General features: G+C 43.3%; 3 protein-coding genes across 6 annotated transcripts; 1 reads left to right on the forward strand and 2 right to left on the reverse strand.

The window, feature by feature from the left end:
* Positions 1-9,470: 9,470 nt before the first annotated feature.
* On the reverse strand, positions 9,471-12,294 carry LOC142575249 (uncharacterized). The gene has a single exon (XM_075684441.1). It carries the CDS (start codon positions 11,790-11,792, stop codon positions 9,816-9,818), a length of 1,977 nt encoding a protein of 658 aa, XP_075540556.1. The 5' UTR covers positions 11,793-12,294; the 3' UTR covers positions 9,471-9,815.
* Positions 12,295-15,356: 3,062 nt separating this feature from the next.
* Positions 15,357-88,416, reverse strand: Lztr1 (Leucine zipper like transcription regulator 1). Of its 4 annotated transcripts, XM_075684439.1 has the most exons (21): positions 87,938-88,128; positions 87,004-87,081; positions 86,734-86,890; positions 82,368-82,487; positions 82,202-82,281; positions 77,252-77,360; positions 75,621-75,759; positions 71,102-71,241; positions 68,240-68,386; positions 65,034-65,088; positions 63,157-63,360; positions 61,010-61,111; positions 59,231-59,372; positions 58,238-58,302; positions 41,541-41,657; positions 30,989-31,148; positions 29,693-29,871; positions 24,525-24,622; positions 19,800-19,905; positions 18,874-18,954; positions 15,357-16,492 (listed from the first exon to the last, which is right to left on the reverse strand). In XM_075684439.1, exons 3-21 carry the CDS (start codon positions 86,874-86,876, stop codon positions 16,301-16,303), a joined length of 2,379 nt encoding a protein of 792 aa, XP_075540554.1. In that variant the 5' UTR covers positions 86,877-86,890; positions 87,004-87,081; positions 87,938-88,128; the 3' UTR covers positions 15,357-16,300. The 4 variants fall into 4 exon arrangements, with proteins under 4 accessions (XP_075540554.1, XP_075540555.1, XP_075540552.1 ...); XM_075684440.1 differs by lacking the exons at positions 87,004-87,081; positions 87,938-88,128 and adding an exon at positions 88,287-88,416; XM_075684437.1 differs by lacking the exon at positions 87,004-87,081 and having other exon boundaries at positions 88,096-88,135.
* Positions 88,417-88,489: 73 nt separating this feature from the next.
* On the forward strand, positions 88,490-115,060 carry LOC142575250 (P2X purinoceptor 4-like). The gene is made up of 11 exons (XM_075684442.1): positions 88,490-88,864; positions 89,529-89,712; positions 97,007-97,078; positions 98,190-98,274; positions 99,278-99,380; positions 106,083-106,172; positions 109,350-109,491; positions 110,144-110,274; positions 110,541-110,688; positions 111,171-111,272; positions 112,870-115,060. The coding sequence occupies exons 1-11, from the start codon at positions 88,734-88,736 to the stop codon at positions 112,894-112,896; spliced, it is 1,215 nt and encodes a 404-aa protein (XP_075540557.1). The 5' UTR covers positions 88,490-88,733; the 3' UTR covers positions 112,897-115,060.
* The last annotated feature ends 2,131 nt before the right edge of the window (positions 115,061-117,191 follow it).

The following is a 117,191-nucleotide window of genomic DNA, read 5'->3' on the forward strand; positions in this document are numbered from 1 at the left end:
TGTGCAAAAATACAAGTCTTCTGTTTGTTTTTTGTAGTGCAACTGTGTAAACTGATGGCATTGCTCTTGCTCTGTGCCACTTATGTTGTTGCACTGCTTCTAAATAGCGTCCTAAGTAACAAATGGTGACAAGTTACCAGCTAAACGGAAAGGTGACACCTAAAACTAGGTCTCTGCTTTTGCATACAGAAATAAAAGAAGACTAGCAGGCAAGCAGGCACTGACCATAGTGGTTTACTTCATAGTAGCTTGAATAACAAAGTTTTTTTCACATGTAACCTAATGCCAGTTACACATAATATGCGTATTTTCTTGGTGCACACCCTACTGCTCGCTGCATCACCTGTAGCAAGTTCCTGGATATCAGTTATTACTCAAAGCCAATTGTTGCCAACACTTTCACCATAAACATCATTTATTAGCTGGACATGTTCATTCCATCATGCTTTTGTTCATGCACAGCACAGTTTGTTTTCTTCCCAAGAACACAAGAGAGTTCAGGCGTACACAGGAAAATGAGACAGTTACAATACCCATTGCCTTTCCTTTCCCTCCAACCACAACATCCCGCACCCACTTTTGTCCTTTTCTGTAAATACAATAAATAGTACTACTAATGTAAAAAAGAAACATATCAGAGCAAGTTGACCTGGAATTGTATCAACATTCATGTGGTTTTATACTGCTGCCACATTGCACAAGTATGCAAATAACACCATTGAACATTGTTATAACAAAGTCGCATCCAACACAAGAATATTTTTGTGATATTTGATATCCGTTTATTGATTCATTACTTACGTGACATATCTGCAACATTCTTTTTTATTTACTTCCTTATGTCCTATACTTCGTTAAATAAATTTTCGACTTACTTGCATTTGACGTTAAGTAACTCCATCAATTATCTGACGAGATCATCTAGTGTGTCATACAATAGTGTTGGTTTAGGCAGTGCCCGCAACTTTAGTGCATGTGCATTGCAACACTCTCTCCACTGGTATTCACGTCGTTCTGCAAGGCAATAAGTTGCGGGCTTGTGGATCAAATGTGATGAGTAAAGCCAAACCCGGTAAAGGCCACTTTGTGGAGGGCTCACTAAGCGGACATGTCTTGAATATCTGCTTGCAAATGAGAAATGGTATTGCGGGTTTTCTGTTGCATGCTTCTTCAGATTGTGGGAGAGCCTCTTTATTTTAAGGAGATCTTCATTTGGCACTAGAGTCCTCTCAAAGTTTTCCAGCAGTACTAGATTGTTATCGTCATAATAATCATCATAATTAGCCCATATTTATGTCCACTGCAGGACTAATACCTCTACCAGCGATCTCCAACTACCCCTGTCCTGTGCTACCTGATCCCAACTTGCACTTGCAAATTTCCTCGTTTCATCAGCCGACCTAATTTTCTGCCAACCTAGGCTGCACTTCCCTTCCCTTGACATCCATTCTGTAACTCTAATGGTCCACCGGTTATCTCCCCTACACATTACCTGGCCTGCACAGCTCCATTCTCTCCTCTTAAAGTCAACTAGAATATTGGTTATACCTATTTGCTCTCTGATTCACACCGCTCTGTTGCCATCTCTTTACATTATGCCTAACATTTTTTTGTTCCAGTGCTCTTTGCGCTGTCCTTAACTCATTCTCGAGCATTTTTGTTAACCTCTAATTTGCCACCTCATATGTTAATACCGGTAGAATGCATTAATTGTACACTTTTAAATGACAGTGGCAAGCTCCAAATCATGATTTGGTAATGCCTGCTGTATGAACTCCAGCCCATTTTTATTCTTTTGTAAATTTCCTTCTCGTGATCAGGGTCCCCTGTGATCGTCATAATGTGAGAGTCTAAATGCATAAAGAATTGAGGGCTCATGACTGCTGTTACAGTGATTAAGTTAAGTGAATGCGAAAGTCAATGGAGTTGGGTTTTTTTTATAATGACAGCAAACAGCAGGCCTACTACAGGACATGTTTACTGCTAAAAGAACTGCCACAGGCGAGAACAAGAATTATGTCACAGATGGTAACATCCAACTAGTTTATTCCATGCGCAAATATGGGAATATATAGACGAGGTGACTGACACAGAATGCTCATATCGCCTTATTTGTACCAAAAAGGTGATTTAGGAATCGTACTGGGTGGGTAGTGGAGGTCAAGCTGCATCATCGAAACTTCATTATGCTGTACATTTCTGAATTTACCTTTTTCAACAACTGGTTGTCCCAGTAGCCATTGATTGTTGTACCTTTCACACACCATGCCATTTCAGTGTTGCATTCTGCACATGTTATCTTGTTGGCATTATTGTTCCGGTTTCTGGATCATCTTTCTAGCAGTAAGCATATCCTTTAATAGCACCAACTAGGTCAAAAATAAGTTTTTCTATGTGTCCCTTTTCAATCTGTGCCAAGTACTCGCATTTCTTGCAATGTGCATGTAACACTGTGAGAAGTGTGCCATGATAAACTGTTGTGTGTGCAGTATATTGAAGCATTCTTTATTTTAGTAGTTCATATAGTTTAGTAGTTCATATATAGTTATAGAACCAGATGCTTCTGCCGAATACAACTCTGGTTTTTCTGATGCTTGGGATGTTATAAAGCACTTTGCATTCAAATAATGCTGGCTTCATTTAGTACAAGGAACAAACAACAAAGAGCTGGAATGATACACCACACCACCTACCCATTCTATTGTTTTGTGATTCTTGCATGCAGACTTTGCAATCAGCCACTTATCCCACAAATCTTGTCTTTACTGCCCTGCAAGTTGCTAACCATAATATTTCTAACAAAAATGATCCAAGATGATTATTACAGTGAAATTACGAACAAGCATACACCCAAAATTTGTTAATCAAAAGAAAAAAATGGGGCACATGCTCATTTAATAGCATGGCCTAGATGCAGATAGAGAAATCAACATGATTGACACTGTCTAGTTCTAAGACTTTGCATCACAGCCAGCTGGCATACACTAAAACTTGTTGGTGTCTACCCGGTGCTAGAATGCACAAAAATAAAGCTATGCTCCTAGCATGAAAAGAACTTCCAAATGTTATTAAAAAGACTTGGCAATTGCCAACAACTCACAAGTTTTTCTTTTAATCACAAGGGCCATCGAGTGAGCCTTCAAAATCTGAACAAAATGTTAAATTCCTGCACTCGCAGGAAAGGGCAAAGTAGCCCTGTGGTGCACTGGAAACTTCATGTGTTACTACTCCATTCAAATGGCAGACAAGTACTTTCTGTATCATTTTGTAGTTTTCAAAACTTGCCAAAGTAGGTCGTGGGTGCATGTTAGGAAATGCAAGGCCCAGTAGTGGGTACCATTAAATAATGGGTGCCCGCTCAGCACTTGCTCAGTGCATGGTGCTATGTTTGCACTATACTTCCCGTTGAAGTTGTGTTATTTTTATTGCCGCTGTAGCGCATTGAACAAAAGATGTACATAGTAGAGGTGTGGTCACATGAAAGAACCCGATGTGGATAGTAAAAGAGTGTTTGTTGGCATGCATTTTACCACTAAGACATTTATTACTGTTTAGAACTGAATATTGGCAGAACAGCAGGTAGAAGGGGCTTGTTGCTCTTCGATATATTTATGTAATTGACGTTACGCAGAATAATGGAAAACGAGACAAATTGTGGAAGGAACAAGATGGCTGACAGTGTTCTAACAGTACAGAGCACAAAGTCGAAAAGGAACATATACGACAGGACTGGTGCTGAGCAAAACTGGAAACGAAGTGCACACCTTGTTTCATCTTTTAAAAGTCACTTGTTGGGCTAGTTGGTGCATGTTTATGCTAGGAGAATGCCAGCAAACTTGAAAAAGGGAAAGAATCAAGAGGCAGACATAGACAAAACCATCTTCCTGTCGCCTTCCTTTCATCCAGCCACCTTCCTGTTGCTTTGTCTATGTCTGCCTCTCGATTTTTTCCTTTTTTTCTAGTTTGCTGGCATGCTCTTAGTATAACGATGTTTCACGTCCTGTTTTCCAGTAGCCTATGTAGTGCAACTTACTTGGATCAGGCACACAACTATTGAGCTGCTGTTTTAAATGCAAGCAACTTTTGTTGAATCACTTTGTACCATTAAAAAATTATGAAGTGCCACCCATTTGACAGAATGATTCCAACTGAGAACTGCTTCATTGTGAACTGTCATACCCAGTGAACATTCAGCATCCGGTTGCTTGTTAATGTGACGTCAATGCGAGACCTGCAATATAATTGCTCACAGTCCAATTATCTGCTCAGAAAATAAGAGCACACAAATTTTCCTTTGTATTTTCAGCTGCTTTGTAGACATAGGTGCAATATTTTGAAAACACAATCATTACCATATGATTTACACATTGGGCTTGTTCGTTTGCAATTCCCAAACCTTGTAAAAATTCCCTAGAAGGTATGGTCGTCTAACTCCGCTGCAAATCGGCCTACAGTTTCAATAAACTGGTCTTGCTGGCAGTCCAGTCACATTGAATCGCCAAATGTTGCAATAAAACACACTTGCAGACACTGCAGAATAACAACCCAAATTATCACATTAATTGTGCAACAAGTTTTGGCATCACATGAATGTGCACCAAAGCACAGCACGAGGTATTGCAGGCCTTGTGCAGCCCACTTCCCAACAAATGCAGCTAGCCTCGGCAGCTACCATGCGACATCACTGCTTTTCTTTTGCACTTTGTGTCGTCAATACAAGGAAATGAGCTTGCAGTAGTTTCCCATCTTCCCCTCGTATGGCGCAACACCAATACTTGATTAACTGAGGACATAATACGTGCAATAAAAAAAAGTTGTGTCACAGTAAAGCACAGCGCTAAGGAATGCTATGCTCCTGCAAAAGCTGAAGGGGCTCAATCAAGCTGAGCAGAAGGGAGACATGATGCAAGGCATAGCTATCAGCTATGCATTCGTGCCCAGCATAAAGAACGTTTACAATAAGCTGAATGAAGGAGTGAAAGACGGAAATACGTAGCTCCATTTTATGTAAGCACAAGGTGCAAACACGTGCATTTCAAGATGGACATCTGACAACAAAATTTCACTCTGCTTAATTTAACGAAATATAATTTCTCACTTCTGTACAAATTAGGCACACATTTCCACAAGTGACAAGTTTATAATCAGCAGTATATTGAACAAACTCTTGTGCTTTTATTTTTCCATAAAACTTCCTATTGCCAAATAGCCCCTCGCATGATATACCCTTGAGTGACTATTTATAGTGCACTGTCAATATCTGAAAATTGCTTAATTTTATTCCCAAGTGTGACAGGCTCTACCTAGAGGAAGTCAACATGGTAGGGCGATTCTTTGTGAATCTTCTAGCAAGTCCTCGTAATTGCAGAGTAATTAAATCTTGATTGTGTGCACACAGTCATGTTTCCACAAGAAGAATAGGATCACTGGCTCAAGCACATGAGGAGCACATGCAGGTCCCCATTACGATGAAGAAATAACTATTCCTTCACCATTACCGGCAGAATGCGGCATGTCGAACATTCCGTCAGACATGGCAGTGCTTTCGGTGAAGTGGCCAAGTTGGACTTTGCAGCCTAAATTGAGATGGCGTCACACTGGGTATTCAATTTGCCTGCATTTCAATGTCCATGGTTTTTCCTTGCCACTACTGGACAGTATTGGCAAAACAAGTGTGCAAAAATGTACACCATGACTGAAGGGGCTATGCTGAAGTAGACATGACAGTGAAAAAGAAATATGATCTTTTGGAAATACAATTGCATGTACTTACTTTCCTCAAAAAAGTTTATTCCTGCAGAAGCAGACAGCGAAATGACAAAAGGTAGAGCTATCAGAGCATAGAGGTAATGTAAGTTGATCGAGCTCATTGAAACTGATGCCAACATTTATTACGCCATACACAGTAACATGAAAAAAGTGTTAGTGATTGACTAGCACTTTCTCAATTACCTTGCAAAATGCTCGAGCCTGAAAAGGATGCTTTTGATCCACCTACACGTAGCATGAAGATATGAAGCAAAACCATATAGTTTTTTTATTGAGTATCGCTGCTGAAGAAAAATTTCATAAGGTCCAGGGATCGAACCTGGCAGCAGCGCCTTCCTAGCACAATCGCTCTACTAGCTGAGCTAACCAAGGTGCTACAGAAAGTGCAGATTATTCGACAGATAGACAGTGCTGAGGTGTCATATCCAGTATCTACAGTACAGCCTTTCCATAGGCACTATAACAATTGGTGTTACAGTGATGTAATTTCCTAGTACATACAGACAAATTGAGGGGAAACAGGTTAAGGCAAGTTCAACCTGTTATTTTGCTTTCCACTTTCAAGAATTTACTAGGTGTCTGCATGATTTTTACTCGCATGCATAATTTGTGGCTAACTTCATATTTTGCAAAAGGATAGCAGCAGTACAAAATCACTGTCTCATTATTAGTTGTTAGGTGTTCTCCACGAGTGCACACAGTGCCATGGGACCAAACTCCCACAGAGCATGTGGTTACTGCAAGTATCAAGATGTCACTGGTGAATGTATCAATATTCAAATAGGAAAATGAAATGACATTCTCAAATTATCTTGTTTATGTGTGGACAAGGGCATGACAGGATATGAAAAGAAAGCTTGAGATTGTGTGGCTGCATGTCAAAGGCCACACGCAAGTTCCCAACAGTTGCAAGGTCCATACACATGCCACCAGATTGTTTAGTAGCACAGCACTACATTGGAAGTCTTGTTCTCTCATCATCAATAGGTAATTTTCATGCGACATCACGGAGGCAGCTCTCACCACACTAGTACCAATACATGGCAGCTACGATGACGTCAGTGCACCATATCATGTGCACACTGCTTTGCTTTCTGACAGAGACTATCTTTCACCGGTTTACTAATGTTATCGCTTTGACGTTCAACGTAAGAAATGCCAATCATGCTGTCATGTTTCTTGCTTACATCGCTTCTCGACCTGGTATAACCCAAAGATGGCATCTGCAATGACGTCTGTGCAAACTGTCTATAATTGCAGATTTCCTGTCGCCCTCAGCCATGTCAGAGTTGATAAACTGGTTCTTGTCAGATTACCAAACCTGAAAAGTACTCAAAAGAGGCCACCAGGGAAGGCCAAGAGCTGATGTGCCATGGCATAGATGAGGTTATGCCTTGAGCAAGAAGACTGTGGCGTCTGACAGCAGACGACGCCCTCCCCCAACCTAACTTGACCTTTCTCTCTGGACAAAATCAGCCGAGCAATACAATGTTTAATGACCAACCTTTGATCTAGATTTTCGTGTGGATCTTAAGGGCAAAACTGCACATAATGCACTATACTCACGGACAACTTGCTGCGGCAATAAAGGGAAAGCTACGAAGGCAAAGAGCACACAAGAGTGCTCGTGCAAGAGCATTCCTGTTTGTTTAAGCTGGGAAAGAGAAAAACTCCTTATTTACAACAAAATAAGACAAAATATACCACCAAGTGTTAGATCTGGCTTGTTTTGTGGCTCTTGCCCCATCTTTTGCAAAAGTGAAACTGTTGCACATGGAAGTTACTGATTCAGCATGTGTTCCAAGAAACCATAAGCCCTATCACAGCTTGTTGGACTACCTGCTGCGGTAACGCATACAGAGGCTCTGCCCCAGTAGCTTTTTCTTCATTGCCACAGAAAGTTGTCCTCGAGTATAGACATTATTTACTCCTACACCACTGGCACTGCAATAGCATAAACACTGAATGAAAGGTGGCATTTACAAAATAATTAGATGTAGACGTAGAGCCTAGATATTTGTGAAAAGAACTAGTATCCCCCTCCCTATCTTTTCTTTCTTCTTCTGGGACTTTGAGCTTGTATTTTTGAACATTTTATTCAGTAAGAGCATTGACAGAAAACAAATAACTTCCATGAGTGAATATTCCAATGCAAAGGGTGGTTTACATGAAAAAATATTTCAAGAAAACACACACAACTTGTTAGAGCACATGTTACTTGGCCTGTATGGCTTGGACTTGATAGCAGATTAACTGTTCTAGAAATTCAAGTTTAAAGTGATTACTGACGAGCCAGAATGTTCGTAAATCACTTGCTCAACTACAGACGTCTTGAGTTTAATCAAGTGCTGAAAGCCTGTTACTGTAGAGCATTATATACATAAATGCCCCAGTAAAGGAAATGGAACCAGTCTCCCTATACAAAATTCCTTCTTCAAATACAAACTTACTTGCACAGCTATGTTTTTTAACAATGAAAAGCACACCCACATATATTACAGCAAAGCACCCCATGTGTACACACTGTCTTTTCCATCAAGGAATATGTCGGGACAGACAGACTAACTACATTTACATTTAGTGATGCTCACAAGTTCACAATTGCAGAATAAAAACAGTTCATACAAATGAGTGCCAGCTTCCTTTTTTTCTTTTTTTAGCAGTCATAAAAAAAAAAGACAGCTGTGCCTGTGGACATTCTATGCGAAAACCGGCACAGGTACACAGTAGACACTGGATTTTGCCATTAGTCACTTAGGTCAGTTGGGCTATACTGGTCTCACTTGAGCGAATGTCACTTGGACTTCAAGCACATGATTAAAATATTGTGTTCTGTAGATATTTGCTGAAGCAGAAGCATATAAACCAAGCTCCCACAATCAAAAGCTTCCTTTTTTTTTCATGTCGAGCATTATACTGAAAGTTATTCATGCATTAACAGTACAGCTACAGTACTGCTGAAGATTCTCTTACTTCAAAAAAATCGCTTCAGCAGATGCACAACAGAAGAGCTTGCCACACTGGGTTGTTGCTTAAGCACACTACCAGCTGTGGCAGAAAAAAATCATGAGCCAGGTTATGCACACGTTCACAAATTTAATGTAAAAAAATTCCTGTAGTACCTATCTCATGATGAACGCCAACGTTAATGCGATTTGCACTGAAGAACATAGCAACACACCATATTTCCAACACCGAAACATGTGTGTGAGGCATGTATGCATCGGGCTCTTCTCTCGTGCTTCTCACTGGACATGCTGCACCATCTAGCAGTTGCATCATGAAGTCTGCGTCTGAACATATATTCAGCAAGATTGTCTGAATATATGGCAGGGGCTCAATTCCACCCAGCACCACATAAATTTTCAAGGACATTTTTGGTCACTATTGAGCGACACATACCGAGTGACCCAATTTGGTGCCAAAGAGGTTCATTGAAGAGCTGCATATACGTATAGCACACACCCAGTTACCCAAGTCAGTCCGATGGTTTATTTCGAACTAGATTCCCTCAGAACAGCAACGTGATGCTCTGCCCATTAGACCACGGACTACGCAGTGATCCAAGCTGGTGGGAAATTGGTTAGGGACACTGATAGATAGCTAACAGAAAGTGCATGAAGAATGCTAATACATCAAACGACCATTCTGGCTATTTATCTCTTTTCCATAAATGCTAAGGACACAGTGATGCTACAATATCCATTACAATGTTTTATTTAAAAAAGAAGCATGAAGTTCACTGTCGACAAAAGAGTATGGTGGTCGAAATACATTGCAAACAGAAGACTAGTAGCATGCACTACTCCAGCACAATTGAGAAACCACACAGGTCCAATGGGAACAACAGAAATGCTGCCGAACATTTGTGCCTAATCTGAATGATCAACAGTGTAATTCATTGTTGTGACCACACCAATGTCATGCCAACAGTGATGATGTGCAGAAGAAAGCCATAAGAAATGCAGATGCAAAGCACAAACAGCAACACACTGTAAAATAAATGAAGCAGCATGGAGGTATTCATAGTGGAGTAAACAATTTGTTCACATATGCTTGAAGCACTGAAAGATGTCCGTAAGGCGAATGGTTGGGATGATATTTGAGACCTTCTGCCACTGAAGTAGCAGAACACGAACACCGTCCACATTTACGTATGTATTCAGTGGGTCACATCCACCAAATACAACGGTTGGCCTTTGGCGACTGAAACTGGGGCCCCACATCCTCCTTGCACTAACTGATGGAACTTCAATAGTCAGATAGGATGGTCTGACAGATGGCACCCAGTCTTTAAGACTTAGTTGGATGGATTTCTGAAGACGATGATCAGAGGCTTTAAAATGGTTTGGCGACCACGATGACACAGCTTCAGCTGACTGGGCAAAGCTGTTCTGTTCGGGGAAACTGTTCCCTGTCTCATCTGATTGAGTGTCACCACTGCCACCAATGTCTCCAACATTCAGACTGATTGCGCTATCATTCTTTAGTTCCTTAGATTTCATGAGCCTCTTCTTTTTGCCGACCGTGGCAGATGCTGCACCACTACTGTCCAGAATGCCCTCAACGCTGTTGCCAGCCTTGTCTTTGGCCTTTTTTGGCTTGGAGACCCCGCACGACTCCTCACGACCTTCATGTGTGCTGTGATCGACAGATGTGCTGCTCAGTGGACGTTCTTCATGAACAGCTTTTCTCTTAGCCTTGTTTACCAAGTTTTGTACCCTTTTACTGTCTGTGGGCTTGCCTCTTTTGGTGCTATTCTGCTCAGAACTTTGCAGACCTGGCCTGTCATTGTCACTTTTCACCACTATTTTATCTTCTGGAAATTCCTCCAATAGGTTCTTTTTTGATATCTTCTTACTAGCAGGCTCTGCAGACTGTACATCACCTTCTCTTGTTTGACTATGCTCTGTTATTTTCTTTGCCACTTTGGCACTGTCCTTCCTTTTCACTAGTGGGCTGTCGCTTTCACTCTCCGAAGTAACCTTGCTTGCAAGTTTGGGAATGCGCTTTCTTTTTGCAAGGGAGCTATTACCTTCATTATTTGAAGCAAGCCTGTTTGCAAGTTTGAGACTGCGCTTTACTTTCGCAAGAGGGCTGTCACCTTCACTGTCTGAAGTAAGCCTGTTGGTTTTCACTGTAGCCTTGGTACCACTACCATCAGCACTTAACATTCTGCACCTCCTTTTTGCAAGGGGAACATCAACTTCACTGTCTGATGTAATGCAACTTTGTTTTGATTCTTGCTTTGTTGAAGGTGGTGTATCAACAGAAGACACATCAGAAGCTTCACTGCCATGGCGACGCTTGCGACTGGGACTGCTGGTGACACTTTCTGTCAACTTTAGACTGGCCGTTCTCTGGCGGGCAGTCCTGCGGGGTGACATTACAGCCTCATCTGGTGCCTTTATATCACTTGTGATAACCTCGTTTGAACCAACATCTGCGTCAGTAAAATCCGGGACAGGCTTGGTTGTTTCTTTGTCATTGCATTCATTCACAGACTTTTCTGCTGCGTCAGTTTCAAGTGTGTTTAGGTATTCCGAAGCTTTCTGGCATTTTAAAGGCTGATCGCTATCGCCGTTGGCTGCATTTTCTACTTTGCTGGCATCCTCTGAATCAATTTCACTTGCGCGTGACGCTACAATGTTCTCACCTTCTGCAGAGACGGAAACGCTCGTCGCCACAGTCGGTGGCTTGGATTCTTCACGCGTGGAAGCCGGCGTGCTGTCCCGTTCGCCGCCGTCTACAATGCTGGATGATGAAGCCTTCGAATCAGTAGTCGGATCGCACCGGTCGTCAGGAACAAGGGATTGTTGTCCGTGCAACATGACGTCGAAAGGTTCTTCAGACAACGGTGCGTCTTTCTTGGCCGTGGCGTTGAGTTCCGATATGATATCTTCAATGGTTTCCGCGCGGCCGTAGCCATTACCTTCGACGCCGGTTTCCAGCCTCATGTCCTGATGCTTAGTGGCCGTTTGTAGCGTGCCGTTGACCGTGCTGACCTTCGTTGGTGACTCCATTGCTCGAAAAACTGTTGGTTAACTTGAAGACTTGCAGTCGAAAGACGACAGCGGACGCGCAACCCACCAGCCGACTTGTAGATCGAACGCTTGCGGCAACACTAGGAAACGTCAGAAATGACTTCGCTGGATTACCTGGAAGTCAGGCGGAATGTCTGCACGAAATTAATGCAATAATTTTAGGTCAGAATCGCAACAAAGAAACAGCTGTAGTTCAACGAACAGTCGTGCCTTCAGTAGCGCGTAAACATGTCTTCACCGTCATGGACGCGGCTGTTCTAGGCCCTACTCCCGTCAACACGATTAAAGCGTTACACTCGTACTTCGCACCCACTACGCGTGTTTCTCACTACAAGCTCTTGGGCGTAAACAGCATAAAGGCCTACAGGCTTCGGGGACAGAAATTAGCGTACAATGACAATGGCTCAACAAAGCCGCTCGACCAGCAGTACTGCAGAGCGCCACTCACTACGCCGCCAACCCCAATACTAACTTGTGCGCAGACGCGCAGCGTGGCGCGCCGATCGACAAAGCCTACAAGCAATGCGGCTACAGTTACTATTAGCATGCAATTAGGTGTTATCTGGCCATTCTCTAGAAGCGTTGTCGCAGTTCCTTTTTTTTTTTGCGTATGTGTGTGTGACCTTCTTTTTGCGATTTTCTTTTCAGGTATTTCTAACTACATTCATGTATTTGTGGAACATGAACGGCTTGGGCAAATAAAGCAAAACAAAAGAGCTAGGTGTTGTGCGATACAGCGCTCGATTCTGGGACTTTCACCGCAATCATGCCGCTACCACACGCACCCGGTTCTCTAACGCACGCTCAAGCTTGGGCTCCAGCATCGTTTGAAACCTTCGCGCTTCGCTCGCGCGCAGGACGGCCTCGCCCCCACTGTGCCTCTTTCGCGACCTCATTCCGGCGTGCCCAGGCGCGCCTTCGACATAATAAAGTTTCTCATTGTAGCCATCGAAATCATGCCACCATGAGGCAGCAACCGCGAGTGCAACCACCCGCAACGTAGCGAAAATACATGGCGAAACAGCATTCTATGAAAACGTGGCACCGACATCACTGCCCGACCCGACTCGCACCAGCCGCATTTGTCACACTTCCAATGGACGCGAATTATTGCTAGGCGCACAGAAAGGATTGGGCAAGGGCATAAGGTCATTTCCAAATACTTCACTTCCTGGCCCATCGATTTGCTCTCACAGGCCCGCGGCACCTCTTGAAGAGTTGTCCCGAACTGCGCTCATCTCCACGCCATTCACTCTTAAAAAAGTTTGCACCTTTTTGAGGCTTGTCCCACAATAATATTCATCTACCTTGCCCATATTTCCTTGCGTTAATGCTGCGCGCCGGGTGCTACCTGGTCACGAACGGAATGCGCATTATCAGCGTCACATTGCATTCTCGACAAGAGAATATCCAGCGCAGAGTTTTCAAGAACGTAAACACAAGCAAGGCAGATAATTATTACAGCGAAGTTGTATTTGGCCTGCCGATTCGTCCGTCCGTCGCCTGTACGCCGAAAACTCCGGCGCAACCCCATGTGCATGCGCGAAAGAGAGAGAGACATGCGCGATTAGCTGCACCAGTAGTGACGTCGTTGCTCTCCGTTGCAGCCGAGCGTGCGCGCAGCCAGCGCAGCAGTTTCTCCCCGGCTCCGACATGGGTAGGCCACGCGTCGTATATATTCCCAAGGAGCAAGCAGCTTTCGATCAGTCACGCCGCGAGCAGAACCGAGAATGAGCTCATCTACATCTACCTATGTTGCAGCTCGGGCAGAAGAACCGCTAGGCTCGTGCAGCCAAGTGCAAGCAGCAACTGCCTACCGAAGATCCGGCAGCCTACCATGCCGTCGTTTAATGAACCGTCAAGATTAACCCAGTGATAAACACTGGGGCTGCACATTTCAGCTTCGCTGGTTAACTGTCTTTACGGAGTGCTTAGGTGGCGATTTTTGCGGGACAATATACGACCCAAAGTAGGAGGAATAAACTTTATTTTTGGACAGCAGATTTGAGACCTAGGCCTCTCTACCTAGACAACGGGCTTGAGCCCTCAATTGGTCCCTGGCGGCATCTTCAGCCTGCTGGATTGCCTTGAGTTGGTCTTCCAGTGCAGAGCTGAGCAACACGGTCTCCCGCTGCTCTCTGGTCTTTATTTTATTCTGTGTGGGTGTCCGAGAACAAGCCCAAACCGTTTGTAGGTCCGCCCTTTCTTGACAGAATCTACATCTATCCATGTAAAGGTCCAGGTAGTAGCAGTGGTAGGCCACCGGGTTCGAATATGTATCTGTTTGTAAGAGGTGTCATGCCGTCGCTTGCCATCTACTTAGCGAGGAGTGTGCTGGGGGGAAATGGGCCCTTCCCAATTTATAGTGTTTGGTGATCTCGTTAAAGCTGGTCATCGGGTGTCTCTCCGTTCCCAGTATTTGTTACGTGTCACCTGCTTGGCCCGTCAGTTCTCGAGCCAGGTTGTGCACCATTTCGTTCCTGGGAAGGGAGGAGTGTGCGGATGCCCATATAATGTGACCGTCTCGATCTGTGCAAATTTTTTTTAGAGTGTTGCTTGTTGAAAGTCGGACTACACCCATGCTGTGCATCAGGTCACCATCCGTTTATCTACAGTCCACCCTACGTACCTTCACAACACAGCTTTAGGCTGCACAGCAAGCTTTCAAACTGGAAAAAAAAAAGTGGCAGAAACCACCGCAGATGATCGTCAATGCATAGGAGGCTATGGTATATCAGTGATTGATAGCTTTCCTGTGTAACCTGCTGGCTATGATCAATGTGGCAAATGATAACTTTCTTGTGTATCCTGCTACATATCCCTTGCCATGTGTGAATTACGAGACCATATGGGCACATCAGCAGACACATGAAGTGGCAGTCCGACTGCCAACCACAATGCCAAATTACGCTGATGACACCTTGACATAGTATACCTTGTAATCACAGCAACCAGTAGCAACGCCCACTGTCCCTAACTGATCGCAACTTTGTTTCAGAGCTTATAGGTCTCTTGCATAATGCAGACAACCCTGTGCCCACACTGGCTTCCCACCCCCATCGTGAAGGGTGAATGTGCGGGCAAGCGCAATGACGTATAGGAAGCTGGGGGAAGCTGCTACACAGCGATGGTGAAATGCTAGAGCGTCCGCCAGGTATGCAGAAGATCCTGGGTTCGAATCCTGGTGTTGCCGGAAACCCACCGGCCTTTCTAATAGGTAGAGATGTACCACAACCCAGTGCTCAGTTGTTTATATGGGTTCTCATCTCAAACGGGGGTTCTATAGAGATTAGCGAAGGCCTCTGGGAGCCCTTTGTTACACCATATCTTTGGTGAAATAGTCAAGCCTCTGCCACTTAAGAGTGCTGCCGCCGGGTACCTACCGGTAAATAGGTACAAGCGCACTCCAGGTCCGGTGTTCAGCAACTATGGGAGTTCTAGATGCTTTGAACAACACCAACCTGATGGGAACTTGGCAGCATGGGACCGCCAGGCTCCTCATATGCACGGGCTTTGTAATTGCACAAATATTTACAGTACATATCTTAATTTGTAGCTGGCAGAACGTTGTCTTTTATTAACAAACAGCTGGCAACAACCAGCCAGCTGTAGAAATGCATTCCAGACGTGTATGTAATGAAGACCAGGAGTACACGGTGAACTGACAAAGATAGTGGTAGCTTGGTGTTGGCACACTACCTCAAAATTCTGTTGATTCCTATGGGACACCTACAAGAAGTAGGCTGAGAACTCTCAACAAAGTGCAGGCCCAAAACACCTTCCAAAATAATGTTCATGTTACACTATTGATAAGATACACAGACCTTTCAATTTTAGTTCTTTCAGGTCCACTCTGCTGTTCTCACCTGTTTGGCACACATTTCTTGTAAGTACCATAGGACAGCTTGTTTGCTCTCTTGCAGATGTAGCTTTGGTTAAGATTGAATAGCAGGTGGTGTCATACCCAGACCACAGGCTTAGTTTGTAGTGGTGCTACTGAAAGTGGGACACGAAGAGAGAGATGTGTGAGGCCTCGCCACCATGCCATGTTGTGCTTTCAGTAAAAGCATTTGACAGATGGATCAATTGGTCTTGTGAGCCTAACCCTAGAGTGACAAGCACAAGATTTCTGTATCTCAGTGAACTGCTGCACAGTCTAGCTGGTGACATGTTCAGGTTACAACAGTGAGATGTGGTGCACATAAAGGGCTGTGGTCGATTCTAGTTGGTCTCTGAATCTGCAGCAACAGCTGTGGTGAGGATGCATTTGCTGTTACCATCTGCTAAGGCATCAACCTATACTGTGCGAAAGCAGCTTGGGCCATTTGCTAGTTGGCAAGTTCGTCATAAAACAGAATTACGAGTAGACAGTGAGATTTCACTTGTTACCAGTCTTTCCAGACCTTAATGGCACATGATGTTGGTGAAAAACTTGCAACCACTACAAGCTCAGGCATACATTTGTACCGGGCAGTTTGAACCAAGGATCATTTGCAGCCACTCTCGTGGTAAGGGCTTGGATCTAGCACCAAGCTTGCCGATCCTGCAGAATCACTGCATAGACTCGCTGATGACACATCCTGACACAGCTTGGAATCACTCATGTCATCCGCCAATGCTTCTAGGATGTCAAGCAGGAGATCTTTGCTAAGGCTCCGTATCTTGGGCAGTCTTGCAACCTGCATAAAGCATCGCGATGGACCAGCACAATTAATAACAACGTAGAGGTGATGTTCCACAATGCATATTTGCTGATAAGTGAACGTAAAGCATAAGAAAGGAGAGAACCACAGAACGGGCAGTGAATTACCTAGTGGTTATATTAAACAATACAGAGTCGAAATAATCAACCGCTTCTTAATTCAATAAGACTCTATAGAATACAATACAGTCACTTAATTTACCAGCCACTTAACACACTTCTTGATATCTTCCATTTTTATTTGTGAGCATGAGTTTATGCAGTCAAGAATTTATCCTCCAATCCACTCCAACGCCACTCAGCATATGGTCGTCATACTTGTACACTTCATTGTCACTTCATCGCAAAGATTAACATTGAAACCGCCGAAAACAGCATCAATGTAATGCACTAAAGAATGAGCACATTTGACAAAAATTTCCTTTTTACCATAAAGAACAAATTACAGCAGAACTTGCCTCACAATGACTTTCATAGGTAATGTGATTAGCATTCAAGCAATGTAGGTACAGATGGCATTTTTGAAGTCACATTTACTTGACATATGTAGCAGTAATTCTGAGACTTCCATTGTTTCTGGCTATATGTATCAAACTTTGGTATCATCCCACTTTGCTATGGCACTTGCTTGCCAAGGTTGACCATGAGCATGACAACGACTGTACGATGCTGACGTAGAGAGACAACAAAGGCAATATGATGACACTGGCAAAATGAAAATGAGATGGCGATTCCTAAATTGACTATGGTACGACGACGACAGTTTGGTGACGACAACATGAGGGCACTAAGATGACAACTCTGCCGTGATGAGATGGTAGAACGATAACTGGATGACGAAACTGGAATGACAATGATGGTACGACCATGACAGCATAATCACGACTGAATGATGACAGCATGTTTATGATAGAATGACAAAGAAGGAATGACATCGGTGGATAAACAAAAGCGGTATGATGACTACTATGTGACGACGATGACGTGATGGCGATGGGATGACAAGGCTGGGATGTCGAAGTTAGAGTGATGATGATAGAAGGACTTCGACGGCATCATGATGACACAATGACAATAAATGCATGATGACTGTTCGACGACGACACAATGAAGACGATGGCATGACCATGGTATGAGGACAATGGTATGACAAGGAGTGAATGAGGCCAATGGCCCAACGACAACAGTATCATGAAGCTTGTATGACGACAACAGTATGACAAGAGTCTAATGATGAAGCTGGAGTGACGACGATGACATGACCATGACGTCATGATGACGATAATATGACAATGAATGCATGATGGTGAATGTCTGACTATGATGCAATGACGATGATGGTATGAAATCAGTGGCCTAATCATGACTGAATGACAACAGCATAATTACGATATAACGACAAAGAAAGATTGAAGTTGATGGAACGGCAAAGGTGGCATGACAACAACGGCACGACAACAATGGGATGATGTTACTGGATGATGAGGATGTTAAAACGAAAGTGTGACGACGACAGTATGACGACGATGGCATGACAAGAGCTGGATGATTAGCTTAGAATGATGACAATGAAACAACCGCGACAGCATCACAACGAATGTATGACAATGAACGCATGACAACAACTGTATGACACACAGTGATGAGCACAGTGATGACGATAGCATGACTGTGGCCTGAGGACAACTGTATAATGACGAGTATAAGATGACAATGGTGTGACAACTGTAACACAAAGCCCATATGGCGATGATGGCATGACGAGAGTCAGATGACGAAACTGGAGTGATATGATTGAACGAGCATGACAGCAGTGCAACAATGAATACATGGCGACTGCATGACAACGATGGCATTGCAAGAGTCGAATGACAAATCTGGAATGACGATGCGACAACTATGACAGCATCACGAACATGAGCACATGCCTAATGGCCCAAGCGATTAGACAACTTGGGCCTATGGGTCAGAGTAGAAGGCATGACGATGACATGATGAGAGTGATATTATGAAGCTGAAATGACAAGGAGAGAATGGCCAAGGCAGCATCACACCCAAAAGCCCATAACGAGTGGCCCAAGCTGGAAGATAGCATGGGCCACTGGTTCGGCGTAGGAGGCTAGATTAGATAGGCTCAGAACGGCTTATGCAAGCAAAGAATGCTAATTGCATTAATAATGTAATGTACTTTCAAAACAACAGTATCTGCCACAAAAGTGTACTTGAGGAGTTGGATGCATAAGAAATTTTTCTTATTTTTCCAGCTGTTTTTCACAATGCTTGTATCCGTAACAGCTCCCATGTTCCACCTTTGACAGTTTCCAAAGCACATAATAACGAGAAAATCAGCTCACTAACCTTTGGATAATGATGCACAATGAGGCTAAGGGCATGCTTTTTCATGTCTGTAGCTTGGATCCTGTCAGCTGCTTCCAGAATCTGATCATGAAGAGAAAAAGAAAGAGCACAATAAGAGCCTTTCGATGATCTTAGTGTTCTCTTCAAAAAGGAAAGGTAGTCATACTTTGCTGGGAGTCTACTCGCGAAAATTACTAAATGAAATGAATTTTGCAACAGAAAGTTGCTATCGCTCATTGACTTTAAAATACATGATAAGCCCTCTGGGCAGTTATCTATGTTCAGATATTAGGTGTACATGCTGACATAGATGCTTTCAGTATACACCTGCTGTTGTTGCCTACTGTTACCTACATTTTGACAATCAACTCTGGCAGGCATGCTAAGTTTTATTGTTTTCCATTAGTACATTTTAAAAGTGAATCAAAAACTCTGACTGAGGCTGTGTCCCTTCTTCTCACATACCTGCACGCTAGTGACATAATAGCAACAAATATGTCAATTAATTCTGTGCAATATCCTTGATATGATAAGGCCCTCTCTTCACAATGAAACTTGTGTTGTAGAATGCCAGGCTTCTTCAAGTGCAAAGGTGCACTGCTCTCATTAACAAGCTAAAAGATGTAGCCCATGGTTCTAAAGTTACCGACATCAGTAGCCTTACAATACTGATTGCTCCTAGAGGGGACAAATAGTATATAATACAGATGAGGTAGAATGCAGAAGCAACAATGTTCAGAACTTCTTCAGAGCTCCTTGCCCATCTCTTATAATAATTATCTAATAGTATTGAAATGGGCACGGCAAGGCTGTATGAAATACGCTATTTCAAACTTTTAACTAAATTTACACAACTGAAAAATTTTATTTGATTCAGAACTGCACGAACCCAGAGCTTCAAGGCAATATAACAGGTTTCTACTTACTTGAATAACATTTTCAAATGTTACATTCATCTCCAGGTTCTCCTTGCAGAAAGCTTGTAGACGATTATTAGTAAAGCCATAAAAGTAAGGTGCAGAGAAAAGGTACCTGGGAAATAGTGCACATCAAGGAGAACACTGTGCAAGGACATTTTGATGGGTTCAATGCAAATCCATATGCTGTTAGTGTGTATTATGCTGATAACTGGTCTCTTGTTTTACAGCACAATGAATTGGGCTAGTTAGTATATGTTCAATGTTACTGCACTATGTACAGTACACACTAATGGGGACAAGATGGACACTGAATGAAGGCACAAACTTTTGCACTTCTTTGTGTCTGTTTGTGTCTTCATTGCTATTCAATGTCCATTTTGTCCCTGTTTGTGTACTGTACATATCACAATAACAATGAACACTTGTTTTATATACCAGTGTTCAAAGTCATTGATATTGTAAAACTGATGAGGCAGAGACAGAAATGTTTAGTATTAAAAAAAGCAAAAGAAAATGCAGGCAAGTTTTACCAGGTCTCTGGTCAGCTACATCAATTAAGTGTATTCTCGTGCTCCTCATTAGGTACATCTACTCCACATGGTCATTGTTTCATTTTGGAGGTACAGATAGGAATGCTTTCTTATTTCTAGCTGTCTAAGGAAAGCATAAGGAGCTTTTTACAGGTTGCAAGAGCCTGAAAATATGGCGTGGCAGTACTTTGTTGCAAGGACATCCGGGGAATGATACATTGTAGGCACTGCATAACACCAATGAGGTAGCACTAACAGTTATGCTCTGACCACTGCAATAATGGTCAAGGGTAAAAAACGGAAGCCATTCAAACTAATCCATACTACTGATACCACGCTGAACTGCAATGGTGGCAGCCTTCCTTCCGTTTATGCCTGTTGTTTGTACCATCTATTCACACGTACATAATCATCTCCCCCCTTTCGTTTACTTTTATTGTGAACAAGGCCCTTGCATGGGAGTCGATACGTCTTGGTTTTCTTTTCTTTTAATGTTTTTGGTCGGCGTCCATTTTACACATGACTATGAGCAATCCCGACCAAACGAGTTTTCATCGAACTCTTGATTTCATTAATCTTCGCTGGGCGTATGACCAAGCTAATGTGACTGAAATTCGCCGTTACGTTTCCCTCATCACCCATACTTCTGCCTTCAAAGGTCACCTTCAGTTCAACTTGTCCTGCAAGTCCCAAGGTTTCATTCCTCGTTCCCTTTACCTCGGCCAACCCGTCATGTCGAGTTTTGACCTTATAGTTGTTGCCAAGGCTGAACGCTTGCTTCTTCAAGCCAGGATACTTGACTGAAGAGAAAAGATAAGAGGACTCGAAAATGAAGCCTTCTTCTCTCGTCATCATTTGGAGTTTCGGTACCCTGATGAATGTGCCAGCATCTTCCTTCATGCAAACTTCGAGGCTTCAGGACAGTCGTATCGAGTGGAAGCTACCCACAAGAACAAGCTAGAGGGCCTCCACTTTTCACGCAAGCCGTCAACCAGAAGTTTGACCACTACCACTGTGCACAACCTATCTTCTTACAGTCCAAGCGCTTCCGAGCTGTCCATTCTTAACCTTGGTCTCAACTTCAATAGGGGACCAACGTTGGACACCAAGTGCTTGGTCTGCGCACTGGAAAATGCCGTGACCAAGGTAGAGCCTTCTCGCCGCAATGAAGACCGGACATGAGTTGTGGGTGTGCTGCTGAAATTTCGTCCCAGACAATTCGTGTCACCTCTGACCTCAGAACAGTGAAGGGCGATTCAAAGTCTTCGAGGAAACGATGACCTGGTTATCCTCCAAGCCGATAAAGACAACGCAACAGTGCTTCTGGATTGGAGTGATTACGTTGACAGCATGCTGTCCTTGCTGCGGGAGAGTGCCTATTCTCATCTTGACAAGGACCCAACAAGCAAAGTACAGAAATACTTGCAAAAGTTACTCATGGATATGTCTCATTTCGTCCCTCCGAGGCATAAGCACCTTTACTATAGACTCCTTTGCCACAACGGCTCCGCTCCTGCTCTATATGGTCTCCCAGAGATACACAAGCCTGCTGTACCAGGCGGCCAATCGCGGATTACAGGTGGTCTTCTCTAAACGGCCTTTCCAAGTACTTGCACAGCGTCCTATCGCTATTTGTGGGCTGTGGCTCGACACATGTGCGTAACTTGAGTGACTTCATGAAAAAAGTATGCAATTTTAGCCTTGACGAAGACGACACTATGGCGTCGTTTGACGTGACCTCCCTGTTTACTTGTGTGCCGACCTACCTCGCTGTTTACATATGTTCTGCTGCCCTCCAAGATGACGCTTCGCTGTCCGAGAGGACACCGTTTGAGGTTACGGACCTGCGCAAGCTTTTGCAGTTCTGCCTTGAAAATACTTATTTCATTTTCCAAGGTTGCTTCTACATCTTCATGCAACTTCAGGGAACGCCAATGGTTGCCTCCCTGTCGGTCACCGCTGCAAACCTAACGATAGAAACAGTAGAATGCCGGGCTCTAGCGACGTTCGTGTCGTAACCAAAAATATTTCTTAGATATGTGGACGACTGATTTTGTGTGATAAAGAAGGATGCCGTGGATGCTTTTTCGTCACATTTCAACGAAATAGAACACCCCATAAATTTTATGGTTGAACTGGAGGAGGATCATCGCTTGCCTTTTCTGGATGTTATGGTGCAATGTGAAGGAACAGGACCTCGTTTTCATGTGTTCCGAAAACCTACGTACACAAGACACTACTTGAACTTCCCATCAATTCATCCTGCTTGCCACAAACGTGCCGTCACTGCATCGTTCATACAATGCTCGCAAAAAACCTGCAGTTCTCCTAAAGACCTAGAATAAAATTTGGAAGCCATTCATCTTGAACTTTCATGCAACAACTATCCTGCTTCATTTGTGGCTTCAGTGCAGCGCTACCTATCCTACCCTCCTAGTGCTTTCTCCGCCACATTTACTCCTTGTAAACATGCTATGATATCTTATGCTCCCAGCACTAGCAAGGCCTTAGCCCATATACTTCATTCTTTTGATGTGCACGTTGCACATGTGCCAGCGAAAAAGCCGAAAAACGTGCTTGTAAATATCAAAGACAAGCTTCCGAAGGAACGGTACCCAGGTGTTGTGTATAACATTCCTTGTGCAGACTGCAGTTACGTCTACATCGGCGAGACGGGCAATTTTCAAAGGTGCATAAAGGAACACTGTCATGATGTCAAAAAACAAAAAGCTAACGCTCTTGCCAAGCATTCTGTAACAGAAGGACATGATATGAACTGGGGTAGGGCACATGTACTAGCCACTGAAAGTAATCTAACCTCGCGTTTGCATCTCGAGTCATTACTAATCCATGCTGATACCACGGTGAACTGCAATGATGGCAGCGTTCCTTTCGTTTATGCCTGCTGTTTGTGCCATCTATTTACACGTAGATACCCCTTTCGTTTACTTTCATTGTGAACAAGGCCTTTGTATGGGAGCCATAACGTCTTGGTTTTCTTTTATTTTAACCCTTTGACGGTCAATGATGCAAGTAGACGGCGCCGCAAACAAGTCCGAAAATGGTCGATGCCGTATATTTACACCGCTGTCTGAATGTTTAAAAAGCGCGCCAATTTCCTAATTTTTTCTCTTCTGTCATGTGCTGCCACTATGTGGGAATACGGGGAATTTTTTTGCGCACTTCCCTCTTTCAGTTTTCGTTGCATGGTTTGTTTTAGCGCTAGTTTGCTCCCGCGCGTCTATATACCACTGCTCGCGCATTGGTGTGCGCGTGGGCGGGCAGCCATTTGGATTTTGTTTCGCAGGCAGTTTCGGCTTTTTGCACTTGCGAAACTGATTGCTATCTCGTTCCTAATTGTTCAAAGGGCGACCACTTGTTTCTGGCTTGTTTAGTGCTCACAGGGGTGCGCATAGGAAGGATGCCGCCATGCATGCGTTTCCATTCCTTCTCTTTTTTTTTAAGACTCGCGAAAACTAATTGCCCTAGCTGGTTGGCGATAAGATGAAGATTAGCGGAAGTTTGTCACACATGTTGCTTTTTTTTATGGGCACACAACCAAACAGTTTTCTTGAGTGCGCATACCTATGCAGTTTGATTACGCTATGGACGTACGTATTAATGTAAGAACAGGAACATTTGAGGCTTGCGAAATATTCTCATGTGCGGATTTTCAAAGCCTTGAACTATGTGCATAAAAATGCATAAAAATTTTAATTCTGATAAGTTTATTTCCTTTTTTATTGTTGTTATTCATGAATGAAAAGTGCATATATACCAACGCAAAATATTTTTTCCGTACTTTACGGTCACCCTAGAAAAATTAGGGTAACTTTTTTTTTCAAAATAAATCCCTAAGAAGAATCGAAATCTGCAATAAAAAAAATCGATCCTGGGCAGTCGCATATGGCAAAAAAAATCCACCCTTAAAGGGCTAATGTTTTTGGTCATAATCTGTTTTACCCTTGACTATGGGCAAGCCTGACCAGATGATTTTTTGTCGAACTCTTGATTTTACTGCAATAATGCTCAATGCATGCATGCTCAAGTGCAAACCTAAACCTCTGAGACAGTCGAGCTTGTATCTGTGCTGTGAGGTTCACTATGGCAGTTGCTGCAAAGTGATGTTGAACAATATCTCCATGGATCAGCAGGAGAGTGTCGCTTACAAAAGGCACAGCAAGTTTCCCAAAAAGGATACAAAGAATCTTCAGGAGGCATACTAATGTCACCATAGTAGATATACCTCAATAAGGTGTTGAAGGACTGTAGGGATGGAATCATCTCACCAATGGCAATCTGAAATTTAAAATATAGATGAATAACAAATTTTCTCATCTACCAAAAATAAGCCAGTGTTCTATTTTCACTCTATATTTGTAAATAGGCTCTAGAACGTTAAAATTTGTATCTGAAATTTAAGAACTATCTCAATGAATAAAAAATTTTTCCATTTGCAAAAATAATCCACAGCACTTTATTTTAATTCAAAGTTTGTTCATGAGCTTTTGAATGTTAGAAAGACGGCAAAGTTCTTGACGAAATGGCGAAAGTAAGAACACAGGCCGACGAAGCAGCGCACGTCAGAAGCAGAATGTGGCACAGGGAAACTGCGTACGGCAAGAAATTTTTCTAAATCTGGTTGGACACCGGATGCGTCAACGAGGTGTCCCAATACAGTAATCTGACGGCGCCTGAATTGACACTTCGTAGAGTTCAGTTGAAGGCTGGCTTTTTGGAAGACCACAGGAATCGCAGCGAGCGGGTAAGGTGGCTGCTGAATGTGGGAGAAAAAACGATAACGTCATCAAGGTAACAGAGACAGGTGGTCGATTTGTAGCCTTGCAGAAGAGAGTCCATCACACATTGAAATGTCGCAGGAGCATTGCATAGGCCAAAAGGCACGACTTTGAACTGATATAAAACATCCAGTGTGATGAAGGCCGTCTTCTCGCGGTCCATTTCATCAACTGAAATCTGCCAGTAGCCAGATCAAAGATAGATGGACGAGAATTATTTCGCTCTGTGCAAGCAGTCCAAGGCATCATCGATGCGTGGTAGTGGGCAGACGTCTTTTCACATGATCTTGTTTAAGTGGCAATAATAGATGCAAAAATGCCAGGTACTATATTTCTTTTTCACAAGGACGACAGGCGAAGCCCAAGGGCCGGCTGATGGCTCAATGACCCATTTTTGGAGCACTTTGTTCACTTATGATGGGATGACTCGACATTCAGCATGCGATACACGATAGGGATGCCAATGAATAGAATTCGTGTCTCTAAAGTTTATACGATGGTGAACAGATGTTTGTCCTAGAGGCTTTTAACTGAAATCAAACATATCAAGGTACGATTCGAGGAGGAGACATTTGTTCGTGGCCTGTGCAGAGGTGAGGTTAGGTGCAATCATCTTCGCCAAATCATCCGTTAGGGAACCAGAGCTGTGAGCTGCAATTGGTGCTATGAAACCGCTCTCGGCATTCAGACTTTCAATGTCAAATTCGGAACCACTAGAAACGCTGGCCAAGAACATGCCGGCCAGAATCACTTCAGGGCACAGGCTGAAATTCAGAAGTGGTAGAACGACGTCATTAGTAACCGTCACCAACGTATGCGGAACAGCAACGTTCCGGTTCAAAAGGACATCAATGATCGGGCAAAGCACATATTAACCGTTAGGAACCTGTGGATGGGCGGTGAAAGTGACGTAAGTAACTATCTTGGGTGACAGACGCACATCGTGAAGCAAGCACAAGTGTGGTGGAGCGGTGCTCGGAGCATCGGCAAGTTGCATCAGTCCTAACTGGAAAACGCCGGTCACGCAGTCGATGAGAGCAGAATGAGTGGATAAAAAGTCCAATCTAAGGATAATGTTGTGAGGGTAGTTGTCGATCACAGCGAAGAGAACAGAAGTAGGGCGGCCGGCTACAATTAAACGCGCAGTACATATTCCAAGAACAAGCAGCACGCCGCCGTCGGCCACACAAAGCACTCGGGCAGCTGCTGGGGTGAGGACCTTCTTTAAACGTTTACGTAGGCTAGCACTCATCACAGATACGTGGGCTCCAGTGTCGACGAGTGCTAGGACAGGTACGTTGTCTATTTTCACTTCTATTACACTTTTCCTTGTGGGCACACTTCTCCTTGTGGGCACACTTCTTCTTGTGGGCACAGACAGAGGATTTGCTGCGGTAGTAGGCAATGCAGCACCACCTTCAAGGGCTGCATTTCTTAGTTTTCCGAAAGGGTGCGGCCAAACGCCACCGGAAACGAAAGGCGACATGGCTGCGGCGAACGGGAAGATGGACGACATGTTTGCGGTGAATGAGACTGGTGTCTGCGCGGTGATGGTGAGCGACTGTACCATGTGTTGCTACCAGAGTTGTCAGCACTGTTAGACTCAGCGGTGGGCGAAACATTGTGGGCATTTTCATCAAAATGGCTCAGGTTGGTCGGCATGCGAGGTGTTGAGGGCCACGAGTTGCGACAGTATCGGGCGACATGACCAATGCGTTGACAGGTGAAACATATCGGCTGGTCGTCCACAGTTCTCTACTCAGTTGGGTTGCGATAACACGGAGAGAAGCGTCAGGGCGAAGCGAAAATAGTAGAAGGGCATTCGTTAGCTCTAGGATTGGCGACAGCACATACACAATGTAAACCAATGTTTTCAAGTTCCTGGCGAACGATGGCTTGTACGAGAGGAACGGAAAAAGTGGTAGCATCAAAGCTCACGTCGAACGATTTGCTCCATGTCCTCTGATGGCGATGCATGCTGCTGTGCAGATTGATCTTCACACGTCGACATTGCGGCAGTATTGGGCAGTCTGGCGAATGGTTGCAAGACCCGCTGGCTTTTGGCCTGCTCGAATTGTCGGCACTCTTTAATGCTAGCATCAATTGTAATGCAGCTTTTGCACATGAGAAGATTAAAGGCCTCGTCAGCAATGCCCTTAAGCACATGCCCGACCTTCTCAGCTTATGTCATGTCATGATCGGCTTTAGAATAAAGTGCCAGCATGTCCTGGGTGTATGAGACATAGGACTCCGTGGGGGATTGGGTACGGGAGGCCAGTTCCTGCTTTGCAGCAATTTTATGGCCAGCTGGTTTGCCAAACAACTCTGTCAACTTCTCTTTGCATTGGTCCCTGCTGGTTAGCTCCTCTTCGTGGATTTCGTACCACACCTTTGCCGTGCCGCTTAGGTAGAACAACAGGTTAGCTAGCATTAGCGTAGGGTCCCATTGTTGATTCCACTCACATGTTCGTACACAGCCACCCACTCTTCGACGTCGGCACCATCAGTCCTGTAGAAAGTTCCAGGATCCTTGGGTTGCACAACCACAAACGAAGGTGACAGCAACATAGCTGGCGACGGTGATGTTGGAGGCGGCAACGATGTTGATCCCGCATGCTCACATCATTTATGATACGGACAGTGATGCGACTTCCACTGCGGAGCTCCGTTTCCAGCCGTGGTACCCCGCACTTCCCACCAATATGTTACAGGGATTTTGCGAGTATTGTGGTGATGCGCTACTCACACGCGTCCCCTGATATGTTGCTTTCCTGCACAGCTCCCGTCTCCTGTAATCCGGCTTCGCCGCGTGGCCTGATGCCCGCGACAGTCGGTCTGGTTGAAGTGCAGTACGAGAGATGGTGCGAGTGTTGCGCTGCTAACGCCACCTAATGGCGGGGTTACTTGGGCGCGGAAAGGAAAAGGCGCATCTTCTTTGGCTCGAGATCGGCAAGCTGCGCGGACGTTCCGTGCGTGCACTGATCCATGCTTCTGTGAGACTGTCTCACGAGGCCCCGTTCGAACGTGACACCGTTCACGTGACCGTACGCACGAACGACCAGGCGTTGGGATACAGAATGGCGCGAACATATTCGCTAGCTATCTGGTTGCGGTGAGTCGGACTTCTAGATTTGTTACGCGCCCATCGGCATGCTTTGTGGATAGGAAGTCGGCTAGCAGACATTAAAGGTGCAATAAATGCCCTTGTGATTGTTTGCACTACTGTGTTGTCATTCCTTTGTCCCAAGAGCATGGGTGAGAACCCCACAGTATACAAAGACTATATTTACAATATATACACAGGATAAGTCAGAGTAGTTGAGATGGCTGACCACCAACAACACGCAGCAGCAAGTGTCTCCGATCTTCTTCCCCTCTCTCTTTTTATCCTTCCGTAACAATATTATTCATTATTAATATGGAAGAAACTGTTTCAATGCATGTAATGTACTCATGAAAAGAAAAAAAAAATCTCGTTCGTTCGGCGCATTCGGCTTGCCCTGCCGGCCGCCATTTTTGTTTTGGTGTCCCGCACTGTTACAGTAGTAGCTGTCTGTTTGTTGGCCTGTTGCCATCCCGCAGCAAATGTGGGATGAAAAAAATTTTTGTTTTTTTGTGGGAAATTTAACCCGCGTAATGATCGCACCCCTGAATTTGTGTCAATTTTTTTGACGAAAAAGTGTGATCATTGTGCGAGTAAATATGGTATATATAAATTTACCTGTACATGAAAAAATGACTATTTCAGAGTGTATTTACGAAACTTGCACCAACTGATGTTTAATGTCAAGTCTGGGTAGGCAGTCGTCAGCATGCTAATAAGCTATACCTAAAGGGCTAGTTCATGATTTATAAAATAAAAATCACTAGCAAAACCAAACAGAACGAGACAACTAACTAAAACAAGTGTTGATGTGGCAGAATTTTGAAGCTTTCACAGCTTCAGATCAGCACATTAGAAAAATAGTATGAACAATGCCACAATATTATATGCAAACCATGAACTATTTCACTTTACATGGTTGCCGTCAAATATTACGGGCTGCACATTCTATGCATATGCAAGTAGTATAGTGCTTGACTTCTATAATATAAGAATTTTTCCTGAAAAATGCTACTTCTAGTCCTAACATAAAAAAGAAATTATTGCATTATCTAAGCTCTTTTAAACTGTCTTTCCAATGTTGCCATCTACATGAATAGTTATTTGCACCCACACCTTACATAGCACGCCACCTACATGCTTGGTAAGGCTGTGGTTGCAGGGAGAGGTACCCATGTACTTGTGAACTTGCAAGTGTGGTCCACCTGCCCCATCTACAGTTTTCCATAAAAGAGGCTACACCCTGAACATCACACAGCATTTTAACAACACAGAAGAAGCTAGCGAAATATGCCCCTCGGTAATCACTACCCTGTAGTATAAAACGGTATGTATACAATGCCTTTCAAGCTGAGCAGCACAGTTTTGACATTGAGATGTGAAGTAACATCAGCTTTTTGAAAGCTTAAGGAGCAACTAACTCGCCTTCTCAAGTAAGCAACTCTTAGCATCAATGATAGCACTCACATTCACAGTGTTGTGGTCTGGCATAAAGGACCGGAACATGGCTTCGAAGTAGCTGCACCGAGCCACAAGCACTGACTTGTGAGCAGGGATCGGGTGTCCATCAAGCAACAGTGTAATGTCACAAAACTCCCGACCCGTCTCCTTCAGGAAGGTCTCCATGTCTTGCTCCAGTGTCGTGCCTGCAACAATTTCCTTTTTAGGGACAAATAATAAATTCTTGAAAAATAATAGAAAGGAAAATAATAAAAGGCAAATCTTGTCACAGTATTGCATACTTGGCTCCTCTATAGCTTTACAAGCTTGGTTATTTAATGCAATCTAAGATTTTTAAAATTTAGCTACAAGAAGCTCAATTGACTGACATGGTTTATGCTTCAAAGCAACAATTGAGAGACACTTTAGTGTATAAGGAGATTAACTGTAGCCATTATAGCAGTAGTGTATTAATTTCCAACGCTTGGGTTCTATAATGTGTACATACACCCAAAAACTAAATGAGTGTCTTGTATTCTGTCCTCATAAAAATGTGGCCACAGAAGCCAGGAATTGCATCCACAACTTCATCCTCAGCAGCACATCGTCAAAGCCACTGAGCTACCGTGGTGCATAGCCATGGGCAGTTAAACTAGATCTTTGTGCAAAACACTGCTGGAGAGCTATCAACTTTTAAAAATTCTAGCTGTTACCTAGGTAATTCTAAAATTACAGGTTTTTCAGTGTTGGTTCAGGCATTTGGCACACTACATGAATTGTGCACACAGTTTGATGATTACTAAAATTTGAAAATTGCTTTTTTGTTAAGTCATATTTATATTGACTACATATTTTAAAGCATGTATAAATGCAACAACACATACAAAAACAAAATAATAAAGCAAGGAAATCAAGAGTAAAGAGACACACATTTTCATTGACTATGCACCAGAACTTAAAGAAACCAATAGATAAACTCCCACACTTCCTCTTATGTTCACAAGCTGGCACTTAATCATTCACCAAAATTACTGCCTTTACCATTAGGCCAGAAGGGACCATCACCATTTTTGACAAATTAGGCAAACGTATGTATATTTTATCCTTCCTTCTAGACTAACCTATTAACCATTCTGTTCAAGTATTGACTGCAGTTATGTAATATTAGCATTATGAATATATTAAACTGTTCGTTCACTCACATTCCTCTTCTCCAAGTTCAGCCTGCTTCAACTAAACATTGGCAACAAGAAGTAATGAGTGAGTAATTAAGCCACAGTGAGCTAAGCAGTCCTAGGAAGCATAAAGGGCCAAGCCACTCACCAGTATAGTCAAACATTGGCTCAAGCAGTGAGCGTACAGCTGGCATCTGTCGGCGCCGGATGATCTCTACCATGAGTGGCTGTGCAATTGTCTCAAACTCCTTGCTCATCACAATCTGGTTGTAGGTGCTCTCCTTCACAATAAACTTCAGGCAGAACTCCTGCATTCAGGAATTGCACAGAACCTGTCAAGCTGCCATAGCATGCCTGAGAACAATGGAGGCACTTGTAATATTAATAGAAGAGATATAACAGAAAATTTTTAAAATAAATGAAAGGGAAAGAAAATTTTGGTGCCGGCGACAAACACTCCAAGAAAAAATAGCAATGAATCAACCAGGCAAAGTTATAGATAACAGCTTCATTTATAACAAACAGTTGATTATTACTGCTGAAGACAATGTGACTGTCAAAATTTGCAAGAAGTCAATGGTAGCCCATTTCAAACAGAATGAACATTCATGGAATAATAATCTCTCAGAATTAATGCATAAATCCACTACACTCGCCTGGGACCACCATTAAATTCTGCACGGATTCAAGTCACTCAATAATTAGAGAGCATTACGCATGGTATAGTGAGGCAACTCCCAGGGTGCCTACCAAGTTTTCATTTCCAAATTCCCTGAGTTTTCCAGATTTTCCCTGAGTGCCTTTGCAAAATTCCCTGAGTGATGCAGACATATGTTTTATGCCAAGACGGGCTGAAACCATATTGTCCGATGCTGTCACTCTCTAGTGAGCACACGAAAAAAAAAACAAAAAAACACTTAATCCAATTTCAATACTAAGGAGTAATGTTAATGTTATTCAAAAAGAGAATAGAAGAGAGAGGTTAGTAAAATGTACAGCAAAGGAAATGTCTTCGCAAAAAATAGCAGATTGAGCCGGACGTTCTCAAATACGAATAAAAAGGAAATGCATAAAGAAGCAAATATTTTCGAATGTGAGCTATTTCTATCAACTGATCGCAAGGTCAGTGTTATGAGGCCTCAACTGTGACAGAATTGAGATTCTCTCTCAACAGCTCGTAAGTCAACTTCAAGTGTCCTTACACACTCTCAGCACGTGCACGACGCCTCAGTGTTGTGTTTCACTGCTTTAAAGAGCTTATTTTGGTCTGGATGAAGGACACCTGCATCTCGGCATCAGCCAACACTTTGTTTTTTGAGCCCAAGCTCCTTAAAAACGGCGGCAGCACGTTTCCTTTCCCGTTCATTGCTCAATGCGTAGGTCCTTTGTCTTCTTGTCCTCCTTCCGCCACTCGTTCGCCCCACGGACAATTTGAAGCATTTTCTTGGTCAGTTGCACAGTCCACGTCCGATTTCTCGAACTCCCTAGGGGCCGCGAAAACGTCCGAAAAATCGGCCAGTTGGAAAAAACAAATGCATGTCATTTACTGCCCTTAAGGGCTCAAACCGCCACAGGCGCATTCGAAAACACACTGAAGGCCTGTCGGTACACGTGCTAAGCATATCGGTGCTCGTACTGTGACAGGAAATATCGCGTGCACGCGTGTATAATTAAGGAATACATACTGTGTCCCGTGGCAATAGCCCCTTCCCAGGCTTGTTATGCTTCACTGCAATACTTTTGCGCATGCTTCACCAAGTAACATTTCTGTACAGAGGCGAAGCTGACTGTCAGGAACCAGCTTTATGTGACGCACCGTGCTTTCCAAGCTTCTAAGCCAATCGCAAGGACCACAAAGGCAGGGTTGGTGCCGTTGCTGACAGCAGTGAATTTCTTCAATGAAAAACACGGCACCCAACGGCAAGAACCTTAATAGCGAACGTCGAAGCAGCAAGGCCTGGCGTTGCCGCAGTGGTGGCTACGGCTGCCAGCGGATCTGCGTGCGTGAGCGCCGGTTCGAGGCGGCGAGGTAATCAAATGGGCAGCGGTGGTGGCTTTGATTAATGCCGTTTCGGAACTGGGGTCATGGCAAAACGTCCGGAAAGTCGGACGGTGAGGAGCTCTTGCGTCCGAAATTTCAGACATTCTGATACATTGACTCTATGGGGTAGGTGGTGGTGCCGCGAAGCCGTCCAAATTATCGGGCATCCGGAAAGTGGATCGTTGTCTGTACACTGGCAACTCCTCCAGACGACAACAGGGAGTCAAAGACGATTCATTACAATTCATATTTGTTACTCGAGCCAGCATTACCGCAGCTTTCGAACCTTTAAATAAAATTACAGCTACTTTTCCCTGACAAAGGCACAAATTCCCTGAGTTTTCACTGAGTTTTTCCAGACTACTCAAAATCCCTGAGAATGCCCAGTTTTCCCGGTTTTCCCGGTTTTCCCGGATGGTAGACACCCTGACTCCTTCCCTGGCAACATCTCTGCATGGAGGCAATAATAAGACCCTCATATCTCATATGGTAATGTAGTCAACAATCCCACACCCTGCCTTGTTTTCATCAATAATAGTCACATCCTTCGTGGTTTCAGTTTTCGTTTGCCTCATTTTCAGTCTCTAAGAGGGTATGTGGCTTTCATATCGAAAAAAATGGCCAAAAATTTGATTTTTCGAAAATCACATTTTCAGTTTCTGTAACTCTTCTTATATCTGATTCTGAAATATCATCACTGAAAATCATGTAGAAGTGCTCTAAAAAATTTGTTGTGTGAGTCAAAGTGGCTAGAAATTTCGTGAAAATCACAAAAGAAGAGCGTTTTTCAAGCCACAATGATTCCAGTACGGCGCAACCGAGCACCACTATCTTGGTCTCGTCTGAAAGTTCATTTCTCCCATGAAGGAAGGAAAAAAACTGGGAGGGAACATAATGCGATTCCGCTAGCCTCGGCAAGCCAACCTCCTCTGAAGCCGCCCCTCCCGCTCTCTCCGGGACCTTGTATACGGTGCCTTTTGGGTTGGAATAGGACCACATTGTTGCCGGACCATTTGTGATTGTTTGGTATGTGGTAACGATTAGTGGCGCCTGCCGTCAAAGGCATGGAGGCACGTAGGAAGTATAACACGTGGGATTCTGCTACCATGGGCATCATTCTTCGCTTTGAATGCGTTGCCTTGAATGATGGAGAGAGACTGGAGAGCCAGACCCATGACGACATAATTTTCAAAGCACAACTTGCGTTTATTACTGCAGTTAGTCAGCGCTCTCACCTCGAAGCCCATCCGGAGTATGCCCGAGCGTGGTCTATTGTTTCGTCAAATCAGCTGTTGTGTACCTCAAACTCCGGTGCATATTTTCTAGCTAACTTTTGTTCCACTGTCTTGCACCTATTTAGGATGAGATGAGATTTTTCACAGAAGGTCGCGGTTTTAGTTCACAAAACGGTGACGGTCGTGGAACAACATTATCAACATCACGACATTAATCATGTGCTAGTGGAAGTCCTCCCGCAGAGGAGGGGTAGATGTAGCGCTTTCATCCTGAATTTGTACAGTCTGCCGAGGGCTTAGAAGGACGACTTCTGCAACATCATTTATGACAGCACGAGAGCCACTGGCTGCAACCAGCTGGTAGTGGTGGGAGACATGAACGCTAGACACACGACTTGGCGCTACCAACAAGACACACAAAAGGGGAGGTCGCTCCTCGATGCGGTTGACTAAACGGGCCTCGAATCGATAACCAACCTCCTCCAACCAACCCGAATAGGCAACAGTGTAAGTCTAGACACATTTCCGGACCTGTCATTTGTCAAAAACGTAAGGGAATACTCATGGACGCACCTGGGCGAAACACTATGCAGCGATCACTACATCCTCAGCATCTCGGTATCCACCCCAATGCTGAAGAGAACAATTAGCGAAATTAGGCTCATGAACTGGGAGGCATACAGGCAGTACCCCCTTTCCGAAAACGGTATAACGGACATATCGGAATGAATGCAGCACCTCTGGGATGCCCACATCCAAACCACCAAAACCATCCAGCGCACGGTCGAGAGGCCCGAAGCCGACCGCCGGCTCTTACACCTGTGGGAAGCCTGTGAGGGCCTTCTCAAATGGTGGAAGCAACAGCGGTTAAACCGGAAACTACGAATTGAGCATATAACAGAAGAAGCCAGAAATTACGCGAACGAGCTGGCGCAGCAAAATTGGGTACAATTTTGCGCCTCGCTCAATGGTACCCCGAGTACGGTGCAGGACATGGGCCATCCTATGTTGCCTGATCAAGCCCAACAAGGCGAAATCGACAACCAGTTGGACACTTCTAGAAATCGCTCACAAGTTCCCTGGGAATGACCAGGATCTGATTGACACCCTAAAAACCAGATACCTGGGTAGTGACCCCATACAATCCTGCCTCCTTAAATACGAAGGAGAACCAAGACCAGAACCAGACGCTCCGATCGCGGAAGAAGAGGTGTATGCCGCGGCACAAGCCTCACAGTGCAACACTGCTCCCGGGGCTGACAAAATGACCAATGCCATGATTAGAAAGCTGAGCCCGATGCACATCCTGGACTTGACCACATAACTAAACGTCGAACTCTGGAGCAAGGGCCACGTACCGAACGAGTGGAAACACGCGGAAATCGTGACTATTTCCAAACCCAGCATGAAGCCCGCGATTGACGCCCTGCGTCCTCATCTCGCTGACTTTGTGCCTCGCCATCAAAACCCGCCTCCAACACTACAAAGAGGACGGTGACCTCTTCCCGCACGCCATGCTTGGCTTCAGGCCGGAACTTTCTGCGCAAAATGATTTCCTAATCCTAAGGGAACAAGTTCTCAAGGGCATCCCGAAGGGAGGAGAACACCTCCTGCTTGCACTCGACCTGAAAGGGGCCTTCACAAACATCTCTCACAAGGCCATTCTCAAGGAATTGAACATCGACTGTGGGGAGCGCATCTTTAATTACGCCAAATCGTTCCTGATGGGCCAGACGGCAACCATCAGAATAGGCCAGACTTGATTGGATACGATCGACGTGCCGAACAAAGGATCGCTGCAAAGGGTGATGGTCTCTCCGATTATCTTCAATGTTGCGATGCTAGCGCTGACCAAAGAGCTGCGGAAGATCCCGGACCTAGGTTACGCCCTGTACGCAGACGACATCACGCTCTGGGCCACCAAGGGCTCCCTTGCGCGGCCCCCTGAAGGTTCGGTATTTTTGTCTACTCTCGGTTTACAGACTGCCTATTGATAAAAGTTGCTAAACCGTATATTTTTTGTCTCTTTGCAGTTTATAAGTTTCCCTTTCACTAAAGCAGTTAAATTGTCTCTTTCTTTTATCAGTTTTAAGCCTATAAACCGTCTATATACAAAACTTATTCGGTTGCCTATTTCTTTAGCCAATGTCCAGTTTATAAGATGTCTATAGAGAAAAGCTACAAATGTTACCCTTTCATCTTTGTCATTGAATTACGTGGTCCTTAATTATTATATTACCAGATAATTTGGTGTTTCAGGGCCTGCTTGCAGATTTTCATCTAATATTATACTGCTTTTCAACATGTAACCTCTGGGTCATCCTAGTCTGGGATGCATCACGGATGATGATTTTTACTTGCGAACCGCATGAAGGCGGAATATACAAGGTGTTTCAGGTAACTTGAACCGAATTTTAAAAATATGCAAATGCCACCTATCTGGACCGAACTAAGGTAATGTTGTTTGCCATCGCTTCGAGATACTCAAATAATTTTTTTGCACACGGCCTAATCAGATAGTTAGTCCTAATAATTATTCAACTTCTCGGTTGTTATATCTACATGGAAAGTGTCAAAGAGAAAATTCTACACCAACATGCGAAACCCCCGACACAGCTTTCTCTTGCTCAATACATGCTACATAAAATTGTTTTTCTGACGTGAAAGAAACCCGCGAATACACTCAAAATACCCGCGTGACTGGCCACTCGAGGCACTTTACGTGTCACACCAATCGGATCAGGATAATAGATGTTATGAATGCCAACTTTAGTGACAAGCAGATTCCAAACCAGCATCAAGCTAAGAGCACCAAGACTCGTTTGTAGCGGGCTATTCAGAACTTATGAGTGTGCGATGAACCGATGTCACACATGTGGTGTGCGCCTTATGTGTCGTCTGATTCACAGATACTTTTCATAGATACTTTTCTCAGATACTTTCAAAAAAGGCGACCCTTCAGGAGGCTGCGACGGCCGTGGAGAGATTTGCGGCAGCGAGTTGAATGCGTTGCATGCCTGAGAAGTCTGAGGTGATCCGGGTGCACGGAGGAGGAATCTACAAGTCCCCCGGCCCTATCGACCTTTATCTAGAGGGCCAGAAGATCACGGAAAGCAATTGGACTAGGATTCTGGGTTTTTGGATCTAGAGAAACCAGAAAGCCTCCCACACCATCCAAACCCTAAGGTCTGCCACCAACCAGATCTCGTATATTATCAAACGAATAACAAGAAGCCGCAAGGGCCTGGAGAAGAGGACACGCTTCGCCTCGTTCAGGCTCTGGTGATCAGCAGAGTAACGTATAGCATGCCGTATCACTACCACTCGCTAAACAAATGTGACCAAGGACAAGTTTATGCCATCATCAGAGGCGCATACAAAAATGGCCATGGGTCTCCCTGTCACCATCTCAAATGAGAAATTAACGGCCCTCGGGATCCACAACACCTTCGCTGAGCTGTCGGACGCGGCTATGGCTTCGCAAAAAGCCAGACTACAGAACACGCCGGCGGGCAGAGCCATTCCTCCACCAGACTGGAACAGCAACGGAGCTCCGTGCCCTCGATGGGCAACGATCACTCCCGCCTGAGGTCAGAGGCAAGATCAAGGCGAACCCCATACCGAAACACATGAGTCATGAACTCCATGAAGGGCGACGCAAGGCTTGCGTCGACAGACAGCGCCGACAATTCAAGGGTCACCCGTACGTAACGTACGTGGATGTGGTGGCGTACCCTGTAGGGGGCCTTTTCGCGGTAGCCACCGTGAACAGGGGAGACAACTCCTTGACACTCGCAGCCTCTGTCAGGGCAGAGACCCCAGCTGCGGCTGAGACCATAGCCGCGGCGCTAGTAATAAAGCAACAAGACAGGGTAAGCAGGGAAGTTCATGGCGTTACCGACTCGCAACAGGCCTGCCGTAACTTTACCAACAGACGAACACAGCTGCTGGCGGCTCAGATTCTAGGCCCGAGGCTGCAAGAATCCCATAAAATCACGTGGACGCTGGGCCATGCCGGACTGGAGGGAACGAAAGGGCGAACGCCATAGCTCGAGCACTAATCAACTGAGTGGGGCAAAACCAATCGTCTCATCAATCCCCACCCTTTACCTTCATGCCCCTGCCATCCAATTACTGCGACCGACTTGAGATCCGGCGACTCAACCGCAGGATTTATCCTCCCTCTCACAGAAAGCTCAGCACTGAAGAGGCAGTAGCTCTCAGACTTATTCAGACTAACACATTCCCAAACCTATGCAGATACAGCAAAATGTACCCAGAAACATATCGCGGCATCTGCCCCTGGTGCAGCGACACATGCCCTACACTTTTTCACATCTCGTTGGGGTGTGGGGACAAACCTCAACACTTAAAGACGCCTAGCACGTCATTTGAGCGGTGGGAGGTACAGCTGACTGGCGATACCCTGGCGGGACAAGAAGCTCTTGTCCAGCAAGTACATTGAGCAGCCATGGCCAGTAGAGTCCTGGAATGAGGACACTATTACGTACACTATTTTGTAAGATTGTGTGGTGCGACGTCGTTATGCTGTTGAGATGTGCCTGTTGATTTTTTGCCAGTCTGTTGAGAGGCAGAAGGCATGGAGCATAATGACAGTGTCGACTGGGACTGTCTGCTATAACAATGGGCTGGCATGGCCTTGAGTATGGTTGGGATCCCCGGCTCGCCACTCCATCATTGGGCCATTGGGCACAAGATGCAACAAATTTTTTTCACACAGCAAAGCAGTCGCTGTGGACCCTGGGTGCTCACTTGATTGCCTGTACATGTTCGCAGTGGTGAAAGACATCAATGTTTTCCAGAAGATGCCCCAAAATGCAATGAATCACCGTGGGAAGGGTGGCTTAGTTGCCTTCACACGCTTGCAGGGTGAAAGGTTTTGTTTTCTTGAAACTGTCATGAAACATGACCAGTCGTCCTTGAAGTGGCCCTCGCAGTTTGTTGGGCACAATGCCAGTTAATTACCCGATGCCTTCATTCGCTACAGCCTCGGGGGCTGTCTGCTGCTTGCTTAAGCGGTGCGCCGTGTGGTGGTTTGGTGCGTTACTTGACTAACACAACACAGACTCAACTGCTTCATTCAGTCGAATTCCTGCACTCAACCTCAGCGTGTATTTGCCATGCCTACTATGTGCACATATTCCAAAACCCCCGCAGCAGATGCAACCAAAGCGAGCCGACTAAATCTACTGCTTGCCTATAACGTGAGGGCCTATTTCCCATCATCTCATTCCTCTAAATTTTTTATGACTAGGCTTCAGGATCGGTCACATGACGCTCCCTCCTAGTATTTTCCATCCTCCATGATTTCCCCGTGTTGTTTCAGCGATCTTCTCCATACATAAACAAGTGCACTAAAAGCAAATGATTCAAGGTTGTTCCAGAAACACCGAATGGCTGCGCCCACCACTTGACTCCAGCACGTTTCTCCATTGGTCCGGCACTCGCTATGCAGGGACTCGCTATGCAGGTCTGCTTGGCTCTTTGCATCTCGCGAGCTCTCAATGGTCTCCGTAATCTTGACGAGTGTTAAAACGGGCGCTATGTGGACATCGCAGTAGTGTGGCCGATCCCTTCATTTGGGGACGTCTCAGACCTGTGGCTAAGCATTCCAAGCACCGGTGACGTGGACTTTGCGATCAAGCTTCGCACGCGGAATCCTCGGACACATGGCTAAGCCTTTCAACATCAGCGTTTCAGAATTCGCAATGAAGAAAATCGCGCACGCAATCCTTGGACCTGCAGCTAAAAATTTTGCGCAGTCGACGCCTCCGACTGCGTACTAAACACACGCCGACTCCTCGGGCTCGCGGCTAGGCGTTTTGTGCAGCAGCACCTCGTACTGCACGACTAAGCACATCGAGTGTCGACTCTAGCTTGGACCCGTGGCTAGGCATATCGCGCACAGGCATCTCGGACCCGCAACAAAGCACATAGCATGCTGACTCTTTCTATCATATTGTCACGATGTCTCATAACAATATCTATCATACCACCCCTTCATAAAGGGAATTTAACCTCATCATGAGCTCTGTTCACTAGGCCCCTTGAGCTGGCACAGACACCTGGCTGCAGAAGTGAGGCATCACACAAAAGTACAAGCTGGAAAGCACCTAGCAGCTGCATTGCCGCCTATATATCAGTGGTACCCTGATCCCAAGCTCCACAGCCATTGTCAAGGGAAGATAATTTGGAATGCTGCTGAAAGCCTTCATTCAATCACATGGTTAATTCTGCCAAAAAAAAAGATGCTTCACTGATTGCACTGGAAACTGCTATCAATGAGGCAGCCTGCAGGTACAACACTGGAACTATATTCATGCCCACACACAGCTCTGCACCTCACTTGATTTGAAACCCAGGCAGCACCATGCTCTTTGTAAAGTAGCAGTAAAGATTGCCATTCGACTAAAAAGGGGGAGACTGAGGGCGCACAAGACCAGAGGCCACATGTTCAAGAAGTCCCACATTACGAAACACACCAAAGACTACAAATTTGGTCAGAGAACTTAAGGGAAACCGAAACGTTGTGAGCCATTTTCTCAAAACTGATTTTTTTTCTTTCTGCTCAGCTTTTGGTGCCGATTTATTTGTTACCGTTTGGCCTTTTTGACTCTGCTCTTTTTGTCATTCTTATTAAGTTACAGTGTAGCTGCTGACACTCTCGCTTCTTTATCTTGACTTTCTATAAACTTATGATGTGAGTATTCGTTCACCCCAAAAATGTGCTTGATGCAAAGGTAACACAAAAAATGACAATTCAAGAAACTTGCGTTGCGAAAAAAAGAAGCAAGAATGTCACGACTTTCAGCATGCATTTAACTATGCTAACTGTCAATGAGCCTTCCATTACATTTTTTTAAGCTCCCCAGGCACTTCAGTATATGCAAAGGAAAAAAATTCTGCTGAATAAAATGTTCTCAAGATATCACTCTGAAAATTTAATGGAAGCACCAAGGAGACATTTTAAATATTTGTGCCAATTTTCATGAAAATCCACGAAGAAATAAGGAAGCTGATTTCTGAAGTCATTTCCCCCTTTAAATGTTTCATCTTTCACAAAAGCTTGAACCAAAATGAGTTTTGAACACTCGAGTGTCGTAAACACATCAGCATCTTTGGCGGCACCAGAAGCAGTGCCAGTACAAGTCTAACATTGCACCAAATAGGCCATACATTGGAAAACACTGGCACAGTGCTGGTTACACAGATACTTCAAATATGATGAATACTATGTCTGCTCCTTCATCCCATGCTACACATTTCTGTCCACTCCAGGTCCTATCGAGGCTGCATGGAATCTCCAGGGCAATCATGGGAATGCAAAAGCATTTCATGAAAAAAAAAAAAAGTAAATTCATTTTGAACCATCTCCGCTGGAAATGAGTTCTTGGTACACCCACCTTGATAAAGTCCAGACGCAAGTCAGAGGCATTTTGCAGGGCAACAAGGACATTGCGATGGTTGATGGCTGCTTCGAGATACTGGACACACAGGTGCTCCAAGCGCCTCATGTGGAACTGTCAATGCAACACACATGACTCACATGAATGTAGGCACCCACTGTATCCAAAGCCATACACTATGATAACAAGAGCTCACTGCTTTTGTCAAATTAACCCATTACTCAATTATATTATCATGATCATGGGTGATGTTAGTGATGACACCCTAAGGAGAAGCTTATATTGAGTACTTACACTCAAATTTCTCGTCCGTGCACACCTTCTTCACAATCACATTTCACAACAATCATTAGCCAGCTAGCTCAACAAGTTCTGAAACCGAGCTTTCTAGTGAGTAATTTTGTGGCACTTTTTGTCCAAGCAACCTGTGACACTTCAGTCAAATTCAATGCAATGAACACTGTTTCAGAGAAATTTTCGGTATAGTGTAAGAAATTTTGGTTCTTGCTCATTGACCAATGGATCTCAATGCAGAAAAGTTCCCACAACAAAGAACAAATTTTGGTTTGCCATTACATATAAGGGATTATTTTATGAAGTAAAGTAAAAAACATATATCCATACAAAAAACCAGCCGTTTCAGGCTTTTTGAACAACCAACAAAACATGACCACCAGGTAAAGAATGAATCAGTTGAATTCTGCATTCACTAACTTCTAGAAATTAGACTTTGCCAGTAACATTTTTTTCAGTTTTATTTTGACAATCTAAAAGCAACAACATCCTGCTATAATAAATATTCTTGCACATCTGTGAATTTCGTTACAGTGGAATTCAACCATACCAAACAATAACAATCTGAGGCTATTGATATTACTTCATTTTTACTTATGATCATAAGATGGGTACAGCACACTGTGAGGCAGTCAGGTGCCAAATTTGGTCACATATGGTTTTATAGTTGACCAACATGAATTTATGCTTGGTAATCCAGGCTGAAAAAGGCCAAATTTGGCAAATAATTGCAAAAATCATATTCTATTGGCAGGTTTAAAACGCGAGCAACCCATTATGTGTTGTGAGCTAGTGTATCACCAATACAACCGACAAATGGACCAACAGGGCTACATGTGATGCAAACATAAAAACAGAACATTTCTAACAGAATTACTTTTTGAATTTACGAAAAAATAACTCGAACACATAACTGAACTTATTGTGCTACATCTATTGTTGTGACTTCGGGGTGGAGGTCGAGAGACGAAGAAGAAATGAAAAACTTTATGCAATATTTACAGATAGTGGATGATAGTGGATGAAAGCAACAATGTTGCTTTCATCCGCTATCAACAACAACAACAATGTAGCTGTAAGAGCGCATCAGACCAACTGGGTGACTGGAGGTGACTCTCTCTGCTCGCAATGAGTCGGTTCTCCCTTAAGTCCCTTTGGCGACCCCTCGTCGGCAGGAACCAGTTTGGCAGTTGCTGACGTCACTCGCGTCAAATTCTTGATTCGTCACAGAGAAGTGGGAGCTCCCGTCACCTCGCTGACACGCATACGGTGCACATAGTATGGCAGCTCCCGTCGCCTCGATGATAGGCATGTGGTATGGCACAACACCCCTGCCGCCAGATAATACATCCAGAAGTCAAGCTGTTCGACGCGGCTCGATGTATGCGATGTGCTGATTTAGTGACGTCCTTGTTGGGGGCAAGATAATGGCTTTGCCGTCCTTTCATCCCCTGGTCTTTTCTTTGCTTGGATCTGAGAAAGCTCACAGAGTGACCGAAAATCAACGCCAACCACTTCGGTGAAAGTGAGCACCCTCCCAATGCTCTCCACAACGCCAGACCAAACTCCATGAAAACAAACGCTCTAACCCCCTCTGTGCTCTCAACAGCACCATTACAGTTATTGTACTAAACACAAAACACACACCTAATAAAGAGCCTGGGATACAGACCTCTACAAATAGTGCTCTCAGAGACACATTCGAAGAGAATAAACAGCTAAAGAATAAATTGCAAAGCAATTCTTAACAGTCATTCGGGCAGGCAAGACACAGCTGAGGCGATCGAAGAAAACTTATATTTGGCCCTGTCTCGCTCCGAGTAAAATTCTGTCACTTGATGATGTATGGGGTTTTATGGCGCAAGGGCCAGGTATAGCCAAAGAGCACCATGTCTGTGGTAATGAGTTTGCGGTGTAATTAATATAATGAAGTTGGTGTGATGTGGCTATAAAAGGGCCTTAAAATATACGCTCTAAAGTGCATAAAATCTGTATAATAAAATTATGGCGATGACGTATGACTTGTACTATGAACATTTAGATGCATTTAAAAAGAATGATATGATAGGTAAAATATATCAGATTAAAGGAAATGCTAGAGCACTACTGCCTCCTTAGAGCCCTTGAAACACACAAGGGCCTGGAGGCATGTGCTATGCAAAACAATTATCGTAGTGGCACCCTCTGGAGAGAGGAGGCGCTACGAATGCATGGGACTAATAACATGTAAGACCACATCTCTGAGGAAACCTAGGACTGTGCCTGTATTAAAAAGCGGTTCTGGACCAAGAAACATTACAGGATGAAGGGGAATGTGCTGCCGGTATGCTAACGGAAAATGTTTCATTCTGTCAGATTCGGCTTTCCGACACTCCAGGAGGACGTGGAGTACGGTCAGCCTCTCCCCGCATCTACCACAGGTTGGAGGCTCACTTCTGGTGAGTAGAAAGTTATGGGTGCCAAATGTGTGTCCTATTCTTAAACGACAGACTAGGACATCTGTTCGGCGCGATTTTGTTGTAGAAGGCCAGAGACCTAACTGTGGCTTTATTAGGCAGAGCTTATTATCCTTTTCCGCGTCCCACATGCGTTGCCAGTGGGCCCGCAGCCTCCTTCGCAAGAAAGGCCTCAGATCTGTGACAGGCACCTCAGCGGTAGTGTTAATGGCTTGCGATGCTATAGACGTGGCCATCTCGTCCGCCAGAACGTTGCCCTCGATGCTCCTATGGCCAGACACCCAGCATATAATGATATGCTGGTTAGATATGTACGCTTTGCACAAGACGGTGTACAGTTCGTTAAGTACTGGATTTTCGTGTCTATAGAGTGACATCAAGGCCTTCACGACGCTTAGGGAGTCTGTATATATCGCTGATTTTTGAAGTTTTGATTTTCTTATATGATTTACAGAAGACAATACTGTGTAGGCCTCGGCCGTGAAGATACTTGTTTCCGCATGTAGTACACCAGATTCTGAGAAGGATGGGCCCAAGGCAGCATAAAACACCCCGGCATTTGATTTCGAAGCGTCTGTGTAGAACTCTGCGCAGGAGTGCTTGTGCTGGAGTTCTAGAAAATGCATTCGGATTTCTATCTCTGGTGCGTGTTTTGTTACTTTTAAAAAGAATATGTCACATTCTATCAGCTGCCACTCCCAAGGTGGTAACAGCTTGGTTGGATGCATTAGGCGAAGCTCGAGGAGTGGGACACGCATTTCATTACTAAGCTCCCTCACACGAAGCGAGAAAGACTGTCTTACAGAGGGACGGTTATGGAAAAGTGTAGTACATGTCATATCGTTAACAGTGTTAAAACATGGATGTTGATGATTGGAATGTATTTTCAGGAAATATGTAAGGCTGATGTAAGTTCTCTGTAGATGGAGGGACCATTCATTTGATTCCGCGTATAAGTTTTCAATCGGGCTTCTTCTGAAAGCGCCAGTGGCTAAGCGGATACCTAGATGGCGGACAGGATCTAGGACCTTTAGTGTGCTCGGAGCGGCAGAGTTATACACGACGGCACCATAGTCCAATTGTGATCGAATTAGGCTCTTATAAACATTCATCAGACACTTCCTGTCGCTACCCCATCTTGAGTGGGATAGAATTTTAAGTAAGTTCATTGTCCTTAGACATTTTTCTTTAAGATATTTAATGTGCTGTATAAAAGTAAGCTTGGAGTCTAGAATAATACCTAAAAATTTGTGTTCTTTGTTTATTTATTTATTTATTTGTACATACTGCAGTCTATACAGACCAAGCAGGTGGGCGTATTTCCGCAAACAATCATGTAGGACAAGAATAATATATGCTCTTGTGTTAGACATATCGAACAGGAAAAGGAAGAGAGCGAAGAAAAAAAGTAACAAGTTGGCATTTTTGTATTGCAAAGGACGATATTCACACTATCATAAAAATGCACTGGGATAGTCAATATCACATCAAAATAACAAGTTCTTGTCAGAACAAAATGCACTTGCATAGGTGATAACATGAATAAAAGAGGGGAAAAATAACATTCCATATCATTGTGCAAAATACATGAGTAGTGCCTGCTCAAAATTATCAGCAGAGAAAATTTCTGAGGGTAGATCATTCCACTGAACAACTGTACGAGGAAAGAATGAATTTTTAAAGAGGTTAGTGCGTGCACGGAAAGGGAGCAAGTTGTGAGCGTGACGGTGTCGAGACGCGCGTGACAGGTAAGGTTGAATGTATGTTCGTCCATTAAATTCAAGCGACTTGTCGTACATCGTGAAAAGAAATTTTAGTCGTGCCACAGTTCTTCGTGCTTCTAAGGTAGGGATATCGTTTTCGGTCATTAGTTTTGACGGCGAATCAGTAGACCTAAACTTGTTGAAAATGAACCGTACTGCTCGCCTCTGAACCATTTCAAGCTTGTGCTTATCCTTCATGTAATACGGGTCCCATACTATTGAGGCGTATTCTAGTTTTGGCAATATATAAGTTCTGTATGCTAGAAGTTTTAAATTTGAAGGTGCTCTTTTCAGTTTATGACGCAGAAAGCCAAGCTTTCGAGAGGCAGATGCACAAACGTTCGCAATGTGTTTCGCCCACGATAGAGTGTTGGTAATCGTTACGCCTAGATATTTATATTCAGAGACTTCCTTTATTAGTGTACTATTGATGTAGTATGGAAATGCGATAGGTTGCTTTTTGTTCGTGACACGAAGTAAGACAGTTTTGTCAGCATTTAGGGTCATAGACCAGGTGGTGCACCATTCATTAAGTCTGGCTAAGCTAGTGCTTAAGTGAACTTGATCATCACGGCAAGTGATCTCTTTGAAGACAAGACAATCATCTGCGAACAATCTGATGTTAACGTGTGGATGAATTGTGCTAGTTATATCATTAACATAGATTAGGAATAGGATCGGGCCGAGTACGCTTCCTTGAGGTACTCCGGACGGAACTGGTAATACAGTAGAAGCATGGCCGTTAACGTCTACGAACTGGCTACGGTTTGAAAGGTAGGCTCTTATCCAATTGATGATAAACGCAGGAAGGCCGAGCTTAGTAAGTTTTTCAAGAAGTTTACCATGAGGGACGCGATCAAACGCTTTACTGAAATCAAGGAAGATAAGATCAACTTGTCCGGAAGAATCAAGCGTTAGAGCGATTTCGTGAATAGTTGTTAAAAGTTGCGTAGATGTCGACAGTTTCTTTCGAAAACCATGCTGAAATGGGGAGAGCAAGTTGTTACTTTCAAGAAAATTAGTTATATAATGAGCGATGATGTGTTCTAGTGTTTTACAGGACGTGGATGTCAACGAAATGGGACGATAGTTTTCAATGCTTAGGCGATCACCCTTCTTGTGAACTGCAATGACACGAGCCACACGCCAGTCATCAGGTAAAATCGCTGTGGTCATAGATAAAGCAAAGACAGCTGTTAAGATGTGTGCAACAGGCTCGGCGTAACGGCGAAGAAAAGAATTTGGTATGCCATCCGGTCCCCCAGAAGATTTTTCTTTAACATTAAGCAATAAGGAAAACACGCCTTCAAAAGATATGGAGTCTGACACTTGGCACAGAGAAGAAGGAGCCTCCATGGCTTTATCAGCGCGGGTGAACACAGAATGGAAATATTCATTCATTATGTTAGATATTTCCTGAGGATCGGTAATCACAATGTCGCGTTGCCTTATTTCTTGCAAATGTGTGTTAGCGCTGCTAAGATATCGCCAAAATTTATCGGGACTGGTTTTTATGTAATTAGGCAAAGTAGTGGAAAAATATTGTTGACGGGCAAAAGACAATGCGTCTGAAAGCTGGACTTGCAGGTGGCTAATAACTTCAGGATTTTTGTTCCGGCGTTTTTTGGCGCGTTTCAACCTGCGTTTTGTATGCATAATTTTTCTGTCAATCCATGGGTTTCTTCGTTGTGGTTTAATAAGTTTTGTCGGCACGAAGGCATCAATACAGTAGTTAACGCAGGTCACAAACGCACGCCATAGTGAAGTAACATCAGTTTTTGGTAAGTTATCCACCAGCTTCCAAAGTTCATCAAGGATAGATTGATCATTGGCATTAATAAAGTCTTTAACAGTTTTGCAGGGCTTAACGTGCTTCCTTTCACAACTATCAAGCCTACTACTGACCAGCACAAGCTTGTGGTCCGATATGCCCTCCTCCACTCGGACATCGAGCTCTGTCATATTTTTGCTAAGAAATACAAGATCCAAAATTGAACCAGTATCAGCATTGTCACGCGTGTTTTCAAGCACAACTTGTTTCATGTCACATGCAAACATTATGTCAAGAAGAGGGCTATCGGCCAGCTGCATCTCGGGCCTGTGCAGCCAATTAACTGCGGGTAGGTTGAAATCGCGCGCCATTATAATTTTCCGGGGTTTCAGCACAGTCATATAGTCACGCAACGAGGACAAGAACTCGGGAGGGGATGATGGTGACCTATAAACCGCGCATACCAGAACTACATGTCCCCAACAATTAACTTTCAAAAACAGACTCTCATGGTTTTCGATCTGAGGAAGTATTTCTGCGGAAAACGTGCTTTTTAGAATAATCGCAACACCTCCTCCCCTCGATCCACGGTCCCGACGGAAAATCTTATGTGATGGTGATACCAGTATTTCGTTGCTAACACCATCATGCAGCCAGGTTTCTGTGACAATTGCAATATGAGGGTCGTATCTGAAAAGAAGGCATTCAAGTTGTTCTACCTTATTTATTATACTTCTGGCACTGAAATTTAGCACTCGCAAGATTTTAGAAATGGCGCACGTGTTCTGTCACGCATTACTAAAAGTTTTGTTTTCACGGCTCACGACAACTCGTTTAGATGTGCTGTCATCCCAAGCATAAACGCAGCCATCAAATTTCAGTTTGTCATTGATAAGAAAAGCACGTTTTCCATTGTCGACATCCCGTTTGACAGTTTCCCAAAGAAGTTTTCGTTTTCTCAGAGTTTCCTTGCTGTAATCATTCTGGATAGATATACCACTACCCTTAAGCTTACGCACGTTTCGAAAAACGGCCTCTTTTTCCAAAAAGTCTTGGAAATATACGATAACTGGTCTCTTTCCTGGCTGTCTTCCAAGACGATGAATACGCGCGATAGATTTGCATGATTGCTGCAGTTTTTTTGAAAAGATATCATCAATGACCGATTTTCGTAACGTTTTATCATCTTCATCGTCTTGCTCTTTGACGCCAAAAACAACTAAGTTTGATCGGCGACTGCGGTCTTCAAGGTCAGCTATTTTTTCGTTCTGTTTCATAACAACTTGATCTAAAGACCGAATTTTGTCTTCTAGTGTTTGAATTTGGGAGGTTTTTTTGCTAATTTCTAGCAGAAGCTTATCGATTGCATTCAATCGTGTATTAAGAGTGGCGATGGCTTGTTCATTCGATGTAAGACGCTCCCGAATACCAGTTAGCTCAGTTAATATGCTTGCTTGCCCTGACTGAAGGCTTTCAAACATTTGTTCAACTGTGGGTCCTGGGTTTTCTTCAATGTCTCCACAGACAAGCAATTTACACACACAGAAACAGTCGTAAGCAATTGACAAGCATGTCCGTGGGCACGGCAAGACCACCAATGTAATATCGCTACTGCGGAATGTAGAAACAGACAAACTAACCTGGGGAAGGAACATAAATCGTTTGGTGAGCGGCATGATCCCTTCGGTTTCGCCGTGCCCACTGACGAAGAAAAGGTGCGGACTGTCTTTTATATCCCAATCCGATGTGGTCACAGGCAGTGATTTGGAGTGCGCAGTATGGAACATGCGCAGATGTAGGTCGGCAGTTAGGAAGTGAGGAAAAGAGGAGCGGCTGTCGTCCACGTCACACAGTGGGAGCACTGTCGACGAATTTGCTGTAGTCGATGAAACGGCGCTGACAAACAGCAAAACCTGGGGAAGGAACATAAATCGTTTGGTGAGCGGCATGATCCCTTCGGTTTCGCCGTGCCCACTGACGAAGAAAAGGTGCGGACTGTCTTTTATATCCCAATCCGATGTGGTCACAGGCGGTGATTTGGAGTGCGCAGTATGGAACATGCGCAGATGTAGGTCGGCAGTTAGGAAGTGAGGAAAAGAGGAGCGGCTGTCGTCCACGTCACACACTGGGAGCACTGTCGACGAATTTGCTGTAGTCGATGAAACGGCGCTGACAAACAGCAAAACCTGGGGAAGGAACATAAATCGTTTGGTGAGCGGCATGATCCCTTCGGTTTCGCCGTGCCCACTTGATAGGTATTTGATGATAGGTATTTGATGTATTGTTGATAGGTATTTGATGTCCACACAGTTGAACACAAAGATCTGGAACCAGGCCTCTCTTTCTAGTAAAAAGAACACAAGAGCTTTTGTGGGGGTTGATTTTAAATCCGTTTTCGTCTGCCCACTTGGAAACCTTGTTCAAGCCCTGCTGTACCTGTCTCTCACATACTGTGAGGTTGCAGGATTTGAAGCCTATTTGTATATCGTCTACGTATACGGAATAAAAAATGGCCGGTGGCAGTGAAGCACGTAGTGTGTTCATCTTGACGATAAAGAGAGTGCAGCTGAGCATGCCTCCCTGGGGTACACCAGTTTCCTGCGTAAAATGACGTGACAGTGCGTTACCGACTTTTACTCTGAAGGTACGATTTGACAAATAGCTTTCAATTGTGTTCAGCATATTTCCACGGATGCCAATTTCCGACAGGTCTCGCAAGATCCCGTAACGCCATGCCGTGTCATATGCCTTCTCCATATCGAGGAATATCGATAGGAAAAACTGTTTATGTATAAATGCATCGCGGATATTTCCTTCAATGCGCACAAGATGATCGGTAGTCGACCGCCCTTCTCGGAAGCCACACTGATAAGGATCGAGCATATTGTTGAGCTCAAGGAAATGTATAAGTCGGCGATTTATCATTTTTTCAAAAAGCTTACACAGACAATTTGTTAGAGCTATCGGACGGTAACTTGCCGCCAAGGAGGGCTCTTTTCCCTGCTTCAGGACACGAACCACAATCGCCTCTTTCCATGGGATGGGATGTATCCCGCTGCCCACAGAGTGTTGAAGAGTGTAAGTAGTGTAACTTGTGTGTCAGTATGTAAGTTTCTGATCATGTCATACATGACTCTGTCAGGTCTCGGTGCAGTGCTTTTGCATGTGTTCATGGCAGCTCTCAACTCGGCAATACTGAAAGGCCGGTTATAGGGTTCATTCTGTCTAGATTTTCTAATTAGTGGCTTACATTCTTCTGTTTGTTTATATTTGAGGAAGGACTGAGAATAATGGGTTGAGCTCGACACGCTCTCAAAGTGCTCCCCAAGTGAGTCTGCCTGATCTTGCAGCGTATCGCCTTGTGTGTTTACCAAAGGGAGTGAATGTGCTTGTCGCCCTCTTATCCTAATAACCCTGTTCCAGACTTTCGCCTCATCTGTGTACGAGTTGATGCCCGATAAAAACTTCTGCCAGCTTTCTCTTCTGGCCTGACGGCGGGTTCCCCTGCCTTCGGACTTTATACTTTTTTAAAGTTGATAAGATTTTCTTCAGTGGGAGAAGCGTGTAGCAACCCCCACGCTTTTTTTCTGTTTCTTACGGGTGATCCTACATTCGTCGTTCCACCACGGGACACGTCGTCTGCATGCAAAGCCACTTACTTCAGTTATGCATTTAGATGCGCCATCTATAATGAAGGCTGTAAAATACTGCACAGCAGCATCAATTCATAAAGAAGACATTTCATCCCATGAGATACTAGTGAGATTTCGAAATTTCTCCCAGTTGGCTGTATCAACCTTCCACCTAGGAGCCTGTGGTGGGTATTCGTTTTCTTTTGATGTTCTTAGTAGTATTGAGAAGTGGTCGCTCCCGTAAAGATCGCTGTTAACTTCCCATTCAAGTTCAGGCAGTATAGACGGCGAAACTATGCTGAGGTCAATTGAAGAGAATGTTCTGTTTGCAAGAGAATAATATGTGGGTTTCTTCTTATTCAGAAGACAAGCACCAGAAGGGAAAAGGAGCTGTTCAACAAGACGTCCTCGCGCATCTATACGAGGGTCGCCCCACAGGTAGTTATGGGCATTGAAATCGCCAAGAACAACATAGGGTTCTGGCAATTCATCTATAAAGGACTGAAATTCATGTTTGCTTAGTTTGTAATGGGGGGGGGTATATAAAGCAAGCAAATAGTGATAAGTTTGTTTAGCAGTACAACTCGAACCGCCACTGCCTCAAGGGCCGTTCGTAGCTGTAAACGTTGACACGCTATGCTTTTTTGTATTACAATTGCAACACCGCCCGATCATGCGACAGCATCATCGCGATCTTTGCGAAAGGTAACATACTGTCGAAGAAAATTTGTGTATTTTGATTTTAAGTGTGTTTCCTGTAAACACAGCACTTTTGGATTGTGTTTATGGATGAGTTCTTGCACATCATCAAGATTCCTAACAAGACCTCTGACATTCCATTGAATGATTTGTGTATCCATATTTAAAGAAAATTTGTGCTGTGTTTACGGAAACGGAAGTGATGCCTTAGGTTACAGGGCTTTTTCGAGGCCCTGTAACGGGTGTTCTGCCCTTTCTGGAGCGTTCGAGGGAGCCTCGCCGCTCCTTAGGCGTTTGGTGCGCCTTGAGGACAGGTGTAGTGTCCATTGCCTCTTGTGAGGCGCCGGACACGTGCTCTTGCGAGCGAGAAGTTACAAGAAGGAGTCCTGCCTTGGAGGGCAAGACCCCTGCGCCCACCAGCCCGGAGGTCGATGGGGCACCCTGCGGGATTTGGCTGCGCCGGCTGTTGCCAGCGCTAGAAGGGGCCGGGGAGGTTGGGGCAGCCTCGGCTGCGCCCACCTTCGGGGTCGATGGCCCCATCTGCTAGGTTGGCGGAGCAGCGCTAGCTGCAACCGCCGCGGGGGCAGATGGCATAGCTGCCGACTCACTGATTGTGAGTCGGACAGCCGCCGGAGGCCGTTGTGACGCTGCCCCCTGACGCGCCACATCGGCAAAGGTTTTCTTGGGCAGGTACGATAGCCGCCTGCGTGCCTCCTTGAAACTTAAGTTTTCCTTTACTTTAACTGTTACAATTTTCTTTTCTTTTTCCAGGATGGGCACGACCGCGAGTACGCGGCATGCTCCCCATCACAGTTTACACAGTGGAGAGCATTCTCACAAGCTTCAAATGTGTGTTCGTGGGCAGTGCATTTGGCACATGTTTGGCGGCCTTGGCAGCTCTGCGAACTGTGGCCGAAGCGCTGGCATTTGAAACATCGGAGCGGATTGGGCACGTACGTCCTGACACGGAGCTTGATGTACCCGGCCTCGATTGACTCGGGCAAGACACTTGAGCCAAAGGTAATTATTAGGTGCTTCGTCTGGATCTTTTTGCCATCCCTCCTCATCTTAATTCTTTTGACATTGATCACATTTTGCTCACTAAAGCCCTCGAGGAGTTCCGCCCCAGTCAGGTCAAGCAGATCGTCATCCGACACAACACCACGGGTGGTGTTCATTGTACGGTGCGGCGTTACTGTTATGTGGGTCTCGCCAAATGACACTAGTTTCTGTAGATTCTCATATTGTTTCAGATCGCGGAGCTCCAAGAGGAGGTCACCGCTTGCCATTCTCGACACCTTGTAACCTGGACCAAAAACATCAGTCAAGGACTTTGAGACAAGGAATGGCGAAATGGTTCGAACTGCTTTGTTTGGCTTTTCAGAGTGGATAACGTGGAAGCGCGGGAAATTCTGGATTTGGTGTCCAAAAAACTTGAAGACAACTTCGGTGCGCCCTCGTTTCTGAGGGCGATCAAGAAGGGAGGGGAAAGAAGTGTCCATGAAAATATGTGTAGATTCGGCAACAGCGCCGACCGCCCACCACGGAGCCCAAAGAGGGGACGCGGCAGAGCTTGCATGCAAGTCTGCACGACGCCAGTCGTACGCCGCCACTATAACCAAATATGGTGTACCCAAGGTTGGATAACCACACAGGGTTAACCCTTGCCACCAAGAAGAAGGAAGTAAAAATGAGAGAGAAGGCAACAGGAAAGGTCAAAAAGTGGGAGATAAAGACGAAGATTCGAGGAGGGAGAGACAGGAAAAGGCGACTGCCGATGTCCTCCAGGTGGGTTACTCTGGAGGTGCCGTCTATGTGAAGCCGAGGTCGAAGAGGTGTGTTGCCTCTGCCGGGGAGCCTTAAAGGTCCAAATACCCAGCATCGGCTCAACCCCCAGGATCCCCTTTTCCCCAGCGCATGGCTACACGCGGGAGGGTCCAACCCTCGTGTGCTCGGGTACGTGGTGTCGCAACACACCAAACGCCTGCTGACGCAGACGCCCCTGCGGGGAAAATTCTGTCACTTGTCACTGGGCTTACCAACTTGCTGACATGCGTCACATGACTGAACAAGTGTTTCAACCTCTTTCCAGCATCCTGGCCAATAGAAATCTTGCGCTAGCCTAGCCTTTGTCTTCTTGATACCGAAGTGATCCACCCAAACATTGCCATGCGCTAACTCTAAAAGCTGTGGTCGGTACTTTTCTGGCACGAGTAGTTGGTTGTATGTCCGACCCTTGAAATCCTGATATTACCGGTACTTGAGACCCGACCTAGTGTAGAACGAGATGTTCTTTCGGGACACCCCTTCATTTACATTAGCCTGCAGCACAGTTAGTGAAGGGTCACTTTTCTGTGCTGCGATAAGCACCTTTCGTTCAACCCTACTAAGCTGTTCCCAGCAAAAGGATGCGGGACTAAGCAGTAAACCTTCCACTTCAGCCCTAGGCGCCCCGTTTTCCCAAGTCTCGAAAGGCTCCTCACCCACTGTCACTGATCTGGTAATTGATCCGTCACAAGTCTGAGTCCTCTGCTTTTCATCAGCCATATCTCCCGGCCTAGGCTGCCACTGTGATGATGTTACATTGTCAGTTTCCTCGTTTGAATATGAGCTTTCACGTTTCTTTGAGAGGGCATGTGACCGCAATCGCGTTAATGTCATGCATGCGAGACTGGTAGAGAACAACCAGCCCTCCTTTTCTAAAAGCTGCTCCAATTTGTTCGAAAAAAGATATGAAAAGTGTTCAGGTAAACTTGGACCTACGGCTGCCTCTGTTTGCAAACTTCCAAAAGCGCCTGCGCGGGTTACCCTGGCAACTGGCAAGCATGTGCTGTGCTCTTCTGCGACTTGTCTGATCCAGGTGCATTCTCCTGTATAGTCCCCGAGAGAAACACAGGATGGATGAGTAACATCAATGTTGGCGGCGGAATCACGAAGTGCCCTGCACATTTTCCCGTTTACCACGACATCCTGCATACTGTATATGGCTCTAGCAATCTCTGATTATTGTCTGACTGACTAATCCTGGCGAACGCGATTTTCTTTTTGCCATTTGAGGAAATATGGCCTTCCTTGTTGCAACGAAGCAGATAATTGGTCTCCGGGCCTCGAACGCATGCTCTGCGTCTGCCTTAGCTTTAGCGGCCTCAGCTAACTGGACTGTCTCTGCTAGCCCTTCCCTCGCCACCTCAGCCTTAGTCGATACTCCTTTGTTGCTCGTAGATGATTTCTTATTCGGCAAAATTGCGCTACGAGGGGAAAATCGCTTTACAGAATAGTCCTGTTTTTATAGCCTGTCTTCCTGAATTGGTTTGTCTTGGAAGTTTCGGCGCGTGTAATATTCCTCCGCGAGCTGCACTGCCTTCTCTAGGTCTACCTCTGGGAGCCTGTCCTGCAGCCAAAGTCTAACTTGTTCTGGAAGAACTCAGTAAAACAGCTCCAGTGCTATGCATTCAAGCACCTTGTCGTAGTTGCCATACACTTCTGCACTTTTGAGCCACTCTTTTGAGTTAGACTTTAACTCATACGCGAACTCAGTGTGAGACTCGCTGCCCCTTTTTGCCTGTCTAAACTGCTGTCGAAATGCCTCGGCGGAGAGGCGGTATTTGCGAAGAAGCGTGGCTTTTACCTTTCCATACTTCTTACACTCTTCTATAGACAAGCGTGCGAGAACTTCTGCGGCCTCTCCTAGGTCAACTGAAAGAAGTTTTTGAGACCAAAGGCTTTCGTCCAGCACTATCTTTTCACACGTACATTCGAAATTCATGAGAAAAAGTGCGATATCATCGCCTTATCCTGTACGGTAGCATGAGGTCCTGTATTCTCAGTTTAGGCGTATCGTCTACACCGGAAAGGGGACTTGAATGCGCCAAGCTGATTTAAATTTGCTCTAATAATAATATTTGGGGTTTTACGTGCCAAAACCACTTTCTGATTATGAGGCACGCCGTAGTGGAGGACTCCGGAAATTTTGACCACCTGGGGTTCTTTAACGTGCACCTAAATCTAAGCACACGGGTGTTTTCGCATTTCGCCACCATCGAAATGCGGCCGCCGTGGCCGGGATTCGATCCCGCGACCTCGTGCTCAGCAGCATAACACCATAGCCACTGAGCAACCACGGCGGGTAAAAAAAATTTGCTCTATTTCCAGTTCTCTCATTTTAAGAGCATAACCTCACTCTTCGTGCCTTTCTTTCTCCTCTGCATCCTCGCGCCTTTTTCTCTCCTCTGCCTCCTCGTGCCTTTTCTGCTCCTCTGCTTCCTCGCGCCTTTTTTTTCTTCTGCCTCATTGTGCATTTTTTTCTCGCTTCTCCTCTCAAGAATTTCTCTCCAAACCTCTTCGACTTCCTCCTCAGTTACCTCTTGTGCCCTTATAGCATCCAGAATGGCTTTCTTTCACCTTGCCACGGCAACTGAAATGCCCATCTTCTGACAAACATCAAGAAGGTCCTGTATCCTGAGCTTCTCCATCGCAATCTGATGGCTTGTCTCCGGTTTTGCCTCTAAATTAGCTTTGCTTCCGAAGCCGGAAATCTATGCAAGGCCTGAAGCGAACTAAGACAAAACCACTACAACCCTTTCAGGATACTTGAGAAATTGTCCTTAGCATTTACATGTGCAACAGAGGTCTGGCGATGCGAAAGGCAAACGCCGGGCACTCACCCCTCCAAAGTAGCTGACACCGGTCGACCTCATGGCTGCTGTTGAGTAGTGTAGCGGGCGTTATCTGGCTTTGAATCCCACAGCTTGCCATCCACTGTTGTGACTTTGGGGTGGAGGACAAGAGACAGACTTTTTCCACAGACGAAGAAGAAACGAAAAACTTTATACAAATTTACAGATAGTGGATGATAGTGTACATGTAGCTGTAAGAGCGCATCAGACTGACTGGGTGGCTGGAGGCGACTCTCTCTGCTCACAATCGGCCAGTTCTCCCTTAAATCCCTTTGGCAACCCCTGGTCGGCAGGAACCAGTTTGGCAGGTGCTGAGGTCACTCACGTCGAATTCTTGATTTGTTGCGGAGAAGTGGGAGCTCCCGTCGCCTTGCTGATATGCACGTAGTATGGCAGCTCCCGTCGCCTCGATAATAGGCACGTGGTATGGCACAACAATATACAGCAGGCTGGCACAAACTCATGGTACTTACACATGCTATCTTTGAGCAGGTATATCCGCATATTATTCTTACATCTGCCTGATTTCAATAGATCAAAAGATTTCAGTAGTATGCCCGTAATGTCATGGATACAGCTTCTCACTGTGATAGTACACTAACATGGCACCCATGACGATGTCAGTGCACCATATCATTAAGTATGCATTGTTTTGCTTTTTGACAGTGACCATTATTTTACTATGTTATCACTGTTATCAATTTGTCACACAGTTCAAGATGCGCCAGTCGTGCTGCCACATTTCTTGTTTAAACAACTTTTAAAATGCTAATATACTCTCAAGATGGCAACCACGATGACATAAGTTCAAACCAAGGTAACCAGAGAAATGAAAGCATGATTCCTTTCTTTCACATGCATAATATAGAATTTTCTTTACTCTTACGATTAGTCAGCATAATTAGCATGTCAAGTATTGCTAGCTGGCAAAGCTCCATACAAATAAGTAACAATCACTGATTGCAAGAACACATTCAGGATTATCCAGCTTGGCTGAGCTAAGTGTCCACTTCTCCAATGCTGTGGTCATTCATTGTCACATAAGTATAGAAAGTTCTCTCACATGTCTAACTGCAGCACAATGTTTAATTCTTTGCTAAACACAAGCAGCTTACCCCTTCTGAATTGGGTTAATAATAATAATATTTGGGGTTTTATGTGCCAAAACCACTTTCTGATTATGAGGCACGCCGTAGTGGAGGTCTCCGGAAATTTTGACCACCTGGGGTTCTTTAATGTGCACCTAAATCTAAGCACACGGGTGTTTTCGCATTTCGCCCCCATCGCTGAATTGGGTTGTTGCTCAGAAATGTTAGCAGAATTGTTAGCTTGCCACTCCAGCATGTTCAAATCATCAACAATGAGTTCTCTTCTTTGCAACATTTATACAATTTAGAACTTACCTGCACAGCCAGCCTATAGACATCCATCATAAGAAGAACAATGCGGTCACTCATAGGGTCTCGACCTGGAATCAAGAACACAAGGCACAACAGATTATTTCGGACTGTTAAAGTAATAAGTCAGAACAACTGGTGCTAGCAATCGATTCTCAACCAAAAAGAGTTAGATAAACTTTTGGCAAAGCAAATCCTCTGTTTGACTAGCTCAGTTTGTTGCTAACATACCCATCCATTTCTAGTGACTGTCAGAACAGTCATTTTCAACATACAAGCATTTGTCGGGCTCATAGTACCATTTACATGTGACTAGTTTCCACCAGAATATTAGCATGTATCCTCACTGCTTAATAAAGGAAATAAACATTTTCTAGTGGCAGGATTTGAAACACTGGCCTTGGAGAAAGTATTCTCTAAGAACTATTGAAATGCTGTACTATGTGGCTGTTTCTTGTCTTCTGTAACTTTCATTTGTTGCTGACAACACCTCTACTAAGAGCTTCATGGATTAAACTTTTGAAAATAGTGTTCAGCTAGACTTCTTGGTTTTCTCTGCTGCATTTGTGTACTCAGGTCAACTATGGTGAATAGTTGACTGCACAAATAGTAGGCATGGTGATGTTCTGGTTACCAGTTTTACATTTAAACATCTACATAAACCTTCCTGCTGTTAACAGCGCAAAATGTAGACGAGAGACGAGACAAGAAGACACCACAGCACTTGTGGTGTTTTCTTGTCTCGTCTCTCGTCTACATTTTGCGCTGTTAAAAGCAGGATGGAAAACCAACAAGCCCAAGCTGCTATTCTAGTGCATAAATCTTTACACTCCTCTCTCAGACAGGAGGGCCATCAAAGGCGGCTCTTTCCTGATCCCAACTCTGATGATCGACATGAACTGAAATTAAACTAAAAGAAAATTGACTGAATAAAAGCTCCTGATGTGAAAAGGAAAGTGTTCAATCCACAATTTTATGACTCAAAGGAAGTTCACTAACTTTTTTTTGTAGGATCGATGCGATCGGTGTAGATGTATGTGAGCACAAGTTCAAATGCCTCGGGCACGGCATCTGGGAGGCGCACCTGAAGCGCAGCTGCAGTTGGGTATACACTTCCCCCACCATCAAAAGTAGCCTCAGCCTGCAAATGGGACATGGGAGATGTGTGTGCAATAAAAGTCACATGAGTATTAGATATAAGATGCAATGAAATATACCACAATGCTCTCACATGTACCTGCGATGTGAGACATCGCCTAGTTTACCCTCAAAGTGTGTTTGGTGCCCAAGCTCACACTCGTCGCAGCTAATCTCCACAGTACCTTGCCAACATGCACGTGTGAATCAAATCTTTATGACATGACAGTGCTCCTTTTTTTTTTCACAGGAAACAACCCCCATTATAGGGAGTTGGACCAATAACTCAAAGATGTATTTCAGTCTATGAATGCAGGAGGAAACTGCATAAATTGAAGAATTTCATGGCACAACTCGGGTTTAATTAGGTATCTCCCGAGTTAGGCCCTTTCATAACAACTACACTCTTAAAACGGTTGCACCCTTTGGGGTGTAGATTTGTCCCACAACAATAATTGTCATCTGCCTTGCTTGCGTTTCCTTTCCTGAAAACTCGGTGCTCGCTAGAGAATGCTGCATCACACTGATAATGCGGCGCCGTTCGTGACTGGGAAGTACCGGGCTCGCCGCGTTAGAGAAAGGAAACGCGGGCAAGACGGATGACGATTATTGTTGTGGGACAAGATAAACCCCAAAGGGTGTACATTTTTCTAAGAGTGTATGTAACTACCTTTTCCCAATTTATACCAAAAATCGATCTAAACATTTATTCAAAGTGCAGACAGCTTTTGATGACAACTAAAACTGTCATTAGAAGCAGTAGCAGCTGTTGCTCTCGCCTGAGGGCATCACGGAAGGAAAGAAAGGAGGAGCGAGATGTTGATGGTGGTGTAGAGTAAATATAGTGTTTCATGAAGTAGGCCTGCTTGAATTTGTTACAGCGACACTGTATCATAAAGAGTGGCACTAGACTTGACATGGCAAGTCGGCATTTAAGTCAAACACAGGGACACATACTGCTTAAAAACCCTAGTGGATTGCATATTATAAAAGCAATAGGGTCACAAACCGTTGGACCATTAAGCCTTGAACCTAATTATAGGGAGTCACACCTTTCTCTATCACCAAGTGCTTGCACACTTTGGCGGCCACGGTAGACTACGATATGCAGCACGTCACTGGTATTTTGAAGGCCACACGCAGCAAACGCAGCCATGTGCAGTGCAAAGATGACATAATTTTTCTGTCTTTTGACATTGCAGACATGTATATTTTTTATTTACGTAACCCAAAATTTCCAGTTATGTGTTACTGAGAATGCTCTCGTGATCATGAAATCAGCCAATAGCGCTGGCTGGTCCAACTGCTTTTGATGCTGCTCCATAATGACATTGCGGAAATGAGAGTAAGCAACTTTTCACTGTGTTTAACAGGAGATTATAAGTTCCATGCTCCATACAGTGCAGTAATATTTGACCCAAATGTTCACAGCAGCCTCTGTGACAGATCAGCAATGTTTTCATACTATGTTCAAAAAGTGTTTCAGTTGCAATGACCTACAACTTGTAATCTTTGCATTGTTTAGCTCAACAATAAGACATGGTGCACCCAGGGATACAAAACTACTTGTGCACTGGTGCAAAAGTATAGCTCCCACATGTCATGCTTTAACACTTCTTCACAACAACAGACAGCACACACCTCAATTATCACTTGCGCCTCTCGTGCCTTGCTGATTTTGTCCCGAAGCCAAGTTGACCGGGCAGCCACAAAAGCCACATGTGCCAGAATGGACACTTCCTCCTGCGCACACATGATTTCACAGTTAAACACAGTTAAAATTAATGATGTTAAATTCTAAGGTCTCGGGTCCCAAAACCACAATCTGATTATGAGAATGCATACTGTAGTGAGGGGACACTAGATTAATTTTGACCACCTTGCCTTCTTTACCATGCATCTAAATCTAAGTACATGAGAATTTTTGGTTTCAGCCCTATCAAAATATGGCAACCACGGCTGGGAATCAAACCCACAACTTTTAGATCAGCAGCACAACACCACTGAGCTGCTGCGGCTGGTAGTTACAACACAATAATACAGGCACAGAACACTGAACACAAACTTTGAAATAAATACCATATTTACTTACATAATGATTGCCCTCGCGTGATGATCGCACTCCTGAATTCTGTTACCAAAATTTGATTTTTTTTTTCCCGTATAATGAGCGCACCCTAACCTTGAAACTTGCTGCAGCGATATTTCATGTGCCAAGTCTATATAATGATTATCGAGCTTACCATCTATCGAATGCTGTCAAATGCTATGCGAACGACTCTTCAAGACATACCGAGTGGTCTGCATGCACCAAACATTCTTAAGCAGATGCTCCATTTCATTCCTTTCATCACTTTCCACACTTCCATGAAAAAAAAAACCTACAACCAAACTTGCCTTGGCTTTACTATGTGTAGGCTTTATAATGGTTGTGGTCAACAACAACAACAACAACGAAAAAGGCTACTTTCGATTCTTCTTGTCTGCACTCGTGGGCACGGAACAAATCGTGAGCAGCAATGATAGTAGCCACATTTACACTGATACGTTAGAAGTGCACCTTATTCATATGCCGACACTTGTAACACAGCTAAGATATTCTCCCACCCTTAGTGGAAACGTGCCGTATTAGGATAGTAGTTAAAACAAGTGTTGCAGTTTCTGCAGCATGCCCGCCATGTCACTATGTCATTGGCAGCTAAGCGCACCCATATCTGTTTCTGTTCCCTCGAAGTGGACATGGCTACGTTATTGCTGCAAACTTGCCGATATTAATGATATTATTCATTACCGATACGGAAGAAACTGTTTCAATGCACATAATGCACTCACGAGAAGAAAAAAAGATCACGTTCGGCGCGTTCGGCTTGCTCCGCCAGCCTCCATTATTGTTTTGGTGTCCCGCACTGTTACAGCGGCAGCCGCCTGTTTTGTTGATCAGTTGTCGTCCCGCAGCAAATGCGGGATGAATAAAAAAAAAGTCTTTTCGCGGGAAATTTAACCCGCGTAATGATCGCACCCCTGAATTTGCGCCAATTTCTTTTGCAAAGAAGTGCGATCGTTACGCGAGTAAGTACGGTACTCAGCATACTACAGCAATCAAGGAAATTCCAAATGGCAGTGTCACTTAAGTGTCCTCCTGTCAGAAGACACTCCTTCACAGCTTGAGTACATTTTTAGAGCGAAAGGTTGAGACGACATTGAAAAATGACTTGCAAGATATTTTCTGGTACTATTTGTAATATAGTAACGATTTGTACTTCGATGTAAGCCTCCTACAGTGCAGACCTCTGCACCTTATCACATACGAAAGTGGTTATCACTGTTGCCAAACATGACAAACAATTTTCCAGGTAGTTCCGGCCAATGTTTAGCATTTTACCAGTCATCCCAAAGCTAAAGCAAAAGAACACTGCTTAGGCTGTAGATTAGCGTGAATGCCAAATGAAACGGTCCCAGCAAATAAAACAGCAAATTAACTTTTCTGTGTACGCACCTGCACGCTAGCAACATCACAGAGGTTCTTTTTTCACTAATTTGACGTATGGATATACTTCTTAACTGCATAAGGAAAATTCGCATAACTCTTTTTAAGGATACACCAATCAGACGTACCAACAGACTGTGCTGCTAGACCTGTTGATATGCCACATCATTAAGAATAAGAAACCAGCATAAAAAAAAGCAGGGCAGAGGTGGATGTCTCTGTCCCAATCTAGCAAAATAAGCAAATAAACAAAGGCCTTCCCTTAACAAAGACTCCTGTAAAATATTCTACACTGACTCACCAGACCCACAAGGAACTGGACATCGCAGAACTGCTGTGTCTCGAGCAGGCGGCCAAAGTCATCGTGCAGCGTACACTTTGGGTAACAGGAGAACTGAAAGCGAAACATCTCGCGGCTTCGCACATTGTTGTCCACAGTTCCACCAAATATGTACTGGGCCTCCCCAACCACAGCAGCCGCATGAAATAGTCGCCCCGATGGAACCTGTGGGTACAAAATATGTAGGCATGGTGCAGCATCACGAGTGTTTATTCCTCAAGAATTCTACACAACCTTCGTGGGATTTCTTTCAAAAACGTTTTTCTTCCTTTACTAACAGCAAATTTTCTAACAGCTTTACTAACATCAAATGCTTGAGCTAGAGATACTTGGTCGTGGAGGGTTTCAGATGAACTTTGACAAGCTGGTCTGCTTTAACGTGCACCAAAGCCTTGACACATGATTTTTCTTACATTCTGCCACAACTGAAGTGCCACCATGATGGCTAGGAATTGAACCAGTAATTTCGTCTTCAGCAGCAGAACGACATAGCTGCTTAGCCACAGCTGCAGGTAGGTGGATCTATATTAGTGCACAATTTATTCACATGAAAGATCCCACATTTTTAGTCATAATTTGCATTTAAGAAATAATGTGTGTGACATTACTGGAAACTCTGACACTAAGGACAACATAGGGGAATTACTGGTGCTTAACGAATGGAATAAAGCAACAATAAATTAATGGAAATGAAAGTGGATGAAAAAACAACTTGCCGCAGGTGGGGAACGATCCCACAACCTTCACATTTCGCGTGCGATGCTCTACCAATTGAGCTACCGTGGAGCCATTTCCCCATCTATATCCTTGGGTATTTATGTGCCCTAGTAGAACCCTGGTAGTGTTAGCCAGCGCCACCACTCACAGACCTTGGCAGCGGATGTGGAACATCCTTTCTGCTGCAGGCATCACGACAATGTGATCTTTTTGGGTGAAGGCAACTGGTTGTTTCTTTATTTCATTTATTAAGCACAAGAAATTTCCCTATGTTGTCCTTGGTGCCAGTGTTTGTTGGCTTCTTATGATATGACTAATAAAAATCGGGCCCCTCGGTTAAACCCCTTTCTTTCTTGTTTATTCCTGGAAAATGTAGCACATACTGGGCCAGTTTTCTGCTTTTCTCTAACAAAATATGATCCCAAATCAACATAATATAGATACCTACAGTGAAACAGAGATGGTGCCATCATGAGGCATATGCAAGTGTTCTGGTGAATGTGTCTCAAAATGTAGTAATAAATACTATAAAGTAGTTGTTAGTCAACTGATACAAAGACACATGTTTAGCTATTCTATTGTACAAAGAAGAGTTGTTACTGTAGTATTCATTATTACTATCCAAAAATTCCTTATAAAGCTGTAAAGTTTGCAATGTGATGGAATTTCAATACTGCATAATTCCCAACCGCAGGTGCCTGAGCACGTCTCCCTGTACCAGACTTTCCAGAGAATGAAGTTTCCTTAGTTTAATTTCATCCTCTCTCTTTTTTTCTATGTGTGTGCGCGTGTGTGTGCGTGTGTGTGTGTGCGTGTGTGTGTGTGTGTGTGTGTGTGTGTGTGTGTGTGTGTGTGTGTGTGTGTGTGTGTGTGTGTGTGTGTGTGTGTGTGTGTGTGTGTGTGTGTGTGTGTGTGTGTGTGTGTGTGTGTGTGTGTGTGTGTGTGTGTGTGTGTGTGTGCGCGCGCGCGCGCACATATGCATGTTCAAGTGACGGTTTACAACTAGTTTCAGCAACTAATTTACTTTTTGCTTCACCCCCTCCACTTCTATCCGCCAACTAAAACACCAAGAAAATAAAAGTGAGCTTTAAATAAGTGTCAAATTCACACTGGAACATTACCTCGCTATCTGGGGATGGTTGAATAATGGACCATGTCTGAGAATCCAGGTCAAAGCTGCAAGAGAGGCAATTATTCAAAAGAAAGTAGAGAGATGAGCCTGAGCTAGTGAACTCTGACATGCAAAGTGAACCATACATGAAACTTTCACAAAAGAGGTCTAGCGTAGCAGTGAGCCCCCACCCTAAGGTTACGTATACAAAATAAGTATTAATCCTCTAAAAACAAAAGTAATTATATTCCATCAAGAAATAAAGCACCTGAACAGCTAAAACCTATTTTATATGAAGGTCAGAACATCACTACAGTAAGCGAGCACAAGGTACTTGGTGTTACATTTTCCGCTCACCTAAGTTGGAACTCAAATGTAGAACAGCTGTGCAAAAGACTTTCATCCACTACTGGTGCGTTATCACGATGTCAACACTTACTCCCTTCAAAGGTAAAACTCCAGGTGTATTGCATGCTATTTGTGTCGCACCTTAGTTACTGCAGCTTGGTATGAACCACTACAACTAAACAGAACCTAAATAAAACCTTTCTTTTTGCACAAAAATTTCTTTTATTTTATCTTATTTTATCTTGCAAAGGTAAAATAAAATTTTGCTTTTGCAAAAGATGATTCTTCGACATGTAGCAAGCATTCCTTACCTGTCTTTAACTAAAATGGTCTTTCAAGATTAAAATATCATACGAATTCAGCACTTATACCAATTTTGGATTTTACAATCTTTTTACTTTTCAGACACTTATAAAAATTTCCTTGTGACGATAGCATGCCTAAAAGCTAACGACACTAATACGCATACGTGACAAACCACCTCATGGTTTTTACCTCGTTTTCGAACTGACTACAATTTACAAGCACTCCATTTCAACTTACCATCCATTTTGAATAAATTTCCATAAACAACGACTGCTACACACCAACAATTGTGCTGACAGTTTGTATCCATGTCATGAACACTAGTTCCCACGTAGCGATTATTGGAATGGCACATTTATGCCTTACTTTATATACTGCTCTTACCTTGTTTTCCTAAGTAAATATTAGACTCTCTCATCAACTATTTCCCTATATGTCTCTTGAATTTCTATTCTTGTATTCTTCATAGTTAATTTTACTTGCTCATTTTCAACCACAAAGACTTATTGTGCAGTTAAAATACGCATATTAAAATGGTCAATTTATTTGTACTATGTTAACATTTGATGTGCTTCACATTGTAAATCTGTTATATCTATAAGTAATTGCAACATGCTCGCTTCATTTTCCGCATCTGTAAAATTGCAGAAGGAATGTTGCATGCTGCCAATGTAACAGTCTTCAGGGACCCAGTCAAGCTGCCTAGAGTGGCTTTTAGCCCTGAAGACAATCCAGATTTCCTGGATAAATAAAGATTGATTGATTGACACTGGTAGTATTAAAAGAAACAAAATGACATTCCCACACACACTAATTATGGGCTACTTCTAGAAATGTACTGTGGCAGATTTTTACCATGTTTCGTCAACTCATTGACACCTCAAAACTTGAATTAAATTCTGTGGTTTTATGAGCCAAAACCATGATCTGATTATGATGCACGCTATATTGGGGGACTCTGGGTAATTTGACCATCTGGGGCTTTTTGATGCGCGCCAAATGCACGGTACACAGTCGTTTTTGCATTTTGCCACATCGAAATGTGGCTGCCGTTGCTGTGATGTGATTCCTTGAACTCATGCTTAGCAGTGCAGCACCAGAGACTCTAAGCAAAGCCACGGCACATTCATCCACACCTGTTCAAATTTAAGAGGAAGCTTTAGCTCGGGCCCAACTCCCACGTGGCCTATTCAAATACATGTAAAACGCAAGAACGTTTTTATGAGATAACCCCTGGACCGATATTAATGAAATTTGTTGCATTTGAAAGAGAAAGCGAAATTCTAGTGACTGATGGAAGCAGAATGTTGATTTAGGGCTTGAATTTTCTTTAAAGGATTTTCAAATATCTGACAGTTTGAAAAAAAATAGAAGCACGAAGTTTACAAATTCATAGCTCTGCATCAAGAACTGATATCGCGGTTCTGTGAACGGCATCCATTAGATCATTCAAAGTGGACAAATTCGATATGTCATTTTACGTCTTACGTGAACTTGTTACGTTGGTTACAAGGGTTCTGCAAAAGTTGTATTTCCCTATTACTAAATTTTTTATAATCATGTGTAACACATCAACTTTGTCCGCTTTAGATGTACTATTAGATGCAATTCACCGAATTGTATTATAATTTTTCATTGTTGAGTTACAGAGTTGTAAACTTGATAGTTTCGTTTTTTTGAAAATTTTCGATTTTTGCCAATTTGTAATAAATTGACGACTTAACTAAAAAATTCGAAACCAACAGTCACTAGACTAAGTTTTTCTTTTAAATGCAACAAACCTCGTCAAATTTGGTGCAGTGGTTGCCGAGAAAAACGAATTCTCCTTTTACATGTATTTAGATAGGAGCATCTGAGCTAAAGCTTCCTCTTAAGTTTGCTAGGCGTCTTTAACCACCTGGTTGATTTTAAATGCATTTTTTCTCCTGCAGACATGCTGATCCACAACAGATTCACAGTAAGTATGGTTTACCTATGGTAATTTTCTTTTCAACCCTCTGCTTACTTTGCCATTATGTGTGGCTTCCTTTCATAAACATGACATTCTCATGCAATAAGTCTACATGATTTATTGAATAGTTCAATCTTCCACTGTGTTGCTTCAACTTGGTTTGATGTCCACCAAATGTACAGTGCATAGACAAGAGCATGCCAAGCAATCAATTTGTTCATAAATAGTCTCCAGGATTTTAGTCAAAAACAATTTTTGGTACGCAAAAGTGGCTATCAATATGAAGGAATTAGCAAACCGAAATCATACTGTGTATAACATTTAATCATTTAATATGTAACAAATATTTCCGCCCTTCACTTGCAGTAAAGAACCGAGGAGTCAGAGTAAGAGAACAAAAAACTTGCATAGTAGCTTTCACATTTCTTCAATGCCTTAATAATCTGCCTTGTTCAGCCGCGCAGTCTACTGTGAATGGCAAACGTTTTGTAATGACAAATGGCGAGAGACTGTGTTAACAAAGCCTAGTTGCAAGCCGATATCTGTGATGTTGCTAATGTTAAGGCTGCTGTTGTGCAAAGCTACCCTGTTCCAGGGCCAAGCGTACTCACCAATGCAGATCATTTGGTAGAGTGCTGTCTGCAGTTCCTCCAAAAACATACAGGTGTCGGTCAAAGGCAACCATGGTGTGCCCATACCGTCGCGTGGGCGGGGCCGGTGCACCCCTTAGGATGTGCTCAGTAGAGATCCTGCTCCAGCTGAAACAAAGCATGTTTCACAACCTCACCCTGAAAATGTAAAACAAACTGCTGCTGCCTGGACTTCAGTCTAATGGACACAAAGCATGATGAACACTGCACAAGTCAGATTTCTTCAACCCTTTCAGGAGCCAATTAATTCTGTCCATCAAAAAGTTATCTTCAACTTTAGCTTGCATCATCGAAATCATAAAAAATTTACACCTGCAGAATGCATTAAAAATTTTCAATTATGCAGTGAATTTTGTAGAGTTCACAGAATGTGGATTCCATACGAGAACTTTCTATGGAAACATCAGATATGACAACATCAACTATTTCATGTCTAGCATACTTGTATAACACCCATCCAACCACTTAAAGGATATGCCTGATGTAATACATTGTGAAAGACAATGAAAGAAGTTAATCCAGTACACGACAACATATTGACATGTGCACTTGTTTATCTTATCCTGGTAACTGCCTATCACTGGCTAACAAATGTTAGAATGTTATCGCTCAGCGCGAGACACGCATTTTTGTATCGGAGCTTTCTTAAATGGTGTCGCCTATTCTATCTATTGCTGCCGAACCTTGTGTAATCAGATTGTATGCACGAAGTGACTGATGGTGTACATTCTAGAACTTGTGCGAGCATCAGTGATTATGTTGGAATGTTCAATGAGTTATGTATAAATAGCTGAGGAGCTGCAGACAAGCTGCCAAGGACATGATTTGTTACAGTTCAACGACATCATGCTCATCTACAGTCTCAATCAGCCTGACATGTGCATTCAGTTTTATTGCCACCTTAGTTTAACATGCACGGTGAAAGAATGATGTGGTCATATTGTATTTATCTGTATTTCGTATGTGCTAACATGTACAAAAATTGATCAAACATGAACTAGCCCCTCTCATAGCTTTGCAGCACATAGTACAAAGCAGTGTTAGCCACAAGCTGTTAGTCATTTTATTTCAGAAGTATCAAAGGTTGTGGACACTTCATACTGCACATGGTGCGATTAACACCACAGTGCCAATTGCTGCTATCAGCCGCGGTAGCAACATGTAAATAATGCAATGTCATGCACAAACTTCTAGCCCTCATTCACACCAACGAGTCACAGAGGTCGCCAAACCAAGTTGGTCGCAAATGGTCTCTTTGGTTGAAAAGTGACTAGTGTGGGTCAGCTGCTCACTGCTGTAAGAGTTGAGGAGGACTTCGGGATGCAAACTTGGGAGGTTTATTTACGTAATTTACAGTGAGAGTCAATTAACAGTCCTAAAGTCATTACGGGCCGGCAGCAACTCGGACGCTGCGACCCACGGCAAGAAGCTCGAAAGAGAAGAATTAAGGAATGCTCTAGGAATGCTCCCTTGCTGCTCCTGGTCTGTGTCTTTTAAGCCCTTCAGTGTCTCGAAGACACGTCATGTTCGGCCAATGGGCGAGCCCGCTCAGATGACGCCACTTTCAGCCAATCGGCGAGCCCGCTCAAGTGTCGTCACTTTTGGCCAATGGTAGGCACCCGTGCGATGGTGTCACACCCAGCGGAGAGGGTCGCTGCTTGGTCCCCAATTGTCTGAGGGCTTGCTTCTCCCTGTGGTCTTGCCTTGCTGACTTGCAATGCGCCGTCACAATAGGCGGATGGGGGCGACGCTGCTAGGGTTTCACGGTGCATTACACCCGTTTTATCTTGGACCCAAGTTACCTGGAACAGTGCCAGGCTCTCGCTTCACTTTCGGGAAGAGTCAAGCAGTGAATAGCTCCACCTGCGGCACACGAGGTGGGGGCCGCCAACTTGTTTGCATGTGCCGCGCCTCGGGAATGTGATATCCGTGCTTCTGCGCTTCTTAATTAGCTGTGGCGCGATTCGATGTGGTCTGGTGAACTCGAAGTAGGCTCAGGAAACAGTCCCGTATCTAACACTGCTCAATTTTTAAGTTGCATTACTGCAGTCGCAAACCAGCTGAATCAATCAGTGGTACACAAGCAGGATGTCTGCATACATTGATGCTACTTCACATGGTGATGGCGGTGCAAGCAGACATGAACTTCACTAATCGCGAGACATTTCGGTGTGGCGACGGGTAGGTCGCACTTGCCGGCGTGAACATTGGTCACCGTAGGTCACTCCTTGGTTGCAATAACGGTCAGTTGCATGACCGCTGTCAATTGCCTGTATGAATGAGCCCTTATATGCTGAAATAATAAAATAATAATAAAAGCACACAAGAACAATCACATGATCAGCAACATAGCCACACAACTAGAGAAAGCTACTGCAATATTTACAAGCTTTACTCTTCACAAACACTTGCTCATGGTCTTACTTTAACAACATTTTTCTGCCTCTGCCGAATGCATAAAAAAAAAACTCAGCCGGCTGGGCTTTTTCACACACATAACTATGGACAAAGAGCATGAACAAGTCTTTTTCTTTAATCTGCACTCTGTCAGTTTAACATTTCTGCTACCTCATTTTGCATACTACGTCCCTTCTCTAGGTTAAAAGGTTACTTTGTGTATAATGCATACTGAAAAGATTTTGCGCCAAAAAACAACACACACAAGAAAGACGACGACACCACGGGCACCACGAGCGTCCGTGGTGTCGTCGTCTTTCCTGTGTGTGTTGTTTTTTGGCGCAACATCTTTTCAGTATGCAAGATCGCCAACTAGCCCAGCAGTTAACTCTTCTATTGTGTATAATCAATGCTTCTTTTACTCACTACTTGTCCTTGAAGTGGAACTGGAAAAGGCTATTGGTGATCTTTGCACCACTCTGGCCAGAGAAGACAAACATGCTGTCACGAGCCACAGCTACTGGGAAGTTGCAGCATGTTGGTGGACAGTCACCTCGTTGTGGTACCTGCAGAGATTCAATAAAAAATGTATGCTCATGTGTGCAACACATTTTAAACATAGTGTGTTTAGAATGTGCTTATAAACATACTTAACCTTAAGGAGGCACTAAGAAGAAATGCTAAATCAGACTAAAGTTAGATAAATTATTTATTTATTTTATTTATTAGTACCTCAAAGGCCCCACTGAAGGGGTATTACATGAGGGGGTGGAATTTCAGCAGTACGTTCCTTCTATGGACGATCTGAATGACGATGAATCGATCTGATCAACGATGGCGCTTGGCAGGTCATTCCAGTCCCTTGCTGTATGGACGAAAAATGATGACAGATGCGCAGAAGTGCAGGCAGGGGGAGGGTAGATGGCCTTCCCGTGGTTTATGCGATTGGAAATGCGATGGGCGGGGCTGATAATGGAGTTCAGAGATGGATGATAAAAAAATTTATGAAACAAACACAGACTGGAAATTTTTCGGCGGCTCGCTAAAGTTGTGAGATGAGCATTACGTTTTAGTTCAGTTACACTTACATGATATGAATAGGCGGAGAAAATGAAACGAGCTGAGCGATTTTGTACAGATTCAAGAGTAGTGGAAAGGTTACTTTGATGAGGGTCCCAGATCGCGCATGCATATTCTAATTTGGGATGGATAAGTGTTAAGGAAGCAAGGGATTTCACTGATGGAGGTGCTAGTCGCAGGGTTCGTCGAAAATAACCAAGGACGCAATTTGCCTTGTTAGTAACCTGTGATATATGAAAAGACCAATTTAAATCAGGTGTCAAATGGATGCCTAAATACTTGAAAGTTGCTACTGAAGCGATTTCTGCATTCCCAATTAGATATTTTGAAGATGGTTGTGGGTGACGTCAGTGGAATAATAGCAGAGATGTTTTTTCCCCTTTTAAGGACATTAGCGATGGATTACACCAGGTTAGTACGTGCTGAATGTCAGACTGAAGAAACAAAATGTCAAAGAAATTAAATTATGGGGTTTTACATGCCAAAACCACTTTATAATTATGAGGCATGCCGTAGTGGAGGACTCCGGAAATTTCGACCACCTGGGGATCTTTAACGTGCACCTAAATGTAAGTACACGGGTGTTTTCGCATTTCGCCTCCATCGAAATGCAGCCGCCATGGCCGGGATTCGATCCCGCGACCTCGTACTCAGCAGCCCAACAAACAATATGTCATCGGTGTTAGATAACGCAATCATCAGTGAATATGCGAATGTTAGAACATATGTTAGCAGGCAAATCATTAATATATATGAGAAAAAGAAGGGGGACCAAGACGGTGCCCTGAGGTACCCCAGATATAACAGAGGAATAAGATGAACATTTATCAGCAAAGACAAACTGCTGCCGATTAGTGCGAAAGTTGCATATCCATTAAAAATGTGTTCGTTAAGATTGAGACGAGAAAGCCTGTGGGGATGCGCGACTCTCGCGCGTCCCCTGATATGTTTTTCCCGCATGGCGCGTCTCCTGTAATCCGGCTTCGCCGCGTGGCCTGCGTGATGCCCACGGCGGTTGATAGGGTTGGGGCGCAGTGCGAGAGATGGCGCGAGTGTTGCGTTGCTAACGCCGCCTCACGGCAGGGTTACTTGGGGGCGCAGGGGAGACAGGCGCTTCCCCTCTTCCTCGGCGGGTCGGCGCGCGGCGTGGACATGCCGCGCGCGTGGCGACCGATGCTTCTGCGAGACCGCCTCGCGTGGCCGCCTTCGAACGCGCCACGATTCGCGTGACCATACACGCGAAGGACCAGGCGTTGGGATCCAGCATGGGGCGAACATATTCGCTCGCTTCCGGTCGCGGTGAGTCAGACTTCTAGATTTGTCGCGCGCCCATCGGCATGTTTTGTGGATAGCAACTCGGCTAGCAGGCACTGATCTATGAAAGGTGCAATAAATGCCCTTGTGATTGTTTGCACTACTGTGTTGTCATTCCTTTGTCCCAAGAGCATGGGTGTGAGAGACCCCACAAGCTTTAGGAATAGTCGTTTGTGAGGAACTTTGTCAAAAGCTTTTTCAACATCGAGGAAGAGGGTGTCAATAGGAATGTTAAGGTCAATGCTAGAGCTAAGGTCGTTAATAAAGAGGGCTGACTGTGCTTCACAAGATAAACCTTTTAAAAAGCCATGCTGCTTAGGGTGGAAGAAGTTGACGGAAACTAGAAATTTTATCATGTGAGAGAAAATTATATGTTTCTTAGTTTAGAAGTGACACATGTGATAGATATTGGTCGATAATTATGGCGAGAAGATGAAGGCCTTTTTTTGGGGACTGGGATGACTTTGCCTATTTTCCAGCCATGCGGTATAATGGCTGATGAAAGGGATTGCTGAAAGATATGAGACAATATGGTGCTAGTTGCATGTTTTATATTTTTTAACACTTTAGTATTAATTCTGTCAACACCAGCTGAGGCGGTTGATTTCAAAGAGTCGATTATTTTGAGAATACCATCAGGTTCGAAACTGAAGCCCGGCATAGGTGGAAAGTTAAAGGAAGGGAAATTGAGTAATTCGTTATCCGGTTCGTGAGTGAAAACTGAGCTGAATGATAAATTCAAAACTTTCGCGACGTCACGATCTTCAATTAGATTATTATCATCGTCATACAATGTTATATTTCTGATGGGGTTGGGATTGATACATTTCCAGAACTGACGTGGGTTTGTACGAATCATGTCGGGTAAAGTAGAAGAAAAAAATGAGTGTTTAGTTTCGTATACTTGTAGGTTATAGGATCTTTCTGCTTCGTAATAATTTTGCCACGTGGTGGGGTTATTGTTTTTTTTGGCGGTTCGGAAAAGTCTTTTCTTTTTGTTATTCATGCATTTTAGCACGGAATTGAACCAAGGTGATTCATGGCGCTCAGTTACGGTGATGATAGGTATAAATTTGTCAATTAGAGCGTGCATTTTGTTCTTTAATAGTACCCAATTAGTTGACAAAGCTCTTCCTGGATTTGTTTGGTATAAAAAGGGTTGTATGCAATGGAGAAAATTGTCCTTCTTTCAGGATTCTGTACCCATGTCATAGAACTAATAGAAATAGATTGCAAGATATTTTTGCCTATGTAGGATGCTCTCACAACACAGCACAGAAGACAACTAGGCATGAAAAAAACTGGACACACTAAAGCATTGACTTCCAACTAGTTTAATTTACATATCTGCATGCAAATAGGTACTACAGTATACACACACACACAAAAATTACATAAGCGCAAGCGAACTGACAAAAGCACGATGCAAGATCAATAAATGAAACAAAAGATATGTCAGCTGGCACATGTACACCAGTTTCCACAAAAGCACTCACTGTTGCAGTGCGCCATTTCTAGAAAAGTCAATTATTTTCTCAACAAGTTTACCCACAGTGCAATCACAGTCATCGCCTATTTGCCTTCTTTTGTGTGCTTGAATTATTCCTTGTTAGTTGCTTATTACTGTGATCGATGACTGTGCATTGTCAGAACTCTGGGGCGCACTCGTAATTCCTGCAGTGGTCTGCCAAGTGCACATAAAGGCCATCCCAAACATTACGACCACATTCCCAGAGCCTTTCATTTAAGAGAATCCTGCCTTCCTTACTTACCTTTCACACATGAGAATACAGTGAAGCTTTGTGTTAGTGCATAAAGAGTCAAAATACAAGTACAGATATGCACACATGCACACACACACACTATTATATTATATTATATACGAAATTATACCGAACCTTTTGTTGAGCAGAGTTGTTGACTACTAGTGAGTGCAAAGGACACCTTGAATGCATCATGGTTTCAGAGACAGCATGCACATAGGTACGTAGCACAATTTGTATCCATTCTATCCACAAGAAGCATTTGCTTTCTCATTACCATGCAGCTATGGATGCCCAAAAGTGAGCTTTCTGGTCCCTTTTTTTCTTTTCACTGCACAACTGGCACCGCCACTGCTGCGGATGCGAGTGACAAATGGTGGTGGTGCAAGGAACCCAGCAGCGTGCGCAGCACGCATACTCCGCTGTCATATGTTGGCCCATTCAGCAAGATGCAGCCACGGTCACGAAACCCAGCGAGGTTCACAAAGAAAAGCTTCACTTTAAAGAAAACAAGAGACATAAGCAATGCAAGTGTTAATTTCAGAAGAATATGAAGCTCAAAAGCTAAAGGTATTTCCAGGAATTTGTTAGGAAATTATGAAGAAGTGCAGGCAAATAATAATGCATGTCTTAAGGCATCTTTCGCACTTCTAGGCAAAGTACTTACACTTGTCACACTGGCAAAAGCAAAGTAGCAAAGCCAGCACAAAGTTACAACATGTACAATGAAGTGAAGCATGTGACACAAATGTGATTTGGCAACAAATAAGTGTTTTTGACAGACTCACTTCTTCCCATGTCCTCGAGTCGCCTAGCAAGGAGACGCACCACATGTCGTTTAGCCGTGCATTGCCATCGTAGCCAGCAAAGATCCAGAGGCGATTATCATACACTGCTGCTCCATGGGCAGACCGAGGCACTGGCATACTTCAAGAAAAAAAATAAAAGCATGTTTGCCAGCTAGCTTACACTGTAAAAGAATAAGGCATCTATTTTCCATTGCAGGGCCTAAGCTGATCTTCCTATTTGAACACATATGAAAGGCAGCAATGTTCTCATTAGGCAATTTCTTAGCAGTTTCAATAAATTTGTTGGATTTGAAAGAGGAAGTTTAAATATACTATGATGTTGGGAGCAGATACTGATTTGGGTCACGAAATATTTTACAAAAATTACTGATATTTAATAAACTTGAAAAAAATTTTATGCACCATGTATGCCACTCTATGTTAGAAATTTTAATAGAAGCAAAGCACAGAAATGTGATATCAGCCCTTGGTTAATGAAACTGTGACTTGGTGCCTCAAAGTATTTTTTATCAATATTCAGCAATTTTTCTAACACTGAAAACTTAAAGAAATCAATCACTTGATTGTAGGATTCTCTTTTAAATAGAACAAATTTCAGTTAGATAGCTTCAGTGGTTATCAGAAAAGAGGACCTCTGTATTTAACATGTATTGACAGAATGAAAATTCAAATTTATTACTGATAGTTCAGTAATGTTACACGTATTTAGCATAGAGAAGGAGGTCGCTTAGACTGCATAGGAACATCCTGTACAATAACAATTATGATGGATAACAACTGCATGTTGAAAATATAGTTACTACTGCTAATTGCATGCTTAGATGGCTAAAAATTTGGCTCTGTTCCTTTACACATAAAGCTCATCGAGTACAGACTTTTACTTCATGTGCTACCTCACGGCATCGAGGCTTTCAGAGTGGAGGTCTGCTCTAAGCCATGAGCAAGAACACTAAGGGGAACTAAGGTCCTCGATTTTTAGCAGCCTGGCAAGCCTTGGGGAAGCATCCAAGGATTTAGCATCCAGTTGCACCCTTTAAAGTCATGTGCTACACAGTACCTCCGTTTGAATTAATGTTGCACATCCATCACATTGCATGTAAGCCATGCTGGCTAAGATCTCCAAGGTAATGTAACCCACACATGCACATAAATGCCTAAAGAAGTGGAAAAAGGAATAGCTTAGGTTCTTATGTAATTCCCTATTTCCTTTATTGAGAGTAATCAGGCTATTACAAACTTGTCTGGTATTTAACTATTTGGGCAAATTGTTTTATAACATAAACAATTACATTTACCCCATGCTTTCCCCAACTTAACTGCTTATTGACGTCACATGAATACTTTATCTTAAAGATGAACATTAAAGAGCCTTTCTACCAAAACATGCATTCTTTTTCACTGCTTCACAGTATTCGTGACATAAATTTTGCTGTTTCTTCTGAGATTTTGCTATTAGCAGTATTGCTTTCATTAAGTATGATACCATGTCCGAATAATGTAAAAGTAATCTTCTGAGCAAAAATGGCATAGTGACAGTGCAATCTGTACAATGCTGTGAATGAGATTTAATAGGCGGTGGTATAAAGAAGGGAAAACACGGTGGTACATACCGGCCTTCAAACTTCCATTCAGTCCACTGACCAGTTGTGAAATTATATTCAAACAGGTCATTCTTGTTGGCCAGGTTTGAATTAGAGTGGATGTCCCCAGTGTAGCCCCCTAAGAAGTGAGGTGGAAAGCAACTGCATTAAACACTATGCAACAGTTCTTTCTGCAGTATCTACATCTACATTTTCTTTCATTTCAAATGTGAATCAAATGTGTATTCATCCTTTCATTTATTTACAATGAACATGCTTATTTCCCTACTTAACATACAGTGAACTCTCACCTGAGTGAACTTCAAGGGACCGAAGGAAATAGTTCACTTTGAAAGTTCACTAAACTGAATATTCACTAGACCAACATAAGACATGGCAAACAGAGTCAAAAGTTTGAAGTGCAATTCATGGAGCAAAAGACATGGAATCCATAGTGTTAGAAATGTGTGAAATCGAATTTGTACATATCAACAAGTACAAGGTTCATAACAGTTATAATTCTGCCTTTCTCACTTTGAAAAAAAATCTGTAATCTTCTGCACTTGTACGTTTAAAGCACAGGAAGTAACAAAACTGTCCAAAGAGTCAATGTTTTTGTACACTTCTTCTGGCACAGCTTGCTGTTGAGACACAAAGTCTCAACTTTCCAATGTACCCTACAATCTCAGCTAGAGTTATAGGGCTTGAAACTGGCTCGGCAGTTGCCTCTTCTTCGTCTCTTCTTCGTCTTCGCCTCTTCTTCAAAAGAAAGAGACAACGACCATGCCATGACTAGCTGGTCGGGAAAAAACACACACCACGTGGTTTGTGGTGTGACAGATCGCCGCTTTGCTCTGGCAGCATTGTAAGTGCCAGCGATGTTACTTTGTTCACGGCCTCCGAGATTACATGCTCGCTCGTTTTGTGCGGGCGATCTCGGAGCCCATGCCTCGTTGCCGTTCGTTTTCTGCGCCACCGCTTTGCCGCAGGGGTATTGTAGCGCCAGCGACGTTACATTGCCGCTGGAGCGGCGGTTTGATGAGGGCGGGTACGAGTTCTGGTCATAAAAATAAGCCTTGGTCCTCTGAGCGAGTTCATTAAACGGAAATATTGACTGTTCCGAAATTCGTTTAAGTGAAACATTTTTGCATAGAATCTATAAGGAAACTGCCGGGGATTTTAAAAAAGTTTGTTATTCTGAAATATTCGATAAACCGACGTTCGTACAACTGAGAGTTTACTGTACTTATTTTGCTGAGTTAGGTGCTTCAAAATTTCCTTCATAATCATCAAATTGTGGTTTTGGCATGTAAAACCCCAGGATCCATCTAAAACTGCTTTAATTGCAACTCATGTATGAAAATATGGACTACACATAAAAAAAACTACATTCTTTTGTTCCTTCTCCCGGACATACTCAGCCCTGTGTCTGGAGGATTCCTGGCCTAAACGCTACCACAAGCCGCAACACTACTCCCTGCTACCCTGCCCCGACTATATAGATAACTCTCTTTATACTGATGTTACACTCACGCAATTCTTTATAAGATTTGACTGAGTGCATCATCGCCGTACCACAGCAGGCCACTTAGTATGTGTCTAGGCAAATTGGCAACGCTGTCGCACAGAAAATTCCAGATGAATGCCATTTAGACTGTTTAGTTTAGGCATTTAGACAGACAGTTAAACAGCGAAGCTGAAACATGCGGCCCCAGTGTTTATCATTGGGTTAATCCCGACAGCTGCATGAGCCTGTTCTTGTGCCAGGGCTGCAGCATAAGCACGGCATAGACAAGCTTGTTCCAGTTCTGCTTGTGGCATTGCTGATCGCAAGCTGCCTGCTCCTAAGGAGTATGTGTGACCTACCCATTTCGGAGCCAGAGAGAAACTACTGCGCGTGCTTGGCTGCAGCAGGAAGCAACGATGTCACTACTGGCGCAGGTGACCCAACACCACCTAGATAGCATAAGACGTTTTCACTCTGATCCATGACGTGATGTTCCCTAGCCCGACTGCCATAGAATCTAATGGGGATGCTCCCGAGCAGGCAACAATGATTTTGACGTCACTGTTTTCATCACGCCAGCCTTGTCAATGGAAATTTCTTGCCAGGTAGCATGACGTCATGGATCGGAGTAAATAGGTCTCATGCTATCTAGGTGGTGTTGGCTAATCGAGCGCCTCTCTTTGCCTTTTCTTTTTTTTTCGTACATGCGCGTGGGGTTGGGCTTGAATAGTTTTCGGCGTACAGGCGACGAGTAGACGGATGAACGAATTGGCTAGCCATATCCAGCTTCGCTATAAATATCACAGTTTCGCCCGAAAAGAACCATTGATTGCAATAGCAAATGTGTAGACAGCTATACGAAGTAAGGATAACAGTTTTATTGGCCATATAAGCTTGAAAACATTCGCTTACTATCTAAATGAACAAGCATGGTGTCAGCACGCACAGGCTAACATAACACATCAGACTCGATGACCACGGACAATCGCTGTTAAAACGCTGGCATCAGGAAGCGCAGCAGCAGCAGCGAGTGAAGTGATCTTTGTGCTGCGTATCACTTCAATGCAAACTTAATGGCGAGAACACAGCATGCACAAAGGTATGAGCGCCCATCACACCTACACTCAACCCCCGATGCAGATCAGTTTAAAGATGAGGCATGCACAGCCGTGCAACGCACAGTTGCTGCCGGAGTACAACGCTGCCACTCCTCACCCCCGGCGCCATGCACATGACTAAGGACGGCGCTTTTCCTACTCGCTTTCCTCCCTTTCATGTGCAAAATTGAGCTGCAATCGTTGGCGCCCCACAGGTGCTGTCACACACTACACAGTTGCTACTGGAGTACAGCGCTGCCCCCCCCTCCATCCTCCTCGCCCCCGGGACCTTTTGAACAACAAAAGATGGCTCATTTTTCCTCCCTGTTTTCCTCCCTCGTGCACATGACATTGAGCTTCGCTCGCGCACTTTCACTCGCACCTACTGCATGTAGCATGCGGTGACAGTGTTATCGCCCTTGGACTTTATACGGAACATCACGGTAACGGCAAAAATGCACCTGGACTGTCCATATAATTGCTAGCACAATAAAACATTCACAAAACAAGTTGAACAGACGTGTACATCATCACAATAACAGCAAGCTCTTTAATTAGCAAGTAAATACTTATCCTTGTGCACCTGTTAAACAACAGTGGAAGAGTAAGACAATACGAATAAACAATAAAAGTAATCTTCCCGGTCATCTGTTTTCATGGCTTGAACAGCCCTTAACTATTCAGGAAAAGCACACAGTGGCAATTTACCACTATGCTTCCAGTGTTCCAAGACTTGCAGCTGAATTTTTCACTGGAAAGCCTCATTGTGCAACCAACGAGATTAAAATTTATTCAACAAGAGCTGCTACAGACAATGAAAATGAATATGGTAACAGTTTGTCACATGGCATAGTTGCCTAGCCTCATGTACCAGCAGATTTCCCACCATTCAACAATCTATAATTTGTGGGGATGCGTGACTCTCACGCCTCCCCTGAGATCTAGTTTTTCCCGCATAGCGCGTCTCCTGTAATCCCACTTCGCCGCGTGGCCTGCGTGACGTCAGCGGCGGTCAATGTGGTTGAAGCGCGGTGCGAGAGATGGCGCGAGCGTCGCGCCGCTGCGGGGTTACTCGGGCGTCGGGAGACAAGGCGCTCGGGCTGTTGGGTTCGAGACAGGAAGCGGGACGGCCGTGCCGCACGTGCAGCGACCCTCTTGCCCGGCGGGTCGGCGCGCGGCGGGGACGTATCCCGCGTGCGCGCCGACCCATGCTTCTGCGAGACTGTCTCGCGTGGCCGCCCTCGAACACGCCACGATTCGCGTGACCATACACGCGAACGACCAGGCCTTGGGATCCAGCATGGGGCGAACATATTCGCTCGCTTCCGGTCGCGGTGAGTCAGACTTCTAGATTTGTCGCGCGCCCATCGGCATGTTTTGTGGATAGCAGCTCGGCTAGCAGGCATTGATTTATGAAAGGTGCAATAAATGCCCTTGTGATTGTTTGCACTACTGTGCTGTCGTTCCTTTGTCCCAAGAGTACGGAGGAGAACCCCGTATCTCCCACATCTGCCCCCACAAATTCTGATAAAAGGTCTGACAAAGAGCTAGTCAGTGTAAATAAATCTTGCTTTAGAGGCACAAACAATGTGCTCTGAGTCTAGCCAGGTGTGCAGACTGTAACACTGCTGGTGCAGTGGCAAGAACAAATGCATAAAAGAATGCCTGACAGCACTTCAGTCAATTGCACAACTGAAGCGCTTGCATTTCAAGCATCCATAAAACCAACTTCAGACGTTGAGCATGTGGACAAAGACGGAAAGACATTATGGCACACGTAAGCTGCACTGCCAAAGACTCAGGTAAGCCACTGACCAACTAGTCAAATGAACAAGGACCAATACACTTTATGCAGTGCATAGCTTCTCCTCAATAGCACAGAAAAATTTACAGGTCTGCCTCACACGTGGGTCTCCAGATTCGTTTAACAGTGTTTATGTCGTAATGTGTAAGTCAGACAAGACAAACTATGTTCCAGAATTATGCTGTGAGTAACTTAAGGGCAATCCGAATCATTGACACCAGTTTATATCATTTGGTGGACCACTGCGCTTGGATCTAGCTGCCTTGCATCATCATCACAGCAGCAGTTGGAAACAAGTCTCAAAATAAGGACCAGAACATTTATCAACCATGTTCATTTGTGAAATTATTTGGTATGCACTGACAATGATGACTACCTGTGCCAAGCATACTGCTTCAGATAAATTCTCGTGATAGTATTTACACTGCACATTTCTTTTGATATGAAGTACTAGATGGGATACATTTAGGGCTTAACATTAGTGTGTGTGCTGAATTCGAAGAAGGTAAAAAAAAGTTAAAGAGAGGGTCACACCACAAATCTAAAACTGTGCAAAGGCAGTGAAAGCTCACCAAAAACAAACATGCTCTTCTCGTGAACTACAGCAGAATGATGGTAACGTGGAGCTGGCGGATTTCCAGTTGTGAAAGCCCTAGGGTAAAGCAGTGAAAACAGGCATAAGGAATATGTCACTGTGTAGGTGATAGACACATGCACAAAAAGTGTTACAATACTTGCCTTCCCCATGACTTGTCCCGAACGTCGAAGCGTAGCAAATCATTCAGCATCTGCTTCCCGTTGTCGCCACCAAAGACATAAATTGCGTCTTTGTATGCCACGACTGTATGTTTGCTCCTCCTACAATGTTTTTGTTTTGAAACTGAAATCAATCTGCGACACAACACACAAGCATACAAACAGTAGATGAAAACAGGTTCCTTACTTTGGCATACTAACCAGTTATTCTTTCCGACCATTGTCCTCGACCATGGATGAACTTTTCCATTTCATGTTAACATGAAGACATAAGCTTAGAACCATTACACAAGAGCAAACAGTACTCGAAGCCAGGGTGTCAAACCAAACCGATACTAAATGAACTAAACCAAAAGGCAGGGCTGAACAGGAACTGAACCCAACCATTACTTTTTGCCACCTTGGAGTCAAACCATAGCTTATTGTACAAACCCTTATGAAGCGGTTCAACAAATGGTTCAAAAGGCACAACGGACGCCCTGCTAGGGCACATTAGAAGAGAAACGTTGGACAAAGGCTCAGAGTTTCCTGCCATGATTATTCAGTACAGATCACTGGCCTAGGAGCAGTGTTAGCTCCAATCACCCCTGCTTATCTCTAATGTGATTACTTTTCAGTTAGGTTTCTTGAATAAAATTGCGTGGTTTCTGGTGAATAAACAGTTGGAAGTTGGTGCCAACATATGTTGTTTACGTCTCACTTCGTCCTCATCTGCTTAGCACTGTAACTTCTTTTTTTCTTTTTCTTTTTAGGAGAAACACTTTCTGGAGAAGGTGCTTTCTGTGTGCAGAGCACCCTCATTATAATGTCACTGATCTACATCAACTATAAAACATGCTACAAAAATTATGCAAAATCTCGTAATGCAATAAGCACATTCATTCAAACACTTATGCAAAAAACATGTGACAGTCTCCAGGTTTCAGCCCTTCAAACTAACGGAACTTGGATGGGGGTGTTGTTAGAACTCGGTTGCAGGCTGTACAGAAGAGAACATCCTTTGTAAGAGCAAATCCTGCCACACAGGCCTGTGTTGCAACCACATCTTCATATATCAGTCCCTCACTGGTCTGTCAACCTCAACGGATGAAGTGGACGCAGCTGTAAGGCAGCCTACAGGTGAAACGAAATGGAATTAGATGTGTTTTCAACGTACTGGGGCACTGTGGCCATTTAAAACAAATCACAGTATGTCTCTGTGCCTTGATTCATAGTGTATTCAATTTCTTCCATAAAATTAAAGATACCAGAATTACAAGGTCTGCCCTAAATGTTAGTGCGTGTACCCTTGAGAAAACCGTTTCAGAAACTTTCAAGTACATCAATGTGGTCACCTTCAAAATACTCCCCAATAGACAAAATGCACTGGTTACCCCTCTTATTTTATTGCTCAAAGCAACCTTAGAAGTCCTCTTCTGCTAAGCACTTCAGTTCAGGTGCTGTGTGCTTTTGAATTGAACTCTGAAATGCTGCCCGTTGAGCACCAGTTTAGATTTGGAGAACAAAAAAAATATGTTACAAGGGGCTAAATCTGCTAAGTAGGGAAAGTGTTCCAGCAAAGTGATGGAACTGTGTGCCAAAAACTCATGCACTATCAATGCAGAGTGTGCTAATGCTCCTTCGACAAGTTTCATCTCTTGCAGCACACACAATCTCTCAGATGCTTCAGGACCTCCTTGTAGAACGCTGCCTTGACAGTTTGACCTTGAGGTACAGCTTCATTGTGCACAATTCCATCACGGTAAAAAAAACATGATCAACATTACTTTGAATGTTGCTTTCTTCTTACATGGTTTTTTCGGCCTTGACTCATCTTACTTTTTTTCACACCTTGCTCTGTGACTTCAGCTCGATGTTGTATTTGTAAATTTAAGTTTTGTCGCCAGTGATGGCTCTTCGCAAGGATTTATTGCTGTCATCAGAAGTTTTCCAATCAATGTAACATTCTTTTCGTCACAGCTTTTGTTCATGAGTAAAGAGTCTTGGCACCATCTTGGCAGAAACCTTTTTCATTTCCAAATTCACAGTGAAAATCCTATGAACAAATGACTTCCCCAGACCAAGTGCCTCTGATGTCATTGTAACAGTCAATTGGTGATCCCTCGGCATAATAGAATGCACATGATCAATGTTTTCACCTTCACACGAGATGGAGGAGCATCCTGATCTTGCATCATTCTTGGGGTCTTTCTGGCCTTCCTGAACATTCTGTACTCACCTGAACACAGTTCATTCCTTTAAAGCATTCTTTCCAATGTCCTTTTGCAACAATAGATGAATTTCTGCACCATTTTTGCCCAGTTTCATAAGAAGTTCGACATTGATCATTTGTTCCATCTGTTTGTCGATCTTCATTTTGACAAAGGCTTATACCCTTATACTCAAATGATCCTCAACCCAAAGCTGTTTCTCCACTCCACTGAAATGAGCAGAGCGCCTACCCTTTACTGAAGAATGTGCGATGATTTTCAAAAATTGCCATGAAGTCTCAATGAAGTGCAGTGACCACTTTTGTTGAGAGGCAGCACTGCCATCTACTTCCTTGGTTCGAGGTGGAGTGGAGGAGCATTGTAGGATACGGGGGATAGGGGCACAAGAAGTACATGCATAAAATTGTGCCTTGTCATACAGCAGTCTGGTTTGCACTAGAGGTCAAATGGATTCTTTCAAGTGGAGAGAGCAGCGCCGCTGTAGCACTTCTTTGCTGACTCACTTAATTGAACTTTTATGACAGGCCTTGTAGACATGCTTAAGTGCTGTAAAGGTTTGATAACGTGCATCTGGAGAAAATAATACACCCAATCCTGAAAACAGGGCTCACAAGTGGATGTGGCAGACTGCTGCAATTGGAGGCAAGGTCTGCATGTCGTCTCAAGCAAACCTCCTCCTTGTACGGCCTTTCTCAATTTTTTTATAATTTACCTTCCAGAATGCATCGCAGCCTTGCCAATAAAGAAAATATGCAAAAGTGTTCAGTGTAATCAATGAATCTTTTATGCAACTGAAGTACTTATCAAATTTTTTGAAAAGCTTAGATTTGAGAGTCAAAATCATGACCTTTCACATTTATGATGGGAAGACTCCAAATTGCTTACTTGCTTGTTTGTTTCAATTTCAAAGTAAATAGCTTTCTTTGGCTATTTCGGTAATTTCTGTGGTTGGATTCGTTAAGGAAAAAATACATTTGCTCTCTCTCTTTTTTTCGCTATCACTTCAAGCTCTTTGTTTACATTGACAATCATTGTTGATGGTCTCTGCAATTTTTGCTGACTTTGAGACAACCCTCGCACATCAATTTGTGTCACGCAAGGGTAGAAAGAACTATATTTTGCTGAAATTAATTCATGAGCAAGGCTGGAAAACATTATTTTCTAAAACATTCAACTCTCTGTAACTCCGAACCGTTATGAACCATGTAAACTGGTTCAAACCATGATATTTTTGCTCCATATCTGAACCTGAACGGAACCACAAGACATGCAGAAAGAAGCCTGAATGCAAACCGAACCCAAAAACTTTTCAGTTCGACACCCTGCTCGAAACAGCTGCTGATAAGCACAAATGGCTGCTCTTAATTGTCAGTTAACTCTACCACTCTTCATTGTAAAAGATAAGCAAATCCACAGGCTCGAAACTGGACACCAAAGTTACTCATCAACCAGTTTGTTGGAACGCTATCAGCAGCAAAAACAACAAACTAAGCACTTAGTCTCAAAAGGCACAGAAGAACCGATGCCTCTGTTTACCCCACTGTTTCGAAACCAACAATTAATTAGAACCACTAAGGTCAGGTTCACAGTAACTGTTCAAACAGCCTTTACCAGCTAAATTCCCTAAAAGAAAGAGTGGGCAACATTAAGCTTCCTGAACCACAAATGCACAACCAAACCTCACTTTATACTGAGTTTGAACTGTGTCGAACTGAAAAGTTTTTGGGTTCGGTTTGCATTCAGGCTTCTTTCTGCATGTCTTGTGGTTCCGTTCAGGTTCAGATACGGAGCAAAAATATCATGGTTTGAACCAGTTTATATGGTTCATAACGGTTCAGAGTTACAAAGAGTCAATACACATGAAAGATCTCTTCAAGAGACAACAACACTCTCATGTATTTGCTATTTCATTACAAAGCTGTTGCTGACTATTAGTTCTATAAGCAAATGATATTGAGGTTGGTGCTTTGATCAATGGTGCCTTTAAACTGTAACTTAACTGCAACTCGTGGATTTCAGGCACAAGAGGCAAGTTTTGTAGTGCTAACATGTTTGATGGTAAAATCACATGAACTTGCTTGACTAACTGGATTATACATAAAGACATGGATAAAGAAATAATCAAAAAGAGTACAGACCTTGCTCCCACAAATTCGTCACAGTGTGGCATCTGACGCCATCGGTGCACAGTCTCAAAGGGTCCAAAGTCCAGCGTAAGGCATTCCGCGCTCTCTGGCCAGTTGTAATCGAAGTCCAACCCTGGCGGCCTTGCAATGGCCATGTCAGAAACGTCTTCTGCAAGAAAATGATGGAAACAGCAACAGAAAACAAGGCAAAGTCAACAGAATATAGATAAATGCACAAAGTGTTGACAACTAAAACAGCATGTTAGCCTGGAACTCACATACCAATCAATGGTGTGCTCTGGTTATATGGATATCGCAGAGTCAAACAGTGAATCAGTAGGTTCTCCAGTGACCTGCAGGCTTTGGCCAAGCAGTCAACACAAAAGGTCCCAGTTATGGCAAAACAATGAATGAATTGTGCATCACAGTAATGCTCGCAAGCGCAACGCTCTTTCCATCTAGCGGTTTCCGGCAAACAAAATCCCATGCTGGACTAGACGAAGTGCGCTTTCTTTTTTTTTTTCGGAGTAAATTTATTTCAAAAGGAATTTACCTGCAGACAGTAAATAAGGTATGGAAGTGAAACCTGAGGAGCCCCATCACTGCTTCCAAATACGGATAAGTCGGTCTAGTGCGAATATAATTAAGGGGCTTAGTATAATGCGTTGTTGGACGAGTTGGTTAGAGGCTAGGAATGAGCACAAAATGTACGTGCGAGGACACAGGACTGTGCTCACTGACAAGAAGCGAGGGCTGAGGCATTGGTGTAGAAGAACAAATAACACCGCCCACTCTATGAGAAATTCATCTTAGTAATGTGCGCTGTTGGGAAAGTTGGCGCATACTTAGACTTAGCTGGGAACGAGCACAAAATTTTGTGCTCGTTTCTAGAATGTCTGCTACCTCAGCTCCCCTGTAAGCTTTTGAAGGTAAAGCGCACTCGCCCACACACATGTCACTAGCTTTCTTTTTGACATTGTGTACGACGACTGAATACGTCGTCGTCGCAAGTGCAGCGTTCGTTTTGTTCGCGACTGAGCTCGCAGTCCTTGTGTCGTGCGTCCCGTCTAACGTAAACATTTCACACTTGACGAAGTCCGAACAGAAAAGCACCAGTTGCGGTCACTCAATAAGTTCAGGAAAACCGTGTCACATCGGGCAGATCGGCATATTATGTTCGCTTGCGAAAGTGCCATAAAAGCAATCGCCTACGTACGAAAGCAGCGAACTTGGCTTTCAAGCTGTTTCCTCACAGCCAAAAGGTGCAAGACGGTGGATAAATGTCATTGATAGCAAATGCGTTTGCCTGGGTACGCAAAAAATCCACATGTAAAGTCACAGCATTTCACAGTGCGACTATAGGGAGCAACCCACCGTGCAACGCACGATATGTCAACATACACAAGTAGCAGCTGACAGTAAAGCCGAAGGAAGTGAGTGGTGTCGCTATAAACGCGACGGATTCAGAGTTGTTGAGTAGCACAAATTCAAATAAAAAAAATGTCGGTCAACGTGACAAAGAGAACTGAAGAAAGCGTAGCAAGAAAGTGGCAAGCAACGTTTACTTGACTATTTCAGCAGCACAACTGCAGCTCTCCTCATATGTTGCTCTCCACCTGCGGTCCACAATGCACACCGTGCCATAATGTGTACACCAAGCCGTGGTGTCCACCGTACCGTGGTGTCCACTTTGTTCCTTCCATACGTTCATTCGTCTATACGTTTGCATGATCACGTGAGTGCTTTAACGGGGAAAGCGGTAAAGCATAGAGGAGGTGAGGGGTGGAAGTGGTGGAGGCGTGAAGTTTGCAACGAAGCTTTCGTGGAGGCGTGGACTGCCGTGCGTGCGCTTTCGAAACCGTAGGCAACTTATCCTCTCTTGTGCACCGTCGGTCGGTGCCGTCGTATCACTAGGTGTAGTATTGCTGCAAATCGGCTCAACGATCAGCGCACCGATCGCGTCGGGCTGCTCCTACTGCAGTTGTCTGTCAGAGTGTCCTAACGCAAGAGGGATGAACTGTGTTAAGGCCACAGTAAATTATTTCTTTGAATATGACACTTTGAAAGTCGTCCACATCGGAAACAAAAAGATCGGCGCACTCAACAGGCTCATTCAGCTCTTCATCTTGGGCTACATAATTGGGTAAGCATTACAATTCATTATTTCTTCCTTAAGGAAAAAAGGGACAAGAAACCGCTTTTGAAAGCATACGGGCTCTACCAGGCTATATATATATATATATATATATATGCGTGACTTGCCGCACGTCGAATTTGTGATCTCCGTTTCCGAGTTCGCACAAACGCGCAACATATATATACAGGAGGCTATATATTTGTCATGTATCGGATGTGAATTTCAAAAGCCCAGGGCTTCAACAATTTAATTTCCTTTAACACAACCTTTAAGCTGACGTCGAGCGACCGTCTTACGCCCCGCGCAAGTCCGCGGTCATTGCACACAGTACGTCGAACCTGCAGATAATGCGCCGTATTGTTTTCCTAGTCGGCATTCATTTTTATCTTTGGGGCGTCTGCCAGTATTACACCTCACGCAGGGAACTGCAGCGACAACCTAGCTGCTTTCTGATGAACCATTGATTGCCTCTAATGTGGTCACTCGGTCACGTATACCAATTAAGGGGATGCCTTTTCTCACTAGTATAAGTATCTACGTTGGTCACTTTTATCACAGAAGAGTAATCAGTGTCACATTTATAAATGGATGTATGCTGTGCTGTAGAGCGTGCAGTAATATTAATTTATTTGACCATGAAAACTAGCCCCACATGTGACATACAATGCAGGTACGTCATCGTCTATCAAAAAGGATACCAGCAGTTCAGCACTTTCACATCAGCTACGACAACAAAAGTCAAGGGTGTTCTGTCCACAGAAAACATCTCTGATGATTCCTTTTACCCATTCCTTGAGAACAAGTCTGTCTACAAACGCGTCTGGGATATAGCAGACGTTGTTGTCCCACCAGAGGTAAGATGCAGCCATGCTTTTTGATATGATGAGCTTCCATGTCAGAAAGCCCTCCCGCAAGAGGACTGTAATTGTGTCTTTAGAGTATTGAAGCACAATGAAACAGCACAAATGTGCTATCCTGCACAGTGGGATGGATGGGACATATACTGGCCCTGTTGCTTTCTAAAAGGTATAATCCAGCAAGGGCAGATCCAGGGTAGCCTTTAGGAGAAGGGGCCCTTGCCAAACTGAAGTTAGGGGGGGGGGGGGGGTGCAGTTTCAGGAAAGGAGAGGAGACACCTAAAAAAAGTTTTAGTGCACGTTCAATAATATTAAGGCAAAGTTACGTGTCAGCTGAAACAGCACCTCCATTGTACCTCTCACACCAGAACAAGAATTGGCCTTCCTGATGCAGTATTTGGCCACTACCTCCTTTGTGACTCTTGTGATTAACCCGTGGCCCTCACATTCTCATTGGCTGCGGAGCACCTGACCAAATCATCGGTCGGGCTTGTGACACTGCAGAGGGTGCTAAGAATGTCTAGACAGGCCATCTCTGGAAACTGAACCTCGTAGCATTTAACATGTGAACCCTCCTGATTTTGGCTAGTTTAACAGGTCTCTTTGAGGAATTATCACGCGTTACCCAGGGTATTATTGACCTTAGTGAGTGTATAACTGGTGAGACTTATACAGTGCTAACTAACGGCCACATCCTCTGCTACAGAGGTCTTCCAGATAAGAGAGAATACAGGGCAGGATAACTAATTTATACGGACATTGCGGGCAACACTGATGAATTATATAGCATTAATGAGAGATTAATAATCATAATAAACCTAAATAGGAAATATAGATCAAAGGTAGTATAAGCCTAAGCTCCTACCTCCAGTCGTGATGATAAAGAAATAGAATGGTATTTATGAAGATGTTGAAATAGCAATGACAAAGGTGCAAACTCAGTATACTGTAGTCATAGGTGTCTTCAGTGCAAAAGTGGGAGAAAACGGGATGGGAAACCAGCAATTGGCAACTACAGTGTCGATTCTAGTAGAGGAGAGATGTTGGTATAATTTGTGGAAAAGAATAGGCTCCGAATAATGAATACCCTGATCAGGAAGAACAGCAACAGGAAATGGACCTGGAAAAGCCTTAATGGACAAACAAGACACGAAATACATTTCATACTCTCTGCCGATCCCAACTTAATGCATAATGTCGAAGTGCTAAATAGGGTAAAGGGCATTGATCATAGGTTATTGAGGTGTAGGATTTCTTCCAATTTGAAAAGATAATGTGTAAAATTAAGAAGAAACTGGCCAAGCTAGACTAAGTAAAAGTAAAGGCAGACAAATTAAGGCTGGTGCTCACAAACAAAAATGCAGCAATAGAACAGAAAGATTAATGTGACATAAAGGTAATGAATGAAGCCATAAGTATAGGCCAATTTCAGAAGTAGCAATTGGCATGAGAGGTAAAGCACCAAGGCAACCATAAGGTGAGCTCTCTCAACTAACAATTAGGACCTAATAAAGAAACAACGAAGTGTGAAAGTGTCTCAAGAGATCAGATAGAATTTTCTGAAATGTCAAAGTGGATGAACAAGAAAATCGTAAGCGATATTCAAAAGTATAAAGTCATCAAGGTTGAGGAAGCAGTAAAATATGGCAACAGCATGAAATCAGTGGGAAGAAAACTTGGCATAAAAAAAGGCAAGATGTATGCACTGAAAAATAAACAGTATAATCAGCAATTTTGATGATATATTAAGAGCAGCAGAAGAATTCTATACTGACTCTGTACAGTACCCAGAGCAGCCAGGCAACCTTCATTAAAAGTATTGATGAACAGGACATAGGGCTTCTGCAACTAGCGATGAAGTTAGAAGGACCTTGCAAGACATGTCCCGGGGAAAAGCTGCAGGAGAAGATGGAATAACAGTCGATTTAATGAAAGATGGAAAAGATATTATGCTTGAAAAGCTTTTAGTGCTTTATACGCAATGCCTCACGACTTCAAGTGTACCAGAGAGCTGGAAGTATGCCAACATTATACTAATCCATAATAAAGGGGACATTAAAAAATCTAAGTATTACAGGCCCGTTAGCTTGTTTTCAGTATTCTGTAAAATATTCACCTAGATAATTTTCAACAGAATCAAGGCAACACTTGACTTCAATCATTGCCTCCTCTATTTTTGCAGTGCCAGCACAATTGCTTGCTCCCCAATGGGAGCCGTTGGTGCAGTGAGTTTCCGCAACGTGATGCTAGCTAGATGTTATGACTGCTTGTGTCATGAGGTGTATCCGAGCACCTGCCACTGCTGTTCCGGTCGAGAAGCAGTAGACCTCTTATATCACCTGTCTGTTGGGTTTTTTTTATTCGTACCTCTTCCAGCTCTCTCTTCATCTGCGGCGCGTCACTTTTTGCATTTCACTCGCTGGATCGACAGGTTAGGCGCTAGCATCAGGGCATCCTATGGCTGGTTTTTTCGCTGTTTGCAGTGGTGATTCAGCTGACTACTGTCTTTCGCTGGACGTATAAAGTGCTGTATGTTGTCACATTCATGTTGCATGGCATGGTTGTCGATGAAGTCATTTTGCATGTGTAAATGGCATGGTCCAAGACAACTGTCAAGCTGTCTTTGGTGCAGCAGTAAAATGGCACCGGTTCTCGCTCATGTTTGTTTTCTTCTGAAATCTGGGCGTTCTTGGACTTTTTAATTTGAATTACAGCAAAACCTACTTCAAAACAATTTATTGCCATATTAACTACCTCTAACCTCATTTCATATTCCTGTTATATAGTTTCACTGCCTTTCCCAGGAGCTTGCAATGTTGCAGTTAAGAGTCCACATGATTTGAGCATTTCGCCATGGCATATCGAAGCAATGCCACTGTCGCCACGCAGCACTTGTGTGACACATTTTAAATCCACTGCCTGCAGCAGCAGCATCATTGTGACACGTCCCCGTTGGTAGCACACGTAATGCTACAGTGCTATGAATGGGGACGCCTTCCCAGAAAAGACCACGTCTCTGCAATATACAGCATGACAACCAACATGATGATCATGAGGGATACAGAGCATGGCTCCATAGATCAATGCACAACTTAACAAAATGATTACTTCCTCCAACTTCCATCGTAAGGCGTCACCCAGATGGTACTCTCTCCCATGACTGTAAAACAGGTGTGAATGCTAGCCGATGAGAAAGAGTAGGAAAGGACAATAGGAAAGGGTGGTGAATCTTATGATTGGCCATATCTGGCTGGTAAAATAATAATAATAATAATAATAATAATAATAATAATAATAATAATAATAATAATAATAATAATAATAATAATAACAAAATGAGGAGGCATTGTTTCAATCAACCAAGAGAACAGGCTGGCTTCAGGAAGAGATGTTCTGCAGTGGATAATATCCATGTCATCAGTGAGGTAACTGAGAAATCTGCAGAGTACAATAAAGCTCTTCATATGGCTTTCATAGATTATGAAAAGGAGTTTCATTCGGTAGAGATACCAATGGTCATGGAGGCATTGGTAATCAAGGAGTACTGGAGGCATATATGAATATCTTGGGAAATATCTACAAAGATTCCACAGCTGCCTTGTTTCTCCATGAGAAAATTACCTATCAAGAAATGGGTCAGGCAAGGAGACACAATCTCTCCAATGCAAAATCTTATCGCTGCTATTGTAAATTTTCAGCAGTGGCATAATCGTGAACATTATGCTGCTGCTGAAAATTTACACCATCAGCGAAGTAGAATAGACTTGGTGAGTGTAGTAATAGCTCTGTGTTTGTCAGGTTGAGCTCTGCGCCACCAGATGGCTGCACCCTACAGGCCACTCATGTTTGTGCTCCTGCTCACATGCTATTCCGACCAATCTGTCAGCATTTAGCGGAATACCGGAATGCTAAAACTCTAATGAAAACATTTTCTACCCTAAGCTGAAATTCAGGAACTCTTTAGCAGGTATAAACTCAGCAATGACTGACATAAAATGAGTAAAGTATTCATAAGGTAAAGCACAATTATACAAGAAAATTGAAAGCCCTTGTTGCCCATTTATAACTTTCTGAATTATATGAATTGTAGACAGTAGCAACCTGCGGTTGCCACAACGAGTGAATTGCTCATCCACTTGATTCACGTAAATAGCAATGCCCAGGTGAATGGAACGCAAAGCAAGGCTTAGCAATCGCTCTTATCACATCACTGACCGAATACAAGTTTTCAGCTGACGAAGAGTAGAAAAGCTCCTCTCTACTGTCGCAACGCTGATCAGCAGAGTCGTAAGTGCTCGTAGCAGTAAGTGGATTGCCGGAAACAAGTGCAAGGCGGAACCTGTAATGGCCTCGAGGGCTGTCGACGGAAGGCATGCATCATGTTTCTCTCCTTGCCCCCCCCCCCCCCCCCCCCTGGATCTGCCTGTGTATTTCAGCAGCTAATCTATGAATATTAGCATAAAAACCTTCATTCTTTTGAATTAATGTGTTTCTTTATTTGATTTGGTGGAGGAAGTTTTATAAAAAGGAAGACTGTCATCTGTCCTTTGTAGCTTCATGTTACTCTTGGGAGGATGACAATCTACTTTCCTATAATGAAGTATATTTGTTTGGAAGCTGCTATAAAACAGCCTAGAGTTATGAACATGCAAAGAGTATATAAATTGATGAATGAAGGTGGGCTAATTAATTGTGGACTGCCAGACACATTTAGAAGCACTACAGCAATAGACGGGCTTAGATTAAACAAATGGGAAAATCATGAATGAACATGCACATGTTGACTGTATAACATAGTAAATGATGTGTGTTGCCATGAAAGAGTAGACAATGCTTTTGTTCAGCCTCATGCATGGTGCACAGAGAAAAAGAATGTTTATGCTGAGCTCTTGGATACAAATTCTTGCACGGAACAGAGACACATCAAAATTGAGTTTCCGTTTGGACTCTAGCATGTTTAGATATGACTTCTGTAGTCAAAAGAACACCTAATTATCTAGCAGTATTTGATGCATTCATATTCGCGAAGTTATGTACCCCATCTGCGTATTAGCTGTGACGAAATATCTTAACACAAGCTGCACATGGCAGCTCCACCTTAGGGTAGGGACATGAACAGTATGATTCCTTCAGCCACTGGTGTTCGACGTAATATATCAGGGATTGAAGTTTTTCTCACGACCCGCTGTGGTTGCTCAGTGGCTATGGTGTTGAGCTGCTGAGCACGAGGTCGCGGGATCGAATACCAGCCACAGCGGCCGCATTCTGATGTGGGCGAAATGTGAAAACACCCGTGTACTTAGATTTAGGTGCACGTTAAAGGGCCCCTCACCAGGCCCCATGGCAAATTTTGGTTATACGCTGGAAGTTGTTACGTGTCCTCTAGGAAGCATTCTGCTGCAAATTTCTTTCATATTGGCTCATTAATAGCCGAGATAGAAATATTTCAGTGGCTCGAACCCATTATTTCAGCAGGCGAGCTCCACCGCCAAGCAAGACGCCTTCTCCACTCGCGCCATCTAGCCTACGCAAGCGAACTTCCTTCCCTGCATTCTCCCATACCGGACCTCAAGGATCGCATGACGCATACGTCACAGGCCCCACCTTTATTTATTTATTTTTTTTTGCTCCTTGATTTTCTTTTCTTTTTTTCGCTACGCATTTTTGCCGACGGCATCGTGCACGAGCGTTTGTCTCGTTCGCGCAGTGCACAATTTTGCATGCTGTGCACAATGAAACATGACTAGTGGTATAATTCAGTGCTACACAAATACTGAGGCAGAACAAGCGGACTGCAGAGCGTGATCACATGCTGGAACACGGTAGAAAATGGCATAGTTTCGGTACCTGCGCGTGTGACTGCACGACCGTGGGAAAAAGCAGACGAAGCGGAAGTACATCTCTCTTGCTTCAGTGCGAAGTAAAACACGCATACATTCCATTTGTGTGTTTTATTATTTCTCTAAACTTCAGTTCGTCAATTCAAGCAACAGATCACGCAGATAACAGATGTCTTGAATAATTCTCGAAGTCACATGTCATCACGAGCGACGTCACACTGTGGACACGATTACGTAGATGCAGGAGCCCGACTGCGTAACCATCCCTCTCCGGGCGGGTTCGCCGCGAGTGAAGAGGGAAACGGCGTTCGGATTGAAATTTCAGGCCCCTCCGCAGCACGTAGCAATGTAATACTTTGCAGGCACGATTTTTATCGCACATTGTGTGCACTGCACTTGTCAGCTCAAAATGGCCAGACCTAGTGAGGGGCTCCTTAAAAAACCCCAGGTGGTCGAAATTTCCGGAGTCCTCCACTCTCGTGTGCCTCGTAATCAGAAAGTGGCTTTGGCACGTAAAACCTCATAATTGAAGAAGTTTTTCTCACGACAAAATTCTACTTAAGTTTATAAAATTAATTTTAAATGACTTCCAAGCTATGAAGTTTTCTTTTTTTTAGTTAGGGACATGGCTTATCCACTCCAACAAAAACATTTGGTGAAGCTGAGCTTCTCACAGAAGCTTTGGGAATGTAGGAATCATGAAAAAGTGCAATTGTAGTCATTCAGCAAGCATAACTTCTATGAAGAACACCTTGCAACTTCCTCCACTTTCTGCCTATTGCAAGTGCTCTTGCCTTGCCCCGTCTCACATGTTATACTTCCAGAATACCTATCTGCGTAGAAATCTTATTTCTCCCCCAACACACATTTCATCTTGCATTGATATCGGCATAAGGTTGGAATACTGTAGTGCCACACTAGAGACTGTCATGAGTCTTTCATTCCTAGGACTTCTCAAGAATGGAACCTCCTTCCCGGCATGGTTATTGGGATTGAAGACAATGCAAAATTTCATGTCTATAGCTGACATCATCGCTCCTGTCTTGACTTGACCTTAATCGTTATCTCTTGCTGCCTTATTTTGTTATTTCTGTGTTTGTATTTTGCCCACTCCCCTCTTTAATACCTCTAATCCTGAGGGTACAATAAAAATGTTTTAAAATTCATTGCAGCTTGAGCGTGAGGTAAGGAATGGATCTCTGCAAACAATTATGTTTCCACCCTACACTGTGCAACCTAAAACTCATAGCTGCAGACCTTGGCATAAATAGATCAGTTGCATTGTCCATGTAGCTACAATGTTTCAAAAAGATTATTGCAATGTTGCACATTTTAAAACCGCAAATTTTTCTTGTCATTAAGGCTATATTTTTGTGTCAACGAGCTTCCTATAAATGTTAATGAAACAAGCAAGAATGCAATCAATTTATGCTTGAACTGTCTGTTTGCAGGAGAGCAACCAGTTTTTTGTGACTACGAACTTGATTATAACACCTAGCCAAGAAATCAAGACGTGTCCAGAGGTGAGCATGTGCTTTAATGGTTTATGTTGCTATTAATGATGATCAAAAAGTATCCTAGTCTGCACACAGAGTCTTGGCCATCTGAGAGAGAGAGAACAACTTTATTTAATGTAAACCTTAGTCCAGGTTCATTAGCGAATTTCATGCAGATAACTAAGGCTAGAAAAAGTCGGTTGCTATCATCTCAGATGGCTGAGAAAAGTGATTTGACGTGATAGCAACTGACTGTTTCTGGCCTCGGTCATCTGCATGAAATGATGTATGTCTTCCTGATAATTTGCTTAATGTGGCCCAGTGCTGAGGGAGTTGTAAGAGTAGTAGCGACATGTGTCTTGATCATGTGCAGCCATTCAGTTCTTATTGCGATAGCAACTATATGGACACCTCCTGGCAAATTTCCACTGTTGGCGTTGCCGTGATGTTCTGTATTAAGCCCATGTGCGATAAGGTCGAGGCCATATGCCATAGGTGTGAGGGTGAGCCGAGGAGGATGGTGGCTTGGTGCGGCAACGACTTGTTGTGTGCGCAAGGGAGCAAACTGGGGAGAAGGAGTGCCGACTTTTCACGCGCACAAGGGTGGAGCAGGGAGATGCGTGTACGCTAGGAAGGAGGAAGTGGGGGGTGGGGGGTAGCGCACATGTCCGCTTCTACTACTACAGCCGCTGCACATGGAGCAGCTGAGAGCAGCCGCGCGCATCCTATCTCGCAGGTAATCTGTAGTGGGTTCGAAGACTAGCTGACCGGACATAGCTGGTGGCTTTGTGTGTGCTCTGTTCTCGCATAGTTCACACTGAAGCGAGAGACAGCACGAAGGGGAATTTGCTCGCTGCTGCTACCGCTCTTCATCACACAAGCGTTCTGACAGCAAGTGTCCACAGTCATAGAGTGAGATGTGTTCATGTTTGTCTGTGCATGCATGACCATGCTTGTTAATTTAGTTAGTAAGTGAATATCTACAGCAATTTATTGAGCTGATAACATACTAACCTTACTGCGCATAGCTGTCTAATAATTTGCTATTGCAATCACTGCTTTGCCTCTAAAGTAGAACTGCAACCTTTTTTTTTTTAGTCTTCAAATGTAGTATCATTTTGTGTGGTGACCATTCTAGGACCCAGAAGTTAAAGACGCCCACTGCAAGTCTGAGAATGATACCACATCCTGTACACCAGGAAAGCCGCTCTTAATTGGAAATGGTAAGTCTTGTGCTGTCGCCCTCACGTGGCTGTTTCATTGTTCTTATTGGCACGAGGGGCTTTCCATTAGCAACTGCCAAATATTGCAATAGTAAATTGCCTGCATTCCTGTCCATGAATCACATGATATAAGACAGCAGAGAACGGAGAAAGAGAACCATGACACAATGACTACCATCTGATACTCTTATTTTGTGACTTGCATTATATGTACGTTAAAGACAATACATCGCTCCATGCAGTCAGCAATAATTTATTTTTATTGATTACAATGTCCTAATTTGAAATTCGAGTACAAAGGAAAGCGCAAAATAACAATTAAAAACCAACTACCCCTAGCTGCTTTGTAGTGGAAGCTGGACATTGCATTCACTCATAATTATTATATTGAATAACTAATAGCATACCAATCACATACATAAGAAAAAGCAGGACAGAGAGTTTTTTTTTTTTCTTTGTTCTCCATGTTATCTGGCTTCATTTGCAGGCTATGGCAGACCAGCTCACCCAACAGTACATTTTGGCAAAAAACATGGAGACCCGCCATGGTTGCTTAGTGGCTATGGCATTGGGCTGCTAAGCACAATGTCACGAGTTCAAACCCCGGCCCCGGTGGCTGCATTTCGATGGGGGCGAAATGAGAAAACACCTATGTACTTAGGTTTATGTGCACGTTTAAGAACCCGTGGTGGTCCAGATTTTTCCTGAGTCTCTGACTATGTCATGCCTCATAATCAGATCGTGGTTTTGGCACTAAAACCCCATAATTAAAAAAGAAAAGAAGCATGAATTGGGAGTAATGGTGTGTGTTTGTCCAATAGCTAGTCTTACCATTATTTTAGTGCCATAGTAATAGGAATAAAAATTGTGAGCTAAAACGGTTATAATCTAGTTTGCAGCATGTGAGCAACATAATGCAGTTTTGTCAGTTGTTGGTGTATGAGGAGGCCAATTTTCAGTGTTTTGTTTTTCTGACATATTACTTGGGCTTTGCATGATGCAGGTGTCATGACAGGACGTTGTGTAAGGGCAGCCAAGCCAAATGATACACTGCATGTGTGCGAAATTTCGGGCTGGTGTCCTGTAGAGCAAGACTTTGGACCCTTGTGAGCATTCTTTTATTTCTGCTTTCTTCAGGCGTAAAAAAGTTACAGCTTGCAAGATTCGACTATGTATGCATTTTTGCAAGCAGCATTCATATTGTACACGACTCGCCTCTGAGCCTTCTTTTTGCTGTACCAAATTAACGAACCTCATCTTTTTATTCAGGAGGTCTATTACACAGTCGAACATCAATATAACAAATTATTGTATGTAACGAATAAGTGGATATAATGAAGTAAGTTGAAAATGTCTCTCACCGATATCATCCTTTAACAAATATGTGATTATAACAAACGTTAAAAGTATTTCATATCAAATGTGACTCTGTTGTAACAGGCGAGGCTCGGCTATAATACTAGGCACACTCTAATTTCTGGCCACAGCTGCCGCATTTAGATGGGGGCGAAATGGGAGAACGCCCGTTACCTAGATTTAGGTACACATCAAAGAACCCAGGTGGTTCAATTTATTCCGCAGTCCTCCACCACAACGTGCCTCATGATCATGTTGTGATTTTTGTACGCAAAACCCCATAATTTATTTTTTTAAACTCTAATTTCCTTGAACTTAATGCCTACAGAGGGTGCCTTTACAAAAAGACTGATAGTAACGTAATCCACATGTGTAATGTCATGCCAAAAATGAAGTGACAGGGCCCTTTACCATCTCAGATTAGAGAGCTTTAGAATAGGGGCCACAAACATTTGGGGCCCCAAAGAAATAGCATCAAAGCCTCTGTGCATGCATGAGATGCGAACTGCATTTGGGTTTCCCGTCAGGCAAGCTATTGCACTGTTTTGGCGGGAGCCCCAAAAGCTTTGCATCAACAAACATGGCGGCACCCATCGAAGTGACGGCTCTAACCTAGCACCAAACTGGGTTCGATTCATGGTAACACGTGAAGTTCTGTGAAGTGACTGTGGTTATCGCTTTCTCTCAACCAGCATGTGTTATGAAGATTGATTCATTAGATGCCACTGATTCCAAATTCAATTGTCGATTTCATGGCTCGTAGGCCTAACATGGCTTAGCTTGTCTGGTGGAGGCACGTAAAGTTGATTACTCAAAACTAAGGGCAACAAATTGCTCGCTGCTAATAAAATAACCTCTAAATTGTAATTTATTGTGGAAACTTGAATGTAATAATTACTCTTCGTATTACAAAATTGTATATATTACTTAATTATTTATGATAGCTTTTCTTTGATGCCGTAGTGGCACTGCAAGCACAATACGCTATCCAGAAATGCGAAGCCCTATTCTAAAACTCTTCACTCCTGCATGCCCCAACGCTAACACCCACAAAGCTCTTTGGGGTTCCAAACTTTTGGGGCCCCTGTGGCAGGCACGTACCCGGGGGGGGGGCCCGGGGGGGCCCGGGCCCCCCCTGAAATCAAGTATCATACACCCACGCCACCACTCCTCACACATTCCTAAAGCGCCGCCAGATCAATGTTGAGACTTGGCAGCTATTAATCGGTCAGCATTATGCTACGTTTTTCACTCCTTTTAGATGGCGGTAGTTATCGGCATCTCTTGTAATGTGAAGGATAGTTTTCTCATAGATTCCGCACCCGTGCGATTAACTCGAGATGCGTTCAGTTGTCACCATCTATTCAACCGTCACGCGCATAGCTACAGCTTTTGTTAGTTCAACCTTTATTGTTTAGGGTTAGCCTGGGACCAGGAAAGGGATGTGGCTGTTACTGAGCTGGTCTGTACTCTCGTGGAACGAGTTGCGGCCGGAGAAAACGTCAGTTGCGTTTAACTTTTCAGTTTGCTTCATTATTTCCTTCAGTTACGGCTCGCCGCGAGTCTGGCAGATGCCCGCAACCATATACACGTGATATGGGTTAGATAAGGTGGGAAATAAAATAATGTGAAACTGCGTCCATCATGAAACCCTGCAATAACCTTTAAAATCACAAGCAAGATGACTGTCGCCCGTTACCTCGTCTGTTTTTCTCTAATTGTATAACACTTTTCGTGCAAAATTGGCAACTGGAAACAAAAATCGCAAGGAGTTGAGAAATTAAGCGATCTACTAAGGGAGAGAACCAAGGCAACAACCAAACTGCAAGGAAAAGCGAATAATAAAAGAAAGTTAACCGTTGTTTATGAGAATATTTATGGATCAACATCTTTTTATTTAAAGGGACACTAAAGGTTACCAGAAACTCAAGTTAAAGTGGTAGAGCAATGTTCTAGAACGTCTAAGGCGTCAATATAATCGCGAACAGAGCTTTAGTAACCGAGAAATTGAGGTAAATGCATGACACGATTTGAGACCCCACAGCGAAATTCCGGTACTAGCCCGATGACGAAAGGACTCCTCATAATTTGTGTTACTAATACTCAACTACTCGTATTAAAAATATCATTTCATTCGATTATAAGACGGAAAAAAATGCTACTTGTCTACGTCTATTCGATTCTAAGAAAAAATAACATTTTGACGTTACCCTGCAGTAATATGGGTGTTCGAAAGGTTTCGTTTTCGCTCGACTCTGCGCGCTCGACTCTGCGCCGCGCACGCTTTGGAGTTTCAGTAGTTTCGTTATCGCGTCGTGCTGTGAGGGTTCTGCTGGCTCGCGAAACTTTCATTTGGAACAAGCAGCGAGAATGCCACGTCCATGTGATGTCGTGGGAAGCCCTCGTTGCTTTCCCGCTCCGGAGAGCCGGTGTCGAGGCCGCCGTCGTAGTACGCAACGACGCCGGCAGTGCGAGCCCTCAGCAGCAGGTCGCGCTCGTCGGTGCTCAAATCGCTGAAGTTGAGCCCACCATCGCGAGCCAATCTGTCGGTGTCAGGGTCCATTGCGACGAGCGTCGAAGTTAGCGTCATAGAATGAAGTACCAGCTTATGGGCGTCTTGCGCTGGAGTTTAAGGTATAGTAGCGGCGCCTGGTGGCGGTGCGGGAAACGACATCTGGGTCGTGCCAGCTTGGGTCGTATTGAGCCCTGGCTGTGGCGAAGCACGTTTCTAGGCCGAGTTTTGCGTAGATTCGCACATTTTTATGCCCTGTTGCGAGTGCAAAAAGGCTCGTCGCTTCTCATAGACCACGCCGACCACGCTGCGAGCTCGCCGCAGACTCTCCGTGTGCCGTGGGACGTAATGTGGGATGTAATTCGCTTATCCTTCCGCTAGCCACCATACTCCCGCTTTCGCTCTGCTGTCGGCTCTGTCTTCGCTCTGTTTCTGGCCGCGCGTTCGCGTTTTGCGCAGAAAAGCCGTAGCGCCGTCTGCGGACGCCGTTCTACTCACCGATGGCGCAACGTCACTATGAGACCATGATGTCAGTACTCCTCGATCGGAGGGCGGGCGATTTGAACTGCGCTAGAGGTACGCGGACGCTTCAGAACGCATTTTCTCTTAAAATAAGTCTCTCCTTGGCACGAAACAAGCGTTTCGAGGTTTCTGTGATGGTATTTCAACAGTCCACGTTGACTTAATAGTAACCTTTAGTGTCCCTTTAAGAAGGAAGTAGAGAAAACGCTGCCGGAAGTGGAGAACAATTACTTGCTTTGAATGACGCTTCTACAGTTATCGGTTGAACCGCCTCATGTAGCCACTTCTCTGCTGTGCTTATGTGGGTGTTTTTCTAACCTTTCGCCGTGAGCGCAGTACATCTAGAATCGCAGAGTCCCGCGCTCTACGCGGTTGTGTGGGTCTGGCGGCCGCACAGCGTTACGCAATTTGCGGAACTGCCAAAACTGATCAACAAGGCGAAAATAACTGATATTCGAAACTATAACATGAGAAAGACTGAAGAAGCCGTAAAAAATGAACGCACCCTGAAATCAGTAAAAAAGAAACCTGGCTTGGGACAAACCATGATGTATACACTAAAAGATAATATCATCAGCAGTCTCGAAGATATAGTAAAAGCAGCGGAAAAATTCTAAGCTGACCTGTATACAGTACTCAGAGGAGTCACGATACCTCACTTAGAAACAGTAATGAACAGGATACAGAAACTCTCCTATAACTAGTGATGAGGTCAGAAGGGCCCTGCAAGAAATGAAACGATGAAGAGCGGGAGGAGAAAGTGGAATAATAGTAGATTTAATCAAAGATGGAGGCGACATAATGCTTGGAAAACTGGCGGCTCTTTATACGAAGTGTCTATCGACTGCAAGGGTCCCAGAAAACTGGAAGAATGCAGACATTATACTAATCCAAAAAAAGGAGACGTTAAAGAATTGAAAAATTATAGGACCATTAGCTTGCTCCCAGTATTATATAAAATATTTACCAAAATAATCTCCAATAGAATAAGGGCAACACTAGATTTGGTCAACCAAGGGAACAGGCTGGCTTCAGGAAGAGATACTTTACAATGGATCACATACGTGTCATCACTCAGGTTATCGCGAAATCCGCAGAGTACAATAAGCCTCTCTACGTGGCTTATATAGATTACGAAAAGGCATTTGATTCAGTAGAGATACCAGCAGTCATAGAGGCACTACGTAATCAAGGAGTACAGAACGCTCACGTAAAAAGCTTGGAAAATATTGCTACATGCGTGTGGTATTTGTTTGTTTGAACGAGGCACGTGGGCGCCATCACTCCAGAAAAGAGGAGGAAGAACGAACTGGGCTCGCGCTGTGAATCTAACCGGTCAGCACTGCAACCGTTGTTGTAAATATAAAATGACTCATATCTGGTTAACCTCCCTGCCTTTCCTCTTCATTCTCTCTCTCCATAATCTGTAAATGGTTTCTCGTCTTACTGACTTTTCCTTCGCGTAAGAATATCTACAGAGGTTCTACAGCTACCTTAATTCTACGCAAGAAAAGCAGGGACTATAGAGAAAGGGGTCATACAGGGAGACACAATTTCTCCAAAGCTGTTCACTGCATGCTTAGAAGAATTCAAGCTATTAAACTGGGAAGGCTTAGGAGTAAAGATCGACGGCAAATATCTCAGCAACCTTCAGTTTGCCGATGACATTGTTCTATTCAACAACAGTGCAGACGAGTTACAACAAATGATTGGAGACCTTAACTGAGAGAGTGTAAGAGTGGGGTTGAATATTAATACGCAGAAGGTGAAGATAATGATAAATAGTCGGGCAAAGGAACATCAGGATCGTCAATCGGCCACTAGAGACTGTGAAGGAGTTCGTTTACCTAGGTCAATTAATCACAGGGAACCCTGATCATGAGAAGGAAATTCACAGAATAAAAATAGGTTGGATCGCATACGGCAGACATTGCCAGCTCCTGACTGGAAGCTTACCATTATTATTGAAAAGTAAGGTGTGCCCTCAGTGCATTTTGCCATTGCTGGCATACGGGGCAGAGAGTTGAGATCAGAAGAGTACGCATTTGGGCTGGTTGGTTCATGATTACGAGCAATAGAAACAGTGCTAAACGACAGGACAAGTAAAGGGACACAGACAACTTGAGATCAAGTTAAGAACCGCGCAAAGAGCGATCGAACGAAGATTGCTAGGCATAACGTTAAGAGAGAGAAAGAGAGTGGTTTGGATCAGAGAGCGAACGGGTATAGACGATATTCTAATTGACATCAAGAGGAAAAAATGTAGCTGGGCAGGTCATGTATATGCCGGTTAGATAACCGTTGGACCATTAGGGTCACAGAATGGGTACCAAGAGAAGGGAAACGCAGTAGAAGACGGCAGAAAACTATAGATGCATGGTGCCATGAAATTATGAAATTCGCGGATGCTAGTTGGAAACGGTTGGCGGCAGGACAAGGGTAATTGGAGATCGCAGGGAAAGGCCTTCGTCCTGCAGTGGACATAAAACAGGCTGATGATGATGATGATGATGATGATGATGATGATGATGATGATGATGATGATGATGATGATGATGGAGGTGGTGCCCTCCCTCCCCCCCCCCGAAAAAAAATCCTGGGTACGTGCCTACCCTATGGTAAAGTTCTCTGCTCTTGCACAAAAACTTTAGTTCAGTATGGCTTACAGCAACCCTTTGAAGCAATATGTTCAAGAACAGCCCATAATAAAAAAAAACTTTTTGGCTTGTATATACAATAATATTTTTTTTCTATTCACTTGTATTAGTTTCTAGATATCTTGTTACAGTTTGAGTAATCTTTATACTTATGACATTTACTTTATTTAAACAAAATTTACAAATTTAGGGAGATTATTTTTCAGTTGCAGCTTCTCTAGCCACATATTGTATTTATTCAAATCTAAGCCGGCCTCAATTCTAAGGTGATCCCCAAAATTCGGAATTTCAGAAAGTAAGAAAAAATAAAATGTCACAGTTTCGCCTGAAAGGTGAAGCACCGATTGCGATAGCAAATTAATGGATAGCTGTACGAAGTAAGGATAGTAGTTTTAGCGGCCGTGCAAACTTGTAAACATTCACTTACTAACTAAATTAACAATGATAGAATGTGTAAGCATGACAAAGTAAGGACGTGGGAAGGAACAGACAGATAGAGACAGCGCTGTCTTTGTGTGTCTGCTTATTTCTACATCCTTGTTCAGTCGCACTTAGGCTTTCTATCATGGATCCAAACCAACTAGCCTGCCAATGCGTTTTAACTAAATTGACATGCACGGTGTCACGTGTGCACAGGTAAACATGAACACTTCTCGCTCGATGAGTGCGGAAACTCGCTGTGAAAATGCTGGAATGAGTGAAAGTCTGGTAAAAATGCACACCTGCCATTATTATGATTTGTGTTTATTATGTCTTTGCAGGAGGGATGGCACAGCACTGCTGTCTGGTGTTCGAAACTTTACGGTGCTCATCAAGAACTACATCGAATTTTCTCTTTTTCACGTTAGAAGGCAAGCACCCAGTATCTGCCGCTAACTTCTCGTAGTGTTACCATCACTCCTCTTCGTGTCTTGTATGGCTCATAAGAATGGTTATGGTATTCATTAGCTAAGCTTCCAGTGTTCGGCTTTACAAACTTTACATATTGTGTATGCACACAATATGCACATTTGATTTCTGCTGCATCTAGTGCATCCTAAAGCACTGCAAAATGTAACTGCTTATGTATCTTATTTTCAAGCAAACATTTTGGTGTGTCATTTAGCTCTTTCCTTACCGCTAGAAATGTGCTAATTTTCGGTGCTTTTATGTTTTAGCACTTCCGTTTAAGGCATAGTAGTTGCAACATATACCGTCGTACATAAAATTATAGCCTGATCAATGTTGTTTTGAATGGATGTGTATTGGTAACCATTGCTGAGAGTTTTTGAGAATTTTCATGTGAAACTTCATACAAGCGCCTCAAGCAACACAAATGAAAGTAATAACTTGCTGATTGTAATATAAGTACTGAAAGCAAAAAAAAACTTAATTGTATACAAAATATATGCACCTGGCTCCTCGTTCCTAACTTTTGTAAGTCATACAACATTTCGAGACTGAGTCCGTTAAAAGAATGCGTTTAACATTGAAATCATTTGTGCAGCACCTCTTCGTAATAGTCTCTCTTGCAGTCTATACACAGCTTCCAACGCTTCTTGAGGTCTTGGAAACAGTTGGAAAACGCTTCTTTTGGCAGGGCTGTCAGCTCCTTTGTCGCGGCATCTTGAATGGCCTCCATGCTCCCCATTCAGCGACCTTTTAGGGCTCTGTTCACACAAGGAAACAGGAAAAAATCGCATGGGGAGAGGTCAGGCGAGTATGGCAGATGGGGAAGTACAGTAATGCTGTGCTTGGCAAGAAATTTTGTCCCGCTGAGAGCAGTGTGTGGCCTTGCGTTATCGTGGAGAAGGCTTCATTGTCCAGATACCCATAAGTCAGGGCAACGGTGTCGCAGTGCATCACGCATGTGTTGGAGCATGCGGATATAAAACTCCTGATTCACCATCTGCCCATGAACTTGTGGTGTATGACACCTCTGGCATCGAAAAAAAACTATCAGCACCGTCTTTGTTTTGGTCTTCTGTCGCTGCATCTTTCTTGACGCCGGAGAGCTTGTGGACCACCATTCGGCACTCTGCCTCTTTGTTTGAGGATCGTATTGAAAACACCATGTTTCGTCTTCAGCAATGATGCTGTCAACAAATGCAGCATCCTTCTCTGCCTCGGAGAGCAAATCAGCGCTCACTGATGGCCACGTGTCCTCCTGGCTCTGAGTGAGGGAGTGCAGCACAAGTCTGGCATTCAGCTTTCGTTTCCCCAAGTTCTCATGCAAAATTTGGTGGCATGTTGTCTTACTAATGTCGAGAGCATCCGACAGCACGTGGACTGTAATGGTGCGGTCTTGCTGTACGATCTCCTCGATTCGAGCCACGTTGTTTTCATTCCGTGAGGTTGCAGGGCGCCCCTACCTTGTGTTGTCTACCACTGACGTTCCCCCCAAAACGAACCTCTTGTGCCACTCAAAAACTCGCACCTGTGATACTGTCTCATTGCCATAAGCGTCACGAAGGAGCTTACACGTCTGTGTGGCTGTCTTGCCAAGCTTCATACAGAATTTTATGTTTACATGCTGTTGGACGTGGACGTCCATCTCTCCACATTCACTCACAGGAGAATGCGCAGACTAGTGACAACATATTTGTCTACATGTAGTGCCATTTAGCAGCTGCCACAGCAATCAACATAAATAGCTCATGTTAGCCCGAAAAGATGATGCTACACATATGCACCAACATTTGTTTTGGGGAATCATTTCTAGAGAAGAAAATAAATCAGTCTCGAAACTTTACAGACAAAGGTTGTATTAGGCAAAAAAGTTTATTATGAATATTTCTTGGCATCAATCCTAGCCATAGTGATTCCACACTATGGAGGAAAGCAGTAGCTTTGCAAATGTCAAAACGAGTAAGAGTCCATTGCACAGGCAGCATTTGCTACTCCTTGCAGCAGGCACCTGTTTAGTTCTTTATTGCATTATTTAGGCTTGTGGAGCAATGATTGTCAGGTCAGAGTCGGGGAACGTGCAGAAGCCTCCTTATAATTGATTACTGTATTCAATCAAATTTTCTGTATAAGCAATGTGGTCTAGTGTCCCTTTGACTGGCACTGGAGCCTCCTTGTGCTATGTTCAGTTCCTGTACAGTGCTGTACAGTAACGTGGAGTGTAGCACAATATTGTACAATAATTTATAAATTTGCTTGTACAGGCGGTGTTCAGAATGTAAGAGATAAGAATGCTAGTCAAGCTTTGGTCGCAGATCGGTCTGAAATGGACTGTGTGCTCTTGTGTGTGTAGAGACTCCACATGATGGGAACAATTGCTTGTAATAATTTCTATATACCCTGTCGAAATGCTGCTGGATAAAAGCAGTCCACAAGGGGAGCAATAAGATTGCACTTGATATTGATCAACCACAATTATCAATACATCACGCACCTATCAGCATCTAGCTTTGTTTGAGACATCATTAAAACAGACTAGATGTCAGATTGGAAAATTAGACAGCCTAACAGAAGCTTCTGTGTCTTCACTGCTGCCGTCATTTAAAATTTTGTTGTCGAGTCGACCAAGGCACATATCTCGCGTCATTTTATTTTGGAAGTGCTAGAAGCACTGGTGGCCAGCTACGACAATTCTTTCGGTCGAAGTTTTATTTTTCTATACTCCTCAGTCTGCCAAAAATGGTCAAACCTGACAAATAGTTCAATTTCAGTCATTTGAGATTATGCATGACATTGCTAGTAAAAGAATTCAAACAGAAAGTTTTAACAGGACATAAAAAACTTTCTATCAAATTGATCGATTATTATAGGTGTGGTAATGAATGAGTTAAAGTGCGTATTTACAACTCTGCAGAACAGCTATGGCAGAAGTTGATGTGTGGTTATATTCAAATTTGTGAAGAAAATTAATGGGCAATTACATTGCATGTATACATTTACATTTCCACTTGCTCTTTTTATGCTAGCATGTTCTTATAAAGAAAATATTATTTACGTGGGCTGTACAGTACTGTTGTATTATGTGAGAGTCCTGAAATAGGCAGCAGCACACATTCCTGATTTCAGTCACATTCCACTTGCAGGAGCAATGTCCGCGATGTTGAAAATTCAACATATCTCAAATACTGCCGGTATCATCCTGAAAAGGATGCCCACTGCCCGGTGTTTCGCATTGATGACATGTTAGATGCTGCAGGCGAAGATTTTGATGATATTGGTACTAAGGTAACGTGGCTACATTCTTGTACCTTTTGCATGTTCCATATTGACAACAGAAACTTTTGTTTTGTAAAGTTTATTATGACTGCCAACTTCTGTGGTGCTGTACTCACTACATACATATGCTTTGTCTTTTAAATAATTTCGGGGATTCGAAGTTAAGCGTTAAGTGTCATTTAATTGATCACCTTAAAAGATCCCTAAAAAGGTCTTGTCTACAAATTTCTATGATTGTTCTAGTCAGAGTGTGTCCTTGGTTGCATCATGATGGCTTTTCATATTTGATGGATTATGCCAAAGACATGGTACCACTGTGTACCAGTTTTCTTGTACAAATGGAAGAACAGAGAGCTTCTGGTATGGCATCGGCAAAGTTCAATACAGAAAACTGCAGCATGAAGGTATAAAGCTCACGAACGCATGCGTGATGTGTGGCACAAGGCCACCCATGCCAGACTGTTAGTGGTATTCAGAGAAGTGGCAAAATGTTAAAAGCAAATAAGTGACAGAATTTACACAGGGCTTTCTAGCACCTCTTAAGAGGCGCACAGCTTATTGAAGCTAAGCTATGAAACTTTGTTTTCACATGTACCAAGCATTTATTTCAATAGCAAGTCTAATGTAATGTATACTTCCTTGTTTGTCTTTTTGTTTATAGGGTGGTGTAATACAGGTGCTTATATCATGGGATTGCAACCTGGACTTCGATGCCAAGTACTGTGTGCCCAGCTATTCTTTTCTTCGTCTTGATGACCCCAAGGCAGCCCTAGCCAAGGGTTGGAATTTTAGGTGAACTATTGTATTTCATCTGCTGATTCATTTTGTTGCTTCATCTTTCGTGGCACAATTAAACAACTTTCTATGACACGTCATGTCATGTAATGCTGGCACATGTCATAAACCACTATGTCATTATTTCAGTGCATGACATATGTTAACATTACTGCAAAAACTCAAATGTGCCATGCTAATGTAAGAACTACAATTCATTGAAATTAACATGCACTGATCATTAGACAGAGCCAGTCTGTATATGTGTCACTGATTCTTGACAGGTACCCCAAGTACTACAACGAGAAGGAACGCAGCCTTGTGAAGGCATATGGCATCACCTTCGTAATCCTAGTTCAAGGCAGGGCTGGCAAAACCAGCCCCATTCCTATTGCCATCAACATAGGATCTGGCCTTGGATTAATGGTTGTGGTAAGCATACAAGTAGACATCATCTATTTAGTAAAGCAATGAAGAGGGCTAGTTGGTGGACGTTCATGATTATACTGCGCTTAATTCCACTTGCGGTTATATACATATCTCCCTGTATATAAGCGCGTACTTTAACAGTATTAAACAGTTGGTAGTTTGCGCTACGTACGTCCGCGTCCTGTCCTTCTCTTAAATCGTCAGTGTAATACTAAGCGCAGTATAATCATAAATTGATAGTCATCATGTAAAGGCATGACTAAGTGTGGAAAGAAAAGCTTTACGCTGTCAGGTATGACAAACATAGTGCACACACCCTCTGTCCAGCACACTGCGCCCCTTCTCATCTTAATTTTCTAATTAACGGTGATTTGTTATGTTCGGGCTTATTAGATCGGTTTAGTATTAACTAGGTATATTTATTTAGCTGAGAGGGCAGTCTTCAAGTGTCTTTTGATCCTTCTTGCTTTGCTTCTTCTTTACAGGCCACTGTGCTGTGTGATCTTGTTGTACTTAACTGCCTAAAGCGCCGGGATTTGTACAAGTCAAAGAAGTACAAGTTTGTTACAAGTGAGGAGAACTATAACGTAAGTTGAATGGTTTTTGCATCCAATTAAATTGCTGTCAAAACTCGTAATTTGTAAAATGACCACATGATATTAACTTTCTGCAGGTATTTGTAATATAACGTAAGTTGAGTGTTTGCTTCCAAGTCCACTTTCATTAAAACTAATGGGCTCCAGCATGACAGATATCTTCATGTGAATGCCAGTAGAGCACCTCATTTCATTGCTTTCCTGTGATGGTTGATGCAGTGTACGAAAGTCATCCAGTTAATAAAAGGTATCACGTAGGCATGATGGTTACCAAATCAGTGTGATATATTTTTATCTATATCAAAATTACCTATTTACTATACAAATATCTTTATTAATTAGTCTATAAAATTGAGAAGTAATTATTAAAATGCAACTCGTCCTGCTGCTTTTATGCTGATATCCATGAACCACGGCTAAGAGATGACGTGTTGACAAAACCAGTTGGTTAAACAAAATGTGAAGCATTCACCCTTTTAGCCCTTGAGATAGCAAAGATTGGCAAGGACACTCAATAATGTGGCTTGACCTTTTTACTACAAGTTAAAATGTTCAGTATGATAAATATTTAATGTGTGCAACACATAACCCTTGGTATAAGTGTAGAAACACTGCAGATTTAATGGCAACTGTTCAATGCAAGTTGTGTTCTTTCATGAACAGGCCAGCTGGCCTAAGTTAACTTATTATACTCTGGAATTCCCCTTGCAATAGTGTGTAAAAAAATGCAGCATTTCACAGTATAGCTTGTGCAAGCATTCTTTCATGTCGTGAGCTGCTTTTTCTGAGCATACAAGTATATTTGTCGAGCTCAATTTGTTATGTCACACCTAATTCAACACAGCCATCATAGGTACTTAGGTAGCTTTACTTGCCTGTTTGAGATCCTTGGACACGGTATAATGCTTGCAGTGATGGCTAAATAACCTTGCCACCTTAACTGATATTGAAAAATAAAAAGGGCTGTAAGTTGTGTTGACAGAGTAGCCTGCTATAAATGGGTCTCCTGGGCAAATGGCTGGTTTGTTTGCACTTATTATTTTTATGTGAGTGAGATTTCACAATGTGTTTTGCTTGGCATGACAAGGGGACGTAATGTTCTCCTGTTTAATTTATGGTGGAACTAAGGTACATGTCATCTGCTGTGATAGTGTGCCAAAAGAGTAATCTCCTCAGAGGAAGGAACAGTGGCACCACCTGTTCTAGGAAGGTGAAACATCTGCTAAAGACAAAACAATATTCATTATCCTTGAGAGCTGATGCCATGACTCATTCTTTCTGCTAATAAAGCCTACATGTTTCATCTGGCATTGCCACAGATTATGTGCGCTCCTGATATATTATTGTTCAAACAGACAGATACACATATATATATACATGTCAGTACATTATATGAACAAAAACTCACTGTGATATGGTGAAAAATTTAACTGCAAATGAGCCAGCAATTTACCTGAAACAGCTGTTTATATTGGGCTCCCTTGTTGATATTAAAATGTGCACTTACTCTGGAATGCAACTCAAATGTATTTGTGGGTGCTGTTTACCTACGTGGCCTGATTGACTTCCTCTTTTACTCTTTTTGCAGGGATTCACAAACCAGTCATTCTCTTAGCTCATTCAAACACACGTCCAAAGAATGCTTAGGCAAATAGAAGAAATGTGATATTGAAATCAAGTGCCTCTGCTATGTCACTTTTTTGCAGTGGGAACATTGTTAATATGCTGTGGCTTGTTTGTTCATCATTTTAAACAGGCATTACATTATTTTCTGGAATTTTTACTATATATATAATATTTTCATTATACTTCAATAGTGCTCTTAAGCGTGGTATTTTCATATGACAAATATGATGATGAATTTTATTTACTAGATTTCTTTAAACTTAAGTTACGTATAATTCTGTATCCAATTTCATCAACAGTATCAACTTTCGTGCAGTAATATGAAAAATAACCAGCTAAACAACTCTTGGGTTGGTGCTTGTTATGGCCTGTGTATTTTATTAAAGGGACACTAGTGAGGAATATTAAATATTCATAAAATGAGCTTCTGCAATAGCGAATTGGTGACTCCTGCCATGGAAGGAGGCATGAAAAGCCAGAAAAAACACAAATGTGAAAGACTACTAATGATGCCACACTGAAGTTCTCACACCAACTCGCCATGATGTCATGGATTTTGTTGGTTTCAACCTTGGTTTTGTTAATTGTTTATTGGTAAAGAAGGACTACATTGCATTCTAAAGAAAACCAGAAGATTCAACCTAGCGAGATTCGTAAACTTTTCCTACATGACAATGCTACACAATACGAGAACATACATTGAATATTCTAATGTCGCACTGACATATTGGCACCGACGTTACGGTACGAAATTAAAAAGGGCAAAGTATAGCATTAATTTTCTCCAGTACCGACTGTCTTATGTGAAATAAATGAATGTATGGGTTTGAAGGACTAGTTCAGGTTGTTTTGCTATTGCTTTTTAGTTTGCCTTGAAAGAGTGCCAAGATAACAGAGACATTTAAAAACTAGCTGGAACATTGGAGCTGGACTGCTATGGCTCAACACTGTCATTCAAATTGATCTGTCTTTAAAACTTGTCATGCAGTGAAAAATCGTGGCAGCTGTGAGGGCATGCCTGTGCGAGTCTGTACTGCACCATAATAGGCATTGCCATTGCTAAACCTGCATTGGTTTCTTTAGCTTGGCAGCTGCTTTGTTACGTATGTAAAAACAAGATTGAAGCCAATATGGCTGAAGGAATTACGTACTGCAGTTAATATCCAAGGAATGCGGGCATTCAAATACCTTAGTCCTAACTGAATTTAGGCTGATTTGCTAGTAAAACACCTGCCTTCTCTTTCTTATTCCTTCAAGAACGTTCATTGACAGTATAAATATTTTTCATGCATCAATACCAAACAAGGTTCTGAATGGTTGTGCCAGGTATCTTTTTTTAACTGTTTGCCATTTGTGTGAGCGTCCCTACTGTGGCACACCTTAAAATGATAAAAGCATAAAACAGTGAGTGATTGAATGTGTAGTGTGATAAGGAGTGGAAGCAAAGCTTAATGTTGAGATCCATTAGATGGTTTACAGTTTACATTTTTTAGCTGTAGTTACTTGTAGCTGTGTCTTAATGTCCATATGTAGAGAAAAGTATTACATTACCTGTCTCTTTTTAGTGCATTTACACATATCTCAAATTAATTGACATGCCTGCGATTGGTATAACTTCAGCTGACGTTTTTTGCTAGCTTTTTAATTTTATGCATAAGGCTTAGCAACCCAAGTTTACTTGCCGCTTAGTTCTGAGCATTTGTTTAATGAGCTTCCCTTTTTCCTTCTTTTTTTTTTTCTGTGGTTGTGTTTTTGTCCTTACATCCCAATGTTGTCAGCAAAAGACAGTGGCATGCTTGGGAACCGAAAGCTTTTATCTGAGGTCATGACGCAACTCCATGGAGCGTGCTAATGAGCACTCAACTACATGCCAGCTACACGGATCTCAACTGTGATGACAGACCAATGACAAGAGCTGAGAGATTTACCAGTTGTAAAAGTGCAGACTAGATTTTGTTCTTTTTCTACCAAACTCATTCGTATTGTATGTGTGTCCAGCATCAGCTGTTGTTGCACTTTTATATGGTGACTTTTACCATGTTTATGTCATTTTGCCTTCTAGTTGAAATGAACTGTCATGCATGGAAGCTTCTGATTATTTTTATATGTCCTGCTCCAACTCACTTCTTGTAATAAATTTTATGTTGTTTGTATTTGATAGTCCTATGTAATTTTTTTGTTGTCAATTGTATAACAGGTGATATGTGTTTCTCTGTCAATCACCAAGGCATGGAAGCAAAAGAAACTTGATTGTACTGCCGAGAACTAAATTTATTAAACACATTAATTCTGTGCAAACAGCAGGTACAGGTAGGTTTACAAATGTGCTACATGGTACAATATAATCCATCGGAATGGCAATTAGCGCAGTTTAAGTTTTGAGACTGCAGAAGCAAAATTACGAGTGCTCAGAATGGGAGGCCAAAGTAGGAAGCATGTTGTCCAGATGTGGGTTAGTACTACTTGCACACTTTAGGCATAAATTAAGGTCCCTAAGTGAAGCTTACAATAATTCATAATGATGCTTTTATAAGCCAACATTAAGGGCACTGATAAAATGTCTTACAATCTTAAACATGTTAGCTTTGTGCTATGGTGTGGAAATATTTCATTAAGTTTCATTGGTTCGTGCTGTATTTCTGCTGACCAGCAGGAAATATAACAGGTCTATGTGATACAAATATGCAAGTCTGCATTGCTTCATTTTTCATCAGTCGTAGGGTATCATTACCGATTTGTTTATTTACGATAAACTGCACAAAAAGTGAACATGCATGGGCACATACACACATGTGCAAACAAACATGCACACAACGCTTTTTGTGTTCCTTAATTTTATGAGTAGTGCAAGTGGTTTAACACCTGTTATTTATTTTTTAACAGTGCATAACATGTAGTTGCCTCTCCTTGCCATGCTCAACTTAAATTTTTATACGTACATTACTTTTTTGACAAAAGGGTGAAGTGCTATGTAAATCACTTTGTTGCTAGATCTTATTTAAACAACTGTAAAGAAAAGGCGCAAGGAAAATGGACTGCCAACATGTTCAAATATAGTTGCAATACACCTGGTTTGTAGCAACAAGTCGGTAACTGTTCCTAAGTCATGACCTAGCACTGTCAGACAATCGAGTTGAACTGCCAATTAAAGGGAGTTACTAATCATAAATGCTAAATGAACATGTATTAGCATACTACACTTCTGCAACAGCTTTATGGTTGATTACTATAGGAAAGGTAGCATGATGAGAAGGTGCAAAACGATTGAAAGGCATGTGGTTTCTGCACCAGCTCAGTGTAACATCACATATTTTGGATTTTGATAGCATCTCATGTCTAGTTAATTGTTTGTGGGCATAAAGTGGCTGCATTAAAATTTGATGTAACCAAAGATTCAACTTGGCAAGTTTCTAGAACCCCTCCTGCAACAAAAACTGTCGAAATATGTTATATCATTTGAAATCGGTGACTATGCCACACTGACGCATACATGTGCTGAGCTTGTGACACGAAATTTTGAAAAATTGAATTTTGATCTTTACTTTTCAGTAGTTAATATTTTCTGCTTAATGAATGAATGAAGAGAGAATGATTAAAGTCAAAGCTGATTCATAAATCAGCTGCAGTACATCAGTCTAACCTGATTTATCATTGGTATTATAGTTTCCTCTCCAGGGACACCATAGTACTGTTGCTACTGGGGATCCGAAGATGTGGAGTATACTTTCCTCGTGGAGGAATAAGGAAACGTGGGGCTGGACCTGATATCCAGGACGCTTTACAAACAAATTTATGTGCCAGGCATCAGTGAAACCCTGGCGCGTGTATTTCGTTCGTATGACGTACAGACCGCGCATGTGCCAGCTAGAAAACTGAAGAATCAGCTAGTCCAAGTCAAGGACAAACTCAAAAAAGATAAATTTCCTGGTGTGGTGTACTCGATTCCTTGCGCCGACTGCCCATCTGTGTATATCGGCCAATCAGGTGACTATGAACGAAGGTTACGCGATCGCCAAAGGGACGTCAGAAACCGGCACACAGATCAAAATACACTTGCTGAGCACTCGTTGTCTGCCCCACACAACATAAACTGGGCAGAGACACGTGTGATTGCACAAGAAAAGGACAAAGTTGCAGATCTATCTCGACTCATTGATCATCCCGACGACAGCACATATACGCTTAATCGCGATGACGAAGGCTTGCCTCCGATCTATGCAAGATGCCTGGGTACGCCCATGCGCTGTACTTAAAGAGCGATACAATATCGTTCTGCCTCATTGT

Source organism: Dermacentor variabilis, chromosome 3 (genome assembly GCF_050947875.1).
Source record: "Dermacentor variabilis isolate Ectoservices chromosome 3, ASM5094787v1, whole genome shotgun sequence".
In the NCBI taxonomy this organism is placed as follows: Eukaryota; Metazoa; Arthropoda; class Arachnida; order Ixodida; family Ixodidae; genus Dermacentor; species Dermacentor variabilis.

Coding starts and splice junctions, on each gene's coding strand:
- LOC142575249 (XM_075684441.1), bottom strand. CDS start 11,792: ATGGAGTCACCAACGAAGGTCAGCACGGTCAACGGCACGCTACAAACG.
- Lztr1 (XM_075684437.1), bottom strand. CDS start 88,120: ATGTTGACATATCGTGCGTTGCACG. Junction 65,089..68,239: donor CTACCAAATGATCTGCATTG/GTGAGTACGCTT, acceptor CCTCTCTTGCAG/CTTTGACCTGGATTCTCAGA. Junction 59,373..61,009: donor AGGCGCAAGTGATAATTGAG/GTGTGTGCTGTC, acceptor TCCCATTTGCAG/GCTGAGGCTACTTTTGATGG.
- LOC142575250 (XM_075684442.1), top strand. CDS start 88,734: ATGAACTGTGTTAAGGCCACAGTAAATTATTTCTTTGAATATGACACT. Junction 97,079..98,189: donor AAATCAAGACGTGTCCAGAG/GTGAGCATGTGC, acceptor TGACCATTCTAG/GACCCAGAAGTTAAAGACGC. Junction 106,173..109,349: donor TCTCTTTTTCACGTTAGAAG/GCAAGCACCCAG, acceptor TTCCACTTGCAG/GAGCAATGTCCGCGATGTTG.